The sequence below is a fragment of the Molossus molossus genome, unplaced genomic scaffold (assembly GCF_014108415.1).
Source record: "Molossus molossus isolate mMolMol1 unplaced genomic scaffold, mMolMol1.p scaffold_m16_p_2, whole genome shotgun sequence".
Taxonomy (NCBI): domain Eukaryota; kingdom Metazoa; phylum Chordata; class Mammalia; order Chiroptera; family Molossidae; genus Molossus; species Molossus molossus.
Window position 1 is genome coordinate 27,872,692 of NW_023425355.1, and position 144,179 is coordinate 28,016,870.

General features: G+C 38.5%; 2 protein-coding genes and 1 pseudogene across 4 annotated transcripts; all 3 read left to right on the forward strand.

Moving 5' to 3' along the window:
• The first annotated feature begins 38,707 nt into the window (after positions 1 to 38,707).
• TMEM35A (transmembrane protein 35A) lies at positions 38,708 to 52,082 on the forward strand. Its single transcript, XM_036271186.1, has 2 exons — positions 38,708 to 38,947; positions 50,409 to 52,082. The coding sequence occupies exons 1-2, from the start codon at positions 38,828 to 38,830 to the stop codon at positions 50,802 to 50,804; spliced, it is 516 nt and encodes a 171-aa protein (XP_036127079.1). The 5' UTR covers positions 38,708 to 38,827; the 3' UTR covers positions 50,805 to 52,082.
• Positions 52,083 to 54,173: 2,091 nt separating this feature from the next.
• On the forward strand, positions 54,174 to 113,787 carry CENPI (centromere protein I). Of its 3 annotated transcripts, XM_036271480.1 has the most exons (22): positions 54,174 to 54,282; positions 55,999 to 56,229; positions 56,854 to 56,991; positions 61,276 to 61,394; positions 62,006 to 62,113; positions 67,386 to 67,434; positions 67,713 to 67,759; positions 72,200 to 72,289; positions 72,609 to 72,737; positions 72,972 to 73,139; positions 73,289 to 73,409; positions 75,558 to 75,649; positions 77,177 to 77,294; positions 77,382 to 77,446; positions 82,534 to 82,628; positions 89,044 to 89,179; positions 90,602 to 90,726; positions 92,236 to 92,284; positions 92,410 to 92,628; positions 100,518 to 100,559; positions 101,257 to 101,329; positions 113,768 to 113,787. In XM_036271480.1, exons 2-22 carry the CDS (start codon positions 56,001 to 56,003, stop codon positions 113,770 to 113,772), a joined length of 2,217 nt encoding a protein of 738 aa, XP_036127373.1. In that variant the 5' UTR covers positions 54,174 to 54,282; positions 55,999 to 56,000; the 3' UTR covers positions 113,773 to 113,787. The 3 variants fall into 3 exon arrangements, 2 of the variants coding, with proteins under 2 accessions (XP_036127373.1, XP_036127372.1); XR_004960645.1 differs by lacking the exons at positions 101,257 to 101,329; positions 113,768 to 113,787 and adding an exon at positions 94,111 to 94,234; XM_036271479.1 differs by lacking the exon at positions 113,768 to 113,787 and having other exon boundaries at positions 101,257 to 102,063.
• On the forward strand, positions 61,542 to 61,642 carry LOC118636786 (annotated as a pseudogene).
• Positions 113,788 to 144,179: the final 30,392 nt, after the last annotated feature.

Sequence of the window (144,179 nt, forward strand, 5' to 3'; positions counted from 1 at the left end):
CCTCCCACTCAACAACCAACCAATCAACTAATATTTACGAAGTGCTTACTATATGCAAGGCAGTGTGCCACACTAGATACTGAAGGAGTTATAATGTAAAGATCACAATATAATTGAGTAGATCAAGTGTGGACCCAGGAAAAGATGATAATAATTAACACCATATTCTTGGTTCCTGATAAGTGCTCAGAAAAGTCTTCCCAGAGCAGGTAGCCTTTGTCTGAAGGGACAGCAGAGAGCTGAATCAGGTGTTTGGAGGACAGTGGCTTAGGTTGATCTGGCTAAAACGATAGTTCATTTTAGGGAATAGAGGGAATAAGACTAAAAAGTTACATCAGAGTGAGATCTGGAAGAACTTTAATGCCTGAATGAAATATAGACTTTATTGTTAAGGTACTAGTAAGTTGATAAAGGCTTTATGTAGATAAATAAAGATAAAATAGGGAGGTTAATAAAAAGCAAATTCATGTTTGAAGCATGTGTTTGAAATGGTAGGGAAACAACCAAATGGAAAAATCTAAGAAGTATAGAAGCAGTACTACATGTCAGGAGAAAAGTTTAAGGCTAGAGATTTGGTCATCTATAAGAAGCACAAGCTGTAATATTTTCTGCCTTATTTTATTTTTTAAAACTTATATTTATTGTTGAGAACATCACAGATGTCTCCCCTTTTCCCCCTATTGTCCCCCTCCTCCCCACTCCCCTGCCCCTCCCGCCTTCCCCACACTATTGTCTGTGTCCACTGGTTATGCACATAAGTTCTTTGGTTTATCTCTTCCCACCCCACCTCCTCCCTTCCCCTTGAGGTTTGTTAGTCTAATAACCAATTTATATTTCTTGATCCCTTCACCTTTTTCACCCATCCCCCCAATCCTCTTCCCACCTGGCAACCAACAAAAATTTCTCTGTATCTATGAGACTGTTTCTGTTCTGCTTGTTCATTTTGTTTGTAGATTCAATTGTTGATAGATGTGTATTTATTGCCATTTTATTGTTCATATTTTTTTATCTTTTTCTTCAAGAAGACCCTTCAACATTTCATATAATACTGGCTTGGTGGTGATGAACTCCTTTAGCTTTTTCTTGTCTGAAATACTATATATCCATGGATTCTAAAAGATAGCTTTGCAGGATAGAGTAATCTTGGTTTTCATCACTTTGAATATCTCTTGCCACTTCTTTCTGTCCTGCAAAGTTTCTTTTGAGAAATCACTTGACAGCTCCCTTGTAACTAACTGCTTTTCTCTTGCTGCTTTTAAGATTTTCTCTTTATCTTGAACCTTTTGTATTTTGATTATGATGTATCTTGGTGTGGACTTCTTGGGGTTCATCTTGTTTTGGACTCTGTGCTTTCTGGACTTGTATGTCTGTTTCCTTCACCAAGTTTTCTGTCATTATTTTTTCAAATAAGTTTTCAATTTCTTGCTCTCTCTTCTCCTTCCGGCATTCCCATGATGCGAATGTTGGTATGCCTGAAGTTGTCCCAGAGGCTCCTTACACTATCCTCATTTTTGGATTCTTTTTTCTTTTTTGCTGTTCTGATTGGGTGTTTTTTGCTTCCTTATATTCCAAATCAATGGTTCGCTTCTCAGCTTTACCTACTCTATTTATTCTCTGTAAATTATTCTTCATTTCAGTTAGTGCATCCTTCATTTCTGACTGGTCCTTTTTTATGCTCTTGAGGTCTTCACTAAGTTCCTTGAAGTTCTCACTAGGTTCCTTGAACTTCTCACTAAGTTCCTTGAGCTTCCTTATAAGCAGCATTTTGAACTCTGTATCTGTTAGATTGCTTATCTCTGTTTCATTTAGTTCTTTTCCTGGAGTTTTGTTCTTTTCTTTCATTTGAGACATGTTTCTTTGTCTCCTCATTTTGGCTGCTTCCTTGTGCTTGTTTCTATGTATTAGGTAGAGCTGCTATATCTCCTAAGCTACTTAGGGTGGCCTATTGCAGTAGATGTCCTATAGGGTCCAGTGGCACAACCTTCCCTGGTCACTCAGCTGGGCCCTCGAGGTGCATCCCTCATGCAGACTGTCCACCCTTCGGTTGTAATTGAGTCTTGATTGCTGTTGGCACATCAGTGGGGGGGATTTACTCAGGCTGATCAGCTCCAAGGACTGGCTGTGCCCACTGACCACTGACCTCTGACTGCCTTAGAGGATCAGCTGTACAGGGGCCCACCACACAGAGTAAGACTTACTTCAGCAGGGATCTGGTACCCACTGAGTCCACTCCTTGAGTGTGTCACTTGTGAAGGTGGTTGGGTGGTGTTTCTTCAGTGTGGTCTGAAGCTGTCCACTGGGTGTGCTGGCTCTGGGGCAAGGTCAGCCACTGTATGTGTTTTACCCGGGGCCACCAGGCATAAGCTACAAAGTGATCTGCAGATGGCTGCTTCTTGTTCTAGGCTTAGAGGTGCCCAGGCAAAGCCAAGCTGTTAACCAAGGCTGGCTGCTCCTAGTGCCAGGCCTGGGGCCACTTAGCAAGAGGTATGGGGCTCTTAGCAAGAGGTATGGGGCTCACTAAGGTCAGATGCTGCTGGTTTGAGAGAATTTAGGAAAATCTAAAGCAGGAGCCAAAACAGGCCAATCCTGTGGTAAAGGCACTGGAAACAGCTTGGGTGGGCCCCAAAGTTGGATGGGACAGGGCCTCAGGGAATCACCGGGATGGGGCAAATAGTGTGAGCCAGGTTTCTGGAGACCCAGATATGGTGCTCCTCTGCTGTAATATTTTTTTAAAGAGCTTTCAAGAGAATAGAAAAAGGCTGATGACTAAACCTAGGAGAAAGGCAATATCTGGGGAGCAAGAAGAGATGCTGGTGACTCAGAACCAGGAGTGTGGAGCTTGAAGGCTAAGGGAGATGCCTTTTAGGAAGGCACTGACACATTCAGTGAGTCTGAGGCCAAAGAAAGAAGGAGAAAAGGCAATGGGAAGTGGTAGACAGTAGGGACAAATGAGGCTTGAGATTTTAGGCGTGCAGACCCTAAAGTCAGGCAGACTTGGGCAGTCCCCTGGCTCCTCCACTTACTAGCTAGGTGGCCTTTGACAAGTTAATCATTCCTTCTGATCTTCTTTTTTTTCCATCTGTAAAATAGAGATAACAATAATAACTATCTCATATAGTGGTTGTAAGAGTTAAGTAAGGGATAATTAATAAAAAGTACTTAGCAGAAGATTAAATCAAAATGTTTGTAAAGCCCTGAGCACAGTGTCCAGCATCTAGCAAAAACTCAGTATGTGTTCATTGTAACTGTCATAATGTTTAAAGACAATATGGGACTGAGTAGCAGTGGAAATATTGAAGGAGGGCAGCAGGGGAAAGGAATAGTGGGAATAACTGAGGAAAAAGCTGGAAGAGTTAGAACAGAGGGAGGGCACTTTGGAAAGAAGAGGGAATCCATCTTCCTCCAACAATAACAGGACTCTGTTGTTGTCTATTTACCTTAGGCTGTCTGATCATTCATTGCCGTGAAACTTTTTGAGTATCCAGGACACGTGAATGAACTTGACCAGATACCTTACTGATCTGGTGTGAAACTGCATTTTTGTCCTTGCCCTCTACCTTGGACTTCATCCCAATGTAAGTCATACCTTAATTCATAATGATATCCATTTAAAAGTTTAATATATGAAATAGATTTATTAACTAAGATTCTTCCATGGTTCCCTCTAATACTGTGAAATTAGTATGCCATGATCACTAGGTAACTTAGAGGATACTGACATGGGTAGTGTAATATTTTGCCCAGACACCATTTTGTATGTTTACAAAGTACTATAAAAACGGAATTTTCACCCTAGCCAGTTTGGCTCAGTGGTTGGAGCGTCGGCCTATGGACCTAAGAGTCGCAGGTTCGATTCCCAGTCAAAGGCATGTGCCTCAGTTGCAGGTTCAATCCCCAGCCCATTCAAAGTAGTGTGGGAGGCAACCAGTCAATGTGTCTCTCTCACATCAATGTTTCTCTCTCTCTCTCTCCCGCCCTCCTTCCCACTCTATCCAAAAAAAAAAAAAAAAAATCAATGGAAAAATATCCTCAGGTGAGGATTAAAAAAAAATGTTTTTAAAGTAATTGTCGCCCTGGCCGGTTTGGCTCAGCGGTTAGAGCGTCGGCCCACAGACCAGAGAGTCCCGGTTTTGGTTCCTGGTAAGGGCATGTACCTCGGTTGCAGTTTGTCCCCGGTCCAGGTTGGGGTCAAGTGGGTGGCAGCCACTCGATGTGTCTCTCTCACATCGATGTTTTTCTCTCTCTCTTCCTTCTCTCCTTCCCGCTCTGTCTGAAGATGAATCCAAAAGTGTCCTCGAGTGAGGATAAAAAAAAAAAAAAAAAAAAGTAAATGTCATAATATGAAAACATTTGGGGAGGGGTTCAAATTTCTAACAGAATAAATGTGAGCTGGTCCAGGTTTCAGGTGTTGTTGATAGCATCCTCCACCCAACTCCCAGGAAGAGGCAAGTTGTTTTTGGTTTTTTATCCTCATCCGAGGACATTTTTCCATTTTTTGTTCAGATAGAGTGGGAGGGAGAAAGAGAGAGAGAAACATCGACGTGAAGGGACACATCGAGTGGCTGCCACCCGCACGACCAACCAGGGCCGGGGACAAACTGCAACCGAGGTACATGCCCTTAGCGGGAACCGAACCCGGGTCTCTCGGGACCGCAGGCCGACGCTCCAACCGCTGAGCCAAACCGGCCAGGGCGGCAAGTTGTTAAGAACATGGACTTTGAAGCCATGTCCTAATCCCAGCTCTGCTTCTCACTAGCTCTGTGACTTTCTGCAAGTTACTTAAAGCATTATAGATCTCAGTGTCATCATCTGTAAAAATAGGACTGATAATACCTACCTTTCAGGGCTGTAGGGTGAATTAAATGAGCTTATATGTAAAGTGCTCAGGACTATGCTTAACACAGAAAGTGTTCAACATGTGTTGCTGCCCTTCCTTACACTCTGATTTGAAGCATGTCACTTGAGTTCTTTGTATCTCAACGTGTCCAACCTGCAAAACTGGAGAGATGTAATAATGTCTGCTAGTGGTGTAAGGATTAGTACAATTATGTTGGAAACTTAAAAAACAGCACATACACACACAACAAAAAACCTTTTCTAACCTTCTGCATTAATGCCTGCTGGAGCATGGTGAGCTCAAGGCCTGCCCTGAACCACCTGCTAATACCATCAAAAGTGTGTGACCTGTAATAGACATTTTCTCAGGATGAAACAAATGTACGTAGTTAATATAAAAATAAAAAAAAAAAACAAAAAAAAAACAAAACAAGGCAAAACCCAGTGAGTGGAAATGAGTGAAAAGGTAAGTGACAAAGCCCTGGCCAGTTTGGCTCAGCGGTCAGTGTCAGCCCAGGGACTGAAGGGTCTCGGGTTCGATTCCTGGTCAAGGGCACATACCTGGGTTGCAGGTTCGATCATCCCTTGTTGTGAGGGAGGCAACCAATCAATGTGTCTCTCTCACATGGATGTTTCTTTCTCCCCCTCCCTCCCTCCCACACTCTCTAAAAATCAATTGAAAAATATCCTTGGGTGAGGATTAACAACAACAAAAAAGGCAGGAGACAATGAATAAAGAATGGTCTTATGGGGGGTGGAGAAGGACCAGAGTAGAGGGGGAAGGGAGTGGTTACTGGTCTAGGTAAGGGGCCCTGTCCCTCCAGCTGGCAGGAAAGGATGAAGGCAGCTCTAGGCCCATTTTCAGGTTGGCAAAGGAGGGACAGGGAAGCTGAGGAATTTAAAGACAGCTACATTTTAGACTTTTAGGCTTTTTTTGTGAGTGTGCGGGTCCTCTCACTGGTGACTGCCATTATGAGACTGTGCTCTACTTGCCCTGTACCCCAGCAGGAGACCCCTTGTCAGTCTAGGTTTTTTCCCTCCAAATTATTAGATACTGTGTAAAATAAGATCCTACTATTTTAGGGTGCCAACCAGCCATCTCTCCCAGTAAAGAGCCTTTCATCATAAGTTAGTAAATTCTTTAATGAAATATATTTTTCAAGGCAGCAGAGTAATACTAGTCAAAGTTTTGTTTCATGTCAGAGGGGGCATCTGTTCACAGAAAACATTATTTTTATAGGTTTTTCCTGTTTTAAATAAACGCTTGGATTTTTTTAAAAAGTGTCTGACAACTGCTCTATTTCTGCCTCAAGAAAAGATCTGAATGGGACCCAGGGTTCAGAGCTGCTAGATAGGAAGGTAAGCTAATTCTCTAGGGCTGGGATGGCTAACCTGCCAGAAATGCTCTGAGAAATTCAAATCAGAGATTATGTGTTAGGTAGATTTGAACAAGGGGGCCAAGGATCTCCTTGGAGCAAAATGTTCACCCACAGGCAAAGTCCTGCTTACACTCTCTGTTCACCTTTCCTTCAGTTGGCCTTGCCCCAGACATGGTTCCTGGCTAAAGTCTTGACTGCAGCCCAGGTGCAGTCAGATCCTTCCTTTCCCCACCAGACCCTCTCACCAGCGCCTCCATCCCCCTCTTTCGGGCAAGTTCTGCCCACCACATCTGTTGGAAGGGTTCACTAGAAAAGGCTGCCACTGAACTTGGGCTGGCTGCAGGGCCAGGGTAGGTCTGGCAGGGCGGGGTGGAAGATTTGGGGAGGAGGTCAGAGCACAAGAAGACATAAGGCTAGAGACGACCTTGTGCTGCAGCTTTAGATCCGGTCAGTCCCGTCCCCACCCCCGCCTGCCTTTTCAATTCCCCACTCCTCTGGCAATTTGGTGCAGTCAGCAGTTTTCAGTACAGTAAGAGTTAAATCGGGTTTTCCGGCCTCTCCTTCTAACCCCCTTACCTTCGTAACCAATAAATCCTCTTAAAGACCTGAGGTGGCGAACGGAAAAACCTGCGAGCAGAGCCGCCTGAATCACTGCCGCAGGGTAGAGTCACTTCCTGGTGCGCAGTCCGCGGGGGCAGAAGCAGTTGTATTCGGCCTCCTCCCAGGCGCCCGCCGGCCAGACCTGGCAGCTTTCCCTAGTCTGCAGGGGGCGCTTCTCTACAAACCTTCTTCAAAAGCGTTCATCGCCCTGGCTGCAGTGGAGCTGTGGTTAAAACGCAGACCGGCGACTCCAGTCAGAGTCCGGCTTCAGTCAAGTCAAGGGCAAGTGCATGGGCTGAAGTTTCAATCCTGGCCTGGCCAAGTACGGGAGCCAACCAATTGATGTGTCTCTCTCACATATATGTTTATCTCTCTCTACCCTCCTCCCCCTATAAAAATCGATGGAAGTATCCTCACATTAACAGCAAGAAAAACATTTTTTAAAGCACTCCGCGCCCCATCGCCTTGCGCCTTCCCCCCAAGTTCTCCTCCCCAAGCCCCAACCCATGCCCCATCCCACCACCTACTCTTCACACTGTCCCATTGGTGGATCTGGATAAGCCTTGAAAATCACAAAGAAAGTCCCACTGTAGTGCTAATAGTGCTGACCTTTTCTTGAGTGCTTGCGTAACTCTTTAAACCAAAAGAATAGATTTGAAATGGCAGAACTGCAGGCATCAGATTCAAAATAAATGAAGAGGATTTTCTTCAATTGAAACATTTTATAAAAGATAGCCCTGCCCTGGCCTGGTAGCTCAGCTGGTTAGAGCGAGGTCCCAGATATGCCAAGGTTGCTGGTTTGATCCCTGATCAGGGCACATGCAAAAAGTAACCAATGAATGCATAAATAAGTGGAGCAACAAATTGATGTTTCTCTCTCTCTCTCTTCCTCTCTTTCTCTCTCTCAAACTCAATATTTTTAAAAAGCAGCCATATTTTGGGCCATAGGCTTTTTCAGCCATTCCTTCTCCCTCTGTTTTATATTGCATCCTATAAGTATCGTGATATTACGACAAGATAAACCTGGTTTCTTAAGTGGATCCCAGGCAAGGATACTAAATATTAAAACCTCAGGGAAAGAAGTTTTTTTCAAGTACAGAACTCAGAAGGATGCCAGAGACCACTACATAGTTCATTTACCAGCTCCTGGACTACATTCAATGATTCCTCTAATTTTCCAAGGGGTCACAAGCCCAGCTAAATGAGTAAGAGAACACTGAAAGATGCACACATGTAGGTGCTGTAAAAAACTGTTTCTTTAATGAAATAAAATTTACAGCAAGTGAACCTACATTTAATGACTTAATTTTTATGTCTAATAGTAATTGGGCTTAAATGGAAAGCACTTTATAGTTAACATTTAAGTTATTTATTCAGAGCATAACATGCCTGTTATGTGCTAGGCAATGCATTAACCCTAGTAAATACAACAGTAAATTAAACATGAACCAGTACATCAAATAACAGCAAACATTAAGTCAGTTAGACCAAGGCTCAAAGCCCACATCTGCCACTTATAAGCTGTGTGAACTTGGGCAAGTTGTTTAATTTCTTAGTGCCTGTTTCCTCATCTTAAAAAAATGTCCACAATATTGCATCTACCTCACAATGTTCTGATACAGATAAAATAATTTAATACATGCAAAGTGTTTAGAGCAGAGTAAGCACACACTCAATAAATGTTAGCTATTATCATTCAAAAATAATTTTAAATACTGTGTATACATATACACACATGCAGACACATGCATATATACCTTTTAAAAAAGAGGGATCCTTTACTTCCCATTCTGAAGGCTTGAACTGGTAAATGTTTGACTCAAATTGTGGCCTTCCTAACTGTTCTCATGGCTCTTAGGCAAAATTTGAGCTCAAACCACTGCACTGGATTTCTTAGCCTGCACAGCCTTATCGAGTGAGACCAGGCTAGAGAATGCACATTTGGTTCTCTTTTCCCTTTCTCTTCTTTTAGTACCCACTTATGGGAATAGCCAACTCTACTCCTTTCCTTGCCTCTTCTTCCTCTTTCTTTTCCCCTTGCCCTTCTGTCCCTTTATCATTCCTCATCTTAGCTTCTTTTCTTGTGCCTAGCACAGAGCCAGGTGCCCAGTAGGAGCTCAATAAATATCTGATTAATGTAACTGAATCCCACCTTGTCTACTGAAAGGGAAAGGGTTTATCTTCACTCACCTCACCCCAACTTGTTCTGAGCATCCAAGCAAACTTATTTAAAGCAGGTCTGTCATTGGAGAAGGCATACCCTGAGGAGTAAAAAGAGAACAGATATTAAGGAAGCTATAATGTAACCATTTAGCCATTAATCCTTTTATATTTATTTAATATGATAAAGCAGGTTCTTCTATAAAAGAGAAACCATTTGTAAGAGGAGAAAGAAATACCCCATATTATAGAAAAGGTTAGACTCTTCAACCAAAAACTTAATAAATGGACATGTCATAGGGTTATGGGTGAGGAGCTGTGTCCCCACCTGTTGCCAGTGGAAGTGGGCTTCTTTAAATGTCACGAGAAAAGGGATTTTCTAAGACTCACACAGGAGAATGAGTATTATTTATTTGCATAGAATTAAACCTGAGTTTCCAAGGTCCCATCTCCCTCCATCCCACCAAGGAAAAAAATCTAGTTGTGTCTTCAGCAGAGCTAGAATTAAACCCATTGCCCAGAGTTTCACTCCATATTTGCACAGTCCAGTCCAGCATCAGGCTAGCTTAGCTTGTGTTCCCAGCTATAGTCCATTGCATGTGGGATCCAAATGGCCATGGGTCATGGGCTTCCAGGGCCACATGGCTATGGAGAGAACATGGGCAAGTGCAAATAAGCAGGAGCAAAACCAGAGGAACAAGAGAGAGAGAATTCATTTGTCTAGGGATTTTAACCTCCTAAAATTTCTCACACTTGCAGCGGCTCCACCCCTCTTGCCAATTATCTTTGTTGTTGGCTAGCTTGACAGGCAAATATCTTCCCTATATCACCCCAACTTCACTCTGCTGTGTCCATTTTCCCCCTCCTCCAGTGATCTGCAGGGAATGGACCAGAAGTTCCCTGGGGAGTGTGAAATTGTGGCTTCCTGGTGAAGCTGACTGTGCTTATAATGTCTGGCCTCCCTTTTGCTCTTTCCTATTATTAATAACTAGCTAATTACAATGGTAACAATAGATGATAAGCAATATTATTAAAGTAAATAAGAACTGAAACCAAGATAACCTTTGCTTAACTTTGATCAGCAAATCAAATCACAAAAAAATGAAGTCTCTAGAAATTTGTCAAACATTCTCATTTTGGTCCAAGCAAAACATTTCTGAGGGCTACAGCATTAACTCTCAGAAATAGCATGTATTAAAATCACTTGGGCCCTGGCCGGTTTGGCTCAGCGGTTAGAGCGTCGGCCTGCGGTACAGAGAGACCCGGGTTCGGTTCCCGCTAAGGGCATGTACCTCGGTTGCAGTTTGTCCCCAGCCCTGGTTGGTCGTGCGGGTGGCAGCCACTCGATGTGTCCCTTCACATCGATGTTTCTCTCTCTCTCTCTTCCTCTCTCTCCCTCCCACTCTATCTGAACAAGAAATGGAAAAATGTCCTCGGGTGAGGATAAAAAAAAAAAAAAAAAATCACTTGGCAGTTAGGGCTGGATTAGTTCCATTAGCCACATTCTTCAGGTTTTCTTTCCTTTCATCTAGGACTGTGTTGGAGACTATAAGGGATAGACACACATACCATTCCCTCGAGATTGTGTGTCATGATGGGAAGATAAGACACACAAAGTGAGAATATACAACAATGGGTTTTGGTAACTCTATGAAAGCAGCGATCTTCTTGGTAGTCATGGAAGGAAGAGAATGTGAGAAGTGAGCTAAATGGATAGGATTTGAGTAACCTATTTGAAAGGAGGTGGGGACGGAATCATGAAAACAGAAATGAGTGATATGTGGTCCAGGGGCCTTGAGGAGTCAGGTCTCGCTGGATGAGAGAGTGGTTCTGGAATAATTGGGGATTCAGCTGATCAGATCAATAGATCCAGGAAGATAATAAAGATGCTGGAGTGCTGGGATGAGTAGTTTAACAATGAGCAGCTAATGAAGAGTTTTTGGAAGAGAACTCTAGGCGCTGTGTGTAGAATAGACTTTTAAGGTGCAGTGACCTGGAAGCTGAGGGAGACTGCTGCAGTCACTCAGATGGGAGGTACTAACTCTCTGTACTAAGGCAGACCACGCTGCATTCCGCAAGAATTTCTCAAAATGTGGATGGCGGGGAGGGCTACCTGCAATGTAATTGGCTGGGTGAATGTAACAAATGAGGGTTCCTGAGCCCCATCTCACACCTACAGAATCCAAATCTCAGCAGGTATGGCTCAGGAATGTCTGGGTTTTGTTATTTTTTTTTTAAATCCTCACTTAAGAATGCTTTTCCATTTATCTTCAGACAGAGTGGGAGGGAGGGAGGGAGAGAGAGAAACATCGATATAAGAGAGACACATTGATTGGTTGCTTCCCATAGGACCCCAACCAGGGCCAGGGACTGAACCATAATCGAGGTACATGCCCTTGACCAAATTGAACCTGCGACTCTTTGGTCCTTGGACCAATGCTCTAACCACTTAGCAAAATTGTCTAGGGCAGGAATATCTTGGTTTTTAACAAGCCCCCCCAGTTAATACCCATTCCCATTTCAGCCCTACTACCATACACCAACTGAAATTCAAGATGAATTAAAGGCCAAAAATATCAAATCATAAAAGCCCTAAAACAAAATATAGATGATTATGTTGAAATGTGATGGAAGAGAACTTTCTAAACCAAAAAGCAATAAAAAAAAGAAAAACAAACAAACAAAACAAACTATCATGTAGGTAGATTTTAATACATAAACCTTAAGAACTTCTATATGACAAAAAAAAGTAATTAACAAATTAAATCATAAGCAACAAACAAACAGAAAAAGATATACAGGTATGGCAAAGGGTTATTATCTTTACTGTATAAAGAGCTTGTATAAACTGATATGAAGAACGTGACCTCAACAGAGACCCTGGCAAAAGCATAGAGAAATAATTCCCAGGAAAAGAAATATAAGGTAGGTAACCCCTGCTTGGGGGAGGCCCACTTGAATCTCCTTTTTGATTGAATTTTCTTTCTCCTAAACTCTAAGGGTCCTCACAAGACTTGCAACCAGAGGAGCAATGGGCAGCAGCAGCTTGTCCTGAGCTAACCTCCATAACCTGTCTCCAAGGCCCCCCAGTGAGCTGACATAGCCCCACCTTGACTCACTTCTTTCCCATAATGTTTCTAGAGAGCCAAAGCAGCCCCACCTAGGCTCTCTCCTGTTGCTTCTTCTATCCTAGGCCCTTCCTGGTTTTACTGTCCACAGCTTTAATAAACATAAAAATAAATATAAGGTTAAAAAGTGCTCTGTTCTACCTCACTAGTAAGGATAGAAAATGCAAATTATAACAAGTAGATAATACTACTTTATCTATCAAACTGGTGAAGGTTAAAAAAGCACTGATATTCCTCAAAGTCTGTGGACAGTGAAACAGGCACTCTCACACATTACTGGCAGGATTGTAAACAAATACAGCCTTCCCAATAAGCAATTAGCATCAAGAGCCTTTATAATTTTCATATCATTTGTCCAACAAATTTCATCTTTAGGAATCTGTTCTAAGGAAGTAGAGATGTGCACAAAGATATATGCCCAAAGGGTTTCATGGCTAAAAATAAAAAGCATCTCATCTGGTGCCACACTGCCACCTGGGCATAAAGGGCAGCGCCTCTGGAGCTCCGGAGACGGAAGACATGGAATAACAATATTGCACTTAGGAGATTCCAAAATGGCGGCGGAATGAATGAAAGCTACACAGACCATCTCCCAGGACCAAACTGGAATTACAACTAAAATAAAGATAAATCGTGGGGAAAAAGCAACAGAAAAGCAGCTTGTGAGGACCATATAACCAGGGACACTGAGCCAATTCTGGTAGGATTGTGGAGGCACGAAAAGTGGGCTGGGGGCCCACAGACAACGGCCTTAGCTGTGAGCAGCGCCCTCGGGGTTAAACTCCCAAGTGGTTCCACAGCACAGAGCTGGGACAGATGCTAAAATAGCCACAGCCACTCACCTGGGGCTCCAGGAGAGGGACGGTGGACTGGACTGGAACTGTGTGGGGACACTGGGGATTTGGAAGCCATGCAGGACAGTGGTCATCTTACTCCTTCCCAGGGCTCTGGGAGGGTGGCCCCTCCCTCAGAGACTCAACCCCACAAGGGGGGCCATTGAAATGCAAATTGAGGCCCATTAACAACCAGTGTCTGTTTCACCCTCAGGAAATCCCCTTATACTGAACAACTGAGGGAGTTTTTCATTCAACTGAGAAACAAAGGCTCTTCAAGTAACTGCTACTGATAGCCTCCAAGCTAAAAGCTAGAGGTTAATGTAACCATTCTTGGGCTTGCAACTCTACCCAGGAAAGTAAGACCTGACAGTGGTGTTTAACATGGGTTCTCCCTCACTCAACCAAACCCAGTAGAGGAAGCCACAAACAGCAGAAAACCAACACCCACAGGGAACATTTGGCAGGCTCCAAAGCCCACCGTGATAGCCAAAATGCTGAAACAAAGAAACAAATTCCAAATGAAAGAACAAGAGACCTGTACTGAAGATGAAATAAATGAAATGCAGGTAAGCAAGTTAACAGAGCTAGATTTCAGAGCCATGATCTTGAGGAAGCCCAACAGCATGTGTAAGGACATGAGCACCATGAGTAAAGACATAAAAACATTGAAAATCAACTAGTTGGAAATGAAAAACCACCAAGAAGAAATGAAGAATGACATATCAGAAATAAAGAAGACATTGGAAGGACTAAACAGCAAAGTAGAGGAAGCTGAGGACCGAATCAGTGAATTAGAGGACAGGGTAGAAAAAATTTAACCAATCAGAAAACCCAAAGAAAAAAAAAACAATTAAAAAACAGGAAGATAGCTTAAGAGAACTGTGGGACAACAGGAAACGTAATAACATTCGCATCATAGCAGTCCTCGAAGAGCAAGAAAATGGGCAAGGGTTAAAGAATGTATTCGAAGAAATAGTGACAGAAAACTTCCCTAACTTGGTGAAGAAAGAAGGCATTCAAGTTCAAGAAGCACAGAGAGCCCCAAGTAAGAAGAACCCAAACAGGCCCACACCAAGACACATAGTAATCAAAATGCCAAAAATTAAAGACAAAGACAGAATCGTAAAGGCAGCAAGATAAAAGCAACAGGTTACCTACAAAGGAAACCCCATAAGGCTCTCAGCTGACTTCTCAACAGAAACACTACAGGCCAGAAGGGAGTGGCATGAAGTAATCAAGGTCATGAAAAACAAGGATCTGAATCCAAGACTATTCTATCCAGCAAGGCTACCATTCAAAATAAAAGGTCAAATAAAGAGCTTCCCAGACAAAAAAAAAAAAAAAGGCTAAGGGAGTACATTAGCAACAAACCAGCACTGCAAGAACAGTTAAAAGGACTGCTGTAATTAGTAGAAGAAATAGAAAGTATAGCCACGCTAAACAAAAATGGCAATAAATAAGTACATATCAATAATCACCTTAAATGTAAATGGAATGAATGCTCTGATAAAAGGACAGAGAGTAACTGATTGGATAAGAAAGCATGACGTAATGTATATGTTGCTTACATGAGACCCACCTCACAACAAAAGACTCACATAGGTTAAAAGTGAAGGGATGGAAAAAAATCTTCCAAGCAAACGGAAAGGAAAAAAAGCTGGGGTAGCAATACTCGTATCTGATAAAGTAGATTTCAAAATGAAGACCATAACTACAGACAAAGAAGGCCACTACATAATATTGAAAGAATCTATCCAACAGGAAGAAATAACCTTGGTAAACATATATGCACCCAATATAGGAGCACCAAAACATATTAAAAATCTTCTGGAGGACTTCAAAAGAGAAATCAACAACAATACAATCATAGCAGGGGACTTCAACACCCCGCTGACATCACTGGATAGATCCTCTAGCCAAAAAATTAGCAAGGAAACAGAGACTCTAAATGAAGCACTACACCAAATGGATTTAATAGATATCTACAGAAAATTACACCCCCAAGCTAGAGAATTCACATTCTTCTCAAGTGCACATGGGACATTCTCAAAGATAAACCACATGTTAGGGCACAAACTAAGTCTCTACAAGTTCAAGAAGATTGAAATCATATCAAGCATCTTGTCAGATCACAATGGCATGAAACTAGAAATCAATTGCAACAAGAACATGCAAAGACATTGGAACACATGGAGGCTAAATAGCATGTTACTAAATAATAAATGGGTCACCGAGGAGATCAAGGAAGAAATTAAAAATTTCCTAGAAACCAATGAAAATGAACACATAACAACACAAAATCTATGGAATGCAGCAAAAGCAATTCTGAGAGGGAAGTTCATAGCACTACAGGCCTACCTCAAGAAACAAGAAAAATTTCTAATAGACTATCTAACCTCACAACTTAAATAACTAGAAAGCAAACAAAAAGAAAACCCCAGAGCAATAGAAGGAAGGAAATACTAAAGATCAGAGCAGAAATAAATGACATGGAGACCAAAAAGACAATTCAAAGGATCAATGAAACAAAGAGCTGTTTCTTTGAAACGATAAACAAGACTGATGGACCCTTAGCTAGACTCAAGAAACAAAGAGAGAGAACCAAAATACACAATATCAGAAATGAAAGGGGAGAAGTAACAACTGACACCACAGAAATACAAAAGATCGTCAACAACTACTATGAACAATTATATGGGAACAAATTCCACAATCTAAGCGAAATGGACAAATTTCTAGAAACACACAGTCTCCCAAAACTGAACTGGGAAAAAAGAGAAAACTTGAACAGACGAATAACAACTAAGGAAATTGAAGAGGTAATCAAGACTCTCCCAGCAAACAAAAGCCCAGGCCCGGATGGCTTCATAGGGGAGTTTTACGAACATTCAAAAGAGAAATAACACCCATTCTCCTCAAACTATTTCAAAAAATTCAAAAAGGAAGACTTCCAAACTCGTTTTATGAGGCCAGCATAATTCTAATTCCAAAACCAGAAAAAGACACTACAAAAAAGAAAACTACAGACCAATATCCCTGATGAACATAGACACCAAAATCTTGAACAAAATACTGGCAAATTGAATCCAGCAATACATCAAAAAAATTATTCACCATGACCAAGTGGGATTCCTCCCAGGGATGAATGGTACAATATTCGAAAATCAATAAATGTGATACACCACATAAATAAAATGAAGAATAAAAACCACATGCTCATATCAATAGATGCTGAAAAAACATTTGACAAAATCTAGCATCCATTTCTGATAAAAATGCTCAGCAATCTGGGAATAGAGGGATCACATCTCCACATAATAAAGACCATATAAGAAAGACCTACAGCCAACATCATACTTAATGGACAGAAACTAAAAGCATTTCCCTTAAGAACAGAAACAAGACATGGATCCCCACTTTCACCCCTCTTATTTAACATAGTACTGGAAGTCTTAGCCACAGCAATCAGACATAAAGAAAAAATAAAAGGGATCCAAATTGGAAAGGAGGAAGTGAAACTGTCATTATTTGCAGGTGACATTATATTATACATAGAAAACCCTAAAGACTCCATCAAAAATCTACTAGACTTAATAAATGAATTTGGCAAAGTAGCAGGATACAAAATTAACGTCAAGAAATCGATGGCATTCTTATACACCAATGATGAACTCACAGAAAGAGAAACTAAAAAGTGCTTCATCCATTTTGAGTTATTCTTCTGTATGGTGTAAGTTGATGGTCAAGTTTTATTTTTTTTGCATATAGCTGTCCAATTTTCCCAACACCATTTATTAAAGAGGCTTTCTTTACACCATTGTATGCACTTGTCTCCTTTGTCAAATATTAATTGAGCATAATGTCTTGGGTCCATTTACCATGATGGCAAAAAAATTAAGATACCGAGGAATAAACTTAACCAAAGAAGTAAAGGACCTATTTGCAGAAAACTACAGGACATTGAAAAAAGAAACAGAGTAAATTATAAAAAAGTGGAAGCACATACCTTGTTTATGGATTGGAAGAATTAACATCATTTAAATGTCCATATTAACCAAAGCAATTTATAGATTCAATGCAATCCCCATCAAAATACCAACAACATATTTCACAGAACTAGAACAAATACTTCAAAAGTTCATATGGAACAAAAAAGGCCCCGAATAGGCACAGCAATTTTGAAAAAAAAAAAAAGGACAAAGTAGGTGGGATTACAATACCAGATATCAGGTTATACTACAAAGCTACTGTAATCAATACAGCCTGGTACTGGCACAAGAACAGGCATATAGACGAGTGGAACGGAACAGAGAACCCAGAAATGGACCCAAGACATTATGCTCAATTAATATTTGACAAAGGAGACAAGTGCATACAATGGTGTAAAGAAAGCCTCTTTAATAAATGGTGTTGGGAAAATTGGACAGCTATATGCAAAAAAAATAAAACTTGACCATCAACTTACACCATACAGAAGAATAACTCAAAATGGATGAAGCACTTAAATGTGACTCATGAATCCATAAAAATCCTAGAAGAAAATGTAGTCAACATAATTTCAAACATCATACGCAGCAGAATTTTCACTGATACATCACCTAAGGCAACAGAAACAAAGGAAAAAATGAACACATGGGAGTACATCAAACTAAAAAGCTTCTGCACCACAAAAAAAAAAAAAAAAATCCATCAAAATGGAAAGGCAACCCACTGTATGGGAGAGCATCATTGCCAATGATACATCAGATAAGGGGTTAATTTCCAAAATATATAGAGTACTCATACAACTCCACAAAAGGAAGACAAAGAACCCAATTTAAAAAATGGGCAGAGGAACTGAATAGACACCTCTCCAACAGGACATATAATTGGCCAAGAGATATATGAAGAAATGCTCAACATCACTAACCATCAGAGAGATGCAAATTGAAACAACAATGAGGTATCACCTCACACCTGTCAGAATGGCCGCCATCAACAAATCATCAAACATGTGTTGGTGAGGGTGCGGAGAAAAGGGGACTCTAGTACACTGCTGGTGGGAATGCAGACTGGGGCAGCCACTATGGAAAACACTATGGTGTTACCTCAAAAAATTAAAAATTGAATTGCCATTTGACCCAGTGATCGCACTTCTAGAAATATACCCTAAGAAGCCTGAAACACCAATCAGAAAGAATATCTGTACCCCCATGTTCATAGCAGCACTATTTACAATAGCTAAGATCTGGAAACAGCCAAAGGGTCCATCAGTAGACAAATGGATAACAAAGCTGTTGTACATATACACAATGGAGTACTATGCAGCTGTAAGAAAGAAAGATCTCTTATCCTTTGAGATGACATGGAGGGACCTGGAAAGTATTATTCTAAGCGAAACAAGCCAAGCAGGAAAAGACAAATACCACATGATCTCACTTATTTGTGGAATATAATGACCATAACAGTCTGAGGGATAGGGTAGACCCAGAGATGTGGAAGTAGAGTACAGACTGACAACCCTCAGATGAGGGGGTGGTGGGGAGAGGGAAGTGGTAAACCACAGAACTTATATGCATGTACGCATAACCGATGGACATGGACAACAAAGCTGGGTATGGGGGGGGGGGAGGGAAGAAGAAACATATGTAACAAAAATAAATTAATAAAAAATTAAAAAATTAAATAAAATAAAAAGCATCTTAAAGGTCCAACATTAGAAAATGTTATATGGGAAATGGTTATATAAAATATATTATGTGGACTTAAACCCCTGAGTTGTGGGGGCCTTTCCATAGACTATTGCAAAGCCACCAAAAATTACATTCATGGTATGGTGTTAGAAGTCAGGATGTCATTACCTTTAGGGCATGGGGGTGTGGCTGGAGAGGACATTAGGGGGCTTCTGATAGCTGAAATCATTCTATTTCTTTGTCTGCGTGCTGGTTATATAGGTGTGTTCACTTGTGAAAATTTATTCAGTTGTACTCTTTGGATATATATACTTTTCTGTATGTATGCTATACTTCAATAAATATTTAACTTAAAATTGTGTCTTTGAAAGTTTGTAATGACATGGAAATATGTGAAGAAGGCAACCCTATGATAAAACGGTAGAATAAAAATTTGTGCATTCTATATGATCTGAAATTTGTGAATAAAAAACGCATCTGAAGGCAATATGCTGACTGTTCAATCTAGATACTGTTTACACTAGATAGTGAGGTCGAGGGTGATTCATTTGCTGACTTCTTTTCCATTTATATACTTTCCAATTTTTCTTCAATGGACAGGCATTACATTGATAATAAGAAAAAGTAAAATATCAGAGAAAAAAAATGAATTGATGAATCTTGGTAAAAGCCCTATAGTCCTGTCTGTGAAACTGAGGACTAAATTTTATCAGTTTCTGTGGAAGTAATTTACACTCTTAGGGACTAATTTACACTAAGATGATTTATAAGAGACTGGCTTACAAGCCAAATGCCAGTGAAGAATAGTTTCTAGTGACTGAAATATTCTTATCTCCTCTCTGGGGTTATACCTACCAACTATTATTTTACCTGAGAAACCAAACTATCAATCAGGAGGTCACTTGCCATTTGAACATACAGAGCTGAGTGGTTCTTTGGGTTATTTATAACACATCTAGCAGACCAGTGTTCCAGTTACTTGAACAGTGCTGGATAAACACTGATTCTCCCATGTTCTTTTTCCCACTGTCTCTATTTACCAGAATCTTCTGTCATTGCAATATTACCTGCCTCCTATCCTCATTACGTGTTACAGTTGCCAAGGAAACAGCTTATCTTACATGAATTACATTCTAGGTTGGTAGCTCCCGGGTGAGATATTGGGAAGCATTTTAATTTCATCTGCAATATATCTACAAATTATATTTACAAGAAGTCGCTTGGGGGAAGAATTACAGATGGCTAGTTTCATCCACTGTGAGCTTAAAAAAATTTTTTTTCAATTAAAGTATCTATCATTTTCTGACTTATGTGTCTAAAATTTTGTAAGCCATATCTCTTAGATTTGGAGGTACAAATTATTTTGGGGCCCTTCAGTTCATGATAAACATCAAGAGTTTTGACAATAGTTCTTAGGAGAATGGCACTGGCTATTAAAAAATAGGAAAGTCAGAAAGGGAGTCTGGAGAAGGGAGATGATCCTGGAACATCGAGTAAAGGTCCAGTGGGCATGTGGAAAAAGAGTTAACATAATAGGAAAGGTCTCATGTTGTATGTGGGAGGAATTACCCTGGAAACTCACCAAACTACCTACCTACCTTTATGTTCTGGTTTCTAGGATAACAGATATTTCCTACCTCAGATATATATGGCTGGTGCTGATGTTCAATTTCTCACTTAATAAGGTCCCAACCCTTTGCTTTTAAAAAATCTTTATTGTTGAAAGTATTACAAATATCTCCCCCTTTCCCCCCCGTTGACCACCTCATCCCCAATTCTACCTGCCTCCTGCTTTCCCCAAACTATTGTCTGTGTCCATTGGTTATGCATATATGCATAGAAATTCTTTGGTTTATCTCTTCCCAACTCTCCCACCCTCCTCCCCTCTGAGATTTGTTCGTCTGTTCCCTGCTTCCATGTCTCTGGATCTATTTTGATTGACAGCTTATTTTGTTCATGATATTCCATAAAGAAGTGAGATCATGTGGTACTTGTCTTTCTCTGACTGTACTTCACTCAGCATAATACTCTTCAGGTCCCTCCAGGTTGTCTCAAAGGGTAAGAGATCTTTCTTTTTTACAGCTGCATACTAGTACACTGCTGGTGGTAATGCAGACTGGTGCAGACAATTTGATGCTTCCTCAAAAAATTAAAAATGGAATTGCCATTTGACCCAGTGATTCCACTTCTAGGAATATATCTTAAGAATCCTGAAACACCAATCAGAAAGAATATATGCACTCCTATGTTCATAGCAGCACTATTTACAATAGCTAAGATCTGGAAACAACCCAAGTGTCCATCAGTAGATAAGTGGATAAGAAAGCTGTAGTACATTAACCCTTTGCATTTTATAGTGTTGAAATTTGCAATTCAATGTGAATAGCATTCCAACTCTGGCCACTCAACCCTCAGAGCTAGATATAGAGAAATAATATAGGAATATCTAGTCCATGTCCTGCTGCACACCAGAATGCCATTAGTGTATGAACTTTGGCTTCATGCCTGGACTCAGCATCAAGGACCCAAATTCTACAACTACAGAGAAGCTGTAATTTCAGTCCTCTCCAAATCACCATCCTCAGCTGCTCATCTTTATTTTCTTTCCTGGTGCTATGCACGTGTGTGTGTGTGTGTGTGTGTGTGTGTGTGTGTGTGTGTTTAAAGCAACTGGTGCTATGCACGTGTGTGTGTGTGTGTGTGTGTGTGTGTGTTTAAAGCAACTGTTAGGCCCAGCAGGTGTGGCTCAGTGGTTGAGCGTCGACCCATGTACCAAGAGGTCACTGGTTCAATTCCCGGTCAGGGCACATGCCCAGATTGTGGGCTGGGTCCCCAGTGGGGGACATGCAGGAGGCGGCCAATCTATGATCTCTCTGTTTCTCTTTCTCTCTCTCAAATCAATAAAAATAAATAAATTTTTTTAAATGCAACTGTTAGGCCCTGGCTGCTTTGGCTTAGCTGTTAGAGTGTCAGCCCATGGACTGAAAGGTAGCAGATTCGATTCCAGTCAGGAGTGCGTGCCTGGGTTGCAGGTTTGAGCCCCAGTGTATGACAAGCAACCAGTCAATGTGTCTCTCTCACATCATGTTTCTCTCTCTCTTCCCCCCCTCCCTTCCACTCTCTGTAAAAAAAAAAAAAAAAAAAAAAGTCAATGGAGGAATATTCTCTGGTGAGGATTAACAAACAAACAAATAAATAAAAATAAAAGCAACTGTTAGGCTGAATGGAAAGGTAGGACTAGATTGCTTTTAAGGTGCCACCCCGCCCCCCCTGCTTTATGTTCAACAATTCTGTGAAGAAACTGGTAGATGAAATATTTTCTGCCCCATGCCCATTGAGTTAAGACACACTATTTGGTTTCTGATCTTATAATTAGGATCTTTTCCAAAGTAATTCAATCACACTGGAAATGAAAGTGATTATCCAGAACAGCCCTTATGATAATATTGAATCTTTACTCTGTGCCTTGCCCTGTGCTCAGTGCTCTATGTGCGTTATCCCATGTAAGTACCTATTTACAGATAAGTAAACTGGTAGTTACATTTTACAGATGAGGTAACTGAGACTTAAAGAGGTATCAATAGCTTGCCAAAGGTCACATAGTAAGTAGTGGAACCAGAACTTGAATTTAGCTGTCTGATGCCCATATCTCCACTTGTAATCTTTTAATTTTTAACTAGCAGTTCTCAAATTTTAGTATACATCAAAATTCCCTGGTGGGGTAAAACAGATTGCTGGGTCCCATCTCCAGAGTTTCTGTTTCAGTGGGTCCAGGGCAAAGCCTGAGAATGTGCATTTCTAACAAGTTCTTAGGTGATGCTGATGTTGCTAGAGTAGAGGACCTTCACTCTGCACTCCATGGTCTCCAATCAACAGCAAAAGAGACTACAGTTACAATGAAGTGCAGTGGGCTTGCTCTCTCCTCGTGGCTCAGTGCTCAGGGATTTGGGGAAGTTCTGATGTTAGGATTTCAGTTGCCGCTGCTGCCTCTCCAGGAAGACCAGGCAACTGTCCAGAGACTCCACTGTGGGAGAGAACACAGTACATAGGCAGTGCTCACAGAACATAATATATCTGGAAAGACCTGGACATATTCGGGTTAGGCTCAGATTCCAACTTAGTCCTGACAGCTACAAAAAGCTGATATTTGTACAGTATGATCTTAGTTTTCTTTTGGAAGCAACTCAAAGAGTTGAAGTTGAAGAGCAGTATTTGTCACGTATAGCTACTTGTCCATTAGAATTATTATATAACTGACACATTCAGTCTGATGTCATGTAGGGTCTCCATTAGCACTACTTGTGAAGCTAAGGAAAGAACCATTACCGTGCAAACTCTCCTCAGAGCTTGTTGTTCACACCTACCTTATAAAGAACATATGTTGCCTTCAGTAGACAGAGAGAGGCATAAGTTGAATGTAGCACTCACCCCACCATAACCTTGTTTCTTTCACTTTTCAGTCATTTCCCACCATGGGCCTTGTATTTCCCTGAGATACAGCTAAGGTCGCTGAGTTTTGAGGCAACAAAGCAGAGTGTACTGCTCATTAGTGTGTGCACATTAGAATCACTTGGAAAGCTTTTAAAAAATACACCTCAGACCAATTAAATCAGAATCTCTGCAGATGGGCCCTGCTTATACGCATTAAAAAAAAAAAAAAATTTTCAGGTGATTCTAATGTCAGGCCAAGTTCAGAATCAATAATTGTCCAAAAAGTAGGCTCTGATGTTGTGCAGACTCAATTTCTAGCTCTGCCACTTATGAGAAGATGATATTGGGCAAATGGCCTACCCTCTCAGAGCCTCAATTTTCCCATCTGTAAAAATTGGCATAATAATAGAACCCATTGTACATGTTTCATAGGGCTGTCTTGAGGATTGAATGGGCTGGTTTATGTAATGCACTATAATTGTACAATGCCTAGCACAGAGTGACTGCTCACTAGAGGGTAGCTAGTGATAAAATTAAGGTATCCCACTTCAGCCTATAGAGCAAGTCATGAGGCTGTGACCCTATGGGAGGTGTGGGTGTTGTATCCACTCTGCTGTGGATGTCATGATCTTTCAATTAAAACCACTATGATAAGGTAAATGACTCTGCAGAACATTTACCTTGCAAATCTCTCCCATAACAAATGGGGAAAATGATACTTCTTTGGATAAAGTACAAGTACATAAAAGCAAACCAAAAACAAAGTAACACTAATGCTCTAAGAGACCAGCCGACAATCTTAAGGAAATAATAGACTACTTGGGATTCTCAGACCACATTTTGAGAACCACCAAAGAATTCAAGATGCTGTAGCTGGTGGCCTTATTAGCTGTTACCAAGAATTTCTAGAGTATTCAGGGGTCACAATACAAAAAAATAATAATAATAACTTTAATATCTGTCACCTAATGTCTTACTGGATTTACATATTTATATTAACTCTTCACACTCTGTGGGCATGTGAGTTTGTGACCCCTGACACAGAAACCACCCAGTGACCTCTACAGTTAAAGGAAAGCCCTACAAATATCCAAGTGGTAGGAAAGATATAAGGAAAGAGATGTATCAAGAATAGAATCTCTGCCTTGGCCGGGTAGCTCAGTTGGTTAAAGCATTATCCTGATAAGCCAAGGTTGCAGGTTAAATCCCTGGTCAGGGGGCACATACAAGAATCAACCAGTAAATGCATAAATAAGTGGAACCACAAACCGATGTCTCTCTCTCTCTGTTTCCTTTCCACTCTCTCTCTAAAATTCAATTAAAAACTAAAAAACAAAAACAGAATTTCTCAGGCCCTAAGAGACATCAGAGAGGGCCACATCTTTGTAGAAACCAGGTTATTAGATCTCAATTCAGTTTCAAGTCAAGTTTTAAAATCTAGTTTTCTATCTCACCTAAAAAGCCAAAGAAAGATAAAATTTGCAATCTCATAGTGAGTCTCTGTTGGTAGTCAAAGATAAGGCACATGAGAATCCTATGGGCAGTGTCTTTCAAAGCAGATCTGGTTCACATCTATAAGCATAATTCCCTAATGTGATAATAAAATGGTCCAGGGGAATGTAAAGCTAATATGTAAATATCCATTTACAAATACGAGAAAAAATAATCTAAAATGATAAGAAATGTTGATATATGATAGCTATATAAGTTTTATTGCAATTTCTCTATTTTACATTTTGTGTAATGGGGTTATATTATAACTTAAAATATTTAAATGTAAAGTATAAATGTAAAGCCACTTTTATTTTCTTCTCCTTTCTTCCCCATATCTGTAAATGGCAATCCCATCTATTAGTTATCTAAGTCAGACACGGAGTTATCTTTCTCATTCCTGTATCCAACTGCCTACAAGGTAGATTCCACCTAGATATATTCTAGGTACTCAAACATCAATATATCTCATGTTGAATGTTTCACATATTCTTCCCCTCCCCCAAATCTGTTCTTGCTCCTATATTCATAATCTGGATATCTAATCTACTCAGTCAATCAACTCAGAAGCCTGAGAATTCTGAGTCCTTCTTTTCCTTATCCCTGCCAACATCCAGTGTGTCGCTGAGTCTCCATCCCTGCAGGTTACCATCACCTCTCACCAGATTATTACTGACAGGGCCATCTTCCCAAGTGCTGCTACTGTTTCCACTCTTGCTCCCATCCATTTCATTCTCTACAGCCAGAGTGAGTTTTCTAAAATGCTCATCTTCATGTGTTTCTCCAGTGCTTAAAATACATCCATCATTGGCTTCTTATTGCTTTTAAAATAAAGTCCCAAATTCTTGATGCAGCCTCAAAACCTCCTCATGATCTGGGCAACCCTATTTCCATACACATTGAATTCCTTTCCCTGAAAAAGACAACTTTTCCCCATTCCGGTCCTTTTCATATTCTGTTTCCTCAGCTTGGGATATGCTTTCCTTCTGGCTAACTTGAGTCATTTTTCTGCTTTTTATGTAGATATTCACCAAGGGATATCAACTGAACAAATATAGGATTGGCTGTGGATAATCAGCTTTCTGATAATTGTGTTAGTGTTAGATCTTGTAAGTTAGAGGGTTTTAGAATCATGCTTCCATCGTTTTTTGGCTATCGACAGTGTCATTTTATTTTACTTTATTTATTTTAATCCTCACTCGAGGATATTTTTCCATTTATTTTCAGACACGGTGGGAAGGAGAGAGAGAAAGAAACATGGATGTGAGAGAGACAAATCGATTGGTTGCTTCCCACACGACTCTGACCAGGGCCAGGGACCGAACTGCAACCGAGGTATGCGCCCTTGACTGGAATCAAACCCGCAACTCTTTGGTCCATGGGCTGACACTCTAACCACTGAGCCAAACTGGCCAGGGCTCGACAGTGTCATTTTAATGTATACATTTCAATCTGAAATATAAAATTGTTAGCTAGTGGATACAGACAAGCATAAGTATTCCTTGCTTATCTCTATTTTTAAAAACGAAACAATGCATTTACAAATCCATACAAAATTCAAACAGTATAAGTCACTTATTTAGGCTGTCAGAAGACTTCATGTCAAATTATAATGTTGTGACTTCCGGTCAAGATGGTAGTGTAGGTAAATGTGGTACTTGCCTCCTCCCACAACCACATCAAACTACGGAACAACCATCATTCAAAACTGCCTTAAATTGAGCTGAATGGAAGTCCTATAACTATGAAATTTAAAAAGCAGCCACATCAAGAGTTGTAGGAGGGGTGGAAGCCGAGACAGGCTGGTCCCACACCTACGTGTGGTGGATAAAAATCAGGAGGGATACCTCGGCTGGGAAGGTCCTCCCTGAGAAGTGAGGGGTTCCTGTTCCACACCAGGCGTCCAGCTTAGGGTTCCAGTGCCAGGAAGAGAATCCCCATCACTCCTGGCTGTAAAATCCATGGGAACTGAGGCTGAGGGAGGCTGAGGCTGTGGGAGCCCCAGGCAGCTCCTCTTAAAGGGCCCACGCACAGACTTACTCAGACTCGCACACTCCAGGCTCCAGCGTGGGGGAGGCAGCTTGAAAGGCACCAGAGACATATGGGGAAGAACTGAGTTGTTTGGCGTTGGAGCAAGGGCTGGAGAGTCGGCTTTCTTCTGGACATACCTGTATCAGAGGCCTTTGTTCCTTTGCTGAGCCCTTCCCTGGGGCAGCAGACAGCCGCCATATCTGGGACTCCAGCAACCTGGCTCACACTGTTACCCCACCCTGGTAATTCCCTGAGGCCCCGCCCCACCCAACTTTCAGGCCCACCCAAGCTGTTGCCAGTTGCTTTATCATAGGATTGGCCTGTCTTGGATCCTGCTTCAGGTTTTCCTAAAATCTTTCAAACAAGCAGCATCTGGTCTCAGCTAGCCCCATACTTCTCGTTAAGTAATATAAAGAAAGAAACAGGGAGGCAGCCAAAATGAGGAGACAAAGAAACAGGTTCCAAATAAAAGAACAGAACAAAACTCCAGGAAAAGAACTAAGCAAAATAGACATAAGCAACCTAACAGATGCAGAGTTCAAAACACTGCTTATAAGGATGCTCAATGAACTTAGTGAGAACCTCAGTGAGCTTAGTGAGGGCCTCAAGAGCATAAAAAAGGAGCAGTCAGAAATGAAGGAGGCACTAACTGAAATAAAAAATAATTTACAAGGAATCAGTAGTAGAGTAAGTGAAGCCAAGAAGCAAACCATCGATTTGGAATATAAGGAAGCAAAAAACACCAACAGCAAAAAAAAAAAAAAAAAAAAAATCCAGAAAATGAGGATAGTATAAGGAGCCTCTGGGATAACTTCAAGCATTCCAACATTCACATCTTGGGGGTGCCAGAAGAAGAGAGAGAACAAGAAATCGAAAACCTAACCTATTTGAAACAATAATGACAGAAAACTTCCCTAACTTGGTGAAGGAAACAGACATACAAGTCCAGGAAGCACAGAGAGTCCCAAACAAGATGAACCCCAACAGGCCCACACCAAGACACATCATCATCAAAATGCAAAAGGTTCAAGACAAAGAGAGAATTTTAAAAGCAGCAAGAGAAAAGCAGTCAGTTACCTACAAGGGCATTCCCATAAGACAATCAGCTGATTTCTCAAAAGAAACTTTGCAGGCCAGAAGGGAGTGGCAAGAAATATTCAGAGTGATGAAAAGCAAGAACCTACAACCAAGATTACTGTATCCTGCAAAGCTGTCATTTACAATCACTGACCATATAAAGAGTTTCCCAGACAAGAAAAAGCTAAATGAGTTCATCACTATCAAACCATTATTATATGAAATGTTGGAGGATCTTCTTGAAGAAAAAGATAAAAAAATATGAACAAACAAAATGGCAATGAATACATATCTATCGACAATTGAATCTACAAACAAAATGAACAAGCAGAACAGGAGCATTCTCATAGATACAGAGAATATTTTGTTGGTTGCCAGAGGAAGGGGGTTGGGGGAATGGGTGAACAAGGTGAAGGGACTAAGAAGTACAGATTGGTTGTTAGACTGACAAACCTCAAAGAGAAGGGGGTTGAGGGTGGGAAGAAGTAAACCAAAGAACTTATATGTATGTATGCATAACCAATGGACACAGACAACAGTGTGGGGAAAGGCAGGAGGTGGGGCAGGAGAGGGGAGGAGGGAGTCAATAGGGGAAAAATGAGGAACATCTGTAATACATTCAACAATAAAGATAAATTTTTAAAAATTATAATGTTGCACACTTGAAACTTATACAGTGGTATAAACCAAAGTTATGTCAATTAAAACAATAGAAAGTGCCCAAGCCAATGACACCCAGTTGGTTGAGCATTGTCCCGTGCACCTAGGGGTTGTCAGCTCAGTTTCTGGTCAAGGCATATGCCTGGGATGGATGGTTCTCGCTCATCAATATTTCTCTCTCCCTCTCCCTTCTCTCTCTCCCTAAAATCAATAAAAACATATTTTAAAAAGATAGAAAGCAATTTACCATAAAAAAGAAAATCTTACTTGGGAGTAGTTTGAATGCTACATGGCAAAAGGCCCATGTTCTTTATTTCCAGTTTTCAAACATAGAAATTTATCCCTGTTTCATTTTGTTCCCTTCATTTGTATTATGAAAATTTTCAAACATACGAGAAAGTTCAAAGAATTATACAATGAACACCAGTGTATCCACCACCACGACTCAACAAATGTTAACATTTTACTATATTTGCTTTATCTGTGTGTGCATCTGTTCTTTGATAAATCATTTGAAAGTAAGTTCTAGACATCATAACACTTTATCTTTAAATACCACAGCATGCATCTTCTAAGCATAAGGACATTATAACATAATTCCATAAGCCCAGCTTATAAAACATAACTAACCCCTCACTGATCTCTACGAATATTATCTAATATCTAGTCCAGTGCTTCCTGAAATGTGGTCTGCAGACTGCTTGATGGCTCATAGAGAGATAAGGAGCGTGCACCAGAGTGTGTATCAGTGCATCACATTCTTCAAGAAAGTCTTGTTGCCACACAAATGTTGGCTGAATTAAATGGTGTCCCTAGTGACATAGTTCATCTACATCGATGGGCTGGCTGAGTGGCAGTGCTCTGTATTCAGATTTCCCCAGTTGTCCTCTGAATGTCTTTTGTTTCTTGTTCACATGTTGCAAACTGGATGTGGTGTCTCTTTGGTCTCTCGTTTATTTATTTATTTAATTTTATTTTTAATTGCAGTTTTTTCTTTTTGCTGTTCTGATTGGGTGTTTTCTGTACCTTATTTTCCAAACCACTGATTCCATCCTCTGTTTCATCTGATCTACTATTGATTCCTTCTACTGTATTCTTCATTTCAGTTACTATATATTTCATTTCTGACTGGTCCTTTTTTATGTTTTCTATCTCTATTTCTATGTTTCCTGTCTCTTTGTTGAAATTGTCACTGAATTGACCTATTCTTCCCCTGAGTTCATTGACAATTTTCATAACCAGTGATTTTCTTTAAAATTTTTTCTCTTCATTTTATTTCATTTATTTTCCATCACGATTTATCCTCCCTATACCCTCTTCCACCTCCAGCCCCCTTTCCCCCTCAGCAATCACCATACTGTTGTCTGTGTCCATGAGTTTTTTCTCTTTTTTTCTTTTATGTTTAATCGCTTCCCCTCAACAACTCCCCTCCCACCAGAGCTGTCAGCCTGCTCTCTATGAGTTTGTATCTATTGTGCTTGGTAGTTCAGTTTGGGAATGACAAGTACCATATGAGGAATGACTTAACTCATATGAGGAATTTACCCAGGTAGAACCTTGAGCTCTTGAAATGAGGAGGAGGAAAAACTGGACTGCATGAAGGAATCCCAATAGATAAGGAGTGACAGGGACAATTAGAAAAAAAGACAGGTGAAGGAGGGGTGGGCAGGTGACTGACCTACTCTGTCACTCACTTGATGTAGGGAACTTTATGGGTGAAATTGCTCCTTTACTATACTCAAAGGCAAAGATAGGCTGCTGTCATTTGAAAGTGCTTAGTAGTGCTCTGAGTAACCAGTATCATTTTTAACACCTAGGCAAGAGGGCTTCTGCTCTGGGACCCATGCTTTAGGATCTCTCGTTATTACAAATACGCAAAAATAAATTTATTAAAGAAGCCCTGGCCGGTTTGGCTCAGCGGTTAGAGCGTCGGCCTGCGGTCCTGAGAGACCCAGTTCGGTTCCCGCTAAGGGCGCGTACCTCGGTTGCAATTTGTCCCCGGCTCTGGTTGGGTCGTGCGGGTGGCAGCCACTCGATGTGTTCCTTTCGCATCGATGTTTCTCTCTCTCTCTGTTCCTCTCTCTTCCTCCCACTCTACCTGAACAAAAAATGGAAAAATGTCCTCGGGTGAGGATTAAATTTATTAAAGAAGACATGTGTACTTGTGTCATTCAGTATCCAGTACACAACACAAAACCCTAAACCTCTGCTGTTATGATTAACATTGTTTAACCGTAAGGGGAATGCTTCATATCTCTTGCCCTATGTTCTTGAAACAAAAGGCAAATATATCCAAATGCCATGAGAGTTTGTGAATTATGCTGCTGCTGATGTCAGACACTGCTTTGATGTGCAGGGAGAATTTGAACAGAAGTGCTTAGTAAGAAAAAAGACTAATTCCTCAAGTTCTTCCTCTCTCAATAGCAATAAATTCTTCCATAACAATGGTTGCTTCTCAGTAGTAACAAGCACTGGCTTTCTTGCTTCTCTTTGTGTTCCAATTCATGGTTCCTTGACAGTGTGGTAAGAAGGCTTCCATTTTGTACTCTTGCTCCAGGCCAGTCAAATGTTAGAAGCTGGTCTGTAGCTAACACAGTGAGATATGAAAAAAAGAAATGTGGTACAACTGTTGGAAGGAAAACAAAATCATCATTTGCAGCTGATTCAGTTGTCTAGCCAGAGAACACCCAAGGGAATCAATTGAAACACTCATAGATTCAACAAGAGAGTTCAGAAAATAGTTTAGCCAAGTGGCTGAATACCAATCAATAATTTTCCTGTAAGCCAGCAGCAACCAGTTAGAGAAATAATAGAGAAAAAAAATCCATTCATAATGAAAAGAAGATATCACAAAATCTCTAGAATTAACTTAAAAAAATGAATAGGCTGTACAAAGAAAAAACAAGGATATTCGTATGTCTCTTAGCAACCAAGATTTGAATAAATGGAAATTGTTATGATATTTCTGAATGGGAAAGCTGTATTTTATGAGAGCAACTTTTAAAAATTAATTACATGTTTAATTCAATCCAGTCAAAATTCAAAGTTATTTTACCTTGATAAAGTGATTATAAAGTTCACCTAAAAGAATAAATAGAGGAGCCCCAGCCGGTTTAACTCAGCCATTAGAGCGTCGCCAGTTAATCTGTTCCTCTCATGTTAATGTTTCTCTGTCTCCCTTCCTCCCACTCTGTCTGAAGATAAATGGAAAAATATCCTCGAGTGAAGATTTAAAAAAAAAAAAAGAATAAATAGGGGACAATAGCAAATAATTTTGTTTTGTCTTTTTTTTAATTAAATAATTTATTTTTGTTACAGATGCCCCCCCCACCCCCGAAACCCTCCTCCCAATCATTGCCCCGCAGCATTGCTGACTATGTCCATTGGTTACAAATACATTCATATAAGTTCTTTAGTTTATCTTATCCCTCCCCTCCTTCCCCCTCTTCTGAGGTTTGTCGGTCTGAACCGTACTCTGGGTCTTGTTCATCAGCTTATTTTGTTCATGATATTCCACAAATGAGTAAGATCATGTGATATTTGTCTTTCTCTGATTGGCTTGTTTCACTTAGGATAATACTTTCCAGGTCCCTCCATGTCATCTTAAAGGATAAGAGGTCTTTCTTTCTTAACAGCTGCATAGTACTCCATTATGTATATGTACCACTGCTTTTTTATCCACTCATCTACTGATGGACACTTGGGCTGTTTCCAGATCTTAGCAATTGTAAATAATGCTACTATGAACATAGGGGTACATATATTCTTTCTGATTGGTGTTTCAGGATTCTTAGGATATATTCCTAGCAGTGGGATCACTGGGTCAAATGGCAATTCAATTTTTAATTTTTTGAAGAAACACCATATTGTTTTCAATAGTGGCTACGCCAGTCTACATTGCCACCAGTAGTGTATTAGAGTCCCCTTTTCTCCACATCCTGGCCAGCACTTGTTTGATAATTTGTTGATGGCAGCCATTCTTGTAGGTGTGAGGTGATACCTCATAGTTGTTTCAATTTATATCTCTCTGATGATTAGTGACATTGAGCATTTATTTATATGTCTCTTGGCCATTTGTATGTCCCATTTGGAAAGTTGTCTATTTAGGTCCTCTGCACATTTTTTTTCATTGGATTCTTTATCTTCTTTTTGTTGAGTTGCATGAGTATTCTATATATTTTGGAAATAAATCCCTTATCTGATGTATCATTGGCAATTATACTCTCCCTTATAGTGGGTTCTCTTTCCGTTTTGATGGCTTTTTCTTTTGCTGTGCAGAAGCTTTTTAGTTTGATGTAGTCTCGTGTACTTATTTGTTCCTTTGTTTTTCTTGCCTTAGGCATTATATCAGTGAAAATTCTGCTGCGTGTGATGTCTGAAATCTTGTTGCCTACATTTTCTTCTACAACTTTTATAGATTCACGAGTCACATTTAGGTCTTTTATCCATTTTGAGTTTATTCTTGTGTATGGTGTAAGCTGGTGGTCTAGTTTCATTTATTTGCATGTAGCTGTCCAATTTTCCCAACACCATTAATTAAAGAGAATGTCTTTACTCCATTGTATACTCTTGCCACCTTGGTCAAATATTAATTGAGCATAATATCTTGGGTCAATTTTCAGGTTCTCTGTTCTGTTCCATTGATCTATATGCCTGTTCTTGTGGCAGTACCAGACTATTTTGATTACAGTGGCTTTGGAGTATAACCTGATATCTGGTATTGTGACCCCTCCTATTTTGTTCTTTTTTTTTTCAAGATTGCTGTGGCTAATCTGGGTCATTTTTGTTTCTATATACCTTTTGAAGTATCTGTTCTAATTCCATGAAACATGTTGTTGGTATTTTAATGGGGATTGCATTGAATCTATGGATTGCTTTGAGTAGTATGGACATTTTAATGATGTTAATTCTTCCAATCCATGAACAAGGTATATGCTTTCACTTTTTTATATCTTCCTTTATTTCTTTTTTTGAATGACCTGTAGTTTTCTGTGAAGAGGTCCTTTACTTCTTTGGTTAAGTTTATTCCTAGGTATCTGAATTATTTTGCCACAATAGTAAATGGGATTTTTTATTTATTTATTTTTTATTTTTAGTTTCTCTTTCTGTGAGTTCATTGTTGGTGTATGAGAATGCCATCAATTTCATGATGTTAATTTTGTATCCTCCTACTTTGCCAAATTCATTTACTAAGTCTAGTAAATGTTTGATGGAATCTTTAGGGTTTTCTATTTACAATATAATGTCACCTGCAAATAATGACAGTTTCACTTTCTTCTTTCCAATTTGAATCCCTTTATTTTGTCTTCATGTCTAATTGCTGTGGCTAAGACTTCCAGCACTATATTAAATAAGAGTGGTGAAAGTGGGCATCCCTGTCTGATTTCTGTTCTTAAGGAAAATGCTTTTAGTTTTTGCCCCTTGAGTATGATGTTGGCTGTAGGTTTTTCATGTATAGCCTTTATTATGTCGAGATATGATCCCTCTGTTCCCTCATTGCTGAGCGTTTTTATCAGAAATGGATGCTGGATTTTGTTGAATGCTTTTTTAGCATCTATTGATATGATTATATGGTTTTTATCTTTCATTTTGTCTATGTGGTGTATCATGTTTATTGATTTGCAAATATTGTACCAGCCTTGCATCCCTAGGATGAATCCCATTTGGTCATAGTGAATAATTTTTTTGATGTATTGCTGGATCTGATTTGCTAATATTTTGTTAGGGATTTTGGCATCTATGTTCATCAGAGATATTGGCCTGTAGTTGTCTTTCTTTGTAGTGTCTTTATCTGGTTTTGGAATTAGAATTATGCTGGCCTCATAAAAAAGAGTTTGGAAGACTTACTTCTTGAATTTTTTGAAATAGTTTGAGAAGAATGGGTATTAGTTCTTCGAATGTTTGGTGAAACTCCCCTGTGAAGCCGTTTAGCCTGGGCTTTTGTTTGCTGGGACATTCTTGATTACATCTTCAATTTCCTTAGTTGTTATTGGTCTGTTCAAGTTTTCTATCCCTTCCCAGTTCAGTTTTGGGAGACTATGTGTTTCTAGAAATTTGTCCATTTGCCTAGATTGCCCAATTTATTGGCATATAATTGTTCATAGTATTTGTTAATGATCCTTTGTATTTCTGTGGTGTCAGTTGTTACTTCTCCTCTTTTGTTTCTTAATTCCTTTATTTGGATCTTCTCTTTGTTTCTTGGTGAGTCTAGTTAAGGGTCCATCAATCTTATTTATTTTTTCAAAGAATCAGCTCTTTGTTTTATTGATCTTTTGAAATTTTTTTTTTCAATCTCTATGTCATTTATTTCTGCTCTGATCTTTACTATTTCTGTCCTACTTGTTCTGGTTTTTTTTATTTATTTATTGCTTTCTAGTTCTTTAAGTTGTAAGATTAGATAATCAATTGGAAATGTTTCTTGTTTTTTGTGGTAGGCCTATGGTGCTATGATCTTCACTCTCAGGACTGCTTTTGCTGCGTCCCATAGATTTTGTGTTGTTGTGAATCCATTTTCATTGGTTTCCAGGAAGTTTTTAATGTATTCCTTGATCTCCTCGGCAACCCATTCATTGTTTAATAAAATGCTATTAGCGGCAAATAATTTTTTTAAAAAGAATAACGGTGGGAGACTTGGCTTATAATATAGTAAAATGTATACATAAATTATAATAACTAAACATTATACTGCTGTCACAAGAATCAATAAAGTAATCAGTGGGATAGAAAAGAAAGCCTTTAGACTGACCTAGTAAAAACCTGATATGCAATAATGGAAGCATCACAACCAATAAGAACTGAACTAGTCATCAGTGTTAGATGTAAACAAAATCCACATAAGACAGCTTTAAGAAAATATTGGTAGATGTTCAATCCTGAGATTGGGAAAAACTTTCTAAGCAGAAAAACTATTGGAAAAAATTATAAAAGTATTGCTAGAGCTGACTCCTTCAAATTTATTGGGAAACACAAACTGGGAAAAATATTTAAAACAAGATTGATGTCAGTATGATATAAAGAGCTCTTACGAATTAATCCAAAATACCAATATTCAAAATAAAAATTGAAAAAGACATAAGCAGAAGGGATACATACAACTAATAAATATATGAAAAATGTTCTAACACACTAATATTCCATGAAATGTACATTTTTAAATGAATGAAATTGGTGAAAATGAAAAGCTAGAATTCTCAGTGCAGATCTGATGTGGTGAAGCCTACAAACTCCAATACTGCTGATGGGAGGATAAATTTTCTTCTTCCTTAAAATTACTTTAGTAATATGTATCAAGAGTCTTTTAAACATTCACATTTTTTTTTCCCTCACCTGAGGACATTTTTCGACATTTTGTTCAGATAGAGTGGGAGGGAGAGAGAGAGAGAGAAACATTGACATGAAAGGGACACATCAAGTGGTTGCCACCCACACGACCCAACCAGGGCCCGGGGACAAACTGCAACCAAGGTACTTGCCCTTAGTGGGAACCGAACCCGGGTCTCCCCAGACCGCAGGCCAACACTCTAACCGCTGAGCCAAACCGGCCAGGGCTAAACATTCATACCTCTTAAATGAACTAAAGGAGCAGCAGCCACATATTGAGGAACAACACAGGTTTAAGTTGAATAGCCCAAAGGTGGCAGCCCTGATCTGAACTCAGGGAACTGCTTCACTCCTTGCTCTATTTCCTCATTTATAAAATGGAGATAATTAACAGTACTAATCTGATAATACATGAAAGTCACTGAGCATAGAGTCTGGCATTCTCTAAGTAATAAGCTGTATATATACACACACACACACATATACATATACATATACTTATATACATACATATATATGTATACATTACCAAAAATGTATGCACAATTTTGAACAGTTATGAAGCCTGTGTTTATTAAAATACATTTTATTTTCAAAATGTAATAGAATCTACAGACACCCTATATACCTTTTTGGGGGGACACCCTGTATATAGTATATGAAATAAAAAGTTTGTGATTTTGACCTATTCGACTTCTAGAAATTTATCCTAGGAAAAATTCAGGAATTCAGAAAAGTTTTTATATACTAGGATATGCATCACATCTTCATTTGCACAAGTCAGGATCTAGCAATAAGAGAATAATTAAATGAATTAGTACATTCAAATGATGTTGAAGTATTATGAAATCATTTTAAAAGATTGTGTTTTAGAAGACAGTCTGATGATACTAAAAAAATACTAACAAGTGAAAGAAAAGCAGGCTATAAAACTGACTCTATAGTAGGATAAAATTTTGAAAAACAAATTTATATCTATTTTGTACATAGTGAGGTAGTTAAGAAAAAGGCCAATTACAATATTGGCCAAAATATTAATAATGTGTATCTTTCCATGTTGGGATCACAAATTATTTCCTTATATTATTTATTATTTAATACATTTTATAATGAACAGTATTATGCTCATTATCATGTAATTTGAAAGAAAAAAATAGTATGTGTGTGTGTGTGTGTGTGTGTATATATATATATATATATATGTAGTTTTTTTTAAAAAATCAGTTTCTTAACTATGTTAATGGGCTTCCCTGTGTGCCATTTTACATTTGGAAGACAAATTATAAAGACAAACATTTTATTTTGGTTTATTCTTTCCAGTCCTTCTTGTATGTATAAAGTTTTCTCCGCTCTAATAAGCTCTATTCTCTACTCTACAACAAGCCCACTGCGAACAGGTCTATGGCCCATTTGTGTATTCCTACAGTGTCTAATTCATTTGTATGCACATTGTAGGGACTCAGTAATTTATAGGTTGAATTGTAATCAGAGAAGAGTCTGATATTCTTCCACCATAAGATATAAATGATTGCTAAACCTTAAAGTGTTACCACTCCCAGGGATATTTGCATTTAAATTCATTAATTTTTCCCAACAAAGATTTATTAAGATCTGGTGCACAAAAGGTGTTGCTCTAGGTACTATAGAGGATATATAGAAGTTGTTCCTACCCATTAAATGCTTATAATCTAAACTAGTTGTGCAGTAGATTTGGAAGGTATAAAGAGTAAGAAGAGAACTACATCCATGGAGGAATCACATGTTAGACATTTGCTGGCAATTGACTTACATGCATAGAATTCTTACAAGAAGACTTTGAGGCAAGTTTTCATCTATATTTTATAATTGTGGAACTGGAGGTTCAGCTAAGTTAAACGACTTATCTACCACAGAGTTAATGGCAGAGCTGGGATTTAAACCTTGGACCTTCTAAATCTGACTCCAGACTGTTCTCTCTCCCTTAATGAACACTGCCTATCAAATAAGTAGGAGTGTGTGTGTGTGTGTGTGTAATTACAGTGCTAAGTAGTATCAGGTAAGTGCCATACTAATGATGTAAATTATAACACAAAGAGGCAGTAGAGCAATGGTTAAGAAACCAGGCTCTGGAAATTACTGCCTAGGTTTGAATTCTGGATTTCCATTTACTAGCATAGACTTTTGGGCAAGTTACTTACTTAACTTTCCTGTCCTTCAATGTTCCATACGTAAAATGGGAGATCAAACCTAGCTCACGGAATTTCTGTAAAGATAACTTAGTTAATACAAGTAAAGGGTAGTGTCTAGCAGTTAATAAACGGTCAATAAATATTTATTATCACAAGAAACTAGAGGAAGAAATCAAATCCAGCTGGGAATGGATTGTGGAAGGCTTTATGGAGGAGGTGACATTGAAGAAAAGGTTGAATGTTAGTGAAGAGTGATGGAGTAGGGAAAGAGAATGTAATGGAAGTGAGAAAGCTCAGGTTGTATGGGACCATGAGCAGATAGGAGATGAGGGGTGGCACGTGACAGTGGGAGCTATTGGAAGATAAACCCCGGGTCTTGAATAACAAGCTTAAAACTCTGGAGTTAAACTACTGGGCAATGGGAGCCATGAAGGATTTTAGAGGAAGATAAAGAGAAAGCCTCCTTTGACAGCAATCAACCTTGATAACTTTGCAGTTTTATTCTTGAGTGTTACCAACTGCAGAAAACAGCAATTCTGAGGACTAACAATTTGATTGAGGGAAAGGAAAGGGGAGAAAATGAGAGAGACTGAACCCCCCCCCCCAAAAAAAAAAAGGAGTGATAGAAGCATACAGAGGTGAAAAGTGCGTCTGGTGGGAAATGGTAGAAATGAGGTTTTCCCTAATCCTCATTCTAGAGTCTGCTCAGGGACTGAGCTTGAAGCCTAACCTACTTTATCTCCTTTTAAGACTTGACGTGTGGTTCCACCTCAGTTTAGGTCTTCTTTTAACTTTGAGATGTGCTTTTGGCCAGTGAGGAGCTGGTGTAGGGCATTAGGACCCAGCGATTGTTGTAGTGAGAGAGGTAAAATCTCTATCTGGCAAATTTTCTCTCCAGCTCCCCCCTCTCCCTTTGTCATTCTAGCTGCCAGCTGCCTCCGCAGCGTCCCTCTCATTTTCTCTGTGTTAACTGCCAGCGCTTGAGACAAACAGACTGCGCAAAGCAGAGGATTAGTTGGGACTTGCCCTGGTGACTCCATGGCATCCCCCAGAACCGTAACTGTCGTGGCCCTCTCGGTGGCCCTGGGACTCTTCTTTGTTTTTATGGGGACTATCAAATTGACACCCAGGCTTAGCAAGGATGCCTACAATGAGATGGTAAGTGAAGCAAACGGGTGACTAGGAGCGCACCCCCAGGGTATAGCGAATTCCTCTCCCCTTCTTTCCTCCCTAGTCCACGGTCCCATCCCTTTAACCCCCACCCCCATCCGGACCCTCCCGTCTCCCCAACAACTTTGCAGCTCGGGAGAAGCAGCTGGACAGCAGCGATTTCGTTTGTGGGCTGTGCCGAGAGTAACTGTTCTGGAGCTACTGAATGCTAGTTGGGGGAGGGGTTGCCCAGCGAGTACCCCTCAACCCCCAAGCAATCCAGAAGGCTGAGACCTGCGTAACACCTGTCACTGGCAGGAACCCTTCCCTTCTTCCAGCACACCCAAAGTCGAGAAACCAGCCTGCAAGTCTGATTCCTTCCTTTGGAGCTAACAGTTTAGCAAGCTGGAGAGTTTATCTTCATCTTCGGAAAGAACAAAGGGGAAGAAGGGAAAGGGCTGGTAGAGAATGGGCTACCAAACCGAGCAGTTTTTTAGGGGCGGGAAAGGTATTCCTCATCGCAGGCGGAGAGCTGATGGTATTTCCCTAGCAGCCTGGGCTGTGTCTGTATCCTTGAGACAGATCTGTCTTGGCCCAAATAAATGTCCCCTAGAGCTTGCTTCTTCCCCTTCTCTCAAGGAAGAGCTGATGTTTTGTTTTATTTTGTTATGTTTCTGGGCTAATCTGCACAATCTGTGAAGGCTGCCTTTTCTCTCCTGCAATAGTCTGTAATCCCCACCTTGCCTCCTATAGATTCCCAGGGCCAGGCCCTCTGCAGGTTTTTCCCTCTGCAGAGTTAGAATCACGAAGGTGACTGGCCAAAACATCTCCTCTGCAACCTGGGGGCTGGGCTGTTCTCCCCAGTTGGGCGTGAAGCAGACTTATTCCTCTGCTGTGGAGGAGATGGCAGAGGATGTTTTCAGCACTTTGGGTCTCTGACCTCTCCCTCTGTCCCTGTGCCTCTTTATTTCCCTGCCTTAGCTGAAGGCAACCTGCTTCTCACTTTTTTTGCCAGACCACCAATAATAAGAGGGAGCCCATTACTGGGCTCTCAAGGTCAAGAAGGAAAGGAGCTTAGGGGAGAAACAGGAAGGGAGAGAGAAAAAAGGCAAGAGGGACTCCTCTTTAGGGCTGTGGCAAGGAGGAATAGCCCCACAGGTTGATAGGAATACACAGCAATCCTGGAGTCTACTGTAGAACCTTCTGGGGCCCCTCAACGTGAGCTGCAAGTGGATGGAGACTGGCAAATTGTAGATGCTCGGAAAATGTTTGCATGTAGCTCTGGTTTCTGTCTCAGGGCTTGAGCTGGTGCTTTTCATGTCTCCCTCACCATAGGATCACCCTGGGATGGGGGAGAGTGGCTGGTACTCAAGGGCCAAGGTCTAGCCCCAGTGGCAAATTCTAATGTGTTTCTCCTTCTCTCTTCCCCTCCTCCTAACACATTTGACCAGATGGAATTAAAATCAGGTCAAAAAAAGTATCCAAGGCAGCCTGCATTGGGGAGGGGAGGAGAGATGGGGTAGCAGAAGCCACCAAAGGCAGAGGGACTGGGTGGAGGGAAAATGCTACTACATTTTTGTCTTGACAGTAGTAGTGTAGTTTTAGATTACAAATAAACTAATATGCTCTTGTTTTTATTTACTTTTCATATAATATGTGTATGTTTTTTTGTGTGCACCTTAGGTATTTTAAGCTTTCCCTTTTCTTGAGGACACAGTACCCTTCTTCAGTATACTCCCTGTCCCCTAGACCCTGTTCAGCTGCTTTCCAGGCCCCCCAAGCTGCACTCTAAGTACAGTGTTAGGCTCTGCAGGCAATCCAACTAAGATGGAGTCACCGGGAAGCTTTCTACCAGCTTGGCAGGAGCTCATGAGGAGGAGCAGCCACAAATGGGTTTATAGTAGGTTTCTTCCTAGGGGGTGGAGCTGTCTATTGCAGTCTAATGAAAGGCAGAAGAAACAGATATGAAGATTTCATGTCATACAAAGGAACATATTTAAATAGGTGTAATCTAATACGGCAATACAGAACCATTGTGTGTATGTGTGTGCATATGTGCGTATGCATAATTCTGTGCTTCTGTGCTCAGGGGCATCTGAATGGAATGGAAGAACCATATCTAGCTGGGAGGTAGACTTCACAGTAGTATGAAGCTTGACGGTGGTTTTAGATTGTCCTTTTCCAGGGTCCTCTCCTGCATTGAGCACTGAGCCCCAGACTCCTGGAGATGGCTGTCTGAGGTAGGGCCCACTGAATAGTGCCTAAGCTGGCCCAGTTGCATTCTTGAACCCATAGGGAATGGGGAAAATTCAGTTCTAGTACAGAGAAGGTACTCAATTTATGTGTGTTGAATGGATGGATGAATCAATGAGTCATTGTAGCACTGCCTTGGCTGGCCACCACCCTTCAGATTTCTCCGCTTGATTCAATTATGCATTTTAGGAGCTATTTCCTGATTCTTAGAAGGGAGCTACAGCCCCTCAGGACCCCAACCCTAGATCAGCTCAGATGATTATCTGGGATGTTATGTTTTCCATTTAGGAATTAGTTATCTGCATTGATGGAGTTAGTCTTATATTAACTGCAGTGGTTTTTCTTATAAGATCTCAAAATGTTGTTACTGTTGTTTTAATATTATTTGTTCTTTAAAACATTTCTGTGAGGTGTTTTATTATTTATTATTATCATTTTTATTATCTATTTTAATCATTTATTATTTATTCTTATTTTACTGATTGATAATTGATCCAAGATCATAGTGTAAGCTGTTGTTGGAGCAGAGATTAGAAACCAAGTCTGTGACTCAGTACTCTCAGTAGAGGCGTCATTAAATGGTTACAACTGCTTTTTTGGATGTCAGATTTTACAACTGATTCTTGAAAATATCTGACACATTCTTTCTCCTTTTTTTGTATCAATTCAACTGCCCCAATTCATACCTTGGAGTTTCATTTTACTTTGAAACCAATTTTTCAAATTCGGATTTTTTTCTTTTCTGCCAACTTTTTTCTTGTTCTAAAACCATTAGTGCTGTGCTTAGGTGTTATCACCTCTCTGAAGAATCACTGGTAAAAACCAAACAGACAAACACTATTAACTTCTTTCCTGTCTCTACTGGGGAAGCCAGGAGAAGTTAGTGGAAAGAACCTAAGCTTTGAGTCATATAGAGTTGGGTTTGAATTCTAACATTCTTAGTGTCTCAGTTTCCTTGTCTGTAAAATGAGGATAATAATACCTACCTCAGAAGGTTGTTGTAAATATTAACTGAGATTACATATGGAAGCATTTGGTACAGTGTTTGCATATGCTAGATGTTCCAAAAATGCTGAGTGAGATGGTAATAATAATTGATTCTATTTTATGCAATGGACTCCTAAATTGAGGAATTGAAATCAGGCATTTAGACTAGTTTAAGGGATTAAAATCAGGCATTTAGAAGAGCAAGATGTTATTTTCATTTGCCCCAGTGAACAGACTTTAAGCAACCAGCTAATATTGAAAACTCCACACTTGCTGCTGGGAAATGCACAGTAGATCCCATGTGGAATTTCCAGGTGCCTGTCTTGAATAGCCCATGTTGTATGTGTTGTCGCATACTTCCTCCAGATTTAGCAAGTTGTCATTATAGAGTATTCTAAATTCCATGTGAATTCAACATGACCAACCATTCTCTTGACTAAATGCCTTTATTAATTCACTTGAAATTGGAGAAAGCACTTACAAATGTCGCTAAGCAGTTTCATGTGCAGTGATGAGGAAAATATGAATGGTTGACTTGCGTACATTTGGTATTCAGCCCTTTACAGCAGAGGTTCCATCCTGGAAACACAAGGGCCACATATGTACTAGTAAAAAACTCGCTAAAAGTCCTGTCACAATGAAGCCAAGGGATTTTTGGCTTTCGGGAACACTGGGCAAGTCTCTGCTTCTTTACATTCCCTCATAGGGAAGGTTTGTTTGATTTATAAGCTTACCTATAGTTAAGTGCCCTCCTGTTTGTGTAACCCTAGGGAAACACTCCAGATATGTTTGGGCAGTTTATTTAATGTATGTTGGTAACTCTTTTATGCTTCCAATCACTACCATTAATTGCTTTCCAACTAGGCAATAAGATAGTAATTCACTGATGTGACTGCTCTTTGAGGTGGCACAATATGTTTATTCCCTCAGAGAGGAAGGTGACCCTTAATTTACACAGCTAGCCATCCCAAGATAAACTACATTGGAGCTTATAGCTTCTTAGTGACCAACAACTGTGCTTGTTTCAAAGTGACTTTTTTTTTCTTTTGGTTAATCCTCACTCAAGGATATTTTTTACATTGACTTATAGAGAGAGTGGAGGGGAGAGAGGGAGAGAGAGAGAGAGAGAGAGAGAGAGAGAGAGAGAGAGAGAGAGAGAGAGAGAAATATTAATGTGAGGGAGACACATCCATGGTTGCCTCCTACATGTGCCCCAGACGGGCTAGGGGTCCAACCTGCAACCCAGGTACCTGCCCTTGACCAGGAATAGAACTCATAACCCTTTGGTGAGCAGGCTGATGCTCTATCCACTGAGCCACACCAGCCAGGGCCAGAGTGACTTTTTTTTTTTTTATCCTCACCCGAGGACATTTTTCCATTCAGACAGAATGGGAGGGAGAGAGAGGAAGAGAGAGAAACATCGACGTGAAAGGAACACATCGATCGGCTGCCACCCGCACAACCCAACCAGGGCCGGGGACAAACCGCAACCGAAGTACATGCCCTCAGCAGGAACCAAACCCTGGTCTCTCTGGACCGCAGGCCCATGCTTCAACCACTGAGCCAGACCGGCCAGGGCCAGAGTGACTTTTGACTAACAGCAGAAGTCAGAGTCTTATGCCCTAAAATGCAATCAGGGTGAGATCCATCTTTGTTAGTAGGGCCAGGTTTCCTAGCTTCCTCTTTAGCTGAGCATTATAGGACAATGTTTACATATTATATATTATATATTATATATTATATATTAGTGTTTTAAAGGTATTTATCATTCATGTGGATATTTGGTAATTAAACATGATGGCTTTTTATTTCATTTAAGAAAGGATCTGTGATCCACATGTGGCATTTTCTCTGACAGAGATTCAGGAAAATCATACTTGAGTCAGTAAATTTTGCAGCATATGTAGGCTTTATGGTGTAAGAGCAACCAGACTGAGAATTTTTTTAAATTAATGAACTTTATTTGTGGGACAGCAGTTGTAGGTTACAGAGACATTGAGCAGAAAGTACAGAGTTCCGCTATACCCCTTTCCCCCCTGTTTTCCCCTATTATTAACATCTTGCATTAGCATCTTGCAATAGTGTGGTACATTTGTTACAATTGATGAGCCAATATCAATACATTATTATTAACTAAAGTCCATAGTCTACATTAGGTTTACTCTTTGTGTTGTACATAGTATGGTTTTTGATAAGTATTTAATAATATGTATGAGATCTTTTTGTCAGTACCCACTTCTGCTTTCATAAATTTTTTCCCTGTAAGTGTTATTAAAGTATAACATACATACTGAAATGTGTACATTAAGTATACAGTGCAAGAAATTTTCAGAACACTCCTGTGTAACCAGCACCCATATCAGGAAACAGAACATAACCAGCACTTAAGAAATACCCCTCATGGACCCTTCCAGTTACTACCTCTCTAAGGGAAATTGGTATACTGACTTCTAACAATATAAGTTAGTTTAACCTGCTTTTGACCATTATATAAATGAGATGATGCAGTATATCAGCCAAATTATTTTTCTTTTACTTAATTAGTGAACTAAATTGGACCAAAGCACTCACCCCCTGTTTCCATTTTATCTTGGTATCTGGCTTGGATCTGTTATTAATTATAATCAAAGATGAATATTATTAGACAGTTTTGAGCTGTTCAAATTTAATGTCATTAATATGAAATTATGGACCCTGGGGTATTGTAAAGAATAAGTGACAAAAAAGGTATGACTAAAAATGACTCCATATGCTTTTGACTCATGTCTGAATCATATCTCCTCAGATGACAAGAATGGACCTACTTGATTCAACATTATTATTATTAAAATAATTACTGTGGTTGCAAATTTATGGATTTCTAATTATGTAGTTCATTAATGATAAAATGTATGCCTTTGGCTCTTGGTTGATGCTATGATGTTATGATTCTTTGACTAAACCTCCAAAATACGTATTTAATTTACAAAAGGGAAAACTGAGGTAATAAAATACTTAGTGATTTCCTCCAAGAAATTTAGGGACAAAAGGAAAATTGGAATTTAGCTTATCTTAGGAATCCCAGTCTAAGGATACTGCTGGATGATTGCTTTTGATTAAGGGATTTGAAACATTCTCTTTCCTGCTTTCTTTCCCTGAGAGGAAACTGTGATTACAGGGTCTTTATCATTGCAATGGAAAGGAATCAGGCCTAACAAAATGAATTGCAAGAGCCTTTTGGGAGAGTCACTCAATCATCAGAATAATTAAAATCTTTAGCAGTCTAGTTACTATAGATTCAAGACATGTGGCCCTTCTATTGTTAGAACTGAGGTGGCCTGGAACATTGATGGGACTGGCAATCTTTTATTGTCTCCATTCTACTCCACAGAAGAAAGAATAAAGGTCTTCCTATGATATCAAGACCCCATCTAAGCTTAGTTCTAGTTCTAACAAATTAAACATTCCCTGTCTAGAGTCCTGGAGAATAGATGCTGTCTGTACCTACTCAGCTTTGAACTAAAGACTGATGACATGGCTTACCACGTGCAGTTTCTTCTTGAGAAAAGGAAGAAGGAAAGAGGCAACAGCTGCATAAAAATATTCACAGCTGCAATTTAAGAGGTTAGATAAACAAATGAAAATGTAATATGGAGTTACACCAAATGGAGAAGAAAAAAGATCACTAAAGTCATAGGAACTTGATTTAAAGGCCCGGAACGTAGCCCCAGGCTGCAGATTCCACTATCATATAGATCAGAATCTATTCTTTAATAATGGGTAGTTAGCCCTAACTAAAAAAGGAGGGCTTTCCACAAGCCACTCCGCCAGCATCTGGAACGTTTAGTTCTAAAATGATGGTAAGAAACTCTTCTTCCCTCTTGTGTTCACCATGTCAGAAGCTTACATTTAGGATTTAGGAATTGCCTCTTGGGAAGCTTTGTATTATTAATTAGAAATAGTCTTTACTTAAAAGTGTTAAGCAAACCTTTGGGGTCTAGATTTCTTTCCCTAATGTCCCCCTGCTACTGTCACTGGAATGCAGAAGGGGAGAAAGTGGGCAGGTGGCATCTAGATTAATAGTATTAGGAAATGGGCAGGCTTCTCCCCACCACCAGGTGACCTAACCCTCAGTTCTGCTCTGCTCCACTTGGGTCTGGCTCACTTCAGCCCAGGGTTTTACTCTTCCTACTGGTCAACCCTTCTTCTACTTTCTCTTTGTAAATCCCCAATTTAAACTAAGGTGGAAAGAGGAAGTAAGAATGACTAACATTTTGTATTTCCTTATATGCTCAGGAACAGGGTAGGGATTAGGGTAAGGTGAAATTTTAAATAAAGACAGGATCTCACCCTGGCCAGTTTGGCTCAGCGGTTGGAGCATCAGCCTGTGGTCCGGAGAGACCTGGGTTCGGTTCCCGCTAAGGGCACGTACCTTGGTTGCAGTTTGTCTCCGGCCCTGGTTGGTCGTGTGGGTGGCAGCCACTCGATGTGTCCCTTTCACATCGATGTTTCTCTCTCTCTCTTCCTCCCACTCTATCTCTCCCTCCCCATTCTATCTGAACAAAAAATGAAAAAAATGTCCTCGAGTAAGGATAAAAATATATATATATATATTAAATAAAGACAGGATCTGACAGGAATGGATTAGGCAGAGGTGTGTGAGGCAGGGTTGAACAAATGCAGAGTTGGATCCTGCCTTTATTTAAAATGTTGACATTTTGTTTGTCATGGATATTATTTATCTTGATCAATGAGTATTTCTTGATACCCTCTTAAATTTTGTACTCAAGGCAAATAGCCTCACTTACTTCACCTTAGTCACAGCCCTGCTAAGGAAAATGAGGCTCAGGGAGGTGAAATAATTTGCCTATGAACACTCAACTAGAAAGTGGAAGAGATGGGATTCGAACCCAAGTCTGTTTGAATCCAAACCCATGCTTTTTTTTTTTTTTTTTCACTAAACCATCAGTTTTTTAACAGTTCTCATAGAGAATTATCTTGTGCCACTCATAATAATTAATGCATGAAATAGGGTGCATTCACTTGTCCAGAAGTGAGAGAAATTACTTAACTTGCTCCAAAACTAGAGGGTGTGAACACTGTTCTAAGTGCCAGTTGTTTCTGAGAGGTCAAGTTGGCTTTCTGCCCAATTCTTATACTTGTCTTGCATCTGATGCTTTTGACTATTCTCTTCTTTTTTTTTCTATTTTAATTTTTGTTAATTATTACAGTATTGTTGGCATACAATACTATATTAGTTTCAGGTGTACAACATAGTGATTTAACATTTATATACCTTACAATGTGATCATCACAATAAATCTAGTAACTATCTGTCACTGTACAAAATTGTTAACAATATTATTGGCTATATTCCCTGTTCTATACACTATATTCCCATGGCTTTTTTTCTTTTTTAACTGGAAGTTTGTACCTCTTATTCCCCTTCACCTTTTTATCCATTCCCTAACCTCTTCCCCTCTGACAACCATCAATTTGTTCTCCATAGCTATGAGTCTGTTTCTGTTCGATGTATAAGTGAAATCATACAGTATTTGTCTTTCTCTGCCTAACTTATTTCACTTAGTATAATACCGTCTAGGTCTGTCAAATGGCAAGATTTCACTCTTTTATATTGCTGAGTAATATTCCAGTGAGAGAGAGAGAGAGAGAGAGAAGAGAATGTGACATTTTTATCCATTCATTTATCGATGGACATGTAGGTTGTTTCCACATCTTGGCTATTGTAAATGAACATAGTGGTGCACATACCTTTTCAAATTAGTGTTCTCATTTTGTTGGTGAGGATGTGGAAAAAAGGGAACCCTTATATACTGTTGGTGGGATTGTAAATTGGTTTAGCCACTATGGAAAACAGTATGGAGGTTGCTAAAAAAATTAATAGAACTACCATATGACCCAACAATTCAACTTCTGGATGTTTATCTGATTAATCTTTTCTTAAAACTCTTCTTGGCCTCCATGACCCTGTCTCTGCTAATTTTCCTCATTCTTTCCTGACCACACTTTCTTCTGTCTGCTTTGTGGACACTCTTCCTCTCCCCATTTCTTTTTTTTTAATTTTTTTTCTTTATTGATTTTTAGAGAAAGAGAAAGGGAGAGGGAGAGATAGAATCATTGATGAGAGAGAACATCAATTGCTCTCCCCATTTCTTAAATGTGTGTCACACAATTTCCCCACTGTATACATTCTACCTGGACATGCTGATGATTATCCAATCTATATTTTTACCTCAGACCTCTCTTACTGACTGCCTACCAAATATCTCCACACAGATACTTCAACTCAGAAAAACCCAAATTGAATTCCTCACTCCTTCCTGCCCTCTGCCACCCCCAACCAGTTCCTCTATGTGCATTCCCAAACTTCTATCCAGGCACGCGAGCCAGAGACCAGAGAATCTTTCTTGACTTCTCTTTCCCTCATTGTCCACATCCAATAAGACAGCAAATTCTGTTGATTTAGCATTCAAAGTATCCTTGACTCTGTTCGCCTTCCTGCTATCCTTACTGTCATCACTCTAGTCCAGGTCTCTCACCTGGTATCCTTGCTTCCAAGCATACCTCTCCCTATATCCATTCTCCACATTATTTCCAGAGGCAGCTTCCTTATAAGCAAATTATGTTGCTCCCCCTGGATTACAGGATAAAGTCCAGCTCCACAACACAACACATATGATCTGATTCATATATATCTTCATGTTTCATGTCTCTGCTCCCTCCCCCAACTTATGCTGAACTGGGGCAGGATTCATAATACACCAGTCTATTTTGTTTTTCAGGGCCATTGCTCATGCAGCTTCCCCTGCCTGCAATACATTTTCCTTATTGATCTTGCAAACAACTGTTTTTCTTTTAAGATTCTACTCTAGCTTTCCTCAGTCTCCATCAAAGGAGACTTGATCATTCCCTCTGGTGTACCTCCACTGTACCCACTTACATAATTTTATGGAGCACCCATAATATTTTATTGCACTTGTGTATTTGCATAACTGTTCTTCCTCATATAAACTCAAGCTTCAGGAAGGTAGGGTCTTTGAATAATTGAATTCTGTATCCAGAGTACTTAGTGCAGTGCCTAGCATAAGGAGACAATAAATATTGAATTAACTTATGGATACTTAATGAAAACAAAGCAGTGGGCAACCCAGTAAGATACTTAATGAAATCTCATCAATTTACTCCAAAATGAGGATCAGCTCACTCTGAATAGTGAAAAATATGATTATCTATTACTGTAAGGTCTATGTAATTATATTCCTTTGTAATATATCCAGTGACTCCCTCCTTTGTCCTATGATGTATCCCTTTGGGCTACAATTAGACATTGTACAGACCTCTATTCTATACTTCTAACCATGCTGCTTTATAATGCTTTTTATGTATCTCTTTCCCCCCACTAGACCAAGAGCTTCTTGACCCTGTCTTATTCATCTGTATATCTCCATCGAATAATCCATAGTAGGTGTTCAATAAATATTTGTTGAATTAAAATTAATGAAGTTGAACGGGCTAATCAAAGGACTGTCTTGTAAAGACCTGGGGATTTATTTCAATGACCATAAGAATGATTTTTGTCTTACTATATTTTGGAAACACACAAGGGGCTAACATTTACTTACATTTTAATATTCTACTTCTTAGTATACACTTTCCTTCTTTTCTTTCTTTCTTTCTTTCTTTCTTTCTTTCTTTCTTTCTTTCTTTCCTTGTTTTTTACCGTTTTCACAAATATAAAACTCAAGTTCAGCTGAAGTTTCTGAATTATCATGGATTCCAAATTAGGGAAGTCCATACTGTGCCTTGCCTTGTTTTATTTTTGTTGATATTTATGTACATCTGCGTTTGGGCAAGGCAGGCACTAGAAAATATGGATGGATGTGGTTAATCTGCACCAGTTTTTATGGGCCCAATTAATTTTCTTTTAAATTCTTAGTGTTGTTTATATTTATAACCAGAAAAAAAATTTAAACTATAAAGCCAAATTCTCTTACCTTCCGTGTTGTTATGAGGTTTTAAATCATTTAAATCACAGGGATCTCAGCAGATTGCTTGCTTTTTTTCTTATCTTAATTACAAGGCTTTTATTTAGGGGAACAGTGAGAAACAGGACACCCTTGGCTGGTGTGGAAAGGGAATGGTGGGGAAGAAGGACCTTGCTTATATTTTCTTCATTCTAATGTTAAAGTCATAGTTGATACAGTGATTTCTTTATGGTATTCCACTCTAGAAACGTGCTTACAAGACCTATGTCCGAGCCCTTCCTCTGCTGAAGAAAATGGGGATCAATTCCATTCTCCTCCGTAAAAGCATCGGTGCTCTTGAGGTGGCCTGTGGCATTGTCATGACCCTTGTGCCTGGACGTCCCAAAGATGTGGCCAACTTCTTCCTGCTCTTGCTGGTGTTGGTTGTGCTCTTCTTCCACCAGCTGGTGGGTGACCCTCTCAAACGCTATGCCCATGCCCTGGTGTTTGGAATCCTGCTCACCTGCCGCCTGCTGATTGCCCGCAAGCCTGAAGACCGGTCTTCTGAGAAGAAGCCCTCACCCTTGGGAAATGAGGGGAAAGCCGAGGAGCAGCCCTCCTTATATGAGAAGGCCCCTCAGGGCAAAATGAAGTTGTCATAGGAAAGTGGAAGTGCAAAAAGTGGACCTTCCAGGCAGTTGCCTCCATGACACCCAGGAAGATGTCAGCGTGTGTTTTTCATTTGATTTATTTATGTTGGGGGAAAGGGAAAAATATAATCTTCAAGTTAATGGCCCTGTTGGTTTGTGTACACCTAAACCCTAAAATGATTTCCCCACATAGACATATGTGTACCATCTTTAATCACTCTGGGGAAACTCTCACATCTTGCTGCATGTACATGTAATATGGCTAACTATTGAAGTGTTTTTTGTGAGATGGACTCCAGCAAGCATGTGACTGTGCAATTGTATGTGTGGGAAAATCTATTTACTGTGTGTGTGTGCATGCACATGCGGAGGAGAAGGCTCTGATCTTCAACTAATCCTTCATAGGTATCCTTCCCTTTATAGATTGAGTCTAGTGAAGACAATAGAATAAACCTACTATAAAGAGAATCCTACTTTTGGTATAAAACAACTGATGTATTCCCATGAGATGGGGGAATGCCTTGATAGATTAAGCTGAAATCTTAAACCTGCCACTTTAAGAAAACGTCCCTTCAATTTGAGGCACTGAGTTATATGTAAAATTAATTAACCTGTACTTTTAACATCTGGTTAAATTTTAAATACTCCATATTGAGTTTAATTAAAATAAGGAATATATGCAGTCAATAGATAATCTAATTCTTCAAGTGATAAAATTGGAAGTTTCAGCTTGCTTTTGTCCAAGCCCAACCTCCTAAACTCCTTTACTCACAGTTTGAAACTGAAGCGGTAAACTTGTGGTTTTTTTAAAATTTATTTTCTTAAGCCAAAAGCTGCCTCACTTCCACTATTATCAGTAGCTAACCAGGATTTGGCAGCTTCTCTGCTATTGTGGTTGAGGGAGCAGGGATTAATTAGTCCTGTTAGAAGTCTGTGAATTTCAAACTCTTCTCTTAAAACTGAAATTTGACCAAAGAGCTGCACCCAATGTTTCCTTGCCAAATAGATTCACTACTCCTATTGAGTCTTCACTGAACTTTGCTAGTGTAAGCAGAGATCTAAGACAACCCCAAGGTTGTCTCCTCTACACTTCTTTATCATTTTAGTGGGTGGAGTTTAGCTGAGGGAAGGACATTTGATACGGGTTAGTTGGATCCAGCGCTACAAAAATTTGCTTTCTTTATTACATACTAATGTTTCTCCTTGGTAGATGTGCTTTGATGGTTTTAATATTATTGTGCCAGGGATGGGGAAAAAGTTGGGGGTGTTTTATCTGTGTGGAGTAAAATTATTGTATTTCCTAAATGTCATTGTTCTCATTAATTGATACCTCTGTCTTATTTCTCTCATTCTTTCAAAATAAAAATTTTTGAAATTTGAAGGAAACTATTGGAACAAATAATGGAAATATGGAAAGCAATGGTTATATCAAGGCATTCAGGCTTTTTTTTTGGTCTGCATGAGGGGGAAGAAAGAGGGAGGAGTATATTCACTATCACTTAATATACTAATGAGATTACCAGCTTTCCAATCTCATTTAAGTTCTGCCACACCTCTGTGATGTCAGCACATAAGAAAGAAAACTATAGAATTAGGATCTCAATGCAATGTCTAGGTTTGGGGAATCCTGCTTCATTAGGTGACGCCAAGGGACGGTGGAAGAATGATTTCAGAGAAAATTGCAAGTATATTAAATAAAGGTGAACCAGTGTCTCTCACTGTATGTGTCCACAAAGTGGCACACGTTTCAGTGCCACATACTGTCACATTAGGCAAGTTATTTCACCTCTACAAAAAAGAAGGGGATCTAAGACTTAAAATCCTTTCCAATTTCCAATTGAGTCTGTGTAATATTTGAAATGATTAAAATGACTCGAGAAATGTTCAGTTTTAGTAGAAAAGGAAGAGCAGCTACCATGAAAACACTGAACACTCATTTCTCATGCATGATTAAATAAGAGTTCATGAAAGTGCTTTGAAAAACTATACAAATGTAAAATGTGGTAAGAAATCATTTCTGCTGTAGTCCCCAAATAACATCAACTTAATCTTTAAAAAAATTTTCTTTATTGATTTTAGAGAGAGAGGAAGGGAGAGGGAGAGATAGAAACATCAATGAGAGAGAACATGGATTGGCCGCCTCCTGCACACTCCACACTGGGGATTTGGCCCACAACCTGGGCATGTGCCCTGACCAGGAATGAACTAGCCACCTCTTGGTGCATGGATCAATGCTCAACCATCGAGCCACACCGCCGGGCATCAATTTAATCTTTGATTCTTCATCTTTCCCTAAGAAAGCCAAATTTCCTCCTATAGTTTTTTTGCCTACAGTTTATAGGTATGATTTGACCTAAAAAAATCAACAAGAGCTGCTAAATTTATATCTTTCCTCTCTGATTCCTACTCTAGTAAGAGATTCAACTAGGGACTAAGCTCAGGTCCCACACTAAGCCCTTGTTGCTGTTTTAGACAATTTCTTCAAGGTCCATCACTCGTCAAAGTTAGGAGCCTACGGTAGACTGGCTGGTTACCTGCAAGGAGCCACTACTGTTTCAGGACACATGTTTTGGTTTTTTGTTTTGTTTTGTTTTGTTTTTTGTCCTCACCCGAAGACATTTTTCCATATTTTGTTCAGATAGAGTGGGAGGGAGGAAGGGAAAGAGAAAGAGAGAAAGAGAGAGAGAGAGAGAGAGAAACATCGACGTGAAAGGGACACATCGAGTGGCTTCCACCCGCACAACCCAACCGGGGTCGGGGACAAACTGCAACTGCAACCGAGGTACATGCCCTTAGCGGGAACCGAACCGGGTCTCTCTGGACCGAAGGCCGACGCTCTAACCGCTGAGCCAAACCGGCCAGGGCTGGCCACGTTGTTTGTTTGTTTTTTAGCAAACCCTGGAAGGTATAGGTACCCATCCTCAGTAAAAGGAGTGTAGATCCAGCCTTTTTTCCTTCCCACCTCCTAGTTTCATATGAGGTCACAGACCCTTTAACCGAAGTTTCTTGCCCAGCATGAGAGAGGCCGTCTTTACTGGGAAGTTTGCAGTTTCCTATTTTCCCACCAGGTCCTGACATTTGGGATCTGTCTGGGTAAGACGATCACTATAGTTATCTCGTTAAATTCAAGAACCCAGACGCTGATTATTTTGTTTTACGCAAAATGAAGAACACGAACATTTATCAGGACAGCGAGAACGCCAGCCAATCAGCTGCTTCCCGCCCCAACGCCTCACTCACCGCAAATCCCTGGGGCCCTGGCGGGTGGGGCAAGCGACTGTACGAAATTGGATTTGCGTCAGCGTCAGCGCGCGCGCCGCCTGGCGCCGTTGAGCTGTAATCCAACCAATCAGACTTCAGCAGAGCGCGCCGCTCTGTCAGGCCGCCCCGGCGTCTCCGCGGAAGGGCATGCGCAGGGCGGGGCCCGTTCATTTGAATCCTGGAGGGGATGTTTGAACTCCGGAGGTTCGTGGACAGAGGGATGAATTAGGTAAGGTACTTTTAAATACCACGTGAAAAGGGGGCTCCAACATCGAAGGGGATCTCCTTGACTTCTGAGCAGGACTATCCTGCAAGGTGTGGCTAGGTCGGGTTTTCCTCGAGCCCACGAAGGGGTGTTGGGGGAGGGGAGTCTTGGGAAGCTATGGGACCGGTCAGCCGGTCAGCCGGTCACCGTGAGGTATCAGAAGCTGCTAGCCTGCCTTTCTTTGTTAGGAACCTAGGAAACAACTCGGAACTTGGAACCCCCACTGGGCTAGATACGCAAATTGCTCTCCTGCTTTGGCCTCATCCGCTAGGGAGGTGGGGTTGAGTGTCATTCCGACCATTCCCTTAGTTTTTGCTCCTTGAAGCCAAAAATTTAGAAGTCTTCTGGGTTCCTCTCTTTCCTTTTCCCTACATCCAGTATTTTATCATGGTCTTGCCCATTCCTCCTCCAAAACATGTCACGAATGCTGTCATTTTCTACCTTTTCCACCACTGTACATAAGACTTAGTTCAGACTACAGTTATATATCTTCTGGACGTATACAAGACCCTTTTAATTGCTCTTTTTTCACTCCTTGACCCCTAACATCCTATTCTTCACATTGCAGCTAAAATGGCCTTAAAACATAAATTACATGGTATCACTCTCCTCTCTAATCGCCCCCCCCCCATTCCCCAATAGTTGACATGACACTTAAGATCCAAACTCCTCACTCTGGCCTACAAGTCCCAATAGTAGTTCCTGGCTTCCTTTCTGACTTCATCTCCCACTACCCTCTGTCTCTTTCATGTCACTACCTCTCCTGTCCCCCACTGATGTTGCTGCCATTTTTCTAACACACAAAGCTGTAGCTTTAAAGTTTTAGCAAGTCTTACCTTCCATCTCCATGAAATACTCTTCCAGCACATTGTCACATAGCTGATTCCTTCTTTGCATGAAGAAGTCAGTTTAAAGGTCAATCAGGGAGGCTTTCTTGGAACAGTTATTCCAAAGTAGCTTCTCATCCCTACCTTGATTCTATCACATCACTGTGTATTATGTTCTCTATTAGCCATGTACTTACATTGACTCTCACACTCCTCCCCACCCCCATAAGTTTCATGAGAGCAGAGACCTTGACTATTATATTATCTTATCCCTGATAGCTAGAACTGTGCTTGGCATATAGATGATGTTCAGTAATTATTTATTGTGTAAGTGAATTATTGGGGAGTTTTTCTGTTCTGAGAATCCTTATTTGCCCACCAGTTGACTTTTGAGCTATGCAGTTTTAACTTGGCACTGACAAAGTAGTGAGCATAAAAGATGAAAAGCAAAATCAAAGAAGGGTAGAGAAAAATAGGAGTGATTGGAGAAAGTAAGATTGAGTTCATGAGATGGCTTAGTTTTGGACTCGCTTATGTGATACAGCCATTTGAAGAGAAATTGTTAAGTAGCCTGTACTCTTACTATTTTATTTTCCTCCAGGAAGGCCTGTTCAGTTGGTCAATATTACCTTGGAGAATTGTTTCTCTCTATTCCTAGTTAAGTCAATGGCTTTCCTAGAAAGCTAACCTGTAGGTTTGTTGTCTAGATTTTTTTCAGGTTTTTATTGTGTACTTGTTGTATGTTAGGTAACGTGTACTAAATGTTTGGAATACATTCAGATATGGTACCTGTCTTTGTGGAGTAAAAAGGGACAGTTTGGTTGATTAATGGTAATGACACTTGTTTCTGCAGTAATGTCACCTCAAAAGAGAGTTAAGAACTCTCAGACACCAAAGAGAACTTCACGACGTAGTAATAGTTATCAGACTAATCTCTTGGCCTGGAGACAGAAAGAGGACCTAAGCAACTCAAAAGGCATCTCGAAAAATGGACAAAACAGTCCAGTGGAAGATTTTGAACATGCTGATGTTGATGAGCAAGCAGAGGATACTCTGCAGATAGCAGTGAGATACTTTGAGAAAGGTAAGACAGATGGTTTTCCTTACAAAAATCCCATTGTTGTCAAAGTATTCTGGACTTTTTTGTTAGGAAAATTTAAAGGAGAGCAGATTTTTGGTCATTCATGCTTTTGTCTGTTTAACAGATATTTGTTGAGCACTTACTACATGCGTATCAGTATGCTAGGTACTAGGTATACAACAGCAAAGCACATTCCTGGCAGTGCAGCTTCCAAACTGCTGCACATTGGAATTACCTGAGAATCTTTAAAACACACTAATGCCTAGCATCCACTCTTAGATAATCTGATTTTTTTGGTATGGGATGCAATCTAGGCATCAGGATTTTTTAAAGGCTCCTTAGGTGATTTGTAAGTTTGGGAACCACTGCCCTAGTAATGAAACAGCTTATAGTCTAATTTTAGTGCTTTTAGTTTAGAGCAGAGATGCCAAGTCATGGTTTAGTTTTCCTCACTGAAGGTGCTATTGCTGTTAAATATTCTAGAATGTTAAAGGTTTTGAAGGGCTTTTACAAAGACATTTTATACATAAAGCTATTCCTTTAAATTATCCAAAATTAGAATTGTTGAGGCTGGAGACTGAAAGAATTTTAAAGATCCCACTATTTAATATGGTTCCTTTTTTCCAGGTCCCTTTAAAACTTCACGGAGTAAAGATAAAACCTTAGAAAAACACTTGAAAACTGTGGAAAATGTGGCTTGGAAGAATGGGTTAGCTCCAGAAGAAATTGACATTCTTTTAAATGTGACACTCAGTGGCAAATTTGGTATGTCAAGGGGATACATTTATCATAAGTTTGCTTTTAATTTTGCCTCCCAGACTTTGAATTAGGTTGTTCATTGGAATCAGTTGCAGTTCTTCTTCCCTTTTTTTTTTACTATTCTCTTTTTAAAACCAAAATGTGTTTTGTTACATTCAGATTACCTTATGAGTCAAAAGTTTCTGTGTGCATATGTTGAAGGGGCTAGTTATCACATATCTTTACAAGTAAAATGTATAGACTCTTGTTATATACACGGGAGCCATTTTCAGTATTTCTTTTAAGAAGCATAGATATAATTTTTTAAAATTTTATTTCATTTATTTTATTTTTAAACTTATCTTTATTGTTGAATGTATTACAGATGCTCCCCCTTTTTCCCCCATTGATGCCTTCTCCCCCACTCCCACCCCCCTCCTACCTTCCCACACTATTGCCTGTGTTCATTGGTTATGCATGTAAGTTCTTTGGTTTATTTCTTTCAGCCCCCCCCCCCCTTCCTTTTAAGGTTCATCAGCCTAACAACCAATTTGTACTTCACCTTTTTGACCCATCCTCCCAGGCCCCTCCCATCTGGCAACTAAAAAAAAGTTCTCTATATCTATGAGTCTGTTAGAAGCATAGATATAATTTAAATAATGTTGCTGGAAAGCACCTTAAAAGATCACTTGATCTACTTCATTGACAGGTCCATGTTGATGCTGGCTCCATTCCAGCATCTATGACCTTAACAGTCAAGATGCTTTTTTTTGTACAATTGCTTCCTTTCCTGTCCTAAATTCATTTGGAATGGGCATGGGGGTGAGGTTCTTAGAAAGAAATAACATCTGACCAGTACTATTTTTACTTGAGAAAAATGTTTTAACCTACTCTCATTTACATTCAGACTTGGAAAATATTTTAGACACTGTACATCTTCATTTTAAAGGTGAGGAAACTGAGACCCAGAGTGGTTAAAGAGACTTGCTTAAATGTCAGTTAGAACTAGAGAATTCAGATCTCCTAACTCCCCTTATAGGGTTTATACACTGCTACTGGGTTTTCTACCTTTTTTTAAAAAAATAAGACAACTATCAAAACTGGATACTCTACATACCATTTCCTGGCCCTTGCATATTGTGTTCCTTTATGTATACCCTAGCATCATATTTACAGTGGTGTGTGTGTTTTAAAGCAACAACATATTAATAGCTGAATTCAGTATATGACTCGCAGTTATTTTAGTTCTCTGCTTTTACCTGATTAGTTCTCTGTGTTTTCCTAGAAAGTTAAATTTGATGTAATATAATGGGCTCTTCTTGTAAGTGGTTTCAGATGGTTTGGTTCCAATATCTTTCCAGGAATTTGTGTTTAACTGATAACTGTCTGTCAAGAACAATTCTTTCTTTCCCTTGTCCCCTTAAAACATGTATAGAATGTACAGATGTTTTCTGTTTTGGAATTTCTGTTTTCTTTTTTCTATATCTCAGAAATTAATGGTTAGAAGGCTTTTATGACATTTTTCAGGTCTGATGGCAAATGTACACCTCTTTTTAAATGCATTCTGCAGACTTAGAACTTGTATATATGATTTAAAAAACAATCTCTGGCTTTTTAGTCTAACTTTTAATTTTTCTATTAAGCCGGAATTTGTTGATGTCAAATGTGGCCTCCATAACTGCTTTTTACCCTTTTGGTTAAGTCTATGATATCCCCCACCACTACTAGATCTTTGTATGTAGTAGCTCTTTTGCTGAGTTGTAATGCATATTCAGGGGCAGGTGTGCTACAAATGTCATAATTAGGTGCAAAGAGACTTCCAGGGGTGGGGAACCTTTTTTCTACCAAGGGTTATTTGGATATTTGTAACATCATTCAAGGGCCATACAAAATTATCAACTTAAAACTTAGCCCGCTATCTTTGGTTGGGCTAATTTCGTGAGGCGTTTGATGTTAGCTGGTATTGATTTCATGGGCCATACCATAGACCGGACGTTCCTCACTCCTGCTATAAATGAATTTCAAAGTCATTGGGAAGTAAGAATACAGTCTGTATTGAAGTCCCTCTTTGAATTTAGTAAATGTGTAAAGTGTTAGTGGTCAGACTGTTTTAAACTTTAGAAGGGTTAGGGAATGGGGGTGTGGGAGAAAAGAGAAATAAAAACAAGGAACCACAGAGTGGAAAGCAGAGGTTTTTATTCTTATGATTCATTACCTGCCACCACTGCTTCCTTTCTTCTCCACGGAATGATGCAGTTGAAATTGATAGATATATTATTGCAGTTAGGTAAGATGAATAAATCTAGAGATCTAATGTGTTGCATGATGACTATAGTTAATAATACTGTATTGAATACTGGAAATTTGCTAAGAGTAGATTTCAGGTGCTCTTACCACACACAAAAAACTGGTAGCTATGTGAGGAGATAATATGTTAATTAGCCTGACTGTAATAGTCATTTCACTGTGTATATGTATATCATATCATGTCATGCATCTTAAATATATACAATTTTTATTTAAAAAATGAAGAGAAGTCTTCACTCTCAGGGGGGAAAAAAGACATCTATAAGATGTTTCTGAGAATGCTACTTACAAGCGAAGTTAAGAACAGTGTTATTTCAGTGAATGGATGTGATTAATGCACATGCCCAGATTGTGGGCCTGATCCCCAGTGGGGGGCATGTAGGAGGCGGCCAATTTATGTTCCCTCTCATCAATGTTTCTATCTCTCTTCTGTCCTCTCCCTTCCTCTCTCTGTAAAATCAATGAAGCAAAATAATTTAAAAAAACATTCACATATGTTTAAAGACATATGCAAGATGTTTTTAAGAATGTTACTTATGGGAGAAGATGAGAACAGTGTTATTATAATGAATGGAAGTGATTGCCACGCATTAAGGTATATAAAACAGTGGTTAAAGACACATGCATCTAAGATGTTTTTGAGAATTCTGTGTGCATGAGAAGTTGAGAATAGTGTTTCTTCAGTGAATGGTTATGATCACCACACAAGAATGCAAATAAAACAATGTTTTGATACAAAAAGAAATGTATGAGATACCTATTTTTAAAAATATTTTACTTTACTTTTTAATCCTCACCTGAGGACATGCTTAGAGAGAGGAAGGGAGAGAGAGAGAGAGAAAGGAGAGAGAGACATCAATGTGAGAGAGAAGTATCAATCGGCTGCCTTCCATACACTTCTCTACTGTGGATCAAACTTGCAGCCTAGGTATGTGTCCTGACCAGGAATCGAACTGGCAAACTTTTGGTGCATGGACGACGCTCAACCAACTGAGCCATTCCAGCCGGGCAATGAGATACCTATTTAATACTTGAAGCCTTAATAAGCAGAGTTTGATATAGGGTATATACTAAGCTATGTGCAACATCAATTCTCTTACTGGATGGGAAGGTGTCATGGAAGCCTGAGAGTATGATGGAAAAATTAGACTAATATAGACTATTACTGCCATCTAATTCCAAGAATAGCTGTTCCATTCTGCTATCCTGTTCACGTTTTTTTGAGGGGGGGTGGAGAATACAAAATATTTATTCTTAAATGTAGCAGCAGTCCATGTAAGATGTCTGTTGGTAGCTTTAAATAAATCAGAATCTATTGTGCCATTAAAAATAATAAAAGAATCATCTTTGAAATTTTCCTATGAGTAAATACTTTTTTTGAGGTATAATTCACATACCATAAAATTCACACTTTTGAAACATCCAATCCAGAGTGTTTTGGTTTTTTAAAAATATTCACAGCCCGACTGGTGTGGCTCAATAGTTGAACATCAACCCATGAACCAAGAGGTCACCAGTTCGATTCCCAGTCAGGGCACATGCCCAGGTTGTGGGTCCAATCCCCAGTGGGGGGCATGCAGGAGGCAGCCAGTTTATGTTCCCTCTCATCGATGTTTCTGTCTCTCTCCTTCTCCCTTCTTCTCTCTGTAAAATCAATAAAGAAAAATAATTTAAAAAAAAACCATTCACAAACTTGTGCAATCACTACTCTCTAATTCCCAAATATATCATCATCCCAAAAAGAAACCCTGAATTCATCCACCCTTTTAAAATAGAAATATTAGAGCCAAAGAATTTACTTTATATTTATATTAGAAGGTAAAGGTACATTTTTTTTTGGTTTCGAACCGTGTTTTGTAATGATAAGAGATGTCACAGATTACTCATGTTTTTTTTTATTGCTTTCAATAAAAAGTGAGATTCTTAGGACTAAGAGTGAATAATAGTAACGGAACAATCAAGATACTAAAATGCAGTTTAATTTAGAGTTTGTCTTCTCTCCAGGAAGTGCTGTAAACTCTCGGATACTGAGATGCATGATTCCAGCTACTCTAATATCAGAAGATTCTGTGGTTAAGGCGGTCTCCTGGCTTTGTGTTGGCAAGTGTTGTGGTAGCACCAAGGTAATCTTTTTAAACACTTTGATGATAAATCCTTCAGAACCACTTAAGGCAGGGGTGGAGAACCTTTTTTTCTGCCAAGGGCCATTTGGATATATATAACATCATTTGAAGGCCATACAAAATTATCAACTTAAAAATTAGCTTGCTGTACTCACTTCGGCAGCACATATACTAAAATTGGAATGATACAGAAAAGATTAGCATAGCCCCTGTGTAAGGGGCAAATTCATGAAGCGTCCCATATTTTTTAAAAAATTAGTTTGCTATATTTTATATTTGGTCAGGCTGATTTGGTGAGGCATGTGATGTTAGCTGGTATTGATTTCTCATGCCTTATATGGCCCATGGGCCAGACATTCCCCACTCCTGACTTAAGGGCTGGCAAGGAAGAGACACTTATAGAGTAATGACACTGGCCTTTTGTGCAAAGCCTATGGTTTTGGAACAGTATAGCTTGATGTAAGGACTCTGTTCAAACAGAAATTTTTACTGAGAGATAAAATCTATTATCCGGCTTTGTGCTAGGGGATTCTAAAACAGCTCTGGAGGTGAAATAAGTTCTTCTGTGCCAGTTATATTTCTCTAAAAATAAGCATTTTGTCTCTCAATAGGTACTTTTTTATCGTTGGCTGGTTGCAATGTTTGACTTCATCGATCACAAGGAGAAAATTAACTTGCTCTATGGCTTCTTCTTTGCTTCATTGCAAGATGATGCACTGGTAAGTAAAAATTGAACAGCATTATGCATCAATCAAATGGTATGTGCTTGTATATTGACGTACCACATGTGCTTCAACGTGCCATACAATGTGTTTTTCCTTACTTGTTTGAAAAGGTAGCAAACACAAAATATAAAGAATAACATTACACCCTTGCACCTCTCTCAGATTAACAAATATAAATATATTTTGATCATCACCTGAGGATATTTTTCCATTGATTTTCAGATAGAGTGGAAGGGAGGGGCAGAGAGAGTGAGAGAAACATCAATGTGAAAGAGACACATTCATTGGTTGCCTCCTGCAGACCCTGACTGGGGCCAGGGATCAAACCTTCAACAAAGGTATGTGCCCTTGATCGGGAATCGAACCTGCAACTTCAGTCTGTGGACAGTCACTCTAACCGCTGAGCCAAACTGGCCAGGGCTATAAATATTTTTTTTTTTACCATACTTGCTTTATGTCTTTCAAGGAAATAAAATATTACAAATATAATTAACTCTACACTGGAGACTCTGTGCTGATGGAGAGCAGTGATGTCCATCTTGTCCCTTTTATTTATTTATTTTTATTTTATTTTTTTTATCCTCACCCGAGGACATTTTTCCATTTTTTGTTCAGGTAGAGTGGGAGGGAGAGAAAGGAACAGAGAGAGAGAAACATCGATGTGAAAGGGACACATCGAGTGGCTGCCACCCGCACAACCGACCAGGGCCGGGGACAAACTGCAACCGAAGTACTTGCCCTTAGCGGGAACCGAACCCGGGTCTCTCAGGACCGCAGGCCGACGCTCTAACCGCTGAACCAAACCGGCCAGGGCTCCATCTTGTCCCTTTTAAACCACTTCCATGGGGTCCTTTGGGTTACTTACTCTGCATTTTCTTGATTAGCACTGCAAAATCCTCATCAGAATTAATGAGGAGAGGATTGCTTTTCATGAGATGCCAGTAGATTGATTTTGATTAAATGGCATAATTACTCCCATTGAAAACATTAATAATAACTCTGAGAAAACAATCTACTGTCCACCTGGAAAACTTTCAACAATCCTCTTTGCAGACCATGTGAACCGCTTATCTGACCAAATTTCTCTTATTTTAAAAAATTGACATTCCCATTTTGTTCATTGTATTGTACTAAACAATATAGAAGATTCAAAGTTTAGCAGAAGGTTTCTGTATTGTAAGGATTTATAATCCAGTTGGGGATTAAGGAAAGCATATAAAGTTAAATAACTCAAGAGTTAAATTATCAAAGACAATATATAATAGTGTTAGGATAATAATTGCTGAGATATTTCCAGGAAGGGAGAGAAAACTATAAGCCAGAGTGATTAGCAAAAGCATTATAAAGTGTATGGGTATTGAGCTGGGCCTTGACAATTGAATAGGATTTGATAAAAGGAAATGATGTAGCTATTCGGGGTCTTTTTTGGTTCAATATAAACTTTTGGAATATTTGTTCTAAATCTGAAATATGCCATTTATACTTCAACAGGGATTGCATTGAGTCTGTATATTGCTTTGGGTAGTAAGGACATTTTAATGATGTTGATTCTTCCAATCCATGCACATGGTATATGTTTCCACTTTTTTATATCTTCCTCTATTTCTTTTTTCAATGTCCTGTAGTTTTCTGAGAACAGATCTTTTACCTCCTTGGTTAAGTTTATTCCTAGGTGTCTTATTTTTTTGTCGTGGGAATGGTAAATGGGATTGTTTTTTTAGTTTCCCTTTCTGAGTATTCATTATCCGTGTATAAGAATGCCATCGATTTCTGGCTATTAATTTTGTATCCTGCTACTTTGTTGAATTTGTTTATTAAATCTAGTAGTTTTTTTTAATTTTTTTATCCTCACCTGAGGACATTTTTCGATATTTTGTTCAGATAGAGTGGGAGGGAGGGAGGGAGGGAGGGAGAGAGAGAGAGAGAGAGAGAGAGAGAGAGAGAGAAAGAAACATCGATGTGAAAGGGACACATCGAGTGCTCGCCACCCACACGACCCAACCAGGGTCGGGAACAAACTGCAACGGAGGTACGTGCCCTTAGCGGGAACCGAACCCGGGTCTCTCCAGACCGCAGGCCAACGTTCTAACCGCTCAGCCAAACCGGCCAGGGCAATCTAGTAGATTTTTGATGGAGTCTTTAGGGTTTTCTATGTACAATATCATGTCATCTGCAAATAATGACAGTTTCATTATTCAGTGAACATTGGCGTACAAGTATATATTCAATTCCTTGCTTTCCATTCTTTTGGATATATACCTAGGAATGGAATTGCTGTATCTCTATGTTTAGCATTTTGAGGAACCACCACAGTGGCTGTACCATTCTACCTTCCCACCAGTAGTGTATGAGGGTTCCAATTCATCACATCCTCACCAATACTTATTTATCTGACTTACTGATTGTATCCATCCTAGTGGGTATAGAGTGATATCTCATTGTGGTTTTGATTTGCATTCCTCTAATGATTAGTGATGTTGAACATCTTTTTATGTACTTATTGGTTATTTGTATATCTTCTATTCCAATCCTTTGCCCATTTATAAATTGGGTTACTTGTCTTTTTTTTTTTTTTTTTTTATTGGGTCGTAAGAGTTCTTTCTATATTTTAGATAGAAGTCCCTTACCAGATATCTGATTTATCTGGGAGGCGCAACTAAGCTGGAACCACTTTAAATTCTTTGCTTGAGGCCCTGGCCAGTTTGGCTCAGCAGTTAGAGCATTGGCCCATGGACCAAGGAGTTGCAGGTTCGATTTCGGTCAGGCGCACATACCTTGACTGCGGTTCCGTCCCCTGGCCCTGGTTGGGGTTGTGCGGGAGGCAACCAATCAATGTGTCTCTCTCACATCGATGTTTCTCTCTCTCTCTCTTCCCCTCCCACTCTTTCTGAAAATAAAAATGGAAATATATCCTCGGGTGAGGATTAAAAAAATAAAATAAAATAAATTCTTTGCTTGAGGTTTTCTTGTTTATATCACTAGTGTAAATTCAAACTGCAAATCTACATAGGGCCCAGCTTATGGTTATAAATTCTTGGGAGAAGCTTGTCCTGTAGTACACAAGAGTAGGTGAATGATGTTAGTATGTGTTTGACTCTTCCTTACTTTTGACATCTCTTTTAACCTTATATTCATTTTGTTCATAAACTGAACTAATTGCAATACAAATTAATTCTGTATTTATGCATACTTTGTAATAAAAATGGGAAATAATAAAGCATGCTTTTTCCTTTTGTATAATAACTCAATAAACAGTTCTAGGCAGGGACCACGCCTTTTATAACCCAAGTATTTGGTAACACAGTTCATGGCACACAGAATGTAAACTTCATAAGAGCAGACCTTTTTGTCTGTTTTATTCATTGCTCAATAAAATATTTGTTTTATGAGTGAATGAATGAGTAGGAAGTACTTATAAATATTTGTCAAATCAGTTGTGATATACTTGAGTAGTTTTCATGATGCTGACTAGAGAGTTTCTTGCTCAGCTGGAGGGAGAGAAGGGGCCTATTTTTTTTCTATTCTTTTAATCTATATTTTAAAAATACTTATTGGAGTATAATATACATATGGAAAATTGCATGAATCATAAGTGATCAGCTCAATTAATTTTTATAAACTGAACACATTTGTGCAACTATCACCCAGATCAAGAAGTAGGGAGCCTAACTTTTAAGAGCATTACTTCAGAAAAGTCATTTTCATATAATTTGGTGAGAGTTTGAGTCTGGAGTGACTCAAATATGGTGGTTAGCTGTTTTACAGACAGATAATTGTAAAGTCTTAGGTACATCTGACTTTTTCCTTTCTAGATATGATTAAAGGAGAATATCAGATGTCAGATTTCCTATGCTGTTGTTGCCTGGGCCAAGTGATTATGACACTCATTTTATACCCAACATGATAAATAGTGTTACTAATAGTTCATATTTTAGGGATGTGAGACAATGAGTTTTTACTGAAAGTTACTGTAGTTCGTGTCAAATATGGCAGATGTGTCATAATATGTATTCTTCCCTTTAGAAAAGGATCCTATATCTAAATTCATTCTTCTTATAAGTACGTCCAAGAGTCTTTCTGAATCCATTGTTAAGAAGCAATATGAAATGCCATACTTTAGACTTTAAACTTTAGAGTCATGACTACCAAAATACAAGTTTGTTTTTAAAAAAGCCTTCTCTAGCCCTGACTGGTTTAACTCAGCGGGTAGAGCGTTGGACCTGCGGTCCAGAGAGACCCAGGTTCAGTTCCCCCTAAGGGCATGTACCTCGGTTGCAGTTTGTCCCCGGCCCTGGTTGGGTCGTGTGGGTGGCAACCACTCGATGTGTCCCTTTCACATTGATGTTTCTCTCTCTCTCTCTCTCTCTCTCTCTCTCTCTCTCCCTCCCACTCTATCTGAACAAAAAATGGAAAAATTTCCTCGGGTGAGGACAAAAAAAAAAAAAAGCCTTCTGTAGCCCCATTAGATAATTTATTTTTAAATTTCCTAACATCTAGAGCAGGTTTTCGCAGATTTTTTTTCTTAAAGGGCTAGGTAGTAAATATTTAGGTTTGAAGGTCATACTTTCTCTGCCACAACTACTCACTCTGCTGGTGTAGTGAAAGCAGCTATAGATAATACATAAAGGAATGAGTGTGGCTGTGTTCCAATAAAATTGATTTACAAAAACAGGTGCAGCAGAGTTTGCTGACCCCTGATCTAAAATAAAGCCTTGACAAGTGGACACTAAAAATGAAATTGTATAAGGGAACCCATCATTCAGTAATATAAGTAACACATTTATTGAGTGTGTGCTCTTTGCCAAACCCAGGACTAAATGGTAATTAAATTATGGTATTATATCCACTCACTGGAATGTTACGATCATTGAAAATGATCACTTTGAAGACCAAATAATATGGGAAAATGCTTTTAAGTGGGAATTCATGATAAAAGTTTTAAGTTTATATCTTAATAAATATGGACTTCTAGAAGGAATTTATGAATTTGTGTTAGGTAGAAGTTTTTCTATATTTCAGACTGTCTGCAATGTTTTTATATACCAAAAATAATTTTAAAATGGCATCAGGAGATATCAATTAAAACTGTTGTTTTTAATCACTACTGTGTAGTATGAAAAAGAGAAGCTTTGCAAAACTATTATTCAGTGATGTCCCCAGGCCTTTTTACTTAATCATATAAGATTGACATTTGAGGAGAATGTATTGTTCTGTTCAAGATGTATTGTCATTTCTCTCTTTTTAACATTTTTTTCTCTTTTAACAGTGCCCTTATGTCTGCCATTTCTTATATTTACTTACCAAAAAAGAGAATGGTGAGCATTTTTATTCCAGTTATATTACTTTCACTCTGTGGAATTAGCATTTGTATTGGCCTTTATAAAGTTAACTATTAGCATTAGTTCTGTGACAGGATTTTGTAGGAATTGCTTTTTAGTACTTTTATCTAAGAGCATCTGCTTAATGGCTTAACTGAATAGGGTGTTTATATGCTTGATGTGTTATAAGAAGAAACTGTATGAGCTACATTGGGTTCTTTTTATTGTAAATCACATGCATAGTACTTTTTTGTTTTGTTTTTTACCTTTACTAGTCAAACCATTTCGCGTGAGAAAACTGCTTGATCTTCAGGCGAAAATGGTGAGTACCAAAAAGACCCAAAACTAGCCAGTGTATTGGGCTAGGCTTTGGGGGTATAAAATGGAATGAGTCATTACCTTCAAGAACTTATTGCCCGGGCAACTCAGTCAACAAAATAAAACAAAATCAAACTGGGGACAAGGAGAAGTGGTGATGCTAGAGAGAAATTTTATGGTATGAATAGGATTTAACTAGGCCAAGAAGGAAGAGCAGCACATTCCTGACAGAAGGAACAGCATGAGCAAAAACGTATAGATGTAAAACAGCAGAAACTGTTTAGGGAACTGGGTTGGTATGGCCGGGAAATAAGTGTCAGGGAGTAGTCAGAAACAACTACTTTATTTTATTGAAATAAAGTGACCAGTTTATTTTTTGTGTGGATGTGATCTAGGAAAGCATTCTTTTCTGGATACTTAAACTTCAGTATATTCCCTGACAGCTCGCTTGTATTGTTATTTCCACTATACCTGCCAGGCAACAGAAGTCTGTGAAGCTTTGGATATAAAACAATAGGAAGTTCTAGTGCTTTGCCTAATTGCTGCAACCTGCAGGACCTACCCAAAGACATTCAAATTTAATGAAAAACACAAACACATGTGCACATTTGTGCTTCTCCAGTGTGAGGTTTCCTGTTAGTACAATTCAATGATTGTTCTTGTTTTATAGCTTCTTGTTTTGGTTCTACGAGTACAATATCTTCTCTTAGCTCTGAGAGGATATTAATGACAACTTTTCATCCAAATTGAATTTCACTTCACATTAATAGCAATTGTGAAAAAGTTGTACTTTTTTTCCTGTGTTAATAGCAAAACATTTCAACAGAATTAGAAAATTCTTACCATAAATAAAATCTTGCTGGTTTGTATTAACTGAAATAGTGTATGTTCAGGTGTATGATTTAGTACATGATTGTCTAAAAATTTTAAATCCAAACATTCACTGTATGGCTTCATTATTAACATTATATACAGTACATTACTAAATTATCCCATTATCAATGCCCATGTATAAAGATGCATTCATAAAATTGTTTTGATTAGCTGGATTTTGTTAAATTTGTTCAAGTCCAATAATATGAAACCAAGAAGACATAGCCATGCTCACATGTAACCGAATATATATAATGGTAACAGCCATAGTCAGCACACAAGAACAGATACACTGGATATGTGAATTTCTGGTACCTGTAAAGGCATGTATCCATGCCCCATAACTCCTGATTGATCCATGGAGGAAACAAAACGCAGAAATTGTCTTTCTAGTGGCAAGCATGACTGGTAGGAAGCAGAGCAGGTATGTTGTTAATTTACACACACCAGGGCCTATTGAGAGCAATCTTTGGAACAGGAAGGGGAAGTTAGGTGGGGTTGGTGAGGATTATTTCTGGGATTCTCCCTCTACCAGGCATGAACTTGTATGTCTCAGGCTGTGATTTTTTTTTTAATGTTCCCAGATTTGTCTCTTTTTCCTCAGAGTTCCTTTCTTCAGTTTAGTTCCTTTCACGGTAGAGGCTTTTCTCTTATGCCTAGTAAACCTTGTTAGTTCATATTTAATAATAAAACACTAAAATGGTGATTGGAAACTTGTGTGTGTGAACAGGACTTGTTCATTGTCAGATCTTAATATTTCTTTCATTGTGTCACTTTTCCCAGAGAGGAATTCTGTCTCTCCTGCCTAGGCGTTGTATTAGTCAGGCTTCTCCAGAGAAACAGAACCAATAGGATGTGTGTGTGTGTGTTTATACACACACAAAGATAAATTTATTATTTATTATAAGGAATTGGCTCACATGATTATGGAGGCTAGCAAGTCCAAAATCTGCAGGGTAGGCCAGAAGGCTGGAGACCCAGGAGAGCTGATGATCTAGTTTGAGTCCAAAAGCAGTCTGCTGGGGAATTCTCTTTCTTCTGGGAGGTTGGTCTTTTTGTTCTATATAGGCCTTCAACTGATTGAACAAGGCCCACCTACATTATGGAGGGCAATCTGCTTTACTCAAAGTCCATTGATTTAAAAGTAGATAATCCAAAACACCTTTACAGAAACACCCAGAATAACGTTTGACCAAATATCTGGGCACCCCATAGCCCAGCCAAGTTGACACATAAAATCAACCATCACAGGGATAGGAACTGGCTATTAGAACTCTGGAACATAAGCAAGGGGTGGAGAGAGGTCCTGGTACACCCTTCCTCTATTGTGTTTCTTCAGAGAGTAAAACCCTTATGTTTGCCTACAAGTGTAGTGAAGGAATTTAGGGTTCTAACTACTTCTTTGGTAGGCTTTCGACCATTCCTATTTTTTGCCCCTCTTGCAGCTCCACTTTTCAGAGGTATCTGGTTCCACAAATTCCTGTCTTCCTGGGAGTTCTCAAGCATGGATCTACTGCTTTTGAGACTTTTTTCTGTTTCTGCCTTAGGCTTCATTTTCTCTGTTCTGTTAAGTTGGTTACTATTTGTTCATCTTTATTCTGGGTTTCAAAATCTTGTTGAGATCTCATTTGCTGTTGTCTCCTCTCTTGTTCTCTTTGAACTTGTGCTTTATGCTTTTTTCATTTCTTTACTTTTTAGTAGGGCTTTGGGAGAACCCAGAGTTAAACACATATGTTCAATATGCCATGTTTAACTGAAAATTTCTCCTTTTTTTAAAAAAGGGAGTGTTGCCCTGACCGGTTTTGGTCAGCGGTTAGAGTGTCGGCCTGGGTTCGGTTCCTGCTGGGGGCGCGTGCCTCGGTTGCAGTTTGTCCCCAGCCCTGGTTGGGTCCTGTGGGTGGCGGCCACTCAATGTGTCCCTTTCATGTCGATGTTTCTCTCTCCCTCTCTCCCTCCCACTCTATCTGAACAGGATGTCGAGGGGTGTCCTCAGGTGAGGATAGAAAAAATAAAAATAAAAAAGAGAGTGTTAACTTTTTTTTTCTTTTTCTTTTATTTATTTATTTATTTTTTTGTTACAGATGTTTCTCCTTTTTTACCCCATTGACACCCTCCTCCCCATCCCCCCAACCCCATCCCCGGCTTTGTTGTCCATGTCCATTGGTTATGCATATATGCATATAAGTTCTGTGATTTATCTCTTCCCTCCCCCCACCACCCCTTCTTCTGAGGGTTGTCAGTCTGTACCCCAGTTTCACATCTCTGGGTCTACCCTATTCCTCAGACTGTTATGTTCATTATATTCCACAAATAAGTGAGATCATGTGGTATTTGTCTTTTTCTGCTTGGTTTGTTTCGCTTAGGATAATACTTTCCAGGTCCCTCCATGTCATCTCAAAGGATAAGAGATCTTTCTTTCTTACAGCTGCATAGTACTCTATTGTGTATATGTACCACAGCTTTTTTATTCATTCGTCTACTGATGGACACTTGGGCTGTTTCCAGATCTTAGCTATTGTAAATAGCTATGAACATGGGGGTACATATACTCTTTCTGATTGGTGTTTCAGGCTTCTTAGGGTATATTCCTAGAAGTGGGATCACTGGGTCAAATGGCAGTTCAATTTTTAATTTTTTGAGGTAACACCATTAACTTTTTTTTAACAACAGAGATAGGTTTAGTTAAGTAGCCAGTAAATTCTAAAGTTCTCTTCACTTCTGAATATTTGCTCTATCAAAAACCATTTCAACTGAAAGCAAACACTCTGATACTAATTGATATGAGTAGAGAGATCAGAAGATATTTTGGTATAGATAAATGGGGCCATTTTGGTTTTGCTAAAATAAATTTAATTTCAAGAAGCTGTTATAAAATAGGAATATTGTATTTCTAAGCCTCATTTTCTACCTTCCTAATTTGTACAATATTTGATTCAACAAAATTGTACTATGATAAAGTAATTTGGTTACTTCGTTGGAATTCATTTTAGTGGTATGCTATCTCTGGATAGCCAGATATATTAAACGTGTATCCAGCAGTAATGATTTCTTTCATTGTAAAATTAATGTTTTTGCTAAGACTTATTTCAGTTATAGGAAGCAGCTTGGCTGCTACATACCCATTGCTCGATTTCCTAATCAATTTTTCAGGAATTATGATAATGTATTAATATTTTCATTGTTCTATTTTCTTGGTTTCCCTTTTTGTCTTCCCACCTTCTTGTTCAAATCAAGAATGAGTGAACTTTGAGTCCTGAATATGCTACCAGTGCTATGTTAGCAGGTATCACTGGTCAGTTTAAGGCATAGGCAAAGAAGAAGAGAGAAAATATAAGGAAGAAGTAAAATAGAAGGAAAGGTCATAAAAGAGAAGATAACAGATTGGCGAGGGTTGTTTTATGATCGTTGATTTAAATGCCTGGTTATTCATTCCTTGATTTTCTATAGCATCTTCCTATGGTGATATTGCATAGTAAAATTAGGAACTGGATATATATTTAATCTGTTTATTTTATTGTTACTCTTCTTTCTTGTTGACCACAGAATTGAAAACTCTTATTTTATTTCACAGGGAAAGCAGCCTTATCTCCATGCTTTGTTGTCGCTGTATAAGTTCTTTGCTCCCACTTTGATTTCTATATCTTTGCCTGTAAAGAAGAAGGTAAGGGATTAAGGAGTGATAAGTCATATTAAGGTTGAAATATGTTATTTTATGTTTATTTACAAATTTGGACTGAAATGTTCACTGCATACTGTATTGTGGTACTGTTTCTGGGATTTTTTTTAGGGATTGGCACTTCATTTTGATTCAATTTGATGTATTTAATAGATTCTTGATAAGTAAAAAATCTTTAAGTGGATTTGCATGGGTGCAAAGTATTTTGCAATCAATATACTTTCAATTAATGAAGAGTTTTAGATTTTATGTTGCTTCAACTTATGGGTACCTACTCTCATGTATTTTATATCAAAATTTATAGATCTATTTTAAGAATTCAGAGAATCTGTGGAAGACCGCTCTAGTTGCTGTGAGGCAGAGGAATCAGGGGCCTTCTCCAGAACCTCTGAAGCTGATGTTAGGTCCAGATAATGTCCGTCCTGGAAAAAGAGTAAGTATCTAAAACCTCAAATGACTTTGCAAGGCCTTCTTTTATTAAATCCAAACAACAACCATTCAGATGTTGGAAGAGATTATAAATATTTATACGTTTTTATTACCCGGGATTCTATGCAAACCACATTCAGACTCCATTCACTGAAACACCTTAACAACTGCTTTTACATTCATAGTTTGTAGTCTGTTTAGTTTATTGATAGATTATTTTATTGTCTTTCTTCTTTAGAAATGGAATTCTCACTCGCTTATACCAGTGCTAAATTCCAGTAGCCACAGTAAAGAATATGAAACAAAAGGGATGAGTCTTTCTGATTATCTCAGTAGGAATAGAGCATTTCCGGTAGATCAGCTTAAGACCTTCCCTCAACTCTTACAGAACATTCATTGCTTAGAGGTATGTGACTGGACCATGTGCCGATTTTGCATTTTCCATTTGCTCCTCATGGTCTTTCTTTTTGTTATATATTTCCTATCTGATGATTTACTTGTTACTCTGATCTACTTTTTACATACTTAAGTTGACCGATTGCTCTATCTTTGTAGCTGCCTTCTCAGATGGGTGCGGTGCTGAACAGCTCTCTGCTACTTCACTATATTAATTGTGTCAGAGATGAATCACTCTTATTGAGGCTCTATCATTGGTTGAGTCAAACATTACAAGAAGGTAAATATTGATGCTTAAAAGTTGGATGATTAAGGGAGGAACAAGATAGTTTACAAATGAGTTTCTTTTATAAGGGTGCCAGATTCTAGACAGGAGGAGCCTTCATATGCCGTAATTATTTCTTGGATAATAATCATATTCACAGCCTCACAGCCTAAATGCTTCCATTGTTATAATTATAAAGGCAATAATAAAGGAGGTGTGTTAAGGAAATACTGCTACCAAACTCACTAGGTGTCTCCACTTGATGACCATCACAATCCAAGGCCTCTTTATCTTCGTATGTCCAGAAACTTGGCATTAAGCTCCCAGAACCTATGGATCAATGCTAACCAAACTCAGAGTAGACTTGCATAAGCCAGAATATCACATTTCATGCTAGAAGTGATTCTGGTGACCAGAGTGTTCATGTCTGCCAACTAGACTATCCCCTGTCTGTTATGAGTATACATGGGAACCAAATTAGTCATTAGATTTCTTAATTATAGAATTGAAGGAAAGGGCACTGAGGGAGTTTTTCATCTAGGCCATAGTAAATCCTGATCATTTGATTCCTCCAAGGGAGTCAGTTTCTCTAAAGAGTATTTTCTTTACCAGATTGTCTCTTTCCTGAATATAAGCAACTCCTGACTCTTTAAGTGTTTAAAAGTTGGTTTTAGTCTGTTCTAGGTTAACTCTCCTTTTACTACTTGGAATCTTTCTTTAGGCAGGATATGATACAGTTTATTAGATTTCCATGTACTAAAGTTCTACCACTCTTATATTACTCTCAACTCACCCTAATTGAAGTTCAGGGCATTCATAAATTTATTTATTTATTTAAACAAGTGTTTTTAATGTTTTATATAATCTTGGAACTGCGGTTGCTTAATAAGTGGACAATTTCCATATGAAAAGAAAAGTAATATTAAGACTTTTTAATTTTACTCTTCCTGAAAGTGGCTTAAGGTGACCTCTGAAAATGGTTCATTATTCACTTGACCCAGAAAACCCCACAAAGTCATGCATATCAAGAAGATCAAACCTTTGTGTTCACTTAAAGAACATTCATGAAACTGCCCAGGCCATCAAGGGTATTTGAAAAGCCACCGAGTATCTGAAGGATGTCACTACAGCAGCAATGTGTGCCATTCTGTTGCTACAGTGGTGGAGTTGGTAGGTGTGCCCAGGCCAAACAGTGGGGCTGGACACAGGGTCGGTGGCCCAAAAAGAGTATTGAATTTTTGCTGTACATGCGTATAAATGCAGAGAGTAATGCTGAACTTAAGAGTTTAGTTATAGATTTTCTAGTCATTGAGCACATCCAGGTGAACAAAGCTCCCAAGATGCGGCATAAAACTTACAGAGCCTGTGGGCAGATTAACCGATACATGAGCTCTCCTCGCCACACAGAAATGATCCTACTGAAAAAAGCAGGTTGTTCTAAACCAAAGATGAGGTTGCACAGAAGAAAAAGATAGCCCAGAAGAAACTGAAGAAACAAAAATTTATGGCCCAGGAGTAAATTCAACATAAAATAAATACTAATAAAATTTTTTCCCTTTATTGATTTTAGAGAGAGAGGAAGTGAGAGGGAGAGACAGAAACATCTATGAGAAAGAACATCGACTGGCCGCCTCCTCCATGCCCCCCAGTGGCGATCGGGCCCACAACCTGGGCATGTGCCCTGACCAGGAATCCAACCAGCAACCTTTTGGTTCATGGGTCGATGCTCAACCACTGAGCCACACCGGCCAGACAATAAATACTAATAAAAGTAAAAGCAGGAAAAAAAAAAAAGTTTTTAAATTTTAAAAATGTTTAAATACTAGCTAGTCATGGTTTTTAAAAATTCAAACAATAGAAAAATGAGGACATTCATAAATTTAAATTCATACGTTTAGAGATCATTATGTGACATAAAGCTAGTCACAATTATTATATGTGAATTTTAGCAGTATATTTTTTCACTATATTATTGAGGAACATCTCACTGTCACCTCCACATACCTGTTGCACTTTATAGTGTGAATTGGCTAGGGGGTATGAGAGTGATCGCTTGTTTATATTTGTCATTTATTTGTTACCTTTTAGAGTTATGGTAATTAAGTTTTATGTAGTTTTTACTGCTGTGCAGCCTGATGCTCATGTTTAATGTTTCTGCACTAGAATGTATTTGGTACAAGGTGAATAATTATGAATGTGAAAAGGAATTTACCAACTTCCTGGACACTGTCATCAAGGCAGAGTGCTTCTTACAAGTAAGATTCCACTTGCACACACTCCACCACTTCTTACTAAATTTTATTTGGTTATCTATTGAAAACCTTTATCTTTAGTGCTCAACATCTTTTGTAAATAATATTTGTTCAATTCAAAACTCATTATAAATAGAGCCTAGTTGAATTGACATTTGTCTTTGTACTGTTGGATTTGAAGAAAATTATTTGTTAAATTATGTAAATAAGAGAGAATGGCCTATAATTTAAGAGAACAAACTGAAGGTGTAATCAGATGCATTCAATTAGTTGAATTAATTGGTAAGATAAATCTCACAGGGTCACTGCTTGTGTTCTTATAATCAACAAACATTTTTAAATGTCGGGTATGTTCCAATTAATTCTTTGGCCTGGATAACCCTGAATTGTACTTTAACCTGCAACTCAGGTATCAGTACCATTAGATGTTTGTTCTATGTGCTTCCTTAGCTCTCTTGTGTTTACCTGTATCATGGCACTTTCAGCATCTATTTCCTACACATTTTGAGCTCCCAGTTGGTTGGAACCATGTCTAAATTTTCTTCACGTACAGGTATTCAGCTTGGTACTTGGTACAAAAGAGATACTCAACAAATGTTTGTTGAATAAATCTTAAGGATTTGGCATGAAATTGGAAATTGGGTGTGGATGATGCTGGTGAGGATAAAGGGATAAATTTAAGATGACTTTTTAGGTTTCCTGCTTGAGAGGATAATGATGGCATTCAGTGAAGAGGGGAATATAGGAGGAGCAGGCTTGAAAGGAAAGATACATTTGATTTAAAAGATACCTGTGTGACATCTTAAGACATCATAAATAGTAGGCAGTTAAATAAGGATTCTGGAGTGCAGGAATGAGAATTGGACTAGAAATGCAGATTAGGACTCCTCATGATATAGGTGGTGGTTTTAGGCCACATTATGGATGAGATTGTCCAGAGAATTCATGCTATCAAAAGAAGGTAGGGAATAGAGTTCTGGTGCACACCACATGTAAGGCTCAGGGTGACACAGGGATAAAGAGGGAAACAAAAGGAAAAAGGATCCTCACTGTGGTAGAAATATAAACAGCCTAAACACTCAGGCCTTTCCAGATGGAGCTACCTAGAGTTTGGATTTGGTCTATGGTCTCTGCTGAAATTCCAGCTTTATTATATAGCACTGTATATATTTTGTTGACTCTTCAAGTGACTGCATGTACTCCAAAATAATACAATTTTATTTATTTGTCTTTGAAAATACTCTGAAACTTGACTTTTTACCTTCTTTCCAACTGATGAAGTTTATGGTATTTGAAAACTATGTTGGTAAAGATGGTAATATATCCAAATAGTAACCATCTGATTCTTTTTGTGGGGAAGTCTTGCACCAACCCAAGGTTTTTAATTATATTGATGACAAAATTAGTCTAAGAATAACACAAAATTAGTCTAAGAATAACACAACTATATCACAGAATAAACTGGTTATTTAGAGTACAGTCAAGACTGGAGAATTCCGTAAAAGGTTTTCTTATCAACTTGTGTTATAGGAGGGGTTTTATTCCTGTGAAGCATTCCTGTATAAGAGTCTTCCTCTGTGGGATGGCTTCTGCTGTCAATCACAGTTCCTTCAACTAGTGAGCTGGTTTCCTTTTAGTAGCTTCTCTGGTATGTATCATGAAAATTTGTAGTATTATGTAATTCAATGTAATATTAATTAAAAGGACTCTGAATATATATATTTTTAATTCCTAGAGGTGAAACCATTTATTTTTGACCGTCTGGCACAGCTCTTCTTTACATCAACCATTTATTTCAAGGTAAAAAAAAATTATCATGCTTAGATTGAGTAGGAAATGTTATCCTATGGCCAGTGGTATGATTCCAAACCTACATTACTGCAGTGGTTTTCTAAAAAGATTCTGTTGTACCTGGACTTCAGGTACTACATCACTGAAATCAAAGTTAATGTATAGTTTTCTGTTTTTAAGGTTTTTGTTGCATACAGTTTTCTTAAACTATTTCCTCTTGTAGCAGATGAAAAAGTTGCAAATGAGTATTAATAACAACAAACTGGGAAATACTTAGCATGTTTAGTTTGATTATGGTGGTTGACATTTTTGCAGATAACACTTATTCATTTCACCACTACTTATTGAGTACCTACTATGTGATAGATGTCCTTATAACTTTTCTTCACCTTAAATCACCTACTGTTGGGTACATTTATAGGAAAAATATATTGTCCTGGAGTTTGTCATAATAAAATTGCATTTTATTAATTACCTATCACATTAACTTGAAGTTTATATTACTTGTAGTTAACAACTAGACCAATATCATTTATATGACAATACACACCACTTCTCCCAGTTAATATATTTTCAGGAACTTCATTTTACAGCTTTTTGTGATTCTCTTCTGATCTTCTAATTCGGTTATTCTTTTTTTTTATATATATATATAATTTTTTATTTATTTTTTTGTTACAGATGTTTCTCCTTTTTTACCCCATTGGCACCACCGTCCCCACGGTTATTCTTTATTCCTTCTCTTATTCCACCAGTCTAGAGAGCTACTTATCTATAAATATTAGGTTGAGCCATATGAAATTTCCATTTTTGTAGATCAGGGATGTTTGACAATTGGCAATTTTATATGGCCCAGCCTAATAAGTAAATATACATTTACACACACACACCTATATATTTCCCTTTAAAATTTTTTTTCTTTTTATTGATTTTAGAGAGAGAGAAAGTGAGAGGGAGAGAGAAATAGAAACATTGATGAGAGAGAACATCAATTGGCCACCTCCTGCATACCCCCCACTGGGGATTGGGCCCACAACTTGGGCATGTGCCCTGACCAGGAATGGAACCAGCGACCTCTTGGTGCATGGGTCGACGCTCAACCACTGAGCCACACCAGCCAGACAATATATATTTCTATTTGAGAGTGAGAGGTAGGGAGAGGAAGGGAATGGAGTAAGGGAAATAGACATGAGCCAAGGACAGAACTTGGAATACTCATTTAATTCTCAGCTAAAAAGGAGAGGAGCCTTTTCAATAAGTATTAAAATGTAATGTTAATAACCAGTGTTACTCAAATAAATTTAATCTTTAAAAAGTATGAAAAGAAGCAGGAAAACAATAGTGCCAAGTAAACAGACAATACCAGGGTATCAAGGAGTGAAGTAATAATATTGCCATTATCCCAAAAAGGTCCAGAAAGATAAGTACCAAAAAATTTTCTTGGAATTGATAATTCAGAGATTTTAGCTACCTTTGTGAACAGTTTCATTGTAGTGTGGTAGAAGCCAGATTGTGGAAATTGAGGAATCAATGAGAAGTGAAGATAAGACAATGAGTATAGCCTATGCTTCAAAAACTTTAGCTAAAAAGGGGTAGAGAGATAGCTATAGCGGGACTTTGAATCAAGGGAAGAATATAGATTTTTTTTTTCTTTTTGTTTTTTGTCTCCAGAGTGAGAGAAACCTAAGTATATTTATAGTTAGAATAGGAGCCAGTTAAGAAAAGGGAGATGTTGAAAATGGAGAGCAGATGGGGCATAATTGATGGTGCAAAGTTTCAGAAGAAACATGAAGATACTGGTTGAAGACTACACAGAGAGATTTGCTTGAATGGATGTTGAGGGGTTGGCAGGTACCACTTATTCCCTAAGACTGGAGACAAAGACATATCAATAGGAGATACACACACACACACACACACACACACACACACACACACACACACATATCCAGTTGGGGGAAAAGGCAAGAAATTGAAATACTTTGTACCTAAAAATGTTAAATTTCTCAAAATAAGTGTGTTGTAGAAGATAGAAATGAATGGGGGGGGGCGGTCAGGAGGGTATTATGTGCCTAGAACAGCCACTGAGAATCAAATGAGACAGAACTGATTGAAGATAACTAATAGGATTATTGAGTGCCATTTAGGGCCCAGATGAAATTGGAGACCATAAAGTTGGAGTGGTGCCAATTTGTATAGTTTGTGGTGTTCTTTAGCTCAGATGTGGGAGCAAGGTGGATTATGGGGTTGAATCCGTTAGGATTTTGCTGGTGAGTGATCTACAGTGTGGTCTACTCTGGATTGATAGGTGAGGCCAAGAGTAGGCTAAAAAGACTGAAAAGTGACATTAAACATGAAGAATCAAGGGATTGAATGTCCCTGAAGTTAAAGAGCAAGAATAACTAGTTGGAGTTGAGGGTGTGAGAAAGCTGGAAGAATAGGAGATCATAACAAGAAAGGATAATCATAGATTCAGTTTATGATAAAGTTTAGTGTGTGGCTGTGAGTTTGTAACTAAGGTAGAGTGAAGATGAAGGCTCTGGTTTGAGGTCAAGGAACTGTGAAGCTGAAGTATTGGGTGCATCATTTTCATGGACACTGACATAACTGAGCTGTTGATGACAGGACTTGAGGCAGAGTGTGCTAAGGTTCTCAATGAATGTAGATGAGTTTCCAGGAGGTAGATAGCAGAGATATGTAAAGATAAAAAATAAAAGGGAGTGTACATCAAAAAGAAAGTGTTTTTTTTTTATATAAGTAAAGTGGAGTAATAGTTTGGAAATAGTGTTGAAGATGGATAGCTTTTGTGTTGTGTTCAAAAAAACAAAGGATAGTCAAATTCATAAGAAAAAACTGACTATAGCCAAGTGCAATCTGAAATAAGGTTTTTGATCTTAGCTTAACAAATTCAGCTAATGATACTGCTAACATTCTGTTCTTAAAAGAAGATTTAGTTCTGATTTTATATTTACTTTCTAAAAGAAGGGGCTTACAGATGTTCATCAGTAGATGAATGGATAAAAAAGCAGTGGTATATATACACAATGGAGTACTATGCAGCTGTAAGAAAGATCTCTTATCCTTCGAGATGACATGGAGGGACCTGGAAAGTATTATCCTAAGCGAAACAAGCCAAACAGAGAAAGACAAGTATCATGTGATCTCACTCATTTGTGGAATATAATGAACATAACAGTCTGAGGAATGGGGTAGTGCCAGAGACATGGAAGTGGGGTACAGACTGACAATCCCCAGAAGAGGGGGTGGTGGGGGAGAGATAAACCACAGAACTTATATGCATGTATGCATGAACAATGGACATGGACAACAAAGCTTGGGACAGGGTGGTGGGAGGGGGAAATCAGTCGGGTAAAAGGAGAAACATCTGTAACAAAAATTAATTAATTAAAAAAGAAAAAAGAAATAAAATAAAAGAAGGGGCTTACATTCTGTTCCCATATTAGCAGTGAGAAGCTGGCGAACTGCTTACCTCCAAGTGTTGAAGTGGGATATGGAAATTTATTTGTGCTGGGTGGTGAGGGAGAGCCAGGATATGATGAGAGTAAGAAGACAGAGAAGGTATACTTTGAAGAATATGAAGGTGTAGGTTTAGATTACCATGGAATAGAGGTTCTGGAAACTGCAGTTGAAAGATTTGGGAAGAATGGGATCAGTGAAAGGGGGAAAGAAGTACAGAGAAGTATAGAGTACAAGAAGGAGAAGTGACTAGAGGGGCTTTCATTCATACCTAAAAGTGGGGAGTCAATGTCCTTTTTAAAGGTCCAAACCTGTAGAGATTTTTTGTAAATTTATTTTATGAGATTACATGAAGGTGGGAGAAAGCAAGACAGGGATCGGATTACAAGATAGTTAGCAAGGTTAGGAGCTCCCTTGCAGGTGGTCTGGAAAAGAGGATTACCTCTGGTGTTTGAAAGGTGGCTTAAACCTAGATGCACAAGAATAATGAACAGTACTTGCTTGAAAACCTTTTACTAATGAACTTACAGGTCTGGGGCGTGATTACCCGTCATGACCTGCCCAGTTACGAATTAATGATCAGATCACCCTGTGAGGTTACTTTCAGTCACTGAGCTTCCACATACCCCCTTTTTCATTCACATTCTAAAAATATTAATTGAACTGTTTCTATGAAGTAGCAGTGAGCACTGTATCACTGGAGATGCTCAGATAGTATCTAGGCCATTGTTTATTAAGGATGTTTTTTGTTTTTTTTTTATCCTTACCCGAGGACATTGTTCCATTTTTTGTTCAGGTAGAGTGGGAGGTAGGGAGAGGAACAGAGAGAGAGAAACATCAATGTGAAAGGAACACATCGAGTGGCTGCCACCCGCACAACCAACCAGGGCCGGGGACAAACTGCAACCGAGGTACGTGCCCTTAGCGGGAACCGAACCCGGGTCTCTCTGGACCACAGGCCAACGCTCCAACTGCTGGGCCAAACCGGCCAGGGCTTATTAAGTATGTTTAAGAAGCTTTCCTGTATTAGGTTTTGGGGTGGTTTGGATTGCTTTCAAAGTTATACATATTATGATTTATCCTAAGCACACTTCTGTCAAAATTATTTGTGTATGTCAATGATTTCCTGGAAAATCAAGACAAAGCCTGAGAAAAGAAAGACTAGGATTTTTTGTTTTCCATAGTCACAGAAGACAAGATAAATTTTGTCACCATCAACAAGGGAGTAAATTGTAGGTGTAGACAAGGTGAAAAGGGTGGGAAACTCTTATCTGTGGCAACTTCAAAGGATCTCTGAGGAGAGACCATAGGGGTGGGTGATGTTATATTTGATAATATAATATATGTTACAAATGAATGTAATTTAGAGAAACAAGAGTCTGTTCCTGGGCTGGTAAGCTGGGGTCAGTCCAGTAGAGAAATTTGCGTAATAAACTTGTTCCTGCATTCATCTGTCTCCTGGAGACTGATCAGGTTGGAGCAGTACCTATCGGGTTCTGAATGGGATGCAGTCATCTCCATGGCCCCTTCTACTTCAAACTCACTGGTTTAGATTGTTAGTTCTCAACACTATGTTATATTTGAATGTTTTTACAAATGACTTTGTTTTGCCCCCTCAGTGTAGTGTTCTTGAGAACCTGAAAGAGCTACTGCAGAATTGGCTGTTGGGGCTTTCTATGGACATCCACATGAAAACTGTGACAGACAGTTCTCTGTGAGTTATCAACCCTCCACAAGAGATGGATCTGTATAAAAATGTTTGAATATGGAGTTTAATAGTATAGCATGAGACCTAATTGTTTTATATAAATGGTTATTCGTACTTTTCTGAAAGAGTTTTTGTTACTTTTCACTCTTCTTCCCCACAACTTACAAGGAAGGTTATTTCTTCAAGTTCTAGTATATAAATCAGAAAGCAAATCCTAAGCATCTAAGTGACTTGCAAGAGTTAATATAGCAAAACATCGGAGAATTGACATTAAAACTGGCAACTTTGGTTTCCACTCGGTTTAGCTCACTTTATATAATGTAGTCTTATATATGTAAAATAAGTTTTGATGCTGGCTAGGAAAATCTGTAATTTTTCTGTACAGTTTTGTTTTTTGTTTCTCTCATGTATTTTGGTGATAGACATGAATTTGCATTATGTTGATTATTGTTAACAATGTGTGCTTTACCCTCAAAGTGAAAGTAAAAGACTTAAGTTGTTTTGACCCTACCTAAAATATTTGGCTTCTACTATATTCTTTTATCAGCCACATTATTTTTAAAATTAAAAACAATAAAAAGTAGGAAAAATAGCATGATGTTACCCCCATGTACACATCATCCAGCTTCAACAGTTAATCAACACATGGCTAAATTTTTTTTTTTTATTATCTATAACACCTCTCACTTTCCTCCTCTTCCATATTAGATTTTTTATTAATCCTCACCCAAGTTGTATTTTTCCATTGATTTTTTAAGATAGATTGGAATGGAGGGAGGGAGAGACAGAGAGAGAGAGAGAGAGAAAGAAACATCAATGTGTCCACATCGATTGGTTGCCTCCCACATGGCCCTGGGTCTGGGGATTGAATCTTCAACCCAGGTACATGCCCTTGACCAGGAGTCGAACCTGTGACCCTTGGGTCTGCAGGCTGATGCTCTTACCACTGAGCCAGACCAGTCAGGGCTCCATATTAGATTTTTTAAAGTAAAACCCAGACATCATTTTAGCTGTTGAAAAATGATACTGGTATGCCCTGACTTACTTGGTTCAGTGGTAAGCATCGGCCTGAGGACCAAAGGGTCACGGGTTTGATTCCCAGTCAAGAACATGTACCTGGATTGCAGGTTCGATCCCCAGCCATGGTGAGGGTTGTGCGAGAGGCAACCAGTGGATGTGTCTCTCTCACATCAATGTTTCTTTCTCTCCCTCCCTTCCACTCTCTCTAAAAAAAAAAAAAATCAATGAAAAAATATCCTCAGGTGAGGATTAACAAATAAAAAATGATACTACTATAATACCTAAAAAATTAATAGTTCTTAATGTCTTCAAATTCTATATATTATCAGTCAAATTCTTTATCAGATGAGGGTCCCTTAGCCTCAGTTGCAAATAGCTGATGGTTAGCTTGGTTAAAAGATTGGCCTAGACCTATTTTTCTGCATGTTCTTATCCCTATAGTGATCTCCCACTTTGATAGGAGAATGAAGAAAAGCTTCTTGGTAGTAACTTGGGAAATTGTTCTTAACTCTTTGTATTCATTATTGCAATGCTTCCATAAATCTTGTATCACTTTTAGAAGGAAATGGAGCATTTGTGGGTAGTAAAGCTGTGCTCAAAGTGTGGTCCCTGGACCAGGATCATCAGCATCACTTGGGAACTTGTTAGAGATTCAAATTCTCAGGCCCTACCCTAGACTCACTGAAGTAAACTCTGGAGGTAGGGTCCAGTAATCTGTTTGTTAACAAATGCTTCTGCAATTTTGGTGCAAGTCAAAGTTTGAGAACCATTGTCATAAAGAAATTTCATTTAAATGCTTAACCTCTTAGAACACCTCAATTCTATTAAGAATAAATAGTATGTTAGCATCTATAACCTTTGGCCAACTTGAAAGATAAATCTTAGGCATCATCATAAAGGTGTTTTACAAGTTCTGTATTTTCTTTCCAAAAATCCTAGGATCCTTTTTAAATTAGGGTCATACATTTTGGGAGGGCATTTCAAAAGGAGTTCTGCTTTCTAAAATTCCTAAAACAAATAAGTGAACATAAATGTAAATACATTTTCTTGTTGGAATACTACTTGTCATTATATAATGTAGCTCTTAAAAGTTCTCAGTAATTCCTTCTATTGGGGGGATATGGGTGTAATGTCATGCCTCCATCATATGACCATATGCTGTGTGATTCTCAAAGAGGGAGAAAATTGTAGTTGTAAATCACAAGGAAAAAAAGGTAGGAAATCATTTTGAGCACTGGTTCTCCAGGGAGGTATTTTTGGTTGGCACAGTGACGGGGAAGAAGGTGCTCCCTCCATTAGTAGGTAGGAGCCAGGGGTGTTACACATACTGCAGTGGGTTGTGAGTAGGAGGCAATCCTGAACATGAAATTGTTTCATCTGAAATGTCAGTAGTGTCCTTTGGAGACACACGTCAAATGATACTTTTCTGAGCAGTCTCCATTGTACATATTATTTTAGCTGCATTTACCGAGGGCTGCCAAAATTCATAAAATATAGTTTTGCAAATGGCTGGATGACTGTATGGATGCCCGCTTATCTGAATGGTCTCCTAATCTTTCCCTGCTCTCTATGGCACTGAACTATTATGGTGGTGGGAAATGGTAGAGTCATTATCATCTCTTAAGCTCTAAGACTATATATATTATTCCTTTTTCCATGTGCATAACTATTATCGCCTACCTAGAGTAGGGGGTAAAGCTATGAAATCACATTTCTAGGTTTCCCCCTAATCCATTCAACAGTAGGTGGAAGGACAGGAGTGAGTAGATGGATGAATTGAACCAATTTAACCCATGATTTAAAGAGACACAATTCAGTGATTTGGGAAGAATATAAAATATGCAAAACTAGTTTTTACTAAAAGAATGAAATATGCCAAAATTTTTGCTAATTCAGTTTTAGGAAGGAAAGTGATTACAGTTAAAGTGAAAATATTTTATTTAAAATTTTTTTTTTTTAATTTTTTGCAGATAGAGTGGGAAGGAGAGAGAGGAAGAGAGAGAGAGAGAAACATCGATGTGAAAGGAACACATTGAGTGGTTGCCACCGCACAACCCAACCAGGGCCAGGGACAAACTGCAACCAAGGCATGCGCCCTTAGAGGGAACCAAACCTGGGTCTCTCTGTACTGCAGGCTGATGCTCTAACAACTGAGCAAAACTGGCCAGGGCTAAAGTGAAAATATTTTTAACAGCTTGTTAGCTCAGAAATTCAGGCAAAACTGGGTTTTGATTTGTGTACTTCGAAACTAATTTTCTGACTGCTATGGTCCCTGGACAATAGATATTAACTACTTTGGGTATTATCAAAAGTCTGCCTGGAGGTTAATCCTTTATTTCTCTGTTATTAACTAGTAGAGTGATTGCTGAGGATGTTCTATGAGTTGATCTTAATGGTTCCCTAGAGGGCTGTGTAGTTTTATGATTAATCACGGTGGTTTAAAAAAGTGAATTATTCATTGAAACACTGATCATTGAGACTTCCGGTCAAGACGGCGGGTAGGTAAACGCGGTATCGCGTCCTCCCATGACCACATCAAAGTTAAACTAAACTACAGAACAACCATCATTCAAAACCGCCTGAAATCAAGCTGAATGGAAGTCCTACAACTACGGAATTAAAGCAGCAGCCACATCCAGACTGGTAGGAGGGCCGGAGGCGGACGGGCTGGTCCCAAACCCACGTGTGGTGGATAAAAATCAGGAGGACACCTCGGCTGGGAAGGTCCTTCCTGAGGACTGAGTGGTCCCCATCCCACACCAGGTGCCCCGCTCAGGGTTCCAGTGTCAGGAAGAGAATCCCCATCACTTCTGGCTGGAAAAACCAGCAGGAACTGAGGCTCAGGGAAGCTGACATGACTGGAGCCCCAGGCAGCTCCTTCAAGGGAGCTTATCGGACTTATCGGACTCTCTCCCTCTAAGCTTGGAGGGGAGGCAGCTCGAGGGGCACCAGAGACACACAGGGAAGAACTGAGCTGTTTGGCATTGGAGCGAGGGCTGGAGAGGGGGCTTTCTCCTGGACAAACGTGCTGTCAGAGGCCTTTGTTCCTTTGGTGAGCCCTTCCCTGAGGCGGCAGACAGCTGCCATATCTGGGACCCCAGCAACCTGGCTCACACTGGTAGCCCCGCCCTGCTGACTCCCTGAGGCTCCGCCCCACCCAACTTACAGGCCCACCCAAGCTGTTGCCAGTTGCTTAACCATGGGATTGGCCTGTCTTGGATCCTGCTTCAGGTTTTTCCTAAGTTCTTTCTTTTTTTTTTTTTTATCCTCACCCGAGGATATTTTTCCATTTTTTGTACAGATAGAGTGGGAGGGAGAGAGAGGAAGGGAGAGAGAGAAACATCGACGTGAAGGGACACATTGAGTGGCTGCCACCCGCACGACCAACCAGGGCCGGGGACAAACTGCAACCGAAGTACGTGCCCTTAGCGGGAACCAAACCCGGGTCTCTCCAGACCGCAGGCCGACGCTCTAACCGCTGAGCCAAACTGGCCAGGGCTTTCCTAAATTCTTTCAAACAAGCAGCATCTGGTCTTAGCTAGCCCCATACCTCTCGTTAAGTAATACACAGAAACAAACACAGGGAGGCAGCCAAAATGAGGAGACAAAGAAACAGGTCCCAAATGCAAGAACAGAACAAAATCCCAAGAAAAGAACTAAGTGAAATGGAGATAAGCAACCTAACAGATGCTGAGTTCAAAATACTGCTTATAAGGATACTCAGTGAACTCAGTGAGAACCTCAGTGAACTTAGTGAGGGCCTCAAGAGCATAAAAAAGGACCAGTTAGAAATCATGGATACACAGTTAGAATTGAAGGAGGTATTAACTGAAATAAAGAATAATTTACACAGCTTCAATACTAGAGTACGTAAATCCAAGAAGCAAACCATCGATTTGGAATATAAGGAAGCAAAAAATGCCCAATCAGAACAGCAAAAAGAAAAAAGAATCCAAGAAAATGAGGATAGTGTAAGGAGCCTCTGGGACAACTTCAAGAGTGCCAACATTCGCATCTTGGGGGTGCCAGAAGGAGAAGAGCGAGAACAAGAAATCGAAAACCTGTTTGAAACAATAATGGCAGAAAACTTTCCTAACTTGGTGAAGGAAACAGACATACAAGTCCAGGAAGCACAGAGAGTCCCAAACAAGATGAACCCCAAGAGGTCCACACCAAGACACATCATCATCAAAATGCAAAAGGTTCAAGACAGAGAGAATCTTAAAAGCAGCAAGAGAAAGGCAGGTGGATACCTACAAGGGAGTTCCCATATGGCTGTCAGCTGATTTCTCAAAAGAAACTTTGCAGGCCAGAAGGGAGTGGCAAGAAATATTCAGAGTGATGAAAAGCAAGAACCTACAACCAAGATTACTCTATCCTGCAAAGCTGTCATTTAGAATTGATGGCCATATAAAGAGTTTCCCAGACAAGAAAAAGTTAAAGGAGTTCATCACCACCAAACCGTTATTATATGAAATGATGCAAGGTCTTTTTGAAGAAAATGACAAAATATATGAGCAAACAAAATGGCAATGAATACATATGTATCGACAATGGAATCTACAAGCAAAATGAACAGGTAGATCAGAAACATTCTCATAGATACAGAGAACATTTTATTGGTTGCCAGATGGGAGGGGTTGGGAGAATGGGTGAAAAAGGTGAAGGGATTAAGAAGTACAAATTCATTGCTAGACTGACAAACCTCAAAGGGAAAGGGGTTGGGGGGGTGGGAAGAAATAAACCAAAGAACTTCTATGCATAACCAATGGACACAGACAATAGTGTGGGAAAAGCGGAAGGGGGGGAGATTGGGGAGGAGGGAGTCAATGGGGGGAAAATGTGGAACATCTGTAATACATTCTACATTCAACAATAAAGATTTAAAAGAAAGATCTCTTATCCTTTGAGACTACATGGAGGGACCTGGAAAGTATCATCCTAAGTGAAACAAGCCAAACAGAGAAAGACAAATTTCATATGATCTCACTTATTTGTGGAATATAATGAACATAACAGTTTGAGGAATAGGGTAGTCCCAGAGACGCAGAAGTGGGGTACAGACTGACAATCCCCTAAGGAGTGGGGAGGTGGGGGAGGGATGAACCACAGAACTTATACGCATGTATGCATGAACAGTGGACATAGACAACAATCTGGGGAAGGGGCAGGGAGGGGAGGGGGAGGGGGGAATCAGTGGGGGAAAAAAGGAGAATCATCTGTAACAAAAATTAATCAATAAAAAAAAATAAACCAAAAAAAAAGAAAGAAAGAAAGAAAGAAACACTGATCATTTTCTGAAATACCTAACAACTTTTTGCTATATACTATTCCGCTTTAGTTTAGAAATTGTGAGGAATTTTACTAATATGGATATGATTATTATGGTTTCTTGTTGCAGAGAGACAACTTTCAGTGGATCCATGCAGTCTGTGTTCGAACTAATTCACTATGTAGGGTGGCTGTCCACTAATGCATTGCGCTTGGAAAGCAACAGTACTTTCTTGCTGCACTTTGTTTTGGATTTCTACGAGAAGGTAGTACACATCCCATTTACCCTATTTAGATTTTTGTGATGACTTTCTGCTTTACTCATCTGTTATTTCAGTTTTATTTACGATCACTAAGTTGGCCTATGACCTTATTAGCATAGTTAAATAAGCTACATATTTTGAAGTTAATGATTGTGTTCTCACCTGAATAACAGACTTTCATAAAACAAAGTGGAAAAACAAATGTGTTTTTTTTTAAAAAAAAAAATTCCAGGTACCACTTTAATAGACATTCTCTTGAATAATGCTAGCATTAGACAGAAGTCTATCTCTAGCATCACTTTTTGCTCATCCTTTATATGTCTCCAACCCCTGGCAAAAATCAAAAGTATGTTCTTGTTTTATCAAGCCTTTGCTTCCACCTTTCAACTGCATTATTTCTCCCAGCACCTATGATTCTGATGCTTGTCTATTGCTTTGTAATATTCGGCTTGAATAGAACTATTGTCTAGGAAGTAGCCACTAATCTGTTTTCCTGGCTTTCTATCTTCCCCAATACCTAATTGTCTTGTATTAAATTTTCTTAGAAGACTCTGGCCTGTTTGGCTCATTTGGCTCAGTGGTTAGAGTGTCAACCTGCATACTACAGGGTTGCAGGCTAGATTCCTTGTCAAGGGCACGTACCTGGGTTGCAGATTTGATTCCAGGGCCGTGCGGGAGGCAACCAATCGATGTGGACACATTCCCCCCACATTCCCCCCCCCACCCCCTTTCCACTCTATTTAAAAATCAATGGGAAAATATCTGTGGGTGAGGATTAACAACAACAAAAATAATTTGCTTAAAAGCATGCTCTTTTGTTTTCTGGGTTGACAGCTAGCTAATAGGATAAATCAGTATTTATGGAACTTAAGGAGACAGAAATGCTCCCTTTCTCCCCAACTCTAAGATCTCTCTTCAGAAAAAAAGAAAGATTTTAATGATCTTCTAAAACTAATCCTCCATGATAAGGTTGATGTTTGGTGAGGTACATTTTTTTTGTTGTTGTTAATCCTCACCAGAGGATATTTTCCCATTGATTTTTAGAGAGCATGGAAGGGAGGGAGGGAGGGACAGAGGGAAGGAGAGAGAAACATCAATGTGAGAAAGACACATTGATTGGTTGTCTCCCGCATGACCTCGGCCAGGGTCAGAGATTGAACCTGCAACCCAGGTATGTGCCCTTGGCTGGAATTGAACCCATGATCCTTTGGTCTAGGCCAACACTCTAACTGCTGAGCCAAACCTGCCAGGGCTGGTGAGGTACATTTTTAAGCAGGCTTGTGACTACCTATTCTATAAATGAACCAGGCATGCCCCAATTTGATGGTATACTATTGCTTATTCTCTACCTATGATTCTTTGGGTGAACTTGGCTGGGGGTTCTGGGGAATAATCTATATACTTATGTTATATTCTCTCCAAAAGGTGTGTGACATATATATGAATTATAACCTTCCATTAGTGGTGTTGTTTCCTCCTGGGATCTTCTATCTCTCACTCCTCAGTCTGGATTCCAGTATCCTGAATCAGCTCTGTTACATTATGCACAGGTACAAAGCCTTTTTTACCATTTTATGAATTAGTACATTATAATTTTATCTTCATTTTTCAACTGTACAATAAGTTATAATGTATAAATACACTACAGTACATTTATTGTATATAATACAATAAAATATTAAACACAATAAAAGTATTACCTATTTTCTGCCAGGGCCCATGAAACAAGAAACATGGCTTTCTTATTTTTTTTAATCCTCACCTGAGGACGTTTTTTTCCATTTTTTGTTCAGATAGAGTGGGAGGGAGAAAGGAAGAGAGAGAGAGAGAGAAGCATTGACGTGAAAGGGACACATCAAGTGGCCACCACCCGCATGACCAACCAGGGCCAGGGACAAACTGCAACTGAGGCACACACCCTTAGCGGGAACTGAACCCAGGTCTCTCTGGACCGCAGGCCGACGCTCTAACCACTGAGCCAAACCAGCCAGGGCGAAACATGGCTTTCTTTTGAGAATAACCTTCCAGTATGAGGCTATTTTAATTGTGTGTTTTTTTTAATTTTTGTTTTTTTTATTGATATATTAGAGAGACAGAGGAAGGGAGAGGGAGAGAGAGATGGAAACATTGATGAGAGAGAACATCGATTGGCTGCCTCCCGCATGTCCCCCACTGGGGATCGGGCCCACAACCTGGGCATGTGCCCTGACCGGGAATCAAACTGGTGACCTTTTAGTGTATGTGTTGACGCTCAACCACTGAGCCACACTGGCCGGGCTTAACTCTTTTGTTTTGTTTTTAATGTCACTGGTGGGGGGATATAGATTTTTTAAAATTATAATTACGGATCTTTTATACAATGGTGCTGCTGCACTCAGCATTGTTAATTCTCATTGCTGTGGTTTAAAGAAAATTAGTTATTTTCTGACAACTAGTTTAGGTCTACATAGCTTTTCTAGTGAAAAGAACATTTTCTGGGAGATTAGGGATCTGTTGCCAGTTATATGAAACTGTAAGTATTATTTCTGATCCCCTCTAATTCTTTCACTTATGGACTGAAATTACTCTTTTTAGTCCTTAAGTGTAGACTCTTTTAGCATAACTTGCAGGACTATGCCAAGGATAAAATGTTTAAAAATGAATTTGATAATAGTTCTCAGGCACGAAAAAAAAGATTACATTTTTAAATGTCCTCTTTATCCCTCTGTACCATTTTTCCACATTAATTAAATATATTTCTGTGTTAATAACTGACTACTTTTCAATATGTATTAATTTTTAATAGTGAAACGTTAAAAGCACACCTTTTTGTTTTTTTCTTTTTATTGAAATATAATATATATACAGTCAAAGTACATGTCTTAAATGTACTCAATATTTGAGCCTCTAATGATTTTTATTTCTTGAGGATAATGTACCACAAATGATTTAAAACTTTAAATACACAGCTGGACATTTGTGTATGTGCACATCTGTGTATTTAAAATGTACACTTTTGTTTATGTTTACATTTCAAAGGCATTTAATGTTATATTTCTTCTATTTGTTCACCCTTTTAGATACCGTAATAATTTGACAGCTGCAAAGAAAAATGAGTTGGTACTAAAGGTATGGCTGATAAACTTTTAAGTTGCCGCTGTTTAAAAGTTGAGTGGAGATATACAAGATCTGCTGGGAATGAGAAGGGAAGGGAGAATAGGTGATGATGACAATTTTTTTTTCTTTCCCAATAGACAAAATCAGAGTTTATATTCAGCAGCAAGACCTATCAAGAATATAATCACTATTTGACAGCCATGGTTGGCTGCCTGTGGACATCTAAACCCTTCCAGAAAGGATCGTATTTTGACCCTGAAGTCTTTAAAAAAATTGGAATAGCAAAGTATAAAACCAGTTTAAATTTAATCCATCACCCTGCTCTATTGAGTTATGCTGTTTCCTTTTTGCTTAAGGTAAGGATAGTTAAAAGACTTAGATTTTATACAGGAATACTTTGATAACAGAAATAGAAAATGCCATAAATTTAGTGTGTCTGAATTGCAAAACATGTTTAGTCATTCCTTTTTGAGTACCAGCTACATTTTGGGCATTGTGGTAAGCTTTGGGGGTTCAAAGTTAAGTCTCTATCCTCCAAGAGCTTGAACTTGTGGCACAGACAGACTTGTAAATATTACTATATTGCAGTGTGGCAAGTGAAAAAAGGTACAGTTGTGATAAAGATGAGGGAGTGATTATTAGTTCAGTTTTGCTTGGGTAGAGGTGGTGCCAAGTAAGAACAGGCTGCAGAGAAGTGGAAGCTCTCATAAAATCCTTCTAGACAAGATGGAAAATGTCAGCTAGATAATATAGAGTTGGCATCTTAGTCAAAGACTACTGATTCAATGGATTGGTGTCAATATGCAGGCAGGGTTGAGTGGGGCTCTGCTTAGGGCTTTATCATCTGTTGTCATTTTCAGTATTATCAGTGTGTGGGTGGCACTCTAACCACTGATCCACGCCGGCCAGGGCTTATAATTAAGAAATCACTGCCTAACCCAAGACCAGAAAGATTTATTTCTGTGTTTTGTGTAAGAATTTTATAGTTTTAGCTCTTAAGTTTAGGTTTTTCACTCATTTTACATTAATTTTTATATAGGATGTGATATAGGTATTCTTCATTTTTCTTTCATGTTGCTGTTTAGTTGTCCCAGCACTGTTTGTTGAAAAGGTTGTTCTTTTTCCATTAAAATGTCTTGGCACACTTGTCGAAAACCAATTGACCATAGGTATGTAGATTTATTTGAGACTTTCAATTCTTTTCCATTGATCTATGTATATTTTATGCCAGTACAACACTATCTTGATGAGTGTAGCTTTGTAATAAGCTTTGAAATTGGAAAGTGTGAGGCCTTCAACTTTGTTCTTTATCAAGATTGTTTTGGTTATTCTTGGTCCCTTGAGATTCCACATGAATTTCAGAATCAGCTTGTCAGAGTCTATAGAGAACCAGTTGGGATTCTGTTAGGTAATATCTTGAATCTGTAGATCAATGTATAGTATTACCATCTTAACAATGTTATATCTTCTAATCTGTGAACATAGATGTCTTTCCATGTATTTAGGTCTTCTTTGGTTTTCTTCAACAATGTTTTGTAGTTTTCAGTTTATGTTTTATGCTTCTTTTGTTGAATAAAATTATATTTTATCTTTTGATGTTATTGTAAATGGAATTGTTTTATTAATTTCATTTCAATTGTTTATTGCTGCTGTATAGAAATTCAATTGATTTGTGAATATTGATCTTATATCCTGAAACCTTGTTGATCTTGTTTATTAGTTTTTATAACTTTTCATTGGATTCCTAAGAGTTTCCTGAAAACAGATCATTTATTTCCTTCTTTCAAATATGGATGCTTTTTTTTTTTTTTTTTTTTGCCTAATTGCATTCCCTACAGCCTTAGGTACAAAGAATGTTGAAAAAAAGTGGCAAGAATGGTTTACTTTTTCTTGATCGTGAGGAAAACAATTCAGTTTTTCACCAGTATGATGTTAGGGATTTCCATGGATGCCCTTCATGAGGTTGAGTAACTTCCCTTCTATTTTTAGTTTGTTGAATGAAGTATTTTCTCTCTTACTCTTTGGAAAAGTTTGTGAAGGATTGGCATTAATTCTTTAAATGTTTAGTAGATTTTATCAGAAAAGCCTTCTGGTCATGGGCTTTTTTTAGTGGGTAGGTTCTATTACTATTCAACTGCTTTTCTTGTTAGAGGTCTATTTTACATATTCTATTTCTTCTTGAGTCACTCTCAACATTTAGTTGTTTTTCTAGAATTTGTTAATTTCATATAATTTGTTTGATTTATTGGTATACCTTACAATACTTATTTTCTGTGAAGTTGTTAGTGATGTTCCTCTTTATTTCTGATTTAAATAATTTGGATCTTCTCCCTTTTTTTGCTTATTTAAAGGTTTGTCAGTATTGTTGATATTTTCAAAGAATGAATTTTTTGGTTCTGTTGCTTTTTCTCTAATTAAAAATTTTTTTAATAAATACACATAAACATGAAATTTACCATCTTAACCATTTTTAAGTATATACAGTTCGGTGGCATTAAGTACATTAACAGTTGTACTACCATTACCACCTTCCATCCACAGAACTGTTTCATCTTATAAAAGTGAAACTGTAATTATTAAACGATAGCTCCCTAATCCTTCCCACAGCCCTTTGCAACAACCTTCATTCTACTTTCAGTCTTTATGAGTTTGACTACTCTAGGCACCCCACATAAGTGGACTCATACAGTATTTGTCCTTTTTTAAAATAGCTTACTTAAATTAGCATAATGTCTTCAAGGTTCAGCCATGTTGTAGCCTGTGTCAGAGTATCCTTTTTTAAGGATTATGTGCATATACCACATTTTGTTTCTGTTCATCCTTTGATGGACACTTGTGTTGCTTCCAACTTTTGGCTATTATAAATAGTGCTGCTGTGAACTTGGGTATAAAATTATCTGTTCAAGTTCTGGCTTTCAATTATTTTGGGCATATACACAGAAGTGGAATTGCTGGATTATATGGTAATTCTATATTTACTTTTTTGAGAAAATACCATACTGTTTTCCATAGGTGTTTCCCTACAGATTCTACATTTATACCTGCAGTGTACAAGGGTTCCAGTTGCTTCAGGTTCTCACCAGCACTTTTTTTTTTTTAACAATAGCCATCCTAATGGGTATGAGATGATATCTCATTGTGGTTTTCATTCTCATTTCCCTAAAGATCAGTGATATAGAGAATCTTTTCATGTGTTCATTTGCCATCTATATATCTTTGAAGAAATGTCTGAGTCCTTTGTCCATTTTAAAAATTGGTTATTTGGGTTTGTTGGTGTTTTTTGTGGTTGAGTTGTCGGAATTCCTTTCTTTTTCTAATATATGTTTATTGATTATTTTATAAAGAGAGGAAGGAAGGGAGAGAGAGATAGAAACATCAATGTGATAGAGAAACATCAATCGGCTGCCTCCTGCACATCCCCTACTAGGGATCGAGCCCACAACCCAGGCATGTGCCTTGACCAGGAATCGAACCAGGACTATTCAGTCCATGGGATGACACTCAATCCACTGAGCCACACCAGCTGGGCTAATTGTAGGCATTCTTAATATAAAAATTTTGGATATTAATCCCTTATCAGATACATGATTTACAAATATTTTCCCCCATTCCAGAAATTGCCTTTTCATTCTGTTGATTGGTTCCTTTGATACATAGAAGATTTAAGTTTGATGTAGTCCCATTGCCTATTTTAAGTCTTACATTGTCTTTAATCCATTTTGAGTTAATTTTTGTATATTTTGTGTAAAGTAAGGGTCCAACTTTATAGTTTTGCATGCGGATATCCAGTTTTCCCAGCACCATTTGTTGAAGGGACTATTCTTTCCCCATTGAGTGGTGTTGACACCTTTGTCAAAGATCATTTGACCATATACATGAGGGTTTATTTATGAGCTCCCCGTTATGTTACGCTGATCTATATGCTTGTCTTCATGCCAGTACCACACTATTTTAAATACTGTAACATTTTAGAAAGTTTTTAAATCAGGAATTGTGAGACTCGCTGTTTTTATATTCTTTATTTCATTCACTTTTGCTGTGATCTTTATTGTTTACTTCTTTCTTGCTTTGAATTTAGTTCATTCTCCTGCTTCTTGTCTCCTACGGCTGTGGATTAGACTATTGAACTGAGATCTTTCTTTATTTTTAATGTAGGCATTTACAGCCTTGACCTCTCAGCCACACTCACTAGGAAGGAACAGGTCATGGCTCACATACACCAAACACTTGCTATTCTTATGGAATTTTAGTAGATTTTCCTGAATAAATATTTTTATATTTGCTGTGTGCCCTTAGGACAATTTCCAGAGACTTTAAATGCTGGATTTAAAAAATAGTTTTTTCCAGCTTTGCCCATTTTGCTGGGAAGTGGGTCCACAGAATTTGTCATGATCTCATCCTAGAAGTGGAACTCCACATGGACACTTTTTATGATATAACAACTGCTCTCAGTTTCTTTAATATCCTTCTAGAAACATATTGTGTATTTCTGTGTAAATTATATTTTTCACCACTATACACTATACTTTTCTGCCTCATGATTTTTTTTACTTAATACCTTGGCTTTTGTTTCATATTTGTACATAAAGGGCTGCCTCATTCTTTTTGATGTCACTGTAGTATTTTATTGTATGGATCTAACATAAGTTAAGCATATAACTTATAAGTTGAGGGTTTAAGTTGTTTCTAGTCTTGTTATTAAACTATACTCTAATGAATATTCTTGAACTACATGCACCATTTTGAACATATGCAGGTATGTCTGTTGGATAAAATTGCTCCAAGTGGAATTGCTTTCTAAAGGGTATATCTTTTGCCCTGGCTAGTGTGGCTCAGTTGGTTGGAGAGTTGCCCCATATACCTAAAGGTTGTGGGTTTGATTCCCAGTCAGGACACATACCTAGGTTGCATGTTTCATCCTCGGTTAGGGCACGTACAGAAGGCAACCAGTAAATGTTCTCTCTCACATCAATGTTTCTCTCTCTCACTCTCCCTCTCTCTCACTCTCCCTCTTTTCTTCCCTTTCCCCCTCTCTAAAATCAATAAGCATATCATTGGGTGAGGATTTTTTAAAAAGATATATCTTTTTAATTTTATTAGGTATTGTCAAATTGCTTTCAGTAGAAGTTATACCAGTTTACATTACCACTAACAGTGGGTGGGTGTCAGTTTCTCTATACCCTGTCAACACAGTTGTATCTAATACTTCCTTGGAAAAATGTGTAATGAATCATAGATTAAGTAGAATTTATTTTTATAAGTCAATTATTTTTTTTCTTTTTAAGTGTGTGTGTCTTAGTTTTAAGACTCAGTCTCTAAAGTAGTAACTATTATCAGGTTGTCATAGGTTAGCAAAGTTGTTTTGGGTGATCGGGAATTGATATATTCTTTTAAATCAGAAAATTGTTTGTAAATATTTAAGAAAGGTTAGTTCTGGAAGGATAAATTCTAGTGGCACAGAGTACATTTAGCAGAAGGTAAAACTTCTATTTTTATAATTGATGATGTTTCTGTATGGTTCTGAAAACATTAGACTTTAATGCCAATCTTTTCTTTAAGATAGTGCGTTTTGAGCTCTGATTATCACTAACTAACAGCTCACTATCAAAGTATCTTACTTTTGAGGTGGCAAAAATAATCTCTGGTACCGTACGTGTTAGTATAATTTAATTCTGGCAGTTTTATTGAGTTATAAATTATTGAGTTATATAAATATTTCAAATTAGCCAGATTTTTAAGGATAATTCAGGAAATTTAATTTGACCAATCAGTTCTCAGTATCAAAAAGTGAAGCTCACTTCTTGAGTTGAAATATATTTTGAATATTTGTAGAGCCTACATTTCAGGAAATTCTGAACCTCTAGGTTTTCTTATCACAAATTACCTTTGAACTAATAGCTAGTTGTTTCTTTGTTTATTCATTCAACAAATATTTATTTAGTGTCCACTATGCTTGCACTAGGAATACAGTGGTTAAGAAGATAGATATTGTCTCTGCCCCAATGGAGTTTATATGCTAATGAGAACAAACAATAACCAAGTAATGAAATAAGTAGATATAAATATTTTAAATTTTGAGAAAGACTTTGAAGGACAAAAACAGGGTGGAGTGAGAGAGAGTGACTGCAGTGTTGTCAAGGATGGGTGTTCAAAAGGCCTTTTTGAGGAGGTGACATTTAACCTGAGATTTCTTCTAAAAGATGAGAATAAGTCAGCCTAGAAATAGCTGGAAGAAGAGCATTCCAGGCACTGAAACAGTAAAATGGATCAAGGGGTTCAAGAAAAAAAGGAAGGCTAGTTTGATTTAGAGCTTAAGGAACAACAAGAGAGAGAATGAAATGAAATAAGGTTGGAGAGACACAGGAGCCATCTGTCTTACAGGTCTGTTAGGAGTGCCATGGGAAACAGTTGAAAGATTTTAAAAACAGTTGTAGTGTGGTCTTAGTTGATATTTAATAGAGATCACTTTGGCTTTTTCACAGAGGATAGAGTTATGAAGGAGGCCTGAGTTATAGCGGAGGCACCAACTGGGAGGCTATTGGTGAAGTCTAGACAAGAGATACTAATAGTGATTTGTGGTGGTAATGGAGATGGAAAGAAGTGGGCTGATTTGAGATATGTTGCAGAGGTAGAACAGATAGTACTGGATGATAGCTTGTTTAGAAGTGGGAATGAGAAAAAGAAAAGGACTTTTGAGTTTTTTGAATTGACCATCTGTGTTGATGGTGGTTCTATTTGTTAATAAGAGGAATACTGATGAAAGAACAGGAGAGGTTATTTGGTCCGGGGGGTGGGGGGAAGTCAAGTTGAGAATCATATTCTGTTTTGACCTACTTAAGTGTGAGATGCCTGTCAGACATCCAAGAAGAAGTGTAAGTAGGCTGTTTGAAATAGGTGCTTGGCAGTCAGGATAGGAATTGGGAACTAGAGATGTAAATGAGGAATTCATCAACATGGACTGTATGTCATCAGTTCCAAGAACACAATTTTTTCATTTTTTAACCTCTCAAAGATCAGGGTGCTTCTTCTGATTGAAGATGTCAGCCAGGCAACATCATGAAATAGTTGTCATTTGCTGTTTTGGAGTGTGCACAGGCAGATTGCCAGAATCAAACCTTGCAGAATGGATGTCAGCAGCTTGAGGGGGAAATTAGAGACTATTGGAGCACTGTTTAAGTCTCAAAAACCAAATGGCTTGGAGGAAGAAGGGAGGGGAGCGGTGAAGCATGTTATGGACTTGAAACAGGAGCCAAAAGTAGGTTAGCTTTATGTAACTGGGCCTCTGCACCAGTAGCTTTTCGTTCTTTTAAGAAATGTTGCATCATCAGCACTCTGGCACAGAGGGTGCTATTGTGTAAACAAACTGAGATATCCACAACTCTTGCATATAAAATAATTCAGAAGTGTTGGACTCTGAATGTGAGGTTTTAGAAATATTTTCACCACTTTGTATATATTTATGATTTCATGTTTATAAAAATGATACATGATTAGGGGCGGGAACAGGAGGAGGAAGTCAGTGGGGGGAGGGACTTCTGTAATACTTTCAACAATAAAGATAAATTTTAAAAAATGATATATGATCAAAATCTGCCTATATCTAAAGCATCTAAAACAGATCTTCATTATAATCATTATGAAATTTTAAATTCTAAGTATTGAGAAAGCCTTGTGTTACATATATAGTTTAACAGGTAGTTTTTTTTGTTTTTTTTTTAGTAGTGTATAAAATATATTGTTTGTTAGAATTGATGACTTTTCAGTGAAAAACAGTAGGTGATAGTTAAGGCCAGGGAATAAATGGGATCACTTAGGTGTGAGTTTTCATAAAGAACAGTTTTATAGAATCTACTGTGTTCACAGACTATTTCACCACATTTCCTCCTTATCCTTTAATACTCAGTTTGGATATACTGTTCCTCAGGAAAGGCCTTCTCTCTGATATCGTCTATCTCCACCCCAGTGGCTGAACAGAGAATTTTTTTTAATGAGGTCATGGACTAGCAAAATGGTTCTCACTTTATCCACTGTGGTTTTATTTTCCTTTTGTTTGTGCTGTTAGGAGGAAATATGGATGGTTATAGTGGGTGTTCATTCAAAATGAATCTAAGAGTGGTGGTAGGAATAGAATGTAGTAAATGAATCAGTGAAGAGCCATCTTAATTTTCGGGTAATTTTTGCTAAGTATTTCCATCCCCATATAGTCACATTTCTTTATTTTGTTTTTGTTTCTTGTTTCTTAAAGGAATGCCCAGAAGAAAGGACAGTAAACATGAGCTCCATTCGGGTAAATAAATTTATTTTATCATATTCTGGGATTTCACACAGCTTCATTTCACCAAAAGAATTTATACCTTCACTTTTTCCCAAATCTTAAGTCTGCTGCCTCCACAGTCAAAGTGAATTGTTTACCTTCTGAATTCATTCCTATGACTTTTATGTGAATTTATTGACACTATACCCTCTATAGTCTTCTCTAAAAATATAACTACTTGTAATTTGACTCTTGCTATTGTGACCTTGTGTCTCATTTTAGAGTACAGTTACATATATTCAAAGTGTGATTATAATAAGGCTAATTTAACAAACCCAGACAGTTGTCTCATTATTATAGAAATTCTGCTGTGTACATATTTAATACAGTCAGTAATATAATAATGTCTACTCCTGTATTATCTGTTTTAGATGCCAAATTCCTAGAGGGTGGGAGTGATGACCCATTTTCATTTCACAGTTCTTACTCAGTTGGACAGCTACATTTTTTTGCCAGTATAATGAAAGGAACATTTAGCCCTTAAACTTTGGGTACTTTCTGGTTTGACTATTACTTAGTGACTAAGTTCCAGTTATGATCCTGTCTCCTCTGAGATAACTCTGTTATGTGTACCCAGAACATTGGGAACTTTTCCTAGACAAAGAAGAGAAGGTAGAGAATAAGCATATTAAATATTCAATAAATAATTTTTCCCTTTTTGTGCCTACAGGGAAAGAAATGGAACAAGTATATGGACTATTTATTTTCAGAGGGCTTACAAGGCCTGCAACTTTTCATACAAAGTAGTATTCATCATTCTTCTGTCCCCTGATCAGACAGCATAAACCCCATGATCAACATGAAATGAATGCTGACAGAAACAAACCAAAAATACTGGACTAAATTTCTTCATTGTTGCCAGCAAGGCCAAGTGGCTAACCTTGAGTTTCCATATACTTTTTACCAACAGACTGCCATCCTCAGGGAGTGCTTAGACTGGCCTTTGATCATGGCTCAGGAGAGCTTTGATGTGGCTAACTTTGTTTCTCAGAATCTAGATTCTTTAATACACTAGTGAAAATGATTTCATGATCAGACTCTGCCTTTCACCAAACTATATATGGAAAGATATATCCATTATGTGGTGGAATTTTTCACATTCTTGTGGAGTATAAGCTGCCTTGATGGAAGACAGCAGGAAATATACAGTGGGCAGTTAAGCCACAGACATAATTATGCAAAATACTCTGCTGCCTCTATGAAACCTCTATGGATACTGCCATTTTTCTGACTGAGCAACAGCACCAACACCAAGTTAATAAGCAGTTGGTTGATTCCTTCATCTTCACTGGTAGCAATTTAATAAGAGAAGGAAGGAGAGAGAATTATGAGATAATCAAGACATTCCTATTTATAACTGGTTTGATTTCATGAAACTGCTCTATTGTGTGTGTATATATGCATATAGCCCATTTTTAAGCATTTAGGCACTAATTGCAACTTTATTTTCAGGAATAATTTTGAAGCCTTTTAAAAATTTTATAATAGGTAGAATATCTTGCTGCAAAGTAACTATAAAAATTTGCTTCAGTGGTACTGAATAACTAACTCTCTTTTAATAAAATTCATATCATTTGAGAGAAATCAAACTGAATTTTTTATTTTAGGGCGCACATTTTTGTGTTTCTTTGTTTTCATTTAAAGCAAAACAAAACCTTAAACTATATTATTGGATAATGTTCAAAATAGAATCCCATTTATCAATCCATTTTTTTATTTAGTACGTTTATTGAGCTTACTAGGTACCAGGTATTCTGTGTGCTATACAGCTGTGACCAAGACACAGTATCGGCTTTTGTGGAATTTAGTATATCTCACTGGAGAAGACAGACAATAAAAATGTGAATAGCCCTGGCCGGTTTGGCTCAGCGGTTAGAGCGTTGGCCTGTGGTCCAGAGAGTCCCGGGTTCGGTTCCCGCTAAGGGCACGTACCTCGGTTGCAGTTTGTCCCCGGCCCTGGTTGGGGTCGTATGAGTGGCAACCAGTCAATGTGTCTCTCTCACATTGATGTTTCTCTCTCTCTTCCTCTCTCTCTCCCTCCCGATGTCCTCAGGTGAGGATAAAAAAAAGTAAATAAATATGTAAAATCAGGAGCTGTAAAGAAAAGGCAACGCCCTGGCTGGTTTGGCTCAGCAATTGGAGCTTCGGCCTGCGGACCAGAGTCCTGGGTTTCGTTCCCGTTCTGGGCACGTACAAAAAAAGAAAGAGAGAGAGAGAGAGAGAGAGAGAGAAAGAAGGCAAGGAATAGAGAGAATGTTGAGAAGGTTGTTATTTTAGATAAGGTGGTTAGAGAGGATGTGACATGCAGAGGACCTAATGAGATAAGGGTATGAGCCATGTGAATATTTGGAGAAAGAGCATTCTGGGCAGAGGTAAAGGCAAGTGAAAAGGCTTTTAAAAAGATGCTTACAGTAGCCCTGGCCAGTTTTGCTCAGCGGTTGGAGCGTTGGCCTGTGGACCAGAGAGTCCCAGGTTTGGTTCCCACTAGGGGCATGTACCAAAAAAAAAAAAAAAAATGCTTATAGTAAATGTTCATAGAATGTGGAAATGCTCATAATGTAATGTTTTAATAGTGACTTTTTAATGTAAGCATTAAAAGAAAAACTGGAAGGAAAAATAACAAAATGTTACCGCCAGTTATTTCCCAGTGTTCTACAATGAGTATATACCACTTTTTAAATAAGAAACACAATGAACACTATTTTTAAAGAAAGGCTTAAAAATATTAACTTAACTTGGCCTGTTTAAAGAAGAGCAGAGAGGCAAGGAAGATTAAAACATAGTGATTAAGGGAGAAGAATGAAATGAGAAAAGTCCAGAGAGTAGTTCATGAAGGTCCTTACAGCCCAGAATGGATATGTAATGGGAAGCCATTAGAAGGATTGAGAGCAGAGGGATGATATAATTTGATTTACCTATATGGAACTGCAGTGTGAAGGTTAGACTGAAGAAGATATAGGGTGAAAACAGAGAGACCAGTTAGGTTATTAAAGTGTTCCAGGCAAGAGTCTTAAATTAGTGTTGTTGATATGGAGGAGATCATTAGATATTGGATTCAGGCTCTACTTTAAAGGTGGAGAAGATAGGATCTGCTGATAACGTGAGCATAAGAAGAGGGAAAGAGATGAGTAAAGGATGACACTTGGGTTTTTGGCTGCACAACCAGGTGAATTCTGGAGTGCAGAGAGGATGCATATTAGAGGAGGAACTGATGTGGAGGAGTGTGGAATCGGGAGTTCTACTGTGGCCATGTCAGGTTGCAGATGCTGAGTAGTCAGTTGAATATCCAAGTCTAGATTTCAAGGTGCAAGTTGGGACTGGCAAGATTAATTTGGGAGTTATTAGTGAATAGCCACAACATTGGATGAGATCATTTAGTACAGTTGGGAAAGAAAAGGTGGCAGGTCTGGGCTTTGGGGTGTGCCAACATTAAAAAGCTGAGAAGGAGAGGAACTGGCAAAAGACTGAGAAGGACCCTACAGTGAGCCAGAAGGAAAGTCAGGGACTGGTGTGCTGGAAGCCAAATGAAGAAAATGTTTCAAAGTAGTATTTTAATGGTGTGTAATGTTGCTGTTTGTTTTTTAAATCATTTTAATTTTTAAATTACAGTTGACATACAATATTATATTAGTTTCAGGTGTATACCCCAGTGATTAGACATAAAACTTATTAAGTGACCATCCCAAAAAATCTCGTATCTGACACCATACATAGTTATTAGAATATTATTGACTGTAATCCCTATGCTGTACTTCACACCCTCATGACTACACTATAACTACAAATTTGTACTTTTAAATCACTTCACCTTTTTCACCCATCCCCCCAAGTCCCCTCCCATCCTGCTACAGTCAAAATGTTCTCTGTATCTATGAGTCTGTTTCTGTTCTGCTTGTGTGTTTATTTTTATTTTTAGATTCAATTATTGATAGATGCGTATTTATTGCCATTTTATTGTTCATATTTTTTTATCTTTTTATCTTTTTTTTCTTCTTAAAGAAGACTTTTTAACATTTCATGTAATACTGGTTTGGTGGTGATGAACTCCTTTAGCTTTTTCTTGTCTGGGAAGCTCTTTATCTGACCTTCGATTCTAAATGATAGCTTTGCTGGGTAGAGTAATCTTGGTTGTACGTCTTTGTTTTCATTACTTTTAATATTTCTTGCCACTCCCTTCTGCCTGCAAAGTTTCTGTTTGGAAATCAGCTGACAGTCTTATGGGAGCGTCCTTGTAACTAACTGCTTTTCTCTTGCCGCTTTTAAGATTCTCTTTGTGTTTCATCTTTTGTGTTTTAATTATGATGTGTCTTGTTGTGGGCCTCTTTGGATTCATCTTGTTTGGGACTTTCTGTACTTCCTAGACTTGTAAGTCTATTTCTCTCACCAGGTAAGGGAAGTTTTCTGTCATTATGTTTTCAAATAGGTTTTCAGTTTCTTGCTCTCTCTTTCCTTCTGGCACCTTCATGATGTGAATGTTGGTACACTTGAAATTGTCCCAGAGTTTCCTTGCACTGTCTTCATATATTTGGGTTCTTTTTTCTTTTTGCTGTTCTGATTGGGTGTTTTTTGTTTCCTCATATTCCAAGTCTTTGATTTAGTTCTTGGTGTCCTCTACTCTACTGTTGATTCCCTGTGAATTATTCTTTATTTCAGTTAGTGTATCCTTTATTTCTGGCTGGTCCTTTTTTATGCTGTTGATTTCTCACTAAGTTCCTTGAAGTTTTCAGTAAATTCCTTGAGCATCCTTATAACTGTTGTTTTGAACTCTGTATCTGATAGTTTGCTTGCTTCCATTTTATTTAGTTCTTTTCCTGGATATTTCTCCTGTTCTTTCATGTGCAACATGTTTCTTTGTGTTTGCATTTTGGCTGCTTCCCTATGTTTGTTTCTGTGTATTAGGAAGAGCTGCTATGTCTCCCAGACTTGGTAGAGTGGCATTGTATAGTAGGTTTCCTCTAGGGCCCAGTGGTTCAGCCTCCCCAGTCACCTGAGCTGAGCACATCAGGTGGACCCCTGTGTGGACTGTGTACATAGTCCTGTTGTAGTCGAGCCTTGATTGTTGGCATCACTGTGACAGATTGACCTCCAGGCCAGTCATCTGTGAGGACCACCTGTGACTATAGCCAGAGAGCAGCTGTGTAGGAGCTGACCCTATGGAGCAGGACTTGCTTCAGTGGGGCTTTGGTGCTCATCAAGTCTGCCCCTTGAGTGTGTTGCTCATGAAGGTGGTAGGGTTGTAATCAGGTGTGGTCTGAAGCTGATCACCGGGTGAACTGGTTCTGAGGCCTCCAGGGAGGTGCAAAGTCAGCCACTGCCTGTGCCCTGCCTGGGGCTACCAGCACAAGCTACAGAGTGATCTGCAGATGGCTGCTACTTGTGCTTGGAGGTGCCTGGGGAGGCCAAGCTGTGAACCAAGGCAGGCTGCCACTAATGCCTGGCCTGGAACTGCTTAGTAACGGGTACAGGGTACACTGAGGCCAGTTGCTGCTTGTTAGAGGGATTTTAGGAAAATCTGAAGCATGACCCAAGACAGGTCATTCCTATGGAAAAGCCACTGGAAACAGTTTGAGTGGACCTGCATGTTGGGTGGGGCAGGATCTGGGAATCACCAGGGCTGGGTGAAGACTGAGCCAAGTTGATGGAGACAGATATGGTGCCTGCCTGTCTGCCGCTCTCTGTTGGGGAGGGCTCAGCAAAGGAACAATGGCCTCTGCCAGCACTGTTTTCTGGGAGAAATCTGTCCCCCTAGCTTTTTCCCTAATGCCAGAGAAGTTAGTTCCTCCTCGTATATCCCTAGTTCCAGTCAAGCTGCTGCCCCAACTCTGGAGCTCAGAGTGAGTGAGTCTGAGTAAATATGTGTGCAAGCCCTTTAAAAGGAATTACCTGGGACTCCAGCAGCTTCTGTGCCACTCATCCACAATCTCCAGATACGTGGACTCCTCTTCCTGGCACTGGAACCCTTGGCTGAAGGGTCTGGTTTGGGACTGGGACTCCTTGCTCCTCAGGGGGGACCCACACAGCCAAGATATCCCTCCCAGTTTAAAACCGCCACACATGGGTGTGAGACCAGCTTGTTTTGCACCTCCACCTCTCCTACAAGTCTCGATGTGGCTTCTTTAATTCCTTAGTTGTAGAACTTTCATTCAGCCAGATTTCAGGCGGTTCTGAATGATGGTTGTTCTGTAGTTTAGTTGTAATTTTGATGTGGTTGTGGGAGGAGGCGAGTACCGTTTTAACATACACCGCTATCTTCTTGTTTCTAAATTTGTACTTCAAATACCTTTCCATATTGTTTTTCAGAAAATTATATTTCTGTCTTTAAGATCATATAGAACTTGCAATTATGTGAAGGGATGTGATTATGTAACTCCTAACAAAATTCAGATTATCAAAGAAGTTTTTCTAAACTTAAGTTTACATTCTAGAAGAAAAAAATGTTTCCCTTAGGTTTGTCATTTATTCAGTAATTATTCCCTGGGTGCCCTGGCCTGTGTTGCTCTATGGTTAGAGCATCAGACCGTGCACCAAAATGTCACTGGTTTGGTTCTTGGTCAAAGACATGTATTTGGGTTGCAGGTTCAATCCCCAACCCCGGTGGGAGGCAACCAATCAATGTGTCTCTCACCTCAGTGTTTCTCTCTCTCTCTCTCTCTCTCTCTCTCTCTTCCCCCCCCTCCCTCCCTACCTCTTTCCCTTCCACTCTCTCTCTAATCATCAATGGAAAAAATGTCCTCAGGTGAGAATTAACAGCAGCAACAAAAAATTATTCCCTGGGCACCTCTTTGTCCAATTTTTCTTCTCAATCAATGTTTTAATTATTTAAGATTAGATATATGGGCCTGGCCAGTGTGGCTCAGTTGGTTGAGCATTGCCCCACGCACCAAAAGGTTGCTGGTTTGATTCTTGGCCAGGGCACATACCCAGGTTATGGGTTCGGTCCCCGTTGGGGCATGTGTGGGAGGTAACCTATCAGTACTTCTCTCTCTCCCTCTGCCTTTCTCTCTCTCTAAAATCAATAAAAACATATGTTAATAGAATATTAGATTTATGGCTATTCAAATGAGTCAAACCTAGTTATTTGAAAACTTCTTTTTGTAGAATCTTTATGGCAAAGTAAAACAAGATTTATATAAAAATAACTACTTTGTTTTGGTAGAAAGGATGTCAAGAAAAATAAAATTTTGTTTATTATCCCAATTGTACAAAATAATACTTTCTTTACCCAGTATTTGTGTAAAATTGTTGATGTTATAAATGTTGACTTAATGTTCAATGCTAAAGTTTTTGCTAGATTTCTAACATTTTATTTTCCTTTTTCTCATCACTCTTTTACCTCTTTGTCTTTGGGGTGATCTGGAAAAAAAAGTAGATAAATCTGTGGTGCCTCACATAACTTTTATTGACATAGTAGAAATTCTTTTTTTTACCTTTTATATCACAAAATGGTTTACTAGAAAGAAAAACGTATTCTTTAAAATTGGCATTGTATTTTTAAGATTTCTTCTCAATTGATACTACTTTTCATTAAATTTTGAGGATTTTTAAATATAGAGTCATGTAAAATTATATTTCTAATAAATGTGGATGCTGTGAATTGAAGGCTTGTATCCCCCCCCTCCCCCATATTAATATGTTAAAGCCCTAACCTCCAGTGTGATGGTATGTGGAGGCAAGGACTTTGGCAGGTAATGAGATCATGAAGCTGGAGCCCTCATGAATAGGATTAGTGCCTTTATAACAGATATAACCTTTCTCTCTACCATGTGAGGATATAGCAAGAAGGGAGCTGTCTACAAGCTAAGAAAAGGGCTTTCACCAGAACCTGACATGCTGGCACTCTGATCTTGGACTTCCAGCCTCCAGAATTGTGAGAAATTCATTTGTTTTTTTTTAAGCCACCAAGTCTGTGGCATTTTTGTTATAGCAACATGATCTGACTAAGACAGTTGACAACAGTGTTTAACAGAATGTTTTGTTGACCAGAATTATCAATGCTTTATTTTTATAATACTCAGAAAAATATATCTTCCCAAGGAGCATAATAGTACATATAAATTAAAGTCTACTTTTAAGTATGTCATAGGAAAACAATTTTTTTTCAGCTTACCAGGAGGAATATTAGTTTATCTAACTAGATTTTGTGTGCAGAACTGAAGGCTCAGTGTCAAGGAGTCCTTCCATTGCTTCTAGTTCTAGGTTTGTTCTTAATGAATTATATGACCTTGGAAGTAACTTAAGTACTTTGCCTTTTGATTCTGTCTGGTAAAGTTTAGATTTTTTTTTTTTTTTTTTTTTTTATCCTCACCCGAGGACATTTTTCCATTTTTTGTTCAGGTAGAGTGGGAGAGAGAGAGAGGAACAGAGAGAGAGAAACATCGATGTGAAGGGACACATCGAGTGGCTGCCACCCTCACGACCAACCAGGGCCGGGGACAAACTGCAACCGAGGTACGTGCCCTTAGCGGGAACCGAACCCGGGTCTCTCAGGACTGCAGGCCGACGCTCTAACCGCTGAGCAAAACCGGCCAGGGCTAAAGTTTAGATTTTAATGTCTATTTTTCAAAGGTTTGACATATAAAATGATAGAAAAATCTTTAAAATTTCATTGAACAGCCAAAAAAGGGGAAAAAGGGTATAAAAGATTTTCCTACCTTTAAAGTATATCCAATCAAAGTATAACTTAAAGAAATGCAACTGAAGACTAACCAGAAGGCAGTAGCTTACTGAGGTAATGTGCACTTTAACAGAGTTTGCCTGAGCCTTTCTGGAAAAAGTGCTGAATGAATAAACACCTATTTAATAGTTTGACATCCTGAGCATTTATGAGTATTCCAGCCCTGGATATAATAGCATAGTTAATATCATGTATGTTCATGTATTATTTAATACTGAATTTTGATACGCTGTACTTTCCCCCTTGTATCTATTTATAGGCAACTCTGTTACCTGGGGTAATTAGGGAGAATAAAGTATATATTTTTTTTAATTCAACATTAATTTTCACTTTAAAAAATTAGAAATGAATGATGTTTCTCTTTATAATCAGCTTTGTAGACTACATGCACAAGCTTGATCACCAGTTTCTGCAGTCATTTGAAAATTGTAATGTGGAGAACTGGGTGGCAATGTGCAGAGCTCAGTGGAACTTCTCCCCAGAGAAGTATCTGTCTACTTGGTCAAAATTAGGAAAGACAATCATTTGAAATCTCTGGAGAATGCTAAAAGGATTTATAATGAATTGAAAACCATTTATTCAAAATCTGTGAAACCCGTAAGAGTAGTAAGGAAGCTATAACTTGTGAGCTAGTGGCTGCACCCAGCTCTGAAAGGTATTCCAGTGGGCTTGGCAGCCAAGTGGCAGTTCCCAATCTCTCCCAGATATTGTTCCATAATACAGAGGTTCTGCCAAGGAGGGGGTCAGAGAAAACCTCAAAGATTAACAACACCTTTGTCCCACCTGAGAGGCCTAACTTTATTTGGATTGTGGAGCAATTTATGCCTCCAAGTAGGGACAGATAGTCCAGAATAAAAATCATCTAACAGTTAGTGCAGGCCAAAAGTATGAGATGATACCAATACAGGAGCTTATCAGGGAGATCAGAGAAAGAGACAGAAAAGGTGGCCTGGTGATATGGAAGAATGTGAACATACCTAAGGCCTCATTCTCTCAGGAGCAACTGGAGAGGAAACTGATTTGCTATTAGTTCTTGACTAAATGTAGGACAAACTTATAAAGACCCTGAAGTGTGAAAGCAGGGTCCAAGCCACACATACCCAACAACAATAAATGAAACTCTTACTGATTCAATGGCTTAATCACAATGCTGACCAATCAGTGGCTGACTGCTAAACCACTGACCAAGGGATGACCCTTAGGAATCCAGCTTTAAAGATAAAAAGAAAAAAAAATCCTAACAGGAAAATTAGAGGCTGCACACTTGTTGGGGAATAGATTTTACAGATTTAGTCTAGCCAAGTTACTAAACAACAGCAACAAACTTTCAGAGCAAGGACCATCAGTATCCAGATCTGCTACATAATATTACTTGAAATGTCTAGATAAAAAAAAAAAAAGTTATGACATGCAAAGAAACAGAAACATGTGACCCATACACAGGAAAAGACAGTAGAAATTGTCTTTGAAGGGGAAGGGATCAGATGTTGAACTTGGTAGACAAGGACTTAGAAACAACTATTATAAATATGTTCAAAGAAGTTAAAGAAGCCATATTTAATTAAAAGAATGTATGATGACAGTGACTCATCAAAAATAAAATAAAATATCAGTAAAGGATAGAGTACATAAAATCCAGATGGAAATTCTGGATTAGAAAAGAGTGAAGAAAAATGAATAGAGCCTTAAAGAAATATGGTACACCATTAAGCATACAAACACTCCTAATGGGTATAACAAGAGGAGACAGGGACAGAAAAACGTTGAAGAAATAATGACTGATAATGCTCCAAATTTGATGAAAAACAGTCTACACATTCAAGAAGCTCAAGAAAATACTAGAAAATCAAAACCAGCAATATATGAAAAGGATTATACTTCATGACAAACTGCAAGGTTGGTTTAACCAATGCAATATACCATATCAGAATATTATTTAAAGAAAGTAAAAGTACATCTAATAAATGCAGCCTAGCTGGTGTGGCTCAGTGGATTGAGCTTCATCCCATAGACTGAGAAGTCCTGGTTCAATTCCTGGTCGGGGCACATGCCCAGGTTGCAGGCTCAATCCCCAGTAGGGGGCATGAAGGAGGCAGCCAATCATTGGTTCTCTCTTACATCAATGTTTCTATCTCTCCCTCCCGCTCTCTCTAAAACAATCAAAGACACAAATAAAATGCAAAGACATTTCATATTAATAGATTAGAAGATTGACTATAGTTAAGATAAAAATACCCACCAAATTGATCTATAATTTCAGTGCATACCTATCAATTCCCAACTGGCATTTTGCAGAAATATTCAAGCTGATCCTAAAATTTAAGTGGAAATGCAAGGTGCCACAAATGACTGAAACAATTCTGAAGAAGAACAAAGATGGAGGCCTCACACTTCCCAATTTCAAAGCTTAATACAAAGCTACACTAATCAAGGCAGTGTTGTACTGGCATAAGGGTACACATAGATCAATGGAATAGAATTGAGAGTCCAGAAATAAACCCATTCATCTAGGGTCAATTTGATTTTTTTTTTTTTCATCCTCACCCGAGGACATTTTTCCATTTTTTGTACAGATAGAGTGGGAGGGAGAGAGAGGAAGAGAGAGAGAGAGAAACATCGACGTGAAAGGGACACATCGAGTGGCTGCCACCCGCACGACCAACCAGGGCCGGGGACAAACTGCAACCGAAGTACGTGCCCTTAGCGGGAACCGAACCCGGGTCTCTCCGGACCGCAGGCCGATGCTCTAACCACTGAGCAAAACCGGCCAGGGCTCAATTTGATTTTTAACAAGGATGCCACGACAGTTTAGTCGGGGAAAGAGCAGTCTTTTCAGAAGGTAGTGCTGGGACAGTGGGATATCCCCATGCAAAAGAATCTAGTTGGGCCCATATGTCACATCATATATATAAATTAAATCAAAATGGATCACAAACCTAAATGTAATATCTAAAACTTTAAAATTCCTAGACAAAAAATAGGAGTAAATCTTTGTGTCCTTGAGTTGGTGATTTTGTAGCTATGATTACAAAAGTACAAACGATGAGTGAAAAAAAATTGATAAATTAAACTTCAAAATTGAAAACTTTGTTCTTCAAATGAGACTACCAAGAAAGTAGACAAAAAAATGCACAATATGGAAGAAAGTATTTGCAAATCATAGATAAGGGGTAAATATCCAAAATACATTAAGAACTCATACAACTCTAATAAAAAGTCTACCCAGTTAAAACATAGGTAAAGGACCCAAATAGATATTTCTCCCCAGAGTAGTATGTGAATGGATAATAATGAAAAGATACTCAATGGCATTAGTCACTAGGTATATTCAAATCAAAACCACAATGAGATACCACTTCACACATATTAGAAGGCTATAATTAGAAAAATAAGTGAGGATGTAGAGAAATTTAAACAATTGCTGACTGGATTATAAATGGTGTAGCCACTTTGGAATATAATTTGGTAGTTCCTCAAAAATTTAAACGGAAATGCCATATGATTGAGCAGTCCTACTCATAGGTATATACCTAACAGAAATGAAAACATGTCCTCACAAAAACACATACAAATGTTCATAGCAGCATTATTCATTATAGCCGTAAGTGGAATCAACCCAAATGGCCAACTGATGAATGAATAAAGAAAATATGTTATTTCCATATAATGGAACACTGTTTGCCAAAAACAGCCACAGAATGAAGTGATACATATTGTGGACAAATCTCGAAAACATTATGCAGAGTGAAATAATGGTTCCATGTATACGAAAATATGCTCAATAGGCAAATCTATAAAGACAGTAGTTGAGTCTAGGGTTCATGGGGATAGAGGGACAGATAATGGGGATTACTATAGACTGAAAGTTTGTATCTCCTCAAATTCATGTGTTGAAACCTAATCTCCAGTGTGATCATATTTGAAGGTAGGACCTTTGGGGGTCATTAGATCATGAGAGTGGAGCCCTAATGACTAGGATGAGTGCCCTTATAAAAGAGGCCCCAGAGAGCTCCCTTGCTCCTTTAAAGAGGTAAGGTTATAGCAAGAAGATGGCTGTCTGTGGACCAGGAAGCATCCCTCACCAGACGCTGAATCTGCCAGCACCTTGATCTTGGACTTCCCAGCCTCCAGAACTGTGAGAAATTTCTGTTGTTTATATGTAACCCAGTCTATATGGTATTCTGTAATAGCAGCCCCAATGGACTAAGGGAGTGACTGCTAATGAATATGAGGTTTCTTTTCAAGATAATAAAGGTATTCTAAACTCTGTAAATATAATAAAAGGCACTAAATTTTTTTTCATTTTAAATGGATGAATTTGGTTATTAAATTATATCACTAAAGCTGTTTTGAAAACCAGAACTGTTTTGGAAAAGGATGAGATGAGTAATCTTAAAGCTCTTACATTTGTGTAAAGATTATCTTTTGTATAATAACAATTTTAGAAAATTATAGTCATAAAATTATTACTTGCTTCTCTCCTATCTCATACCTTGTTTTCTTCCAGTCTAGGAATTTGTGAATATGCAAAGAAAATTGTATGGTGTGATTGTGCAACTATCAAGAACTTTTAAGAATTTTTAAAGGTAAATGTCAGATTTACATATTTGAGATTGTTTAAAATCAGCAAGGAAAATAGGTACACTCTAATAATTTTCTAAAATATAGATAAATAAGTGGAAGTAGGTTTTGAAATTTTATATGTGTTACTAAAAATCACCATAATTTTATTTCTCTTTTAAAAGTTTTTGAGCAGATTTAGAGACATTTGCATATGTTTCTACCAAAGATAAAATATACAATATATCTATAACGGCTATATTCAAGTAAGTAAAACACAATTAGATTTCTAACAAAATATTTAGTTAATTTTCTCTATTCAGAATTGAGGATACAGCCACAGTGAATGAATATTTTAAATAGACTGGAAATTTTCACGTTTTAGATGGATAATTGTAAACAATGTATTAATCTATTTAATTTCAGGTGAGAATTGTAAAACTTAGGTTATTTCAATAACTTAACCCAGTTCTTAAAATGCTCTATGTAAAAATTCTTGGTCATGTTTAGAATTCCATGTTAATTGCAGAATCTGGGATAACCTAACATCTCCCTCTGCTGGACATTTACCCTACTACAAAGAAATAAGTATTTGACCTCTGCAACTTAGTCTTGACAAATGCAGAGAAAACTAAAGTAGGGAAAATGAGTGTGTTGAGCTGAATGGGGAGCTAGAGTACAATTCTTCTGATTTTTTGCCTTTCCTGACTTTAAAGAGCAATTTCCTTTGTGTTTGGAAATGAGTTGAGCTGAAGGGAAACAGCTTGAGGATTCTTGGCCTATGACTTAGGTTCTCGGGGTTGGACCATAATTGAGCCTTGCTAGGATCCACACTGCTTGAAAAACTGCCCCTATCAGCCATTTATATAAGAATAGACATATAGGCTAATAACTAACTACATTACCTCCTTTTAGCCTAGATCTCAGATTTTTCCTTGACATTAATGAGCATTAGGTTTTTTTCTTAGCATTTTTTCTTATTCTATCAACAATATGTTTAACTTTGACTTCTTAAATGTTTCATATTTTGTACTTTTATATTATTAGGGTTCTTTAAACACTTTTAAGGCTAGTTGTTTTATATTTTATGCTTTTTCTTATTCTGGTAGAATACACATAGCATATTTACCATTTAACCATTTTAAAGTTTACAATTCAGTGGCATTAAGTAAATTCACAGTGTTGTGCAACCATCACCAATATCTAGTTCCAGAACTTTTTCACCATACCAAATGGGAACCCCATACCCATTAAGCAGTCACTCCCCATTCCCCCTCTCTCCAGCCCCCAGCAACCATTAATCTCCTTGGTCTCTACGAATTTGCCTATTCTGACTATTTCATATCAATGGAATCATATAATATATGGTCTTTTGTGCCTGATTTCTGTCATTTAGCATAATAATTTTAATATTATGCAGCAGGTATCAGTACTTCACTCCTTTTTATGGCTGAGTAGTATTCTATTGCAAGGATATACCACCTTTTGTTATTCATCAGTTGATGGACATTTGAGTTGTTTCCAACTTTGGGTATTGTGAATAATGCTATGAAGATTTATATATACAAATTTTTATTTGAACACTGGTGTTTCAGTTCTTTTGGGTATATAACTAGGAATAGAATTGTAGAGTTATATGGTAATTCTATGTTTTACTTAATGAGGAACTGCCAAACTATTTTCCAAAGTGTCTGCATCATTTTACATTCCCAGGAGCAATGTATGAGGGTTCCATTCTTTCCACATCCTTGCTAACACTGATTTTTCATTAATTTATTTTCTTTATTGATTTTAGAGAGGGAGGAACAGTTAGAAACTGTGGTTAAGCGTCAACCCATGCACCAAGAGGTCGCCAGTTTGATTCCCGGTCAGGACACATGCCCAAGTTGTGGGCCCGATCCCCAGGGGGGGCATGCAGGAGACAGCCAATCAATGTTCTCTCATTGATGTTTCTATCCCTCTCTTCCTCTCTCTCTAAAATCAATAAAGGGAAAAAAAAAACTATAGCTATGATAGCGGGTCTGAATTGGTATCTCAGTGTGGCTTTGATTTTCATTTACCTAGTGACTATGATGTCGGGCATTTTTTTGTGTCTTGTTGGCCATTATGTATCTTTTTTTTTTTTTTTGGAGAACTGCCTATTTAAGTCTTTTGCCCATTTTCTAATTGGGTTGTTTGTCTTTTTGTTGTGTTGTAAGACATCTTTATATATTCTGAATACAAGATGTTTTTCAGATATATGATTTGCAAATAGTGAGTTGCTCTTACACTTTCTTGATAGTACCTTTTAATGCACAACTTTTTAAAATTTTGATGAAGTCCAGGCTATATTTTCATTGGCTGCTTGTGCTTTAGGTGTTATGTCTAAGAAACTGTTGCCTAATCCAAGGTCATGAAGATTTACATCAGTACTTTCTTTGGAGTTTTATAGCCTTATCTCGTTTATTTAGATCTTTTACCCACTTTGAGATCATTATTTTATGCAGTGTGAGTTAGAGATTCAAATTCACTCCTCTACATGGAGAGATACATGTTTGTCCCAACACCATTTATTTAAAAAGCTGTTATTTCCCCCATTGAATTATCTTGACATCTTCGTCTAAAAACAATTGGCTAGAGGTTTATTTGTAGACTTTCAACTCCATTCTTATGATCTATATGTCTGTTCTGATGTCAGTATCACATTTGATTAGTATATTTTTGTAGTAAGCTTTCAAATTGAGAACTGAATACTCCAAGTTTGTTCTATTTCAACATTGTTTTGGCTATTCTGGGTCACTTGCATTTCCATGTGAAGTTTAGGATTAGCTTGTCAAATTCTGCAAAGAAAGGCAATTGGAATTTTGATAGGGAATACATTGAAACTGTAGATTAGTTTGGGGAATAATGCCATTTAACAATTTTAAGTCTTCCAATTCATGAACACCAGATGCCTTTCCATCTATTTAAGTCTCATTTACTTAATTTCAACAATGTTTTGTAGTTCTTAATGTACAGGTCTTGAACTTCCTTTGTTAAATTTATTCCTAAGTATTTTATTCTTTTTGATGCTATTGTATTGTTTTCTCAGTTTAATTTTTACATTCTTCATTACAAGTGTATAGAAGAACTTATTTTATATTTATTTTTATTTTTATTTTTACTGAAGCTATGTACCCTTTGACTACTACCTCTCCATCTCCCCTCCCTCCTGATCCCAGCAATATCATTCTACTATTTGCTTTTATGAATTTGACTATGTTAGATTCTTCATTTAAGTGGTATCATGTAGTATTTGTCTTCTGTGTCTGGCTTATTTCATTTAAAATAATGTCCTTCAGGTTCACCCATGTTGTTGCAAATGGCAGAATTTCTTTATTTTTAGGCTGAATAATGTTTTACTGAATGTATATACCATATTTTTTATCAATTCATCCATCAGTAGAGATTTAAGTTGCTTCTCTTGGCTGTTGTGAATAATGCTGCAATGAACATGGAAATGTAGACATCCTTTCATAATCCTAAATTCAATTTCTTTGGATATATTCCTAGAAGTGGGCTTGCTAGAAAATATAGTTATTTTAGTTTTAAGTTTTTGAAGAACTTCCATATTGTTCCATAGTGGCAACACCAATGTACATTCCCACCAACAATTTACAAGGGTTTACTTTTCTCCATATCCTTGATAATACTTTTTATTTTTGGAATTTTTTTGATAATAGTAATCATAATAGGTATGAGGTGATATTCCATTGTGGTTTTGATTTGCATTTCCCTGATGATGAGTGATGTTGAGCACATTTTCATATACCTGTCAGCCATTTATTTGTATGTTTTCTTTGGAGAAATGTCTGTTCAGTTTCTTTGCCCTTTTTTATAAATTAGGTGTTTTTTCCCCCCATGGAATTGTAGCAGTTCCAAAACACAGCTGATTCTAGTATTTTGATTTTGTATCTTACATCCTTGCTGAACTTATTAGTTTATTCGAGGATTTATTTGGATTTCTTTGTACAAGATTGTCATCCACAAATAGATATTTTTACTTCTTTTCCAATTTGGATACCTTTTATTTTAGTTTCTTGACTAATTATCCTGGCTAATAGAACCAATAGGACAATAGTGAGTGGAAATGAGGTAAGAAGATATCCTTTACTTGTTGCTGTACTCAGACTGGAGCTTTCAGCCTTTCAGAATTAAGTATGATAATAGCTGTGGATATGTGGTAAATGCTCTTTATGAAGTTTAGGAAGTTCCCTTCTGTTCTTCATTTGCTGAACTCTTTTATTATAAAAGGTGGTTGAGTGTTATCATTTGTTTTTTTGTTTTTTTCTGTATCTGTTGAGATGATCATATGGTTTGATTTTTGTTCTTTATTCTAATAACAACACTGTGAATAACATTGATTGACTTTTGTATGTTGACTCAACATTACATCCCTGGGACAAATGCCACTTGGTCATGGTATGCAATACTTTTTATGTGTGGGTGGATTTGATTTACTAGTATTTTGTTGAGGATTTACTATGTCTGTATTCATAAGTGATATTGGTTGGTGGTCTTCTTGTGCTATCTTTTTCTTGTTTTCATATTGGGATAATACTGGCCTTCTAGAATGAGTTAAGAAATGTTTCCTCCCTCTTCTATATTTTTGGAAGAGTTTGGTAGAATTCACCAGTGAAGCCATCTAGTCGTGGGCTTTTCTGTTTTGGGAGAATTTTATAACTGATTTAATATCCGTATTTATTATTGGTCTGTTCAAGTTTTCTATTTCTTCATGATTCAGTTTTGGTAGGTTGTATGTATCTAGGAATTTGTCCATTTCTTCTAGGTTATCAAATTTGTTAGCATATAATTTTCATAGTAGTCTCTATGTTCCTGTATATTTCTGTGGTATCTGTTAAAATGTCTCTTCTTTCATATTTGATTTTATTTTAGTCTTCTCACTTTTTTTCTTGTTAAGTTTTATTAATTGTATCTTTTCAAAAAGTCAGCTCTTAGTGTTTTTGTTTGTTTTTTAAATGTGTTTTATTCGTGTTTTTTTTTTTGTTATTTTTTGTTTGTTTGTTTGTTTGTTTGTTTTTAGAGAGATAGAAACATCTATCAGCTACCTCCTGCACAGCCCCCACTGGGGATTGAGCCCGCAACCCAGGCATGTGCCCTGACCAGATATCGAACCAGGACCTTTCAGTCCATGAGACTGATTGATACTCAATCCATTGAGCCACACCAGCCAGGCTCAGCTCTTAGTTTTATTTATCTTTTCTATGATTTTTCTGGTCTTTATTTCATTTGTTTCTACTCTTATCTTTGTTGTTTTTTTTTTTTTTTTTCTGCTAACTTTGGGCTTAGTTTGTTCTTTATTTTCTAGTTCCTTAGGGTGTAAAGTTAGGTTTTTTATTTGAGATCTTTTTTCCCTTAATGTAAGCATTTATCACTTCCCTCTAAGAACAGCTTTTTTACTGCATCCGTTAAGTTTTGGTATGTTGTGTTTCTGTGTTCATTGTTTCAAGATATCTCTTGATTTTCCTTTTCATTTCTTCTTTGACCATTGGTTGTTCAGAGTATGTTGTTTCATTTCCACATATTTGTGAGTTTTACAGTTTTCCTCCTGTAGTTGGTTTCTAATTTCATATCATTGTGGTTGGAAAATATATTTGGTATGATTTCAATCTTCTTAAATTTGATAAGACTTGTTTTGTGACCTTGTCATGTGATCTATTCTGAAGAACATTCCATTGACACTTGAGAAGAATGTATATTCTGCTGTTGTTGGATGGAATATTTTGTGTATGTCTTTTAGGTCTATTTGATCTTTAGTATAATTCAAATGCAAAGTTTTCCCATAGTGTATGGTGCTAGTGACAGAACCAAAACTAAATGGGCCCATAGTTGAATTTTAAGGAGTACAGAGCTGTTTCTGGGCTGCAATAGGCAAGTCAGCAGCCTGGGTGCGAGCCTGTCTTCTTAAAACCACTCTCTGCATTCTTAGACTGTACCAGGGTTTTACAGTCTCTTACTTGGAACTCACAGCTTCCGCAGAGGCACTTTGGTCTGTAGATGGATGCTAAATTGATGCTGAGAGAGGAATATGAACAAAGGATGCCTTATGTGGCCACCTTGCTGATGTTATTCTTCCCATTGGTCTATTTGACTATCATCACACAATTATCACACTATCTTAATCATTGTAACATAATAATACAAGTCTTGAAATCTGATAATGTTAGCCCTCCAGCTTTGTTTTTGCTTAATGTTGCTTTGGCTCTTCCAAGATCTTTGCATTTACATATAAATTTTAGAATCTTATTGATTTCCACAACGAAACTTGTTGGCACTTCTATTGACATTGTATTGAATCTATATATCAATTTGGGTAAATTAACATATTAAAATAATGAGCTTTCTAATTTATGAACATAGTGTATCAATCTACTTATTTAGTTTTTTTAAATATTAGCAATATTTTGTGATTTTTTCATCTTCAACTTTTTTATTAACAACTTTGTGATTCATTATTTTTAAAGATTTTTATAATTGATTTTTAGAGAGAAAGGAAGGGAGAGGGGGAGAGAGAGAGAAAATCATGATGTGAGAGTGATGCATCATCAGCTGCCTCCTGTACACCACCTACAGGGGATGGAACCTGCAACCTAGGCATGTGCCCTGACTGGGAATTGAACCGACACTTCCTTGGTGTCTGGGGGATAACACCCAACCAACTGAGCCATACTGGCCAGGGCCTGTCTTCAACTCTTAAATAACATTCTTTCATTTCTTTTCTTTTTATTTTCTCTAACCTCAAAAAAAAAAAAAAAAAAAAAAAAACCAAAAAACAAATTTCATCTACTTGGGTTTTCTGTTAGAAATGAATTTTTTAAAAAAATATTGTGTTCTTTACTGGGCAGTGTGGCTCAATGGACTGAGTGTTATCCCATGGACTGAGAGGTCATAGTTCGATTCCCAGTCAGGGCACATGCCCAGGTTGCAGGCTCAATCCCCAATAGGGGGTGTGCAGGAGGCAGCTGATCCATGTTTTTCTCACACTGATGTTTCTATCTCTCCCTTCCTTTCTCTAAAAAATCAATAAAAACATATTTAAAAAATATTGTGTATTTTCTCTATCTCCATCTCTCCCCATAAGTACAATGTGGTATCATACTATGGCTAATAGTAAATTGAGAGAGCAATAATTGAAATCTTTGTATTCATATTATTATAAATAACTGAAGTTCTTACCAAAATCTCAAGATAGAATTTGAAGGCTCTGAGAGAGTTTTTTCATCCTACTGTTTACTATTGACATCAGATTCCATACCTCTTTCTTCAGGATGGTTAGATTAATAAATTTTAGCAAAACCCACTTTGTTTATCATTTATTTCTGCAATTACCACTTAAGCACTCCCTTTAATGTTCTGGCAAGCCTATAAAAGGGAAACATTTGGTAGTGTATTTAAGGAGGGTTTTTCTTAGCAAAATATTGACCCGATGGTCTAAAGTCTAATATATCCTTTTATGTTTATTCATTATTCACAAAATTAACTAGAGGTTAATTCTTCTTATGTCTTTAATTCTGTTCAAGAATCTCACCAGGAAAGTTTTAGGTGTCATTTCTGAAAAATTCTTCAGACTAAATCTTTGTTTGGAAATTTAGGCTGATTTCTCTGAGAGTTCTTTGAAGCCTTGTCTTTTTAAACCTCATCTTCTTAATTAATGCATCTTGAAGTTTATGAAGTGGTTATATCTACTTTATCTTGTCTGAACTTTACAACTCTATGTATACAGATAGCATTTACATACACATGCAACACACAGGCCCCAAGAAATTTCTTCTGTCTTTGTCCTCTAACTTTATATATTTGAGATCACTTTTTTGTTAGAAAAATTTCCAACATTACCTAATATTGGAATTGATTTTTCAGAGTAGTGTAAAACTCAAATGGCACCCTAATTTTCCAATTCAGAGGTCTTCACATTATTTAGTTCCCATGATTTATATGGTCAGTGGCTACTACAGATCCTAGCCTATCTTTTTTATTGATTTGCCTCTTCTTACTCCACCTGAAAAGTCTCTCTTAAAAGAAAGCATGCAGGGCCCTGGCCGGTTTGGCTCAGCAGTTAGAGCATCGGCCTGCGGTCCAGAGATACCCGGGTTTGGTTCCCGCTAAGGGCACATACCTTGGTTGCAATTTGTCCCCTTCCCTGGTTGGGTTGTGCGGGAGGCAGCCACTTGATGTGTCCCTTTCACATCGATGTTTCTCTCTCTCTCTCTCTCGCCCTCCTGCTCTGTCTGAATAAGGAATGGAGGAATGTCCTCGGGTGAGGTTTAAAAAAAAAAAGAAAGCATGCAGGGAATGCTAAGATGAGGATTATTTCTGTAACTTGGTTTGAATTAGAAAACCCTGGGCTCAGGCAATTATCCATATAGATCATTTAGTTTATCCTTATTTATATAGGCTGCTATGGCCTGCCTATCAGACCAATATCTCCAAGAACTTTATGGGATGATAAGGACAAGAATACAGGGACAAGATGGCTGAAATGTAGTTATTTATACCATCTACCTATTGGTTCTAATTCTGCCCTCTGAAAGTATAGAGCATAAGTCCAGTTCCTCTTTACATGGTAGCTTTTTAAATATTAATATTGCTGTGGCTCCTTTTCTTCTATTCTAAAAGATTTCTCTTTTCCAGAAGAATGTAAACAACTAGACCTTTACTGTCTTAGTGTTCTTCACAACATGCCATATAGTTCATTGATATTTTACCAAATGTTTCCTACTTCATTAATACATCATGAGATCAGACCTTGTTTGGAAGCCATGTTTATTCATATGATAGAATACTATACAGCAATAAAATATATGAATTACAGTTCCTTGCATCAGAATGGATAAATATATAATATTGAGTGAAAGAAGCTAGACACAGATGAATACATAGTGTTTGATTACATGTATATAACAGTTTAAAAAATAGAGAAACTAAATGATTCATGTTCAGGGATACATGCTTAGGTGATAAAGCTATAAAGGTGAGGACATGAATCCTAAAATTCAGGTTAATGGTTACCTTTGCAGAAAAGAGGACTTGCCTGGCCTATGTGGCTCAGTGGTTGAGCATCAACCCATGCACCAAGAGGTTGCTGGTTCAATTCCTGGTCAGGGCACATGCCCAGGTTGTGGGCCAAATTCCCAGTGGGGGGCATGCAGAAGGTGGCCAATCAATGTTCTCTCTCATTGATGTTTCTATCTCTCTCCCTCTTCCTTCTTCTCTCTCTCTAAAATCAATAAAGAAAGAAAAAATTAAAAATAAATAAATAAAATGAAAAGAGGACTTAGTGATTGGCAGGAGGAGTGGGGTGCTGGTAACATTCCGTTTCATGATCTGGGTACTGGTTATATGGCTGATTCTTGGTCAACCATTGAGCCATATGTTTCTGTGTGCTCATTTTTCTCTATGTGTTATTCTGTACAATACAAAAAGTTTTTTTAAACAATATTTTGCTGCTTTCAGTCTTCTGATGCTATTTCTGTATTCATCAGTTTCTCAGATCATCAGTAGGGATCAAATAGTCTCATCTATAAGTTCTTTGGGGCCTTAGGGTCCAGTCAGGTAAAGAGAAATTACTTATGATGTTTCAAACAGGGAATAAAAAGAATTAGTTACAAATATTTTGAAAGGAATGATAGAGCAAAAAGGAAAGGGGGGGCAAAGAGAAGAAGAAATTATACGCAATAATCAGAAACTAATTCCTAGAGTGAAGCTCACAAGTTTTTACCTCCTATTGCACTGTTAAAAACATTATCACAATCAATTCTAGATCTGTCAAAGACGTATCACTTTAACTAGGTCTAGAAACTCTACTATTGCTGGCACTACAGCTTCTGCCTTCTGATCTCCTGCTAGTGCCTCCTATTGGCAAACCCTAAGAGCAAGATAAGTTGTCAAAACAGCCTGGGAAATGTACAGAGCAAAGTATAGAATGGTAGGGGTAGAGCTGAAGGCCAATGGGTAAATTATTGGCACAGGTACCCAGAATTTATTTTTTATAGATTGTTGAGATAGTATCTTAAGAGTTGCTTAACTCATCTTTGGGTAGAATATTCATACCTGTAATTGTTCTACCCTTCCCAGATCAATGAATAATAATTTCTAACATAGAGAAAACAGAATAAAAATAGACACTAAGTAATTCTACTTTCTCTATTCCATTCTTTAAAGTTTGAGTATCTGGAAGCTTTGAACAAAAACTTGACCTTATAATATAGTGGTTAAGAGAGCTGACTCTGGAACTACATTGCCTGGGTTAGAGTCTATAGTCTACCACACTCTAGGTATGTGGCCTTGGATAATTCACTTCATATCTCTGTGTGCCAGTGTCCTTATCTGTAAAATAGGGGTAATAATATCACCTTCCTTTTAGAGTTTTTTCAAGAATTATATGAATTAATATATGTAAAGCACTTAGAACAGTGCTTAGTATATAATGATCACTTGATGAATGTTAACCATCATCATTAATATTACTTCTTCCCAAAACCTACTACCATTAAGTACTAATGTGGAGAAGGGAATAAGTTTTTATTGTTGCTATCTCCAATTGGTTTTATTTTATTTTATTTTCCTTTATTGACCTTAGAGAGAGAGGAAGTGAGAGGGAGAGAGAGAGAGAAACAGTGATGAGAGAGAACATCAATTGGCTGCCTTCTGCATGCCCCCCACTGGGTATTGGGCCCACAACCTGGGCATGTGTCCTGACCGGGAATCAAACTGGTGAACTCTTGGTGCAGGGGTTGATGCTCTACCACTGAGCCACACCAGCCGGACTCCAGTTGGTTTTAAAGAAAACATTTTGCTTGAAATGATAGTAGTTGATGGGCTCAGGATTCTTTATCTAGCAATTCTTCTTTGAAGTGAGAATCTTTAGTCAAGAAGATGCTGAAGATTTGCATGGAGGAAGTGTGAGATTGAGAATATAGTTAACTTGGTTTCTGTTAATGGTTGCCACTTACATGTATTGTCAGAAAATGCACCAAGTAAAAATAAAACTGACAATTCAGTTACTATCCACCAAGGGGAAAAGGATAGGAAAGCATTAGAAAAGAAATGGGCATGAGATGTCAGTGGTCTACTGTTGTTAATTATCTTTCTATTGCAAACAGAAGATGGATTGGCTCCTGGACACCACTTCTATAGCTATCAAAGAAGAGTTCTAGGGTACATATTCAGAGTTGTAAGAAAAAGTACCCAACCACTACTTAGAATGAATTTCTGAATACTTCATCACAAGCCTGCAATTACAGAAATTTTATAATCACTGCTATTTCTAATTTAATATAGTCAATCATTTAAACCGAAACTCAAAACTGTTGAAGATATAGATTAAGGCTGAATAATCTAGGTTAGTTTCTCTGAATGCTTGTTCTAGGAGGAAAAACTTGTTAGACCAGATGATAGTGTGATTAGGAAAGAAAAGTTCATTTCTACAACATGAGCTAGTTTACCTATGATAATTCTTTTTTAGACACAGGGTGGAATGGGGAAAATGTTCTGATGATCTCTTGTATAATAAACCACCCCAAAATTAAAACGCTTTTTTCTCCTCATACTTGTGGTCTGACTAGGCTCAGTTGGGCAATTCTTCGCTGGAGTTGGAGTCATTGAAAAGCTTGATTGGGTTGGATGTTCAAGGAGACTCATTTACATAACTGGTGGCTGATGTTGGATATGTGCTAGGAACTCAGCTGGGGCTGTCAACTGGAGCAACTACATGTGCTGTCTCCATGTGTCTTCTAATTATCACAACATAATGGCTGGGTTCTCAGAGGGAGTGGTCCAAGTAGCCCAGGTAGAAGTTGTAAGGCTTCTTCTGACCTTGCCTCAGCATTCACACACTCACTTCTTTTTGCCAAAAGAAAATCATAAGACCAGGCAAGATCCAAGGGGAAGGGACTGATATGGAATGGGTCACATAGGCTGTGAATAGGGAAGAATGGGTTCATGGGGCACCGCTACAGGAAGAAAATATTATATAATGTGTACATTTTGGCTTGTGCAAAAGAGTCAAAGCAACAAAGAAATAGAATGAAATAATGCCACTGAAGAATTACTAGGGTATATTTGGCATGGGAAAGAGAGTAAAGGGAATTAAATGTCATCTATCTAGTATGATTAAGCATTGTGATTACAAAGATGAATAAAACATGGTCAGCCCTTCCAGGAGTTAAGGTCTTTTGGGGGAATATTTTGAAAATATCTCCTGCCTATTGTTTTGTACTGTGTGTGGGAGAGAGGGGTCATGTTAACACAAAAACAATGGTGTTATTTTATCTTTTATTTAAGAGGGAGAATTGTGGGCAGGGGCTTAGTCATAAATTGTCTTTTGTGCTAAGGCAAGGAATTCAAACTCAGCTTAAATGGTCTGTGGGGAACCACAAAAGGTATTAAATAGTGGAGTAACATGATCAGAGTTGGGTTTTCAGAGACCATGCATTATAGCATGAGTATTTTGGAAGGGACTAAAGCAGAAGCAAGAAGACCAACTAAGAGGCTTTTGCTGCAATTAAAGGCAAGACAAGGACTTCTGGTCAAGATGGCGGTGTAGGTAAACGCCGGTACTCACCTCCTTCCACAACCACATCTAAATTACAGAACAACCATTATTCAGAATTGCCTGAAATTGAGTTCAAATGGAAGTCCTACAACTATGAAATTAAAGAAGAAGCCACATCAAGATTGGTAGGAAGGGCTGAGGCACGGATGGGCTGGTCCCATACCCAGATGTGGCAGATAAAAATCAGCTGTGAAGGTCCTCCATGAGGAGTGAGGGGTCCCCACCTCACACCAGGCACCCAGCTCACAGTTCCAGCGCCAGAAAGAATCCCTATAACTTCTGACTGTAAAAACCAGTGGGAACTGAGGCTGAGGGAGACTAAGTCTTCTGGAGCCCCATGCAGTTCCTCTTAAAGGGCCCCATGCAGGACTTACTGACTCACACTCTCCAGGCTCCAGCGTGGAGGAAGCACCTTGAAAGGCACCAGAGACATACAGGAAGAACTGAATTGTTTGGCACTGGGGAGAGAGCGGAGGGGCAGCTTTCCCCTGGACAGATTTGCTGTTAGAGTCTGTTGATCTTTTGCTGAGCCATTCCCCGGGGGCAGCAGATGGCCACCATATCCGGGACTCCATCAAATTGGCTCACACTGTTTGCCCTGCCATAGTGATTCCCTGAGGCCCTGCCCCACCCAACTTTTGGGCCCACTCAAGCTATTTCCAATGGCGTTACCATAGGTTTGGCCTGTCTTTGCTCCTGCTTCAGCTTTTCCTAAAAATCTCTCAAACAAGAATCATCTGGTCTCAGCGAGTCCCATACCCCTTGTTAAGTAGCCCCCAGGCCTGGCACTAGAAGCAGCCAGCCTTGGTTCACAACTTGGCTTTTTCTGGGTACCTCCAAGCCTAGCACAAGAAGCAGCCATCAGCAGATCACTTTGTAGCTTATGCCTGGTGGCCCCGAGTAGAATGCAGGCAGTGACTGACCTTGCCTTAGAGCCAACACACCCAGTGGACAGCTTCAGACCACATTGAAACACCACCACCCAACCACCTCCACAAATGACACACTCAATGAGTGGACTCAGTGAGTACCAGAGCCCTGCTGAAGTAAGTCTTGCTCTGTGTGGTGGGCCTCTGTTCAACTGATCCTCCAACATAGTCAAAGGTCGATGGATAGTGGGTAGAACCAGTCCTTGCAGCTGATTAGCCTTAGTAAATCCCTCCCATTGATATGCCAGCCAACCACAGTCAAGACCCAATTACAACAGAAGGGTGGACAGTCCACATGAGGGCTGCACCTTGAGGGTCCAGCTGGAGTGATTAGGGAGGCTGTGCCACTGGACCCTCCAGGACACCTATTGCAATAGGCCACCCTACCAAGCCTAGGAGACATAGCAACTCTACCTAATACATAGAAACAAACACAGAGAAGCAGCCAAAATGAGAAGACAAAGAACCATGTCCCAAATGAAAGAAAAGAAGAAAACTCCAGGAAAAGAACTAAACGAAATGGAGATAAGCAATCAATCAGATGCAGAGTTCAAAACACTGGTTATAAGGATGTTAAAGGAACTTAGAACTTCAAGGAACTTAAGGAGATCTCCAAAGAACTTGGTAAAAACATCAACAACATAAAAAAGTACCAGTTAGAAATGAAGGATGCACTAACTGAAATAAAGAATAATTTACAGAGAATCAATAGAGTAGGTAAAGTCAAGAAGCAAACCATCAATTTGGAATATAAGGAAGCAAAAAACACCCAATCAGAACAGCAAAAAGAAAAAAAATAATCCAAAGAAAATGAGGATAGGGTAAGCAGCCTCTGGGACAACTTCAAGCATGCCAACATTTGCATCATGGGGGTGCCAGGAGAAGAGAGAGAGCAAGATATTGAAAATCTATTTGAAAAAATAATGACAGAAAATTTCCCTAACTAGGTGAAGGAAACAGACATACAAGTCCAGGAAGCACAGAGAGTCCCAAACAAGATGAACCCCAAGAGGTCCACACCAAGACACATCATCATCAAAATGCCAAAGGTTAAAGACAAAGAGAGAATCTTAAAAGCAGCAAGAGAAAAGCAGTTTGTTACCTACAAAGAAGCTCCCATAAGGCTGTCAGCTGATTTCTCAAAAGAAACTTTGCAGGCCAGAAAGAGTGGCAAGAGATATTCAAAGTGATAAAAGGCACCGACCTAAAACCAAGATTACCCTATCCTACAGAGCTATCATTTAGAATCTATGGACATATCAAGAGTTTCCCAGACAAGAAAAAGCTAAAGGAGTTAGTTCATCACCACCAAACCAGTATTATATGAAATGTTGAAGGGTCTTCTTGAAGGAGAAGAACAAAAATATGAACAATAAAATGGCAATTAATGCATATCTATCAACAATTGAATCTACAAACAAAATGAGCAAGCAGAACAGAAACAGACTCATAGATACAGAGAACATTTTTTGCTTGCCAGATGGGAGGGGGTTGGAGGGATGGGTGAAAAAGATGAAGGAATTAAGAAGTACAAATTGGTTGTTAGACTGATGAACCTCAAAGGGAAAGGGGGGGGGGGAGGGCAGGAAAAGACAAACCAAAGAACTTCTATGTACATATGCATAACCAATGGACAGACAATAGTGTGGGGAAAGGCAGGAGGGGGGCAGGATTGGGGAGGAGGGGTCAGTGGGGAAAAGAGGGAGGACATCTGTAATATATTAAACAATAAAGATAAGTTAAAAATAAAATATAGGCAAGACAAAAGCCCGAATCAAGGCAGCAGCAATAAGAGTAGAGACAAATTAGGAAGATTTGAGAAGTAGAATCAAGCCCTGGCCTGGTACTGGTAGTTCAGTTGGTTTGAGTGTAGTCCCAGTACACCAAAAGTTTGCAGGTTCAATCCCTGGTCTGGGTGCATACGGGAGGCAACCAATCGATGTTTCTCTCTCTCTCTCTCTCTCTCTCTCTCTCTCTCTCTCTCTCTCTCTCCCTCTCCCCCTCCCCCTCCCCCTCTCCCTCTCCCTCTCCCTCTCCCTCCCTCTCTCCCTCCCTCCCTCTTTCTTTCTTCCTTCCTCTCTAACAATCAACAAAAACATCTCCTTGGGTGAGGATTAAAAAGAAAAGTAGAATCAATAGCAGACTGTGGCTGATGATATTGGAGTATGTTATCAGCCTGTTACTTTCGGGTTTCTAATCTAAGCTACTAGGTAAATAAAATGCTACCATTCACTGAGTCATTTAATTGCAAACAGAAAAAAAAATAAAATAAAAAATAAAGACTCCAACTGACTTTAACAATAACAACAACAAAACCCTAAAATTCATTGGAAGGAATAGGGTAGGTCACAACTAAAGAAAGAACTGTGTTACCAGGCCTTAGAAAGGACAGGATCAGAGAGCAACTATGGGTTTCCCGGAAGCAGGAAATTGTGGATGTCTCTTTAGGGTGCTGTCATTATATATCTAAACCCTAGCCAACTTCCATCTTCATATGCGCTTGAGATTCAGATTTCTAAGAGAGAAAAATCTGACCTTGCTTGAATCACATGCCCCTGCTGCAGCAGGGAGGTAGAAGTATTGTGATTCATAATTCCACAAGAACCAATGAAATGGAAGAGGGCCATTTTCCCCAAATAATGATGCATAATTCTTCCAGAAGCATGGACAGTAGGATGTTAGGCAGACAGCTATGTCTACTCATGGGAGCAGGATGTGGGTAAGGAGTGTTTAGAAAGGAGGAGCTATAGGGAAGAGGTACTCAATTTTAAGACTGTTGAGTATGAGATGCCTGTGAAACACCCTAAAATTTATAGCCAGAAGGTATATTTAAAATGTGGAAATTAAATGAGTTAATGCATGTAAAGTATTTAGAATGGATGTTGACCCATAGAAGACTCAGTAAATGTTAGTTGCTATTACATGGTCATCCTTCCAAAAAGTATTTATCAAATATTTACTGTGTGCTACCTACTGCTCTAGACGTATAGGGTTTTTTATGAGAATGAAATAAAAGAATGCATGTAGAGCACAGTACCCTCTTATATAAATAAGCAGAAGCCGAGACAGAGAAAATATCTCTTGAACAGAGGAGTAAGGAAGGAAGAAGGTACTTTTTTAAAGTCAGCCACAGCCTTGGCTGGTGTAGCTCACTTGGTTGGAGCATTGTCTCTTACACTGAAAGATGACAGGTTCCATTCCCAGTCAGGTTAGATCCCCAGTAAGGGTGTGTGCAGGAGGCAACCAAACAATATTTCTCTCTCACATCAATGTGTGTGTCTCTCTCTCACTGATAATAATGAAAAGTCAACCATGAGTTTAAATATATAATTCCACTTATAAGATGACCTTGAGCAAATTATTTAGCCTCTATCAACCTCAATTTTCTCTTTGGCAAAATGGGATAATATGAAATACCTCTCAGGCTTGTGGTAAAAAATATATACTATAATGGACATATTGTATAGCACAGTAGATACTCAATATGTATTTGTTAAATCAATACATACTTTTCTAATTCTCACATGGCATTCTAATGTTCTAAGTAAATCAAGAATGGAGGAAGCAGAATATGATTCTCAGGAAAAGATATTTCTGAGACTTGGCTAGTGATATTGTTGTAATCCCTGGCAAGAAACCTCTCGCTAGTCCCACAGAGGAAAGCTTCCATCAGAGAAAAATCTAACACTAAAGATCTACCATGTGGAGCATCTTTTTACTCCTATTTCCTCCTGATGTCTTACTAGGTCTTATCTCTGAAGAACAGTAATTCCAATATAAATGTTAGGATCAGTCCTCATTCATTCAACAAATATTTAATGATTCTGTACTATGTATATTCATTTGCTCAGGCTACCACAACAAAATACTATAGACTGAGTGGCTTAGACAACAATTATTTCTTACTGTTCTGGAGGCTGGGAAGTCCAAAATCAACATGCTGGCCAAGTCAGCTTCAGGCAAGAGTCCTCTTCCTGGTTTGTAGATGGCCACTCTCACTCTGTCCTCACATAGCCTTCCCTTGGGTGTATGCACATGGAGAGAGAGAGAGAGAGAGAGAGAGAGAGAGAGCTCTGTTGTCTCTTCATTTTCTTACAAGGACACCAATCCCACTGGGTCAGAGCCCTACCCTTATGATCTCATCTAATCCTATTCACCTCTACAAAGGCCCTATCTCTAAATACAATCACATTGGAGGTTAGGGCTTCAGCATATGAATTGGGGGCAGGGGGGAAACATTCAGTCCTTAACACTATGTATAGGCATTGTGGTAGACTGGAGTTTGAAAGATAAAAAGAAAAGATCTCTGCCATGGTTTATCTCCACAGCACACATATGTAGTGTAGTAGAGTGGTTTTGGAGTCATGCAGGCTTGAGTTTTAGTCTCAGCTGTGTGTCCTTGTGCAGGTTACTTAACCAATTTGTGTCTCATTATTTATTTGTAAAATGAAGAAAACAACAATACTCAATTCATTCATTTATTTAATAGATATGTGTTGAGCAACTACTATATGCCAGCTATTCTGTTAGATCCATAGGGTGGTTGTGAAGCTGAAAGAACATAAAAATACATAATGTGCTTAGCCCACTATAAGTATATTATGACTATTTATTTATTTATTTTATTTTTCTTACAGATATTTCTCCTTTTTTCCCCATTGACACCCTCCTCCCTATCCCCCTCACCCCTTCCCAAGCTTCATTGTCCGTGTTCATTGGTTATGTGTAGATACATATAAGTTCTGTGGTTTATCTCTTCACTCTCCCTTCCCCCACCCCCTCTTCTAAGGATTGTCAGTCTGTACCCTTCTTCCACGTCTCTGAGTCTACCCTGTCCCTCAGACTGTTATGTTCATTATATTCCACAAACAAGTGAGATCATATGATATTTATCTTTCTCTTCCTGGCTTGTTTCGCTTAGGATAATACTCTCCAGGTCCCTCCATGTCATCTAAAGGTTAAGAGATCTTTCTTACAGCTGCATAGTACTCCATTGTGCATATGTACCACAGCTTTTTTATCCATTCATCTACTGAAGGACACTTGGACTGTTTCTAGATCTTGTGTAAATAGTGCTGCTATGAATATAGGTGTACATATATTCTTTCTGATTGGTGTTCAGGGCTTCTTATGGTATATTCCTAGAAGTGGGATCACTGGGTCAAATGGCAATTCAATTTTTAATTTTATGAGGTAACACCATAGTGTTTTCCATAGTGGCTGCACCAGTCTGCATTCCCACCAGCAGTGTACTAGAGTCCCCTTTTCTCCACACCCTCGCCAACACTTGTTGTTTGATGATTGCTTGATAGCGGCCATTCTGACAGGTGTGAGGTGATATCTTGTTTTAATTTGCATCTCTCTGATGATTAGTGATGTTGAGCATTTCTTCATATGTCTCTTGGCCATTTGTGTGTCTTATTTGGAGAAGTGTCTATTTAGCTCCTCTGCCCATTTTTAAATTGGGTTCTTTGTCTTCCTTTTGTTCAGTTGTATGAGCACTCTATATATTTTGGAAATTAACCCCTTATCTGATGTATCATTGGCAATGATGCTCTGCCATCCAGTGGGTTGCCTTTCCATTTTGATGGTTGTTTCTTTTGCTGTGCAGAAGCTTTTGAGTTTGATATAGTCCCATGTGTTCATTTTTTCCTTTGTTTCTGTTGCCTTAGGTGATGTATCAGTGAAAATTCTGCTGCATATGATGTCTGAAATTTTGTTGCCTACATTTTCTTCAGGGTTATTATGGATTCATGGGTCACATTTAAGTATTTTATCCATTTTGAGTTTATTCTTGTGTAGGGTGTAAGTTGATGGTCTATTTTTATTTTTTTTTTCAAGTAGCTGTCCAATTTTCCCAACACCATTTATTAAAGAGGCTGTCTTTACTCTATTGTATGCTCTTGCCTCCTTTGTCAAATATTACTTAAGCATAATGTCTTGGGTCCATTTCTGGGTTCTCTGTTCTGTTCCACTGTTCTATATGCCTGTTCTTGTGCCAGTACCAGGTTGTTTTGATTTGTAGTATAATTTGATACTCGGTATTGTGATTGCACCTACTTTGTCCTTCTTTTTAAAGATTGCTGTGGCTATTTGGGGTCTTTTTTGGTTCCATATGAACTTTTGAACTTTTTGTTCTACTTCTGTGAACTATGTCATTGGTATTTTGATGGGGATTGCATTGATTCTGTAGATTGCTTTGGGTAGTATGGGCATTTTCATGATGTTAATTATTCCAATCCATGAATAAGGTATATGCTTCCACTTTTTAATAATTTACTCTATTTCTTTTTTCAATGTCTTGTAGTTTTCTGCGAACAGGTCCTTTACTTCGCTGGTTAAGTTTATTCCTAGGTATCTTAATTTTTCTGCTGCAATGGTAAATGGGATGGTTTTTTTAAGTTTCCCTTTCTGTGAGTTCATCATTGGTGCATAAGAATGCTGTCGATTTCTTGATGTTAATTTTGTATCCTGATACTTTGCCCAATTCATTTATTAAGTCTAGTAAATTTTTAATGGAGTCTTTAGGGTTTTCTACGTATAGTATCATGTCATCTGCGAATAATGACAGTTTCACTTCCTCCTTTCCAATTTGGATCCCTTTTATGTTTTCTTCATGTCTGATCGTGGTGGCTAAGACTTCCAGTACTATGTTAAATAAGAGTGGCGAAAGTGGGCGTCCCTGTCTTGTTCCTGTTCTTAAGGGAAATGCTATTAGTTTCTGCCCATTGAGTATGATGTTGGCTGTGGGTCTTTTATATACAGACTTTATTATGTTGAGATATGATCCTTCTATTTCCACATTGCTGAGCGTTTTTATCAGAAATGGGTGCTGCATTTTATTGAATGCTTTTTCAGCATCTATTGATATAATCATGTGGTTTTTATCCTTCATTTTGTTTATGTGGTATATATCATTTATTTATTTGTGAATATTGTACCAGCCTTGCATCCCTGAGACTAATCCCACTTGGTCATGGTGAATATTTTTTTTTATGTATTGCTGGATCCAATTTGCTAGTATTTTGTTCAGGATTTTGGCATCGATGTTCATCAGGGATATTGACCTGTAGTTTTCTTTTTTTGTAGTGTCTTTTTTCTGGTTTTGGAATTAGAATTATGCTGGCCTCATAAAATGAGTTTGGAAGTCTTCCTTCTTCTTGAATTTTTTGTAATAGTTTGAGGAGAAAGTGTCTTAGATCTTCTTTGAATGTTCGGTAAAACTCCCCTATGAAGCTGTCCAGGCCTGGGCTTTTGTTTGCTGGGAGAGTCTTGATGACCTTTTCAATTTCCTTAGTTGTTATTGGTCTGTTCAAGGTTTCTATCTCTTCCCGGTCCAGTTTTGGGAGACTATGTGTTTCTAGAAATGTGTTCATTTTGCTTAGATTGTCTAATTTGTTGGCATATAATTGTTCATAGTATTTGTTAACTATCCTTTGTATTTCTCTGCTGTCAGTTGTTACGTCTCTTGTTTCATTTCTGATTTTGTGTATTTGGGTTCTCTCTCTTTGTTTCTTGGTGAGTCTAGCTAAGGGTCCATCAATCCTGTTTATCTTTTTGAAAAACCAGCTCTTTGTTTCATTGATCCTTTGGATTGTTTCTTTAGTCTTTATGTTATTTATTTCTGCTCTGATTTTGACTGTTTCCTTTCTTCTACTTGCTCTGAGGTTTTCTTTTTGTTTGCTTTCTAGTTCTTTAAGTTGTAAGGTTAGAGAGTCTATTAGAAATTTTTCTTATTTCTTGAGGTGGGCCTGTAGTGCTGTGAACTTCTCTCTCAGAACTGCTTTTGCTGCATCCCATAGATTTTGTGTTGTTGTGTGTACATTTTCATTGGTTTCCAGGAAGTTTTTAATTTCTTCCTTGATCGCCTCGGTAACCCGTTCATTGTTTAATAACATGCTATTTAGCCTCCATGTGTTCAAATGTCTTTGCATGTTCATGATGCAATTGATTTCTAGTTTCATGCCATTGTGATCTGAGAAGATGCTTGATATATATCAATCTTCTTGAACTTTTAAATACTTAGTTTGTGTCTTAACATGTGGTCTCTCTATGAGAATGTCCCATGTGCAGTGGAGAAGAATGTGAATTCTGTAGTTTTGGGGTATAATTCTCTGTAGATATCTATTAAACACATTTGGTCTAGTGTTTCGTTTAGAATCTCTGTTTTCTTGCTAATTTTTTGTCTAGAGGATCTATTCAGTGATGTCAGTGGGGTGTTGAAGTCCCCTGCCATGATTGTATTGCTTTCTCTTTTGAAGTCCTCTTGAAGATTTTTAATATATTTTGGTGCTTCTATATTGGATGCATATTTGTTTACCAAGGTTATATCTTCCTGTTGAAGAGATCTTTTCAATATTATGTAGTGGCCTTCTTTGTCTCTAGTTATGACCTTCATTTTGAAATCTATTTTATCAGATGAGAGTATTGCTACTCCAGCTTTTTTTTTTTTCCTTTCCATTTGCTTCAAAGATTTTTTTCTATCTCTTCACTTTCAAACTATGTGAGTCTTTTATTGTAAGGTGGGTCTCTTGTAAACAACATGTATATGAGTCATGCTTTCTTATCCAATCAGCTACTCTGTGTCTTTTTATAGGAGCATTCAATCCATTTACATTTAAGGTGATTATTGATATGTACTTATTTATTGCCATTTTTGTTTAGTGTGATTACATTTTTCTTTCTATTTCTTCTACTAATTACAGCAGTCCTTTTAACATTTCTTGCAGTGCTGGTTTGGTGCTAATGTATTCCCTTAGCCCTTTCTTGTCTGGAAATCTCTTTATTTGACCTTCTATTTTGAATGATAGCCTTGCTGGGTAGAGTAGTCTTGGATTCAGATCCTTGTTTTTCATGACCTTGATTACTTCATGCTTTTTCCTTCTGGCCTGTAGTGTTTCTGTTGAGATGTCAGATGATAGCCTGATGGGGGTTCCTTTGTAAGTAACCTGCTGCTTATCTCTTCCTGCCTTTAGGATTCTCTCTTTGTCTTTAATTTCTGGCATTTTAATTACTGTGTGTCTTGGTGTGGGCCTGTTTTGGTTCTTGGGGCTCTCTGTGCTTCTTGAACTTGAATGCCTTCTTTCTTCGCCAAGTTAGGAAAGTTTTCTGTCACTATTTCTTCAAATATATTCTCTAACCCTTGCTCATTTTCTTCTTCTTCGGGGACTCCTATGATGCGAATATTATTACATTTCCAGTTGTCCCACAGTTCCTTAAGCTGTCTTCCTTTTTTAAAAATTGTTTTTTCCTTTTGGTTTTCTGATTGGTTGATTTTTTCTACCCTGTCTTCTATTTCACTGATCTGGTCCTCAGCTTCCTCTACTCTGCTGTTTAGTCCTTCCTATGTGTTCTTTATTTCTGCTATGTCATTCATCATTTCTTCTTGGTGGTTTTTCATTTCCAATTGGTTGATTTTCAATGTTTCTGTGTCTTTACTCATTGTGTTGATGTCCTTACTCATGCTGTTGAGCTTCGTCAAGATCGTGGCTCTGAATTCTAGCTCTGTTAACTTGCTTAACTGCATTTCATTTATCTCATCTTTGGTAGAGGTCTCTTGTTCTTTCATTTGGGATTTGTTTCCTTGTTTCACCATTCTGGCTATCTCAGTGGGTTTTGGAGCCTGCCAAATTTTCCCTGTGTGTATTGGTGTTCTGCTGTTTGTGGCTCCCTCTCCTGGGTTTGGATGAGTGTGGGAGGACCCACATTAAACACCACGTCAAGTCTTACTTTCCTGAGTAAAGTTGCAAGCTCAGAAACAGTTCAGTTATCTTCTAGCTTTTTGCCTGGAGCCTATTAGTCATGGTTACTTGAAGAGCCTTGGGTTCTCAATTGAATGAAAAACTCCCTCAGGTGTTCAGTGTAAGGGTATTTCCCAAGGGTGGGGCAGATGCTGGTTGTTAATAAGCCTCAATTTGCATTTCAATGGCCTACCTGAGTGGGGTTGAATCTCTGCAGGAAGGGCCGCCACCTCTCCCCAGAGCCCTGGGAAGGAGTAAAATGGCCACTGCCCTGCGTGGCTGCAACTCAGCAAAAGCTCTGAGCGCCCTCTAAATCCTAAGTGTCCCCATACAGGTCCAGTCCAGTCTGCTCTCTCTCTGCCGGAGCCCAAGGTGAGTGGTTGTGGCTATATTATTGCTCTATCCTGGCTCTCTGCACTGTGAAGCAGGCTTGGGAGTTTAATCCCAAGGGTGCCGCTCACAGCTAAGACCGCTGCTGTCTGTTAGCTCCCAGACCCCTTCTTGCGCCTCTGCAATCCTACCAGGATGAATTCAGTGTCCCTGTTTATATGGTCCTTGCAAGCTGCTTTTCTGTTACTTTTTCCTGACGATTAGTCTTTATTTTAGTTGTAATTCCAGTTTGGTCCTGGGAGATGGTCTGTGTAACTTACATTCACTCTGTCGCCATTTTGGAATTCCATAGTTTATTATTAATGTGAGTTATTGTTACAAGGCAGAGCTTTACTGATCATTGAATTTCAGGGCTAGCAATCCAACTCAACATGTTTGAAACCAAAGTCATAATTCCCTCTGGTATGTCCCTTACCTCTTTATCCTGCTATGTCATTCATCCCACAAAGACAAACAAAGTCTAGTTTTCCTCCTGTGTTCCTTCTCTTTATTAACTTAACATTTAAGGAGTCATACAAATTGGATACATCCATCATCTTTAATTTTGCTTTCTCTTTTCCCACATCTAATCAGTCACTTTGTAGTGGTATACTGGCTTACATTGGCTTGAGAGAGACAACTGAGCACATCTCTTCCAAACTCCACATCCTGTGATGTCTAGTTGGTAGCTTGAAATCACCATGGGTAAGTATATAAACCATGGAAATCAACAAACTATAAATCAAGAGTTGTTGTTTTTTTATTTTCCCAAAAGCCAATTGTTTACCAGCACACCACTGCTTCTTAGTGTAGTTCAAGTCTATCACCTCTCAGTCTCTGATACCAGTACCCTAGATATGGCTCTCATATCTTATCTAACTCTTTGCTGGAGCCTCCTAAATGATCTCCTTACCTTTGCTACTCAAGCCTCTATACTCCCACCAGAGCTCTCCTTATAAACATGGATTGGATTGTGTTTCATCTGCTTTGAACACCCCATTGCCACCCCCCCACCTTAGCATGGCATTCTTCATAATCCACCCCACCCTACCTTGTTCCAGTCTCTTGGGCTTCACTCTCACTGCTCTCATACCTTCCACTGTAGCCCCACTCAGTTGTTCACTTACATAACCCAAGCCCTTGCTCATGCTGCTGTCTCAGCATGAATGCCCATCTCTGCCTGGTGACCAGTTTAAATATCAGCTTCTCTTGGAAATCTCACAGACTTTCCCCTTGAGGTCAGAATTGATTTCTCAGTTGCTATGGAATCAGGCTGAGCTTCCCCAAGAGGAGGAAACAGTGATAAAAGTAGTAGTAATATTTATTTTATAACTAGAAGTTAGGACCTCTTATTCCCACAGCACAGGAAATACAGACAACAGTATCATAATAACTTTGCATGGTGACAGATGGTTACTAGACTTATCGGGGTGATCACACCTTAAGCTATAAAAATGTTGAACTACTATGTTGTACACTAGAAACTAATAATGTATGCCAATACAATAAAAAAAAATTAAGTAGTAGTAATAGCAGTAGCAGCAAGCTTTCAGTAAGCAGAGATTGTTTGAATAGCTGGGCCCTTGGTAGATTTAAACAGAAAAAAAAAAAAAAGACTAGCGATTATTGATATTAAACCTGGCTCATCTCTGTACTATAAGCAGAGATTCATGTAGCTGAACGAGGCCATCTCTTTGCTGTCAACAGAACTACAGCTAACCCACCCCAGACCAACAAAGGAGAACTTTTTTGAGACTGTCTTGTAGAAGAGAAAAATAATCATAGAAAATGACTTGCCTTGCCTAGTACCTCCCCCTCTCTGTGAACCTTCTTACCCTAAGTGGGAGGTACGAGGAACTCAGACACAAGAATCTGGAGAGTGTATCCATGTGTGGGTTGGTAGTCCATCGGTGCTCAGGGTTCATTCTGCTCAGGCTGCCTTTGCCCTGGTTCCCTCACAATTAGATTGTTCACAAATGGTTGTTCTCCAGCCCACTGTTTCTGAGGTTCAGCCCATCAGGAGTGGAAAACAAAAACAGAGCCTCCAAATGGCAAAGGGGCTTGAGAAAAACAGCAGAGCTAGCAGAGGATGTGAACCCACTGTGTGTATGACCTTGGGGTCCTTCAGCCCTTCTCTGTGAGGAGCAGAGATAAGTCACTGGGTTGGTTGTTGCTTAAAGACTATGGAATGCCAGTTCAATGTGAGACTAGTGTGGCAGGGAACACAAACACAGAATTTAATACAGTTCTGGCTGCAAGCCTATAACAGACAGAAGTGCCCACGCATGGATTTCTGTCACTTTGTGAATTGAGTTCAAGAGGCCCTAATTCTAAGTGCTGTATGTAAAGTAAAAGCAATTAGTGCAGCTGTTATCATTGTACTCTCTAATCTGGAATTAAGTGACAGGCAGAATATGCAGAATATTTTTCCCACTTCAGTTTAATCACAGTTTGGAAGCAGGAAACTCATTTATTGCTTCTTTTGTGTCCTTTTTACTGTGTACAGAGCATACACTCGATAAACATGAAAGCCAGGAATAGGGTTAAAAATTCCTGCTTGATAGTCATTAGCATGGTCATAATAGTATTTTCATCTTCACTCCCCACCCTCCCTAGTTCCTTTTGAGCCTCATACCAGCAAAACACCCTCTACCCACTCAAGGCAGTCCTAAATCAGCCTCTCCTCAGTTAGTTCATTAGTTGGATTTTCTCTCTGCCACATATTGCCTTTTCTTGGGACTAATTCCAGGAAAACTTCTGCTGGGAGATAGTTGAAATAATTTATCAGGTTCCAGGCTTTGAAAAAACCTAAGAATCACTGCCATAACTCTGCATGGTGCTCTTTCTTGTGTAATGGAAAACAACTGGTAGGGGTTCGGTTGTGTTAGCAGGAATCATTTACCATAGAACAGAGTGTATTGACGGGCAATAATTTCCTCTGATGTTGATGTTCTTCTGAAACCTCAGTAGTGCACCAAGTAGTTCTCTGGCATCCAATTGTCATTCCTACTATACCTCCTCCAATCAGGACATCTTTTCTACCATTCTCAGCAAGTGTTTCTTCCCCAGAATGATTCCAGCAATGGGCCCATGAAACTGGCTGAAAGGCTGTTAACTTTTGGTCCTATCCATTGATCCCTGACAGATTTGCTCTGCTTCTGCAAGAATAGCAATAACAGCTGACATTTATTGAATGCTTCCAATGTGCCAGGCAATGGGGTAGGCACTTCACATATGGATCTCATTTCCTCCTCACACCTACACTATGGTGCAATTTTGTTATTTTAATTTTACCAAGAGGGAAACTCTGAAGTAGGTAAACAAGCATTAGAGTCAGGATTTGAGCCCAGGCTGTTGCTCTTCAGAACCCATGCTGGCAACCATTATGCTATTACTACTTGGAAGAATTAAAATTAGTAAGTTCTCAATAAATATTTGAATAAATAAATGATTAGAGGGCTCTAATTTTCAAAGGGCTTCCCTCAAGGCCTTCTTCAGGCAGAGTCATGTGTTTTTACAACGCCCTGGCCAATTGCTCTGAGCAGGGTTTAGACAGATGGTTGAGGGCAATTAGGTTGTGCTTGACATTTTCAAGCACAATTGAGTCCCACTTCAGAAAAGTAGAGAGCAGTTCAAAAGTGAAATTACCTTCTCGGTCTGTCGAATAGGAGTTAGCTGTGCTCAGGCAGCCTGCTTACTCCTAGCTACTCTCAGGAGATAGACTTGGGACCTGGGGAGTAGGTACACCATACCCACAACCTTAATAGCTGCAGTTTCCTCATGGGTAGAGGCGGGGGTAAGATAGTGAAGACACCCAGAATTTTAGTCTGATGACATGATTTCTTTAAAATTATTGGGTCACCTAATCTCAGCATCTCCAGTATGAAATGGGAGCAGTCTCTCTGGCTTGCTTTCTATTTCTAAAGCAAAATACTGAATTGAAGTGCTTCTAAGACTGCAAAGGCTCTCTGAAGGCTTAGCTGATGGTAAGCATTATCTCCAGAAGTCGGGGTGTACTGACGCAAAGAGGCATATTGGGAACAATTTAAGTAAAATAGGAAATTGGAGAGAGGGCAATGAGGAACTGCTAGAGTAGGATTTGCTTGTTGTTGGTAAGAAGGTTGCAATGCGAGATTATTATTTATAATGGACTTTAGAATTACAAAGTACTTCACAGCCATTCTTCAGTGCTGTGCTGCACATTGACATAAGACTAAAAGTAATGAGTCCAAGTCTGAAAGAGTCAGCCAGTGGGTAGTAAGCATGAATAATAATTGAAATGAGAACATGACAAATATACCTCTCAGGCCCAGAACAGTTTATCTCCTAAGAGCCTTGTTCCCTGCTCTTATGGCTGCTTCCAAGAAGACTGGCTTCATGCTGTGGCTGGTAGGTTGGACTGCTTTGATGACATTTGGAACTGATTAGCACTGTTCTTTAGAACTGCATCTGGTTTGCCCTAACACCCCTTTGTACTTCCATTGTCTTATTATAGCACTTCTCTCATTCTACTTTGTTTTGTACTTGTTTGAGTGGGTGTCTGCTTCCCCATTAGACAGGCAGTATGGCTTAGTCATCTTTGTATCCTGGTTTGGTGTTAGAAATGTTTTACACAGTAGACCCTTCCTAACATGCCCTTCAACCCCAGAAACCAGATCCATTCAAGCTGATCCCAGACCTGGATGGCCTAATAATAGGCAAATCAAGCATATGCTTAGGAAACTAGCTAAATTGAGGCAGTAAAGATTTTTTTAAAGAATTGTATATTTGATATTTCAGAAAAGGATTGACCACTTCATACCCTCTAGGATGGCTATAATAAAAAGACAGATAAGCCCTGGCCGGTTTGGCTCAGCAGTTGGAGCGTTGGCCTACGGTCTGGTGAGACCGGGTTCGGTTCCCGCTAAGGGCACGTGCCTCGGTTGCAGTTTGTCCCCGGCCCTGGTTGGGTTGTACGGGTGGCAACCACTTAATGTGTCCCTTTCACGTCGATGTTTCTCTCTCCCTTGCTCTCTCTTCCTCTCTCTCCCTCCCACTCTATCTGAACAAAAAATGGAAAAAAAAATGTCCTCGGGTGAGGATAAAAAAAAAGACAGACAATAATAAGTATTGATGTGGTGAGAATATAAAATGGTACAGCCACTATGATAAACAGTCTGGTGGTTCCTTGAAAAGTTAAACATAGAGTTACCATATAGCCCAGCAATTCCATTTCTAAGTATATACTTAAAAGAATTGAGAACATATGTTCATAGAAAAACTTGTACTCTAGTGTTCATAGCAGCAATACTTATAATAGCCCCTAAGTGGAAACAACCCAAATGTCTATCAAATGATGAATGGATAAGTAAAAGGTGGTATATCCACCTTGACCAGGTGGCTCAGTTGGTTGGAGCATCATCCTGTTCACCAAAAGGCTGCAGGTTTGATTCCTGGTCAGGGCGCATATTTTGATTGTGGTTTGATCCCTGGTCAGGGCATGTGTGGGAGGCAAATGATGTTTCTTTCTCTCTCTCTCTCTCTCTCTCTCTCTCTCTCTCTCTCTCTTTCTCTCTCTCTCCCTCTCTCCCTCCCCCCCTCAAATAAATAAAAACATATCCTTGGGTGAGGATAAAAAATTAAAATAAATAAAATAAAAAGTGGTATATCCATATAGTGAAATATTATCCATCCATAAAAAAGGAATGAAACATTTATACATAATACAATATGGAAGAAACTTGATAACATTATACTAAGTAAAAGAAGCCAGACATAGAATACCATATATTATATGATTCCATTTATGTAAAATGTCCAGAATAAGAAAAGCTACAGAGACAGAAAGTAGATAAGTAGTTGCCTAGGGCTGGAAAGAGGGTAAGGGAAATGGGGAGTGACTGATAATGGAGTATTTTTGGGCAGGAAGGTGATGAAAATGTTCTAAAATTGATTGTGGTCATGGTAGTTGTACAACTCTGAATATCCCCAAAGCCACTGAATTTTAAAGAGTGAATTGTTTGGCAATAAAAAATAATAATTGCAATAGTAATTATGGGAAAGATCAGATTTTGTTGAAACATCTTATGCTTTTTTTTTTTTTTTATCCTCAACTGAGGATGTTTATTGATTTTAGAGAGAAAGGAAGGGTAAGAAAGAGAAAGAGAAACAAACAACATGAGAAACATCGATCGGTTGCTTCCCATATGCACCCCAACTGGGATCGAACCCGCAACCTAGGTGTATGACCTGACCCACAACCCTTGATGTATGGGATGAATCCCTAACTAACTAAGCCACCCAGCCAGTGTTCATCTTATGCTTATTTTACATGTTAGTATTATCTTTATCTTGAATTACACATGGGCATGTAAGGCTTATAACATTATCTCTTCAGTGCTTGGGGTTTCTAAATGTCTCAATCTTGCCCCACTGGACTCTAGCTGCTTCTCATACATCACAGCGAATCTTTCCTTTGGCCTTCCCCTTCAAAATAATTTGCCCTGTGTCCCATATCTCTCTGGTGATTAGAATAAAAGTGATAAACTAATAAGTATAATATATAGTGACTAAAGATAACACATATTTTGACAAATGCCTTAACCTGAAATAAATTATTAATAGGGAATTGCAGGCCTCATGGCAGGGCCAGTGGGGTAAGTCATTTTGATTAATGATAGCATTTCAGTCCTCCTCAAATCACATCAGGTAGGTAGATACCTTCTAAGGCTACCCAACCTTATATGATGA

Coding starts and splice junctions, on each gene's coding strand:
- TMEM35A (XM_036271186.1), top strand. CDS start 38,828: ATGGCATCCCCCAGAACCGTAACTGTCGTGGCCCTCTCGGTGGCCCTG. Junction 38,948..50,408: donor AGGATGCCTACAATGAGATG/GTAAGTGAAGCA, acceptor ATTCCACTCTAG/AAACGTGCTTACAAGACCTA.
- CENPI (XM_036271479.1), top strand. CDS start 56,001: ATGTCACCTCAAAAGAGAGTTAAGAACTCTCAGACACCAAAGAGAACT. Junction 77,295..77,381: donor TCCTTTTAGTAGCTTCTCTG/GTATGTATCATG, acceptor TTTAATTCCTAG/AGGTGAAACCATTTATTTTT. Junction 100,560..101,256: donor TAAACATGAGCTCCATTCGG/GTAAATAAATTT, acceptor TTGTGCCTACAG/GGAAAGAAATGGAACAAGTA.